The sequence below is a fragment of the Schistocerca cancellata genome, chromosome 10 (assembly GCF_023864275.1).
Source record: "Schistocerca cancellata isolate TAMUIC-IGC-003103 chromosome 10, iqSchCanc2.1, whole genome shotgun sequence".
Taxonomy (NCBI): Eukaryota; Metazoa; Arthropoda; class Insecta; order Orthoptera; family Acrididae; genus Schistocerca; species Schistocerca cancellata.
The window spans coordinates 230,508,481-230,652,659 of NC_064635.1; positions in this window are offsets into that span (position 1 = coordinate 230,508,481).

Consider the following 144,179-nt stretch of genomic DNA (forward strand, 5'->3'; position numbering starts at 1 on the left):
TGTTCCATCGTCATTAGGAGGCCGTGAACGTTGCAATTCACTATCAGTTTTTCGTCAGATTCCAAAATCTTTGACTCACAGCAGAACGGCCATAAAGTGCCCGAGGTAGCAATAGACCCGTGAAGACAAGTCTGCTGCAGGACGATGTATTGTATCGGGACGCAATTTGAGTGATCAGTCGTCATTAGGTGGCCCTGAACGTTACAATCCACTATCAGTTTTTCGTCCCATTCGATAATCTAGACTCACTGCAGAACGGCCATAAGGTGCCCGAGGCAGAAATAGACCCATGGAGTCAAGTCGGCTGGAGGACGATGTATTGAATCGGGACGCAATTTGTGTGGTTCCATCGTCATTAGGTGGCCCTGAATGTTACAATTCACTATCAGTTTTTCGTCCGATTCGAAAATCTTTGAGTCACAGCAGAACGGCCATAAGGTGCCCGAGGTAGCAATAGACCCATGGAGACAAGTCTGCTGGAGGACTATGTATTGAATCGGAACGCAAATTGAGTGATCCATCGTCATTAGGTGGCCCTGAATGTTACAATTCACTATCAGTACTTCGTCAGATTCGAAAATCTTTGAGTCACAGCTGAACGGCCATAAGGTGCCCGAGGCAGCAATAGACCCATGGAGACAAGTCTGCTGGAGCACGAGGTATTGAATCGGGACGCAATTTGAGTGTTCCATCCTCATTAGGAGGCCCTGAACGTTACAATTCACTATCAGTTTTTCGTCCGATTCGAAAATCAAGACTCACGGGAGAACGACCATAAGGTGCCCGAGGCAGCAATAGACCCATGGAGACAAGTCTGCTGGAGGACGATGTATTGCATCGGGACGCAATTTGAGTGATCCATCGTCATTAGGTGGCCCTGAATGTTACAATTCACTATCAGTTTTTCGTCCGATTCGAAAATCTTTGACTCACAGCAGAACGGCCATAAGGTGCCCGAGACAGCAATAGACCCATGGAGACAAATCTGCTGGAGGACGATGTATTGAATCGGGACGCAATTTGAGTGTTCCATCGTCATTAGGAGGCCCTGAATGTTACAATTATCTTTCAGTTTTTCGTCCCATTCGATAATCTAGACTCACGGGAGAACGGCCATAAGGTGCCCGAGGCAGCAATAGACCCATGGAGACAAGTCTGCTGGTGGACGATGTATTGAATCGGGACGCAATTTGAGTGTTCCATCGGCATTAGGAGGCCCTGAACGTTAAAATTCACTATTAGTTTTTCGTCCGATCCGAAAATATTTGACTCACAGCAGAACGGCCATAAGGTGCCCGAGGCAGCAATGGACCCATGGAGACAAGTCAACTGGAGGACGAGGTATTGAATCGGGACGCAATTTGTGTGGTCCATCGTCATTAGGTGGCCCTGAATGTTACAATTCACTATCAGTTTTTCGTCCGATTCGAAAATCGTTGACTCACAGCAGAACGGCCGTAAGGTGCCCGAGGCAGCAATAGACCCATGGAGACAAGTCTGCTGGAGGACGATGTATTGAATCGGGACGCAATTTGAGTGTTCCATCGTCATTGGGAGGCCCTGAACGTTATAATTCACTATCAGTTTTTCGTCCGATTCGAAAATCTTTGAGTCACAGCAGAACGGCCATAAGGTGCCCGAGGCAGCAATAGACCAATGGAGACAAGTCTGCTGGAGGACGATGTATTGAAACGGGACGCAATTTGAGTGATCCATCGACATTAGGTGGCCCTGAATGTTACAATTCACTATCAGTTTTTCGTCCGATTCGAAAATCTTTGACTCACAGCAGAACGGCCATAAGGTGCCCGAGGCAGCAATAGACCCATGGAGACAAGTCTGCTGGAGGACGATGTATTGAATCGGGACGCTATTTGAGTGTTCCATCGTCATTAGGAAGCCCTGAATGTTACAATTAACTTTCAGTTTTTCGTCCCATTCGATAATCTAGACTCACGGGAGAACGACCATAAGGTGCCCGAGGCAGCAATAGACCCTTGGAGACAAGTCTGCTGGTGGACGATATATTGAATCGGGACGCAATTTGAGTGATCCATCGTTATCAGTTTTTCGTCCGATTCGAAAAACTTTGACTCACGCCAGAACGGCCATAAGGTGCCCGAGGCAGCAATAGACCCATGGAGACAAGTCGGCTGGAGGACGATGTATTGTATCGGGACGCAATTTGAGTGATCCATCGTCATTAGGTGGCCCTGAATGTTACAATTCACTATCAGTTTTTCGTCCGATTCGAAAATCTTTGACTCACAGCAGAACGGCCATAAGGTGCCCGAGGCAGCAATAGACACGTGAAGACAAGTCTGCTGGAGGACGATGTATTGAATCGGGACGCAATTTGAATGATCCATCGTCATTAGGTGGCCCTGAATGTTACTATCAGTTTTTCGTCAGATCGAAAACCTTTGACTCACAGCAGAACGGCCATAAGGTGCCCGAGGCAGCAATAGACCCATGGAGACAAGTCTGCTGGAGGACGATGTATTGAATCGGGACGCAATTTGAGTGTTCCATCGTCATTAGGAGGCCGTGAACGTTACAATTCACTATCAGTTTTTCGTCAGATTCGAAAATCTTTGACTCACAGCAGAACGGCCATAAAGTGCCCGAGGTAGCAATAGACCCGTGAAGACAAGTCTGCTGGAGGACGATGTATTGTATCGGGACGCAATTTGAGTGATCAGTCGTCATTAGGTGGCCCTGAACGTTACAATCCACTATCAGTTATTCGTCCCATTCGATAATCTAGACTCACTGCAGAACGGCCATAAGGTGCCCGAGGCAGCAATAGACCCATGGAGTCAAGTCGGCTGGAGGACGATGTATTGAATCGGGACGCAATTTGTGTGGTTCCATCGTCATTAGGTGGCCCTGAATGTTACAATTCACTATCAGTTTTTCGTCCGATTCGAAAATCTTTGAGTCACAGCAGAACGGCCATAAGGTGCCCGAGGCAGCAATAGACCCATGGAGACAAGTCTGCTGGAGGACGATGTATTGAATCGGGACGCAATTTGAGTGTTCCATCGTCATTAGGAGGCCCTGAATGTTACAATTATCATTCAGTTTTTCGTCCCATTCGATAATCTAGACTCACGGGAGAACGGCCATAAGGTGCCCGAGGCAGCAATAGACCCATGGAGACAAGTCTGCTGGTGGACGATGTATTGAATCGGGACGCAATTTGAGTGTTCCATCGTCATTAGGAGGCCCTGAACGTTAAAATTCACTATTAGTTTTTCGTCCGATTCGAAAATATTTGACTCACAGCAGAACGGCCATAAGGTGCCCGAGGCAGCAATGGACCCATGGAGACAAGTCAACTGGAGGACGAGGTATTGAATCGGGACGCAATTTGTGTGGTCCATCGTCATTAGGTGGCCCTGAATGTTACAATTCACTATCAGTTTTTCGTCCGATTCGAAAATCTTTGACTCACAGCAGAACGGCCATAAGGTGCCCGAGGCAGCAATAGACCCATGGAGACAAGTCTGCTGGAGGACGATGTATTGAATCGGGACGCAATTTTAGTGTTCCATCGTCATTGGGAGGCCCTGAACGTTATAATTCACTATCAGTTTTTCGTCCGATTCGAAAATCTTTGAGTCACAGCAGAACGGCCATAAGGTGCCCGAGGCAGCAATAGACCAATGGAGACAAGTCTGCTGGAGGACGATGTATTGAATCGGGACGCAATTTGAGTGTTCCATCGTCATTAGGAGGCCCTGAACGTTATAATTCACTATCAGTCTTTCGTCAGATTCAAAAATCTTTGAGTCACAGCTGAACGGCCATAAGGTGCCCGAGGCAGCAATAGACCCATGGAGACAAGTCTGCTGGAGGACGATGTATTGAATCGGGACGCAATTTGTGTGGTCCATCGTCATTAGGTGGCCCTGAATGTTACAATTCACTATCAGTTTTACGTCCGATTGGAAAATCTTTGACTCACAGCAGAACGGCCATAAGGTGCCCGAGGCAGCAATAGACCCATGGATTCAAGTCGGCTGGAGGACGATGTATTGAATCGGGACGCTCTTTGAGTGTTCCATCGTCATTAGGAGGCCCTGAATGTTACAATTAACTTTCAGTTTTTCGTCCCATTCGATAATCTAGACTCACGGGAGAACGACCATAAGGTGCCCGAGGCAGCAATAGACCCATGGAGACAAGTCTGCTGGTGGACGATGTATTGAATCGGGACGCAATTTGAGTGATCCATCGTTATTACGTGGCACTGAACGTTACAATTCCCTATCAGTGTTTCGTCCGATTCGAAAATCTTTGACTTACAGCAGAACGGCCATAAGGTGCCCGAGGCAGCAATAGACCCATGGAGACAAGTCGGCTGGAGGACGATGTATTGTATCGGGACGCAATTTGAGTGATCCATCGTCATTAGGTGGCCCTGAATGTTACAATTCACTATCAGCTTTTCGTCAGATTCGAAAATCTTTGACTCACGCCAGAACGGCCATAAGGTGCCCGAGGCAGCAATAGACCCGTGAAGACAAGTCTGCTGGAGGAAGATGTATTGAATCGGGACGCAATTTGAATGATCCATCGTCATTACGTGGCCCTGAATGTTACTATCAGTTTTTCGTCAGATTCGAAAATCATTGACTCACAGCAGAACGGCCATAAGGTGCCCGAGGCAGCAATAGACCCATGGAGACAAGTCTGCTGGAGGACGATGTATTGAATCGGGACGCAATTTGAGTGTTCCATCGTCATTAGGAGGCCCTGAACGTTATAATTCACTATCAGTTTTTCGTCCGATTCGAAAATCTTTGAGTCACAGCAGAACTGCCATAAGGTGCCCGAGGCAACAATAGACCGATGGAGACAAGTCTGCTGGAGCACGAGGTATTGAATCGGGACGCAATTTGAGTGATCCATCGTCATTAGGTGGCCCTGAATGTTGCAATTCACTATCAGTCTTTCGTCAGATTCGAAAATCTTTGAGTCACAGCTGAACGGCCATAAGGTGCCCGAGGCAGCAATAGACCCATGGAGACAAGTCTTCTGGAGGACGATGTATTGAATCGGGACGCAATTTGTGTGGTCCATCGTCATTAGGTGGCCCTGAATGTTACAATTCACTATCAGTTTTTCGTCCGATTCGAAAATCTTTGACTCACAGCAGAACGGCCATAAGGTGCCCGAGGCAGCAATAGACCCATGGATTCAAGTCGGCTGGAGGACGATGTATTGAATCGGGACGCAATTTGAGTGATCCATCGACATTAGGTGGCCCTGAATGTTACAATTCACTATCAGTTTTTCGTCCCATTCGATAATCTAGACTCACGGGAGAACGACCATAAGGTGCCCGAGGCAGCAATAGACCCATGGAGACAAGTCTGCTGGAGGACGAAGTATTGAATCGGGACGCAATTTGAGTGTTCCATCGTCATTAGGAGGCCCTGAACGTTATAATTCACTATCAGTCTTTCGTCAGATTCAAAAATCTTTGAGTCACAGCTGAACGGCCATAAGGTGCCCGAGGCAGCAATAGACCCATGGAGACAAGTCTGCTGGAGGACGATGTATTGAATCGGGACGCAATTTGTGTGGTCCATCGTCATTAGGTGGCCCTGAATGTTACAATTCACTATCAGTTTTACGTCCGATTCGAAAATCTTTGACCCACAGCAGAACGGCCATAAGGTGCCCGAGGCAGCAATAGACCCATGGATTCAAGTCGGCTGGATGACGATGTATTGAATCGGGACGCAATTTGAGTCATCCATCGACATTAGGTGGCCCTGAATGTTACAATTCACTATCAGTTTTTCGTCCGATTCGAAAATCTTTGACTCACAGCAGAACGGCCATAGGGTGCCCGAGGCAGCAATAGACCCATGGAGACAAGTCTGCTGGAGGACGATGTATTGAATCGGGACGCTCTTTGAGTGTTCCATCGTCATTAGGAGGCCCTGAATGTTACAATTAACTTTCAGTTTTTCGTCCCATTCGATAATCTAGACTCACGGGAGAACGACCATAAGGTGCCCGAGGCAGCAATAGACCCATGGAGACAAGTCTGCTGGTGGACGATGTATTGAATCGGGACGCAATTTGAGTGATCCATCGTTATTTGGTGGCACTGAACGTTACAATTCCCTATCAGTTTTTCGTCCGATTCGAAAATCTTTGAGTTACAGCGGAACGGCCATAAGGTGCCCGAGGCAGCAATAGACCCATGGAGACAAGTCGGCTGGAGGACGATGTATTGTATCGGGAAGCAATTTGAGTGATCCATCGTCATTAGGTGGCCCTGAATGTTACAATTCACTATCAGCTTTTCGTCAGATTCGAAAATCTTTGACTCACGCCAGAACGGCCATAAGGTGCCCGAGGCAGCAATAGAACCGTGAAGACAAGTCTGCTGGAGGACGATGTATTGAATCGGGACGCAATTTGAATGATCCATCGTCATTACGTGGCTCTGAATGTTACTATCAGTTTTTCGTCAGATTCGAAAATCATTGACTCACAGCAGAACGGCCATAAGGTGCCCGAGGCAGCAATAGACCCATGGAGACAAGTCTGCTGGAGGACGATGTATTGAATCGGGACGCAATTTGAGTGTTCCATCGTCATTAGGAGGCCCTGAACGTTATAATTCACTATCAGTTTTTCGTCCGATTCGAAAATCTTTGAGTCACAGCAGAACTGCCATAAGGTGCCCGAGGCAACAATAGACCGATGGAGACAAGTCTGCTGGAGCAAGAGGTATTGAATCGGGACGCAATTTGAGTGATCCATCGTCATTAGGTGGCCCTGAATGTTGCAATTCACTATCAGTCTTTCGTCAGATTCGAAAATCTTTGAGTCACAGCTGAACGGCCATAAGGTGCCCGAGGCAGCAATAGACCCATGGAGACAAGTCTGCTGGAGGACGATGTATTGAATCGGGACGCAATTTGTGTGGTCCATCGTCATTAGGTGGCCCTGAATGTTACAATTCACTATCAGTTTTTCGTCCGATTCGAAAATCTTTGACTCACAGCAGAACGGCCATTAGGTGCCCGAGGCAGCAATAGACCCATGGATTCAAGTCGGCTGGAGGACGATGTATTGCATCGGGACGCAATTTGAGTGATCCATCGACATTAGGTGGCCCTGAATGTTACAATTCACTATCAGTTTTTCGTCCCATTCGATAATCTAGACTCACGGGAGAACGACCATAAGGTGCCCGAGGCAGCAATAGACCCATGGAGACAAGTCTGCTGGAGGACGAAGTATTGAATCGGGACGCAATTTGAGTGTTCCATCGTCATTAGGAGGCCCTGAACGTTATAATTCACTATCAGTCTTTCGTCAGATTCAAAAATCTTTGAGTCACAGCTGAACGGCCATAAGGTGCCCGAGGCAGCAATAGACCCATGGAGACAAGTCTGCTGGAGGACGATGTATTGAATCGGGACGCAATTTGTGTGGTCCATCGTCATTAGGTGGCCCTGAATGTTACAATTCACTATCAGTTTTACGTCCGATTCGAAAATCTTTGACTCACAGCAGAACGGCCATAAGGTGCCCGAGGCAGCAATAGACCCATGGATTCAAGTCGGCTGGATGACGATGTATTGAATCGGGAGGCAATTTGAGTCATCCATCGACATTAGGTGGCCCTGAATGTTACAATTCACTATCAGTTTTTCGTCCGATTCGAAAATCTTTGACTCACAGCAGAACGGCCATAGGGTGCCCGAGGCAGCAATAGACCCATGGAGACAAGTCTGCTGGAGGACGATGTATTGAATCGGGACGCTCTTTGAGTGTTCCATCGTCATTAGGAGGCCCTGAATGTTACAATTAACTTTCAGTTTTTCGTCCCATTCGATAATCTAGACTCACGGGAGAACGACCATAAGGTGCCCGAGGCAGCAATAGACCCATGGAGACAAGTCTGCTGGTGGACGATGTATTGAATCGGGACGCAATTTGAGTGATCCATCGTTATTTGGTGGCACTGAACGTTACAATTCCCTATCAGTTTTTCGTCCGATTCGAAAATCTTTGACTTACAGCAGAACGGCCATAAGGTGCCCGAGGCAGCAATAGACCCATGGAGACAAGTCGGCTGGAGGACGATGTATTGTATCGGGAAGCAATTTGAGTGATCCATCGTCATTAGGTGGCCCTGAATGTTACAATTCACTATCAGCTTTTCGTCAGATTCGAAAATCTTTGACTCACGCCAGAACGGCCATAAGGTGCCCGAGGCAGCAATAGACCCGTGAAGACAAGTCTGCTGGAGGACGATGTATTGAATCGGGACGCAATTTGAATGATCCATCGTCATTACGTGGCTCTGAATGTTACTATCAGTTTTTCGTCAGATTCGAAAATCATTGACTCACAGCAGAACGGCCATAAGGTGCCCGAGGCAGCAATAGACCCATGGAGACAAGTCTGCTGGAGGACGATGTATTGAATCGGGACGCAATTTGAGTGTTCCATCGTCATTAGGAGGCCCTGAACGTTATAATTCACTATCAGTTTTTCGTCCGATTCGAAAATCTTTGAGTCACAGCAGAACTGCCATAAGGTGCCCGAGGCAACAATAGACCGATGGAGACAAGTCTGCTGGAGCACGAGGTATTGAATCGGGACGCAATTTGAGTGATCCATCGTCATTAGGTGGCCCTGAATGTTACAATTCACTATCAGTCTTTCGTCAGATTCGAAAATCTTTGAGTCACAGCTGAACGGCCATAAGGTGCCCGAGGCAGCAATAGACCCATGGAGACAAGTCTGCTGGAGGACGATGTATTGAATCGGGACGCAATTTGTGTGGTCCATCGTCATTAGGTGGCCCTGAATGTTACAATTCACTATCAGTTTTTCGTCCGATTCGAAAATCTTTGACTCACAGCTGAACGGCTATAAGGTGCCCGAGGCAGCATTAGACCCATGGAGACAAGTCGGCTGGAGGACAATGTATTGTATCGGGACGCAATTTGAGTGATCCATCGTCATTAGGTGGCCCTGAATGTTACAATTCACTATCAGCTTTTCGTCAGATTCGAAAATCTTTGACTCACGCGAGAACGGCCATAAGGTGCCCGAGGCAGCAATAGACCCGTGAAGACAAGTCTGCTGGAGGACGATGTATTGAATCGGGACGCAATTTGAATGATCCATCGTCATTACGTGGCCCTGAATGTTACTATCAGTTTTTCGTCAGATTCGAAAATCATTGACTCACAGCAGGACGGCCATAAGGTGCCCGAGGCAGCAATAGACCCATGGAGACAAGTCTGCTGGAGGACGATGTATTGAATCGGGACGCAATTTGAGTGTTCCATCGTCATTAGGAGGCCGTGAATGTTACAATTCACTACCAGTTTTTCGTCCGATTCGAAAATCTTTGAGTCACAGCAGAACGGCCATAAGGTGCCCGAGGCAGCAATAGACCGATGGAGACAAGTCTGCTGGAGGACGATGTATTGAATCGGGACGCAATTTGAGTGTTCCATCGTCATTAGGAGGCCCTGTACGTTATAATTCACTATCAGTTTTTCGTCCGATTCGAAAATCTTTGACTCACAGCAGAATGGCCATAACGTGCCCGAGGCAGCAATAGACCCATGGAGACAAGTCGGCTGGAGGACGATGTATTGAATCGGGACGTATTTTGAGTGATCCATCGTCATTAGGTGGCCCTGAATGTTACAAATCACTATCAGTTTTTCGTCCGATCCGAAAATCTTTGACTCACAGCAGACCGGCCATAAGGTGCCCGAGGCAGCAATAGACCCATGGAGACAAGTCTGCTGGAGCACGAGGTATTGAATCGGGACGCAATTTGAGTGTTCCATCGTCATTAGGAGGCCTGAACGTTACAATTCACTATCAGTTTTTCGTCCCATTCGATAATCTAGACTCACAGCAGAACGGCCATAAGGTGCCCGAGGGAGCAATAGACCCATGGAGACAAGTCTGCTGGAGGACGATGTATTGAATCGGGACGCAATTTGAGTGTTCCATTGTCATTAGGAGGCCCTGAACGTTATAATTCACTATCAGTTTTTCGTGCGATTCGAAAATCTTTGAGTCACAGCAGAACTGCCATAAGGTGCCCGAGGCAACAATAGACCCATGGAGACAAGTCTGCTGGAGCACGAGGTATTGAATCGGGACGCAATTTGAGTGTTCCATCCTCATTAGGAGGCCCTGAACGTTACAATTCACTATCAGTTTTTCGTCCGATTCGAAAATCTTTGACTCACAGCAGAACGGCCGTAAGGTGCCCGAGGCAGCAATAGACCTATGGAGACAAGTCTGCTGGAGGGCGATGTATTGAATCGGGACGCTATTTGAGTGTTCCATCAGCATTAGGAGGCCCTGATTGTTACAATTAACTTTCAGTTTTTCGTCCCATTCGATAATTCAGACTAACGGGAGAACGACCATAAGGTGCCCGAGGCAGCAATAGACCCATGGAGACAAGTCTGCTGGTGGACGATGTATTGAATCGGGACGCAATTTGAGTGATCCATCGTTATTAGGTGGCACTGAACGTTACAGTTCCCTATCAGTTTTTCGTCCGATTCGAAAATCTTTGACTCACAGCAGAACGGCCATAAGGTGCCCGAGGCAGCAATAGACCAATGGAGACAAGTCGGCTGGAGGACGATGTATTGTATCAGGACGCAATTTGAGTGATCCATCGTCATTAGGTGGCCCTGAATGTTACAATTCACTATCAGTTTTTCGTCCGATTCGAAAATCTTTGAGTCACAGCAGAACGGCCATAAGGTGCCCGAGGCAGCAATAGACCCATGGAGACAAGTCTGCTGGAGGACGATGTATTGAATCGGGACGCAATTTGAGTGTTCCATCGTTATTAGGAGGCCCTGAACGTTATAATTCACTATCAGGTTTTCGTCCGATTCGAAAATCTTTGACTCACAGCTGAACGGCCATAACGTGTCCGAGGCAGCAATAGACCCATGGAGACAAGTCGGCTGGAGGACGATGTATTGAATCGGGACGCAATTTGAGTGATCCATCGTCATTAGGTGGCCCTGAATGTTACAATTCACTATCAGTTTTTCGTCCGATCCGAAAATCTTTGACTCACAGCAGACCGGCCATAAGGTGCCCGAGGCAGCAATAGACCCATGGAGACAAGTCTGCTGGAGGACGATGTATTGAATCGGGACGCAATTTGAGTGTTCCATCGTCGTTAGGAGGAACTCAACGTTATAATTCACTATCAGTTTTTCGTCCGATTCGAAAATCTTTGAGTCACAGCAGAACTGCCATAAGGTGCCCGAGGCAACAATAGACCCATGGAGACAAGTCTGCTGGAGCACGAGGTATTGAATCGGGACGCAAATTGAGTGATCCATCGTCATTAGGTGGCCCTGAATGTTACAATTCACTATCAGTTTTTCGTCAGATTCGAAAATCTTTGAGCTCAGCTGAACGGCCATAAGGTGCCCGAGGCAGCAATAGACCCATGGAGACAAGTCTGCTGGAGCACGAGGTATTGAATCGGGACGCAATTTGAGTGTTCCATCCTCATTAGGAGGCCCTGAACGTTACAATTCACTATCAGTTTTCCGTCCGATTCGAAAATCTAGACTCACGGGAGAACGACCATAAGGTGCCCGAGGCAGCAATAGACCCATGGAGTCAAGTCGGCTGGAGGACGATGTATTGAATCGGGACGCAATTTGTGTGGTTCCATCGTCATTAGTTGGCCCTGAATGTTACAATTCACTATCAGTTTTTCGTCCGATTCGAAAATCTTTGACTCACAGCAGAACGGCCATAAGGTGCCCGAGGCAGCAATAGACCCATGGAGACAAGTCTGCTGGAGGACGATGTATTGAATCGGGACGCAATTTGAGTGTCCCATCGTCGTTAGGAGGAACTCAACGTTATAATTCACTATCAGTTTTTCGTCCGATTCGAAAATCTTTGAGTCACAGCAGAACTGCCATAAGGTGCCCGAGGCAACAATAGACCCATGGAGACAAGTCTGCTGGAGCACGAGGTATTGAATCGGGACGCAATTTGAGTGTTCCATCCTCATTAGGAGGCCCTGAACGTTACAATTCACTATCAGTTTTTCGTCCGATTCGAAAATCTTTGACTCACAGCAGAACGGCCATAAGGTGCCCGAGGCAGCAATAGACCCATGGAAACAAGTCGGCTGGAGGACGATGTATTGAATCGGGACGCAATTTGAGTGTTCCATCGTCATTAGGTGGCCCTGAATGTTACAATTCACTATCAGTTTTTCGTCAGATTCGAAAATCTTTGAGGCACAGCTGAACGGCCATAAGGTGCCCGAGGCAACAATAGACCCAGTCGGCTGGAGAACGACGAGGTATTGAGGTATTGAATCGGGACGCAATTTGTGTGGTCCATCGTCATTAGGTGGCCCTGAATGTTACAATTCACTATCAGTTTTTCGTCCGATTCGAAAATCTTTGACTCACAGCACACAGTTTAAGGTGCCCGAGGCAGCAATAGACCCATGGAGACAAGTCGGCTGGAGGACGATGTATTGTATCGGGACGCAATTTGAGTGATCCATCGTCATTAGGTGGCCCTGAATGTTACAATTCACTATCAGTTTTTCGTCCGATCCGAAAATCTTTGACTCACAGCAGACCGGCCATAAGGTGCCCGAGGCAGCAATAGACCCATGGAGACAAGTCTGCTGGAGGACTATGCATTGAATCGGGACGCAAATTGAGTGATCCATCGTCATTAGGTGGCCCTGAACGTTACAATTCACTATCAGTTTTCGTCCCATTCGATAATCTAGACTCACAGCAGAACGGCCATAAGGTGCCCGAGGCAGCAATAGACCCATGGAGTCAAGTCGGCTGGAGAACGATGTATTGAATAGGGACGCAATTTGTGTGGTTCCATCGTCATTAGGAGGCCCTGAACGTTACAATTCACTATCAGTTTTTCGTCCGATTCGAAAATCTAGACTCACGGGAGAACGACCATAAGGTGCCCGAGGCAGCAATAGACCCATGGAGACAAGTCTGCTGGTGGACGATGTATTGAATCGGGACGCAATTTGAGTGATCCATCGTTATTGGTAGGCACTGAACGTTACAATTCCCTATCAGTTTTTCGTCCGATTCGAAAATGTTTGACTCACAGCAGAACGGCCATAAGGTGCCCGAGGCAGCAATAGACCCATGGAGACAAGTCGGCTGGAGGACGATGTATTGTATCGGGACGCAATTTGAGTGATCCATCGTCATTAGGTGGCCCTGAATGTTACAACTCACTATCAGTTTTTCGTCAGATTCGAAAATCTTTGACTCACGCCAGAACGGCCATAAGGTGCCCGAGGCAGCAATAGACCCGTGAAGACAAGTCTGCTGGAGGACGATGTATTGAATCTGGACGCAATTTGAATGATCCATCGTCATTACGTGGCCCTGAATGTTACTATCAGTTTTTCGTCAGATTCGAAAATCATTGACTCACAGCAGAACGGCCATAAGGTGCCCGAGGCAGCAATAGACCCATGGAGACAAGTCTGCTGGAGGACGATGTATTGAATCGGGACGCAATTTGAGTGTTCCATCGTCATTAGGAGGCCGTGAATGTTACAATTCACTATCAGTTTTTCGTCCGATTCGAAAATCTTTGAGTCACAGCAGAACGGCCATAAGGTGCCCGAGGCAGCATTAGACCCATGGAGACAAGTCTGCTGGAGGACGATGTATTGAATCGGGACGCAATTTGAGTGTTCCATCGTCATTAGGAGGCCCTGAACGTTATAATTCACTATCAGTTTTTCGTCCGATTCGAAAATCTTTGACTCACAGCAGAACGGCCATAACGTGCCCGAGGCAGCAATAGACCCATGGAGACAAGTCGGCTGGAGGACGATGTATTGAATCGGGACGCAATTTGAGTGATCCATCGTCATTAGGTGGCCCTGAATGTTACAATTCACTATCAGTTTTTCGTCCGATCCGAAAATCTTTGACTCACAGCAGACCGGCCATAAGGTGCCCGAGGCAGCAATAGACCCATGGAGACAAGTCTGCTGGAGGACTATGCATTGAATCGGGACGCAAATTGAGTGATCCATCGTCATTAGGTGGCCCTGAACGTTACAATTCACTATCAGTTTTCGTCCCATTCGATAATCTAGACTCACAGCAGAACGGCCATAAGGTGCCCGAGGCAGCAATAGACCCATGGAGTCAAGTCGGCTGGAGAACGATTTATTGAATAGGGACGCAATTTGTGTGGTTCCATCGTCATTAGGAGGCCCTGAACGTTACAATTCACTATCAGTTTTTCGTCCGATTCGAAAATCTAGACTCACGGGAGAACGACCATAAGGTGCCCGAGGCAGCAATAGACCCATGGAGACAAGTCGGCTGGAGGACGATGTATTGAATCGGGACGCAATTTGAGTGATCAGTCGTCATTAGGTTACAATTCACTATCAGATTTTCGTCCGATTCGAAAATCTTTGACTCACAGCAGAACGGCCATAAGGTGCCCGAGGCAGCAATAGACCCATGGAGACAAGTCTGCTGGAGGACGATGTATTCAATCGGGACGCAATTTGAGTGATCCATCGTCATTAGGTGGCCCTGAATGTTACAATTCACTATCAGTTTTTCGTCAGATTCGAAAATCTTTGAGTCACAGCTGAACGGCCATAGGGTATCCGAGGCAGCAATAGACCCATGGAGACAAGTCTGCTGGAGGACGATGTATTGAATCGGGACGCAATTTGAGTGATCCATCGTCATTAGGTGGCCCTGAACGTTACAATTCACTATCAGTTCTTCGTCCGATTCGGAAATCTTTGACCCACAGCAGAACTGCCATAAGGTGCCCGAGGCAACAATAGACCCATGGAGTCAAGTCGGCTGGAGGACGAAGTATTGAATCGGGACGCAATTTGTGTGGTCCATCGTCATTAGGTGGCCCTGAATGTTACAATTCACTATCAGTTTTTCGTCCGATTCAAAAATCTTTGACTCACAGCAGAACGGCCATAAGGTGCCCGAGGCAGCAATAGACCCATGGAGACAAGTGTGCTGGAGGACGATGTATTGAATCGGGACGCTATTTGAGTGTTCCATCGTCATTAGGAGGCACTGAATGTTACAATTAACTCTCAGTTTTTCGTCCCATCCGATAATCTAGACTCACGGGAGAACGACCATAAGGTGCCCGAGGCAGGAATAGGCCCATGGAGACAAGTCTGCTGGTGGACGATGTATTGAATCGGGACGCAATTTGAGAGATCCATCGTTATTAGGTGGCACTGAACGTTACAATTCCCTATCAGTTTTTCGTCCGATTCGAAAATCTTTGACTCACAGCAGAACGGCCATAAGGTGCCCGAGGCAGCAATAGCCCCATGGAGACAAGTCGGCTGGAGGGCGATGTATTGTATCGGGACGCAATTTGAGTGATCCATCGTCATTAGGTGGCCCTGAATGTTACAATTCACTATCAGTTTTTCGTCCGATTCGAAAATCTTTGACTCACAGCAGAACGGCCATAAGGTGCCCGAGGCAGCAATAGACCCATGGAGACAAGTCTGCTGGAGGACGATGTATTCAATCGGGACGCAATTTGAGTGATCCTTCGTCATTAGGTGGCCCAGAATGTTACAATTCACTATCAGTTTTTCGTCAGATTCGAAAATCTTTGAGTCACAGCTGAACGGCCATAAGGTATCCGAGGCAGCAATAGACCCATGGAGACAAGTCTGCTGGAGGACGATGTATTGAATCGGGACGCAATTTGAGTGATCCATCGTCATTAGGTGGCCCTGAACGTTACAATTCACTATCAGTTCTTCGTCCGATTCGAAAATCTTTGACCCACAGCAGAACTGCCATAAGGTGCCCGAGGCAACAATAGACCCATGGAGTCAAGTCGGCTGGAGGACGAGGTATTGAATCGGGACGCAATTTGTGTGGTCCATCGTCATTAGGTGGCCCTGAATGTTACAATTCACTATCAGTTTTTCGTCCGATTCGAGAATCTTTGACTCACAGCAGAACGGCCATAAGGTGCCCGAGGCAGAAATAGACCCATGGAGACAAGTCTGCTGGAGGACGATGTATTGAATCGGGACGCTATTTGAGTGTTCCATCGTCATTAGGAGGCACTGAATGTTACAATTAACTTTCAGTTTTTCGTCCCATTCGATAATCTACACTCACGGGAGAACGACCATAACGTGCCCGAGGCAGCAATAGACCCATGGAGACAAGTCGGCTGGAGGACGATGTATTGTATCGGGACGCAATTTGAGTGATCCATCGTCATTAGGTGGCCCTGAATGTTACAATTCACTATCAGTTTTTCGTCAGATTCGAAAATCTTTGACTCATGCCAGAACGGCCATAAGGTGCCCGAGGCAGCAATAGACCCGTGAAGACAAGTCTGCTGGATGACGATGTTTTGAATCGGGACGCAATTTGAATGATCCATCGTCATTACGTGGCCCTGAATGTTACTATCAGTTTTTCGTCAGATTCGAAAATCATTGACTCACAGCAGAACGGCCATAATGTGCCCGAGGCAGCAATAGACCCATGGAGTCAAGTCTGCTGGAGGACGATGTATTGAATCGGGACGCAATTTGAGTGTTCCATCGTCATTAGGAGGCCCTGAATGTTACAATTCACTATCAGTTTTTCGTCCGATTCGAAAATCTTTGAGTCACAGCAGAACGGCCATAACGTGCCCGAGGCAGCAATAGACCCATGGAGACAAGTCTGCTGGAGGACGATGTATTGAATCGGGACGCAATTTGAGTGTTCAGTCGTCATTAGGAGGCCCTGAACGTTATAATTCACTATCAGTTTTTCGTCCGATTCGAAAATCTTTGACTCACAGCAGAACGGCCATAACGTGCCCGAGGCAGCAATAGACCCATGGAGACAAGTCGGCTGGAGGACGATGTATTATATCGGGACGCAATTAGAGTGATCCATCGTCATTAGGTGGCCCTGAATGTTACAATTCACTATCAGTTTTTCGTCCGATCCGAAAATCTTTGACTCACAGCAGACCGGCCATAAGGTGCCCGAGGCAGCAATAGACCCATGGAGACAAGTCTGCTGGCGGACTATGTATTGAATCGGGACGCAATTTGTGTGGTCCATCGTCATTAGGTGGCCCTGAATGTTACAATTCACTATCAGTTTTTCGTCCGATTCGAAAATCTTTGACTCACAGCAGAACGGCCATAAGGTGCCCGAGGCAGCAATAGACCCGTGAAGACAAGTCTGCTGGATGACGATGTTTTGAATCGGGACGCAAATTGAGTGATCCATCGTCATTAAGTGGCCCTGAATCACTATCAGTATTTCGTCAGATTCGAAAATCTTTGAGTCACAGCTGAACGGCCATAAGGTGCCCGAGGCAGCAATAGACCCATGGAGACAAGTCTGCTGGAGCACGAGGTATTGAATCGGGACGCAATTTGAGTGTTCCATCCTCATTAGGAGGCCCTGAACGTTACAATTCACCATCAGTTTTTCGTCCGATTCGAAAATCTAGAATCACTATCAGTATTTCGTCAGATTCGAAAATCTTTGAGTCACAGCTGAACGGCCATAAGGTGCACGAGGCAGCAATAGACCCATGGAGACAAGTCTGCTGGAGCACGAGGTATTGAATCGGGACGCAATTTGAGTGTTCCATCCTCATTAGGAGGCCCTGAACGTTACAATTCACCATCAGTTTTTCGTCCGATTCGAAAATCTAGACTCACGGGAGAACGACCATAAGGTGCCCGAGGCAGCAATAGACCCATGGAGACACGTCTGCTGGAGGACGATGTATTGCATCGGGACGCAATTTGAGTGATCCATCGTCATTCGGTGGCCCTGAACGTTACAATTCACTATCAGTTTATCGTCCCATTCGATAATCTAGACTCACAGCAGAACGGCCATAAGGTGCCCGAGGCAGCAATAGACCCATGGAGTCAAGTCGGCTGGAGGACGATGTATTCAATCGGGACGCAATTTGTGTGGTCCATCGTCATTAGGTGGCCCTGAACGTTACAATTCACTATCAGTTTTTCGTCAGATTCGAAAATCTTTGAGTCACAGCTGAACGGCCATAAGGTATCCGAGGCAGCAATAGACCCATGGAGACAAGTCTGCTGGAAAACGATGTATTGAATCGGGACGCAATTTGAGTGATCCATCGTCATTAGGTGGCCCTGAACGTTACAATTCACTATCAGTTCTTCGTCCGATTCGAAAATCTTTGACCCACAGCAGAACTGCCATAAGGTGCCCGAGGCAACAATAGACCCACGGAGTCAAGTCGGCTGGAGGACGAGGTATTGAATCGGGACGCAATTTGTGTGGTCCATCGTCATTAGGTGGCCCTGAATGTTACAATTCACTATCAGTTTTTCGTCCGATTCGAAAATCTTTGACTCACAGCAGAACGGCCATAAGGTGCCCGAGGCAGCAATAGACCCATGGAGACAAGTCTGCTGGTGGACGATGTATTGAATCGGGACGCTATTTGAGTGTTCCATCGTCATTAGGAGGCACTGAATGTTACAATTAACTTTCAGTTTTTCGTCCCATTCGATAATCTACACTCACGGGAGAACGACCATAACGTGCCCGAGGCAGCAATAGACCCATGGAGACAAGTCTGCTGGTGGACGATGTATTGAATCGGGACGCAATTTGAGTGATCCATCGTTATTAGGTGGCACTGAACGTTACAATTCCCTATCAGTTATTCGTCCGATTCGAAAATATTTGACTCACAGCAGAACGGCCATAAGGTGCCCGAGGCAGCAATAGACCCATGGAGACAAGTCGGCTGGAGGACGATGTATTGTATCGGGACGCAATTTGAGTGATCCATCGTCATTAGGTGGCCCTGAATGTTACAATTCACTATCAGTTTTTCCTCAGATTCGAAAATCTTTTACTCACGCCAGAACGGCCATAAGGTGCCCGAGGCAGCAATAGACCCGTGAAGACAAGTCTGCTGGAGGACGATGATTTGAATCGGGACGCAATTTGAATGATCCATCGTCATTCCGTGGCCCTGAATGTTACTATCAGTTTTTCGTCAGATTCGAAAATCATTGACTCACAGCAGAACGGCCATAAGGTGCCCGAGGCAGCAATAGACCCATGGAGACAAGTCTGCTGGAGGACGATGTATTGAATCGGGACGCAATTTGAGTGTTCCATCGTCATTAGGAGGCCCTGAACGTTATAATTCACTATCAGTTTTTCGTCCGATTCGAAAATCTTTGACTCACAGCAGAACGGCCATAAGGTGCCCGAGGCAGCAATAGACCCATGGAGACAAGTGTGCTGGAGCACGAGGTATTGAATCGGGACGCAATTTGAGTGTTCCATCGTCATTAGGAGGCCCTGAACGTTACAATTCACTATCAGTTTTTCGTCCGATTCGAAAATCTAGACTCACGGGAGAACGACCATAAGGTGCCCGAGGCAGCAATAGACCCATGGAGACAAGTCGGCTGGAGGACGATGTATTGAATCGGGACGCAATTTGAGTGATCAGTCGTCATTAGGTGGCCCTGAACGTTACAATTCACTATCAGTTTTTCGTCCCATTCGATAATCTAGACTCACTGCAGAACGGCCATAAGGTGCCCGAGGCAGCAATAGACCCATGGAGACAAGTCTGCTGGAAGACGATGTATTGAATCGAGACGCAATTTGAGTGTTCCATCGTCATTAGGAGGCCCTGAACGTTATAATTCACTATCAGTTTTTCGTCCGATTCGAAAATCTTTGAGTCACAGCAGAACTGCCATAAGGTGCCCGAGGCAACAATAGACCCATGGAGACAAGTCTGCTGGAGCACGAGGTATTGAATCGGGACGCAATTTGAGTGTTCCATCCTCATTAGGAGGCCCTGAACGTTACAATTCACTATCAGTTTTTCGTCCGATTCGAAAATCTTTGACTCACAGCAGAACGGCCATAAGGTGCCCGAGGCAGCAATAGACCCATGGAGACAAGTCTGCTGGAGGACGATGTATTCAATCGGGACGCAATTTGAGTGATCCATCGTCATTAGGTGGCCCTGAATGTTACAATTCACTATCAGTTTTTCGTCAGATTCGAAAATCTTTGAGTCACAGCTGAACGGCCATAGGGTATCCGAGGCAGCAATAGACCCATGGAGACAAGTCTGCTGGAGGACGATGTATTGAATCGGGACGCAATTTGAGTGATCCATCGTCATTAGGTGGCCCTGAACGTTACAATTCACTATCAGTTCTTCGTCCGATTCGGAAATCTTTGACCCACAGCAGAACTGCCATAAGGTGCCCGAGGCAACAATAGACCCATGGAGTCAAGTCGGCTGGAGGACGAAGTATTGAATCGGGACGCAATTTGTGTGGTCCATCGTCATTAGGTGGCCCTGAATGTTACAATTCACTATCAGTTTTTCGTCCGATTCGAAAATCTTTGACTCACAGCAGAACGGCCATAAGGTGCCCGAGGCAGCAATAGACCCATGGAGACAAGTGTGCTGGAGGACGATGTATTGAATCGGGACGCTATTTGAGTGTTCCATCGTCATTAGGAGGCACTGAATGTTACAATTAACTCTCAGTTTTTCGTCCCATCCGATAATCTAGACTCACGGGAGAACGACCATAAGGTGCCCGAGGCAGCAATAGGCCCATGGAGACAAGTCTGCTGGTGGACGATGTATTGAATCGGGACGCAATTTGAGAGATCCATCGTTATTAGGTGGCACTGAACGTTACAATTCCCTATCAGTTTTTCGTCCGATTCGAAAATCTTTGACTCACAGCAGAACGGCCATAAGGTGCCCGAGGCAGCAATAGCCCCATGGAGACAAGTCGGCTGGAGGGCGATGTATAGTATCGGGACGCAATTTGAGTGATCCATCGTCATTAGGTGGCCCTGAATGTTACAATTCACTATCAGTTTTTCGTCCGATTCGAAAATCTTTGACTCACAGCAGAACGGCCATAAGGTGCCCGAGGCAGCAATAGACCCATGGAGACAAGTCTGCTGGAGGACGATGTATTCAATCGGGACGCAATTTGAGTGATCCTTCGTCATTAGGTGGCCCAGAATGTTACAATTCACTATCAGTTTTTCGTCAGATTCGAAAATCTTTGAGTCACAGCTGAACGGCCATAAGGTATCCGAGGCAGCAATAGACCCATGGAGACAAGTCTGCTGGAGGACGATGTATTGAATCGGGACGCAATTTGAGTGATCCATCGTCATTAGGTGGCCCTGAACGTTACAATTCACTATCAGCTCTTCGTCCGATTCGAAAATCTTTGACCCACAGCAGAACTGCCATAAGGTGCCCGAGGCAACAATAGACCCATGGAGTCAAGTCGGCTGGAGGACGAGGTATTGAATCGGGACGCAATTTGTGTGGTCCATCGTCATTAGGTGGCCCTGAATGTTACAATTCACTATCAGTTTTTCGTCCGATTCGAAAATCTTTGACTCACAGCAGAACGGCCATAAGGTGCCCGAGGCAGCAATAGACCCATGGAGACAAGTCTGCTGGAGGACGATGTATTGAATCGGGACGCTATTTGAGTGTTTCATCGTCATTAGGAGGCACTGAATGTTACAATTAACTTTCAGTTTTTCGTCCCATTCGATAATCTACACTCACGGGAGAACGACCATAACGTGCCCGAGGCAGCAATAGACCCATGGAGACAAGTCGGCTGGAGGACGATGTATTGTATCGGGACGCAATTTGAGTGATCCATCGTCATTAGGTGGCCCTGAATGTTACAATTCACTATCAGTTTTTCGTCAGATTCGAAAATCTTTGACTCATGCCAGAACGGCCATAAGGTGCCCGAGGCAGCAATAGACCCGTGAAGACAAGTCTGCTGGATGACGATGTTTTGAATCGGGACGCAATTTGAATGATCCATCGTCATTACGTGGCCCTGAATGTTACTATCAGTTTTTCGTCAGATTCGAAAATCATTGACTCACAGCAGAACGGCCATAATGTGCCCGAGGCAGCAATAGACCCATGGAGTCAAGTCTGCTGGAGGACGATGTATTGAATCGGGACGCAATTTGAGTGTTCCATCGTCATTAGGAGGCCCTGAATGTTACAATTCACTATCAGTTTTTCGTCCGATTCGAAAATCTTTGAGTCACAGCAGAACGGCCATAACGTGCCCGAGGCAGCAATAGACCCATGGAGACAAGTCTGCTGGAGGACGATGTATTGAATCGGGACGCAATTTGAGTGTTCAGTCGTCATTAGGAGGCCCTGAACGTTATAATTCACTATCAGTTTTTCGTCCGATTCGAAAATCTTTGACTCACAGCAGAACGGCCATAACGTGCCCGAGGCAGCAATAGACCCATGGAGACAAGTCGGCTGGAGGACGATGTATTGAATCGGGACGCAATTAGAGTGATCCATCGTCATTAGGTGGCCATGAATGTTACAATTCACTATCAGTTTTTCGTCCGATCCGAAAATCTTTGACTCACAGCAGACCGGCCATAAGGTGCCCGAGGCAGCAATAGACCCATGGAGACAAGTCTGCTGGCGGACTATGTATTGAATCGGGACGCAAATTGAGTGATCCATCGTCATTAAGTGGCCCTGAATCACTATCAGTATTTCGTCAGATTCGAAAATCTTTGAGTCACAGCTGAACGGCCATAAGGTGCCCGAGGCAGCAATAGACCCATGGAGACAAGTCTGCTGGAGCACGAGGTATTGAATCGGGACGCAATTTGAGTGTTCCATCCTCATTAGGAGGCCCTGAACGTTACAATTCACCATCAGTTTTTCGTCCGATTCGAAAATCTAGAATCACTATCAGTATTTCGTCAGATTCGAAAATCTTTGAGTCACAGCTGAACGGCCATAAGGTGCCCGAGGCAGCAATAGACCCATGGAGACAAGTCTGCTGGAGCACGAGGTATTGAATCGGGACGCAATTTGAGTGTTCCATCCTCATTAGGAGGCCCTGAACGTTACAATTCACCATCAGTTTTTCGTCCGATTCGAAAATCTAGACTCACGGGAGAACGACCATAAGGTGCCCGAGGCAGCAATAGACCCATGGAGACACGTCTGCTGGAGGACGATGTATTGCATCGGGACGCAATTTGAGTGATCCATCGTCATTAGGTGGCCCTGAACGTTACAATTCACTATCAGTTTATCGTCCCATTCGATAATCTAGACTCACAGCAGAACGGCCATAAGGTGCCCGAGGCAGCAATAGACCCATGGAGTCAAGTCGGCTGGAGGACGATGTATTCAATCGGGACGCAATTTGTGTGGTCCATCGTCATTAGGTGGCCCTGAACGTTACAATTCACTATCAGTTTTTCGTCAGATTCGAAAATCTTTGAGTCACAGCTGAACGGCCATAAGGTATCCGAGGCAGCAATAGACCCATGGAGACAAGTCTGCTGGAAAACGATGTATTGAATCGGGACGCAATTTGAGTGATCCATCGTCATTAGGTGGCCCTGAACGTTACAATTCACTATCAGTTCTTCGTCCGATTCGAAAATCTTTGACCCACAGCAGAACTGCCATAAGGTGCCTGAGGCAACAATAGACCCATGGAGTCAAGTCGGCTGGAGGACGAGGTATTGAATCGGGACGCAATTTGTGTGGTCCATCGTCATTAGGTGGCCCTGAATGTTACAATTCACTATCAGTTTTTCGTCCGATTCGAAAATCTTTGACTCACAGCAGAACGGCCATAAGGTGCCCGAGGCAGCAATAGACCCATGGAGACAAGTCTGCTGGTGGACGATGTATTGAATCGGGACGCTATTTGAGTGTTCCATCGTCATTAGGAGGCACTGAATGTTACAATTAACTTTCAGTTTTTCGTCCCATTCGATAATCTACACTCACGGGAGAACGACCATAACGTGCCCGAGGCAGCAATAGACCCATGGAGACAAGTCTGCTGGTGGACGATGTATTGAATCGGGACGCAATTTGAGTGATCCATCGTTATTAGGTGGCACTGAACGTTACAATTCCCTATCAGTTATTCGTCCGATTCGAAAATATTTGACTCACAGCAGAACGGCCATAAGGTGCCCGAGGCAGCAATAGACCCATGGAGACAAGTCGGCTGGAGGACGATGTATTGTATCGGGACGCAATTTGAGTGATCCATCGTCATTAGGTGGCCCTGAATGTTACAATTCACTATCAGTTTTTCCTCAGATTCGAAAATCTTTTACTCACGCCAGAACGGCCATAAGGTGCCCGAGGCAGCAATAGACCCGTGAAGACAAGTCTGCTGGAGGACGATGATTTGAATCGGGACGCAATTTGAATGATCCATCGTCATTCCGTGGCCCTGAATGTTACTATCAGTTTTTCGTCAGATTCGAAAATCATTGACTCACAGCAGAACGGCCATAAGGTGCCCGAGGCAGCAATAGACCCATGGAGACAAGTCTGCTGGAGGACGATGTATTGAATCGGGACGCAATTTGAGTGTTCCATCGTCATTAGGAGGCCCTGAACGTTATAATTCACTATCAGTTTTTCGTCCGATTCGAAAATCTTTGACTCACAGCAGAACGGCCATAACGTGCCCGAGGCAGCAATAGACCCATGGAGACAAGTCTGCTGGAGGACGATGTATTGAATCGGGACGCAATTTGAGTGTTCCATCGTCGTTAGGAGGAACTCAACGTTATAATTCACTATCAGTTTTTCGTCCGATTCGAAAATCTTTGAGTCACAGCAGAACTGCCATAAGGTGCCCGAGGCAACAATGGACCCATGGAGACAAGTCTGCTGGAGCACGAGGTATTGAATCGGGACGCAAATTGAGTGATCCATCGTCATTAGGTGGCCCTGAATGTTACAATTCACTATCAGTTTTTCGTCCAATTCGAAAATCTAGACTCACGGGAGAACGACCATAAGGTGCCCGAGGCAGCAATAGACCCATGGAGACAAGACTGCTGGAGGACGATGTATTGCAACGGGACGCAATTTGAGTGATCCATCGTCATTAGGTGGCCCTGAACGTTACAATTCACTATCAGTTTTTCGTCCCATTCGATAATCTAGACTCACAGCAGAACGGCCATTAGGTGCCCGAGGCAGCAATAGACCCATGGAGTCAAGTCGGCTGGAGGACGATGTATTGAATCGGGACGCAATTTGTGTGGTTCCATCGTCATTAGGTGGCCCTGAATGTTACAATTCACTATCAGTTTTTCGTCCGATTCGAAAATCTTTGACTCACAGCAGAACGGCCATAAGGTGCCCGAGGCAGCAATAGACCCATGGAGACAAGTCGGCTGGAGGACGATGTATTCAATCGGGACGCAATTTGAGTGATCCATCGTCATTAGGTGGCCCTGAATGTTACAATTCACTATCTGTTTTTCGTAAGATTCGAAAATCTTTGAGTCACAGCTGAACGGCCATAAGGTGCCCGAGACAGCAATAGACCCATGGAGACAGGTCTGCTGGAGGACGATGTATTGAATCGGGACGCAATTTGAGTGATCCATCGTCATTAGGTGGCCCGGAACGTTACAATTGACTATCAGTTCTTCGTCCGATTCGAAAATCTTTGACCCACAGCAGAACTGCCATAAGGTGCCCGAGGCAACAATAGACCCAGTCGGCTGGAGAACGACGAGGTATTGAGGTATTGAATCGGGACGCAATTTGTGTAGTCCATCGTCATTAGGTGGCCCTGAATGTTTTAATTCACTATCAGTTTTTCGTCCCATTCGATAATCTAGACTCACAGCAGAACGGCCACAAGGTGCCCGAGGCAGCAATAGACCCATGGAGTCAAGTCGGCTGGAGGACGATGTATTGAATCGGGACGCAATTTGTGTGGTTCCATCGTCATTAGGTGGCCCTGAATGTTACAATTCACTATCAGTTTTTCGTCCTAATCGAAAATCTTTGACTCACAGCAGAACGGCCATAAGGTGCCCGAGGCAGCAATAGACCCATGGAGACAAGTGTGCTGGAGCACGAGGTATTGAATCGGGACGCAATTTGAGTGTTCCATCGTCATTACAAACGTTACAATTCACTATCAGTTTTTCGTCCGATTCGAAAATCTAGACTCACGGGAGAACGACCATAAGGTGCCCGACGCAGCAATAGACCCATGGAGACAAGTCGGCTGGAGGACGATGTATTGAATCGGGACGCAATTTGAGTGATCAGTCGTCATTAGGAGGCCCTGAACGTTACAATTCACTATCAGTTTTTCGTCCCATTCGATAACCTAGACTCACTGCAGAACGGCCATAAGGTGCCCGAGGCAGCAATAGACCCATGGAGACAAGTCTGCTGGAAGACGATGTATTGAATCGGGACGCAATTTGAGTGTTCCATCCTCATTAGGAGGCCCTGAACGTTATAATTCACTATCAGTTTTTCGTCCGATTCGAAAATCTTTGAGTCACAGCAGAACTGCCATAAGGTGCCCGAGGCAACAATAGACCCATGGAGACAAGTCTGCTGGAGCACGAGGTATTGAATCGGGACGCAATTTGAGTGTTCCATCCTCATTAGGAGGCCCTGAACGTTACAATTCACTATCAGTTTTTCGTCCTATTCGAAAATCTTTGACTCTCAGCAGAACGGCCATAAGGTGCCCGAGGCAGCAATAGACCCATGGAGACAAGTCTGCTGGAGGACGATGTATTCAATCGAGACGCAATTTGAGTGATCCATCGTCATTAGGTGGCCCTGAATGTTACAATTCACTATCAGTTTTTCGTCAGATTCGAAAATCTTTGAGTCACAGCTGAACGGCCATAAGGTATCCGAGGCCGCAATAGACCCATGGAGACAAGTCTGCTGGAGGACGATATATTGACGCGGGACGCAATCTTAGTGATCCATCGTCATTAGGTGGCCCTGAACGTTACAATTCACTATCAGTTCTTCGTCCGATTCGAAAATCTTTGACCCACAGCAGAACTGCCATAAGGTGCCCGAGGCAACAATAGACCCTTGGAGTCAAGTCGGCTGGAGGACGAAGTATTGAATCGGGACGCAATTTGTGTGGTCCATCGTCATTAGGTGGCCCTGAATGTTACAATTCACTATCAGTTTTTCGTCCGATTCGAAAATCTTAGACTCACAGCAGAACCGCCATAAGGTGCCCGAGGCAGCAATAGACCCATGGAGACAAGTCTGCTGGAGGACGATGTATTGAATCGGGACGCTATTTGAGTGTTCCATCGTCATTAGGAGGCACTGAATGTTACAATTAACTTTCAGTTTTTCGTCCCATTCGATAATCTAGACTCACGGGAGAACGACCATAACGTGCCCGAGGCAGCAATAGACCCATGGAGACAAGTCTGCTGGTGGACGATGTATTGAATCGGGACGCAATTTGAGTGATCCATCGTTATTAGGTGGCACTGAACGTTACAATTCCCTATCAGTTTTTCGTCCGATTCGAAAATCTTTGACTCACAGGAGAACGGCCATAAGGTGCCCGAGGCAGCAATAGACCCATGGAGACAAGTCGGCTGGAGGACGATGTATTGTATCGGGACGCAATTTGAGTGATCCATCGTCATTAGGTGGCCCTGAATGTTACAATTCACTATCAGTTTTTCGTCAGATTCGAAAATCTTTGACTCACGCCAGAACGGCCATAAGGTGCCCGAGGCAGCAATAGACCCGTGAAGACAAGTCTGCTGGATGACGATGTTTTGAATCGGGACGCAATTTGAATGATCCATCGTCATTACGTGGCCCTGAATGTTACTATCAGTTTTTCGTCAGATTCGAAAATCATTGACTCACAGCAGAACGGCCATAATGTGCCCGAGGCAGCAATAGACCCATGGAGTCAAGTCTGCTGGAGGACGATGTATTGAATCGGGACGCAATTTGAGTGTTCCATCGTCATTAGGAGGCCCTGAATGTTACAATTCACTATCAGTTTTTCGTCCGATTCGAAAATCTTTGAGTCACAGCAGAACGGCCATAACGTGCCCGAGGCAGCAATAGACCCATGGAGACAAGTCTGCTGGAGGACGATGTATTGAATCGGGACGCAATTTGAGTGTTCCATCGTCATTAGGAGGCCCTGAACGTTATAATTCACTATCAGTTTTTCGTCCGATTCGAAAATCTTTGACTCACAGCAGAACGGCCATAACGTGCCCCAGGCAGCAATAGACCCATGGAGACAAGTCGGCTGGAGGACGATGTATTGAATCGGGACGCAATTAGAGTGTTCCATCCTCATTAGGAGGCCCTGAACGTTACAATTCACTATCAGTTTTTCGTCCGATTCGAAAATCTTTGACTCACAGCAGAACGGCCATAAGGTGCCCGAGTTAGCAATAGACCCATGGAGACAAGTCGGCTGGAGGACGATGTATTCAATCGGGACGCAATTTGAGTGATCCATCGTCATTAGGTGGCCCTGAATGTTACAATTCACTATCAGTTTTTCGTCAGATTCGAAAATCTTTGAGTCACAGCTGAACGGCCATAAGGTGCCCGAGGCAGCAATAGACCCATGGAGACAAGTCTGCTGGAGGACGATGTATTGAATCGGGACGCAATTTGAGTGTTCCATCGTCATTAGGAGGCCGTGAATGTTACAATTCACTATCAGTTTTTCGTCCGATTCGAAAATCTTTGACTCACAGCAGAACGGCCATAACGTGCCCGAGGCAGCAATAGACCCATGGAGACAAGTCGGCTGGAGGACGATGTATTGAATCGGGACGCAATTTGAGTGATCCATCGTCATTAGGTGGCCCTGAATGTTACAATTCACTATCAGTTTTTCGTCCGATTCGAAAATCTAGACTCACGGGAGAACGACCATAAGGTGCCCGAGGCAGCAATAGACCCATGGAGACAAGTCGGCTGTAGGACGCTGTATCGAATCGGGACGCAATTTGAGTGATCAGTCGTCATTAGGTGGCCCTGAACGTTACAATTCACTATCAGTTTTTCGTCCCATTCGATAATCTAGACTCACTGCAGAACGGCCATAAGGTGCCCGAGGCAGCAATAGACCCATGGAGACAAGTCTGCTGGAAGACGATGTATTGAATCGGGACGCAATTTGAGTGTTCCATCGTCATTAGGAGGCCCTGAACGTTATAATTCACTATCAGTTTTTCGTCAGATTCGAAAATCATTGACTCACAGCAGAACGGCCATAATGTGCCCGAGGCAGCAATAGACCCATGGAGTCAAGTCTGCTGGAGGACGATGTATTGAATCGGGACGCAATTTGAGTGTTCCATCGTCATTAGGAGGCCCTGAATGTTACAATTCACTATCAGTTTTTCGTCCGATTCGAAAATCTTTGAGTCACAGCAGAACGGCCATAACGTGCCCGAGGCAGCAATAGACCCATGGAGACAAGTCTGCTGGAGGACGATGTATTGAATCGGGACGCAATTTGAGTGTTCCATCGTCATTAGGAGGCCCTGAACGTTATAATTCACTATCAGTTTTTCGTCCGATTCGAAAATCTTTGACTCACAGCAGAACGGCCATAACGTGCCCCAGGCAGCAATAGACCCATGGAGACAAGTCGGCTGGAGGACGATGTATTGAATCGGGACGCAATTAGAGTGTTCCATCCTCATTAGGAGGCCCTGAACGTTACAATTCACTATCAGTTTTTCGTCCGATTCGAAAATCTTTGACTCACAGCAGAACGGCCATAAGGTGCCCGAGGCAGCAATAGACCCATGGAGACAAGTCGGCTGGAGGACGATGTATTCAATCGGGACGCAATTTGAGTGATCCATCGTCATTAGGTGGCCCTGAATGTTACAATTCACTATCAGTTTTTCGTCAGATTCGAAAATCTTTGAGTCACAGCTGAACGGCCATAAGGTGCCCGAGGCAGCAATAGACCCATGGAGACAAGTCTGCTGGAGGACGATGTATTGAATCGGGACGCAATTTGAGTGTTCCATCGTCATTAGGAGGCCGTGAATGTTACAATTCACTATCAGTTTTTCGTCCGATTCGAAAATCTTTGACTCACAGCAGAACGGCCATAACGTGCCCGAGGCAGCAATAGACCCATGGAGACAAGTCGGCTGGAGGACGATGTATTGAATCGGGACGCAATTTGAGTGATCCATCGTCATTAGGTGGCCCTGAATGTTACAATTCACTATCAGTTTTTCGTCCGATTCGAAAATCTAGACTCACGGGAGAACGACCATAAGGTGCCCGAGGCAGCAATAGACCCATGGAGACAAGTCGGCTGTAGGACGCTGTATCGAATCGGGACGCAATTTGAGTGATCAGTCGTCATTAGGTGGCCCTGAACGTTACAATTCACTATCAGTTTTTCGTCCCATTCGATAATCTAGACTCACTGCAGAACGGCCATAAGGTGCCCGAGGCAGCAATAGACCCATGGAGACAAGTCTGCTGGAAGACGATGTATTGAATCGGGACGCAATTTGAGTGTTCCATCGTCATTAGGAGGCCCTGAACGTTATAATTCACTATCAGTTTTTCGTCCGATTCGAAAATCTTTGAGTCACAGCAGAACTGCCATAAGGTGCCCGAGGCAACATTAGACCCATGGAGACAAGTCTGCTGGAGCACGAGGTATTGAATCGGGACGCTATTTGGGTGTTCCATCCTCATTAGGAGGCCCTGAACGTTACAATTCACTATCAGTTTTTCGTCCGATTCGAAAATCTTTGACTCACAGCAGAACGGCCATAAGGTGCCCGAGACAGCAATAGACCCATGGAGACAAGTCTGCTGGAGGACGATGTATTCAATCGGGACGCAATTTGAGTGATCCATCGTCATTAGGTGGCCCTGAATGTTACAATTCACTATCAGTTTTTCGTCAGATTCGAAAATCTTTGAGTCACAGCTGAACGGCCATAAGGTATCCGAGGCAGCAATAGACCCATGGAGACAAGTCTGCTGGAGGACGATGTATTGAATCGGGACGCAATTTGAGTGATCCATCGTTATTAGGTGGCACTGAACGTTACAATTCCCTATCAGTTTTTCGTCCGATTCGAAAATCTTTGACTCACAGCAGAACGGCCATAAGGTGCCCGAGGCAGCAATAGACCCATGGAGACAAGTCTGCTGGAGGACGATGTATTCAATCGGGACGCAATTTGAGTGATCCTTCGTCATTAGGTGGCCCTGAATGTTACAATTCACTATCAGTTTTTCGTCAGATTCGAAAATCTTTGAGTCACAGCTGAACGGCCATAAGGTATCCGAGGCAGCAATAGACCCATGGAGACAAGTCTGCTGGAGGACGATGTATTGAATCGGGACGCAATTTGAGTGATCCATCGTCATTAGGTGGCCCTGAACGTTACAAATCACTATCAGTTCTTCGTCCGATTCGAAAATCTTTGACCCACAGCAGAACGGCCATAAGGTGCCCGAGGCAGCAATAGACCCATGGAGACAAGTCGGCTGGAGGACGATGTATTGTATCGGGACGCAATTTGAGTGATCCATCGTCATTGGGTGGCCCTGAATGTTACAATTCACTATCAGTTTTTCGTCAGATTCGAAAATCTTTGACTCACGCCAGAACGGCCATAAGGTGCCCGAGGCAGCAATAGACCCATGGAGACAAGTCTGCTGGAGGACGATGTATTGAATCGGGACGCAATTTGAGTGTTCCATCGTCATTAGGAGGCCCTGAACGTTATAATTCACTATCAGTTTTTCGTCCGATTCGAAAATCTTTGACTCACGCCAGAACGGCCATAAGGTGCCCGAGGCAGCAATAGACCCATGGAGACAAGTCTGCTGGAGGAAGATGTATTGAATCGGGACGCAATTTGAATGATCCATCGTCATTACGTGGCCCTAAATGTTACTATCAGTTTTTCGTCAGATTCGAAAATCATTGACTCACAGCAGAACGGCTATAAGGTGCCCGAGGCAGCAATAGACCCATGGAGACAAGTCTGCTGGAGGACGATGTATTGAATCGGGACGCAATTTGAGTGTTCCATCGTCATTAGGAGGCCGTGAATGTTACAATTCACTATCAGTTTTTCGTCCGATGCGAAAATCTTTGAGTCACAGCAGAACGGCCATAAGGTGCCCGAGGCAGCAATAGACCCATGGAGACAAGTCTGCTGGAGGACGATGTATTGAATCGTGACGCAAATTGAGTGATCCATCGTCATTAGGTGGCCCTGAATGTTACAATTCACTATCAGTTTTTCGTCAGATTCGAAAATCTTTGAGCTCAGCTGAACGGCCATAAGGTGCCCGAGGCAGCAATAGACCCATGGAGACAAGTCTGCTGGAGCACGAGGTATTGAATCGGGACGCAATTTGAGTGTTCCATCCTCATTAGGAGGCCCTGAACGTTACATTTCACTATCAGTTCTTCGACCGATTCGAAAATCTAGACTCACGGGAGAACGACCATAAGGTGCCCGAGGCAGCAATAGACCCATGGAGACAAGTCTGCTGGAGGAAGATGTATTGCATCGGGACGCAATTTGAGTGATCCATCGTCATTAGGTGGCCCTGAACGTTACAATTCACTATCAGTTTATCGTCCCATTCGATAATCTAGACTCACAGCAGAACGGCCATAAGGTGCCCGAGGCAGCAATAGACCCATGGAGTCAAGTCCGCTGGAGGACGATGTCCTGAATCGGGACGCAATTTGTGTGGTTCCATCGTCATTAGGTGGCCCTGAATGTTACAATTCACTATCAGTTCTTCGTCCGATTCGAAAATCTTTGACTCACAGCAGAACGGCCATAAGGTGCCCGAGGCAGCAATAGACCCATGGAGACAAGTCGGCTGGAGGACGATGTATTGAATCGGGACGCAAATTGAGTGATCCATCGTCATTAGGTGGCCCTGAATGTTACAATTCACTATCAGTTTTTCGTCAGATTCTAAAACCTTTGAGTCACAGCTGAACGCCCATAAGGTGCCCGAGGCAGCAATAGACCCATGGAGACAAATCTGCTGGAGCACGAGGTATTGAATCGGGACGCAATTTGAGTATTCCATCCTCATTAGGAGGCCCTGAACGTTACAATTCACTATCAGTTTTTCGTCCGAATCGAAAATCTTTGACTCACAGCAGAACGGCCATAAGGTGCCAGAGGCAGCAATAGACCCATGGAGACAAGTCTGCTGGAGGACGATGTATTGAATCGGGACGCAATTTGAGTGTTCCATCGTCATTAGGAGGCCCTGAACGTTATAATTCACTATCAGTTTTTCGTCCGATTCGAAAATCTTTGAGTCACAGCAGAACGGCCATAAGGTGCCCGAGGCAGCAATAGACCCATGGAGACAAGTCTTCTGGAGGACGATGTATTGAATCGGGACGCAATTTGAGTGTTCCATCGTCATTAGGAGGCCCTGAACGTTATAATTCACTATCAGTTTTTCGACCGATTCGAAAATCTTTGACTCACAGCAGAACGGCCATAACGTGCCCGAGGCAGCAATAGACCCATGGAGACAAGTCTGCTGGAGCACGAGGTATTGAATCGGGACGTAATTTGAGTGTTCCATCCTCATTAGGAGGCCCTGAACGTTACAATTCACTATCAGTTTTTCGTCCGATTCGAAAATCTAGACTCACGGGAGAACGACCATAAGGTGCCCGTGGCAGCAATAGACCCATGGAGACAAGTCTGCTGGAGGACGATGTATTGCATCGCGACGCAATTTGAGTGATCCATCGTCATTAGGTGGCCCTGAACGTTACAATTCACTATCAGTTTTTCGTCCCATTCGATAATCTAGACTCACAGCAGAACGGCCATAAGGTGCCCGAGGCAGCAATAGACCCATGGAGTCAAGTCGGCTGGAGGACGATGTATTGAATCGGGACGCAATTTGTGTGGTTCCATCGTCATTAGGTGGCCCTGAATGTTACAATTCACTATCAGTTTTTCGTCCGATTCGAAAATCTTTGACTCACAGCAGAACGGCCATAAGGTGCCCGAGGCAGCAATAGACTCATGGAGACAAGTCGGCTGGAGGACGATGTATTGAATCTGGACGCAATTTGATTGATCCATCGTCATTAGGTGGCCCTGAATGTTACAATTCACTATCAGTATTTCGTCAGATTCGAAAATCTTTGAGTCACAGCTGAACGGCCATAAGGTGCCCGAGGCAGCAATAGACCCATGGAGACAAGTCGGCTGGAGGACGATGTATTGAATCGGGACGCAATTTGATTGATCCATCGTCATTAGGTGGCCCTGAATGTTACAATTCACTATCAGTATTTCGTCAGATTCGAAAATCTTTGAGTCACAGCTGAACGGCCATAAGGTGCCCGAGGCAGCAATAGACGCATGGAGACAAGTCTGCTGGAGGACGATGTATTGAATCGGGACGCAATTTGAGTGCTCCATCGGACTTAGGAGGCCCTGAATGTTACAATTAACTTTCAGTTTTTCGTCCCATTCGATAATCTAGACTCACGGGAGAACGACCATAAGGTGCCCGAGGCAGCAATAGACCCATGGAGACACGTCTGCTGGTGGACGTTGTATTGAATCGGGACGCAATTTGAGTGATCCATCGTTATTAGGTGGCACTGAACGTTACAATTCACTATCAGTTTTTCGTCCGATTCGAAAATCATTGACTCACAGCAGAACGGCCATAAGGCGCCCGAGGCAGCAATAGACCCTTGGAGACAAGTCTGCTGGAGCACGAGGTATTGAATCGGGGCGCAATTTGAGTGTTCCATCGTCATTAGGAGGCCCTGAACGTTACAATTCACTATCAGTTTTTCGTCCGATTCGAAAATCTTTGACTCACAGCAGAACGGCCATAAGGTGCCCGAGGCAGCAATAGACCCATGGAGACAAGTCGGCTGGAGGACGATGTATTGTATCGGGACGCAATTTGTGTGATCCATCGTCATTAGGTGGCCCTGAATGTTACAATTCACTATCAGTTTTTCGTCAGATTCGAAAATCTTTGACTCACGCCAGAACGGCCAAAAAGGTGCCCGAGGCAGCAATAGACCCGTGAAGACAAGTCTGCTGGAGGACGATGTATTGAATCGGGACGCAATTTGAATGATCCATCGTCATTAGGTGGCCCTGAATGTTACTATCAGTTTTTCGTCAGAATCGAAAATCTTTGACTCACAGCAGAACGGCCATAAGGTGCCCGAGGCAGCAATAGACCCATGGAGACAAGTCTGCTGGAGGACGATGTATTGAATCGGGACGCAATTTGAGTGTTCCATCGTCATTAGGAGGCCGTGAACGTTACAATTCACTATCAGTTTTTCGTCAGATTCGAAAATCTTTGACTCACAGCAGAACGGCCATAAGGTGCCCGAGGCAGCAATAGACCCGTGAAGACAAGTCTGCTGGAGGACGATGTATTGTATCGGGACGCAATTTGAGTGATCAGTCGTCATTAGGTGGCCCTGAACGTTACAATCCACTATCAGTTTTTCGTCCCATTCGATAATCTAGACTCACTGCAGAACGGCCATAAGGTGCCCGAGGCAGCAATAGACCCATGGAGTCAAGTCAGCTGGAGGACGATGTATTGAATCGGGACGCAATTTGTGTGGTTCCATCGTCATTAGGTGGCCCTGAATGTTACAATTCACTATCAGTTTTTCGTCCGATTCGAAAATCTTTGAGTCACAGCAGAACGGCCATTAGGTGCCCGAGGCAGCAATAGACCCAAGGAGACAAGTCTGCTGGAGGACGATGTATTGAATCGGGACGCAATTTGAGTGTTCCATTGTCATTAGGAGGCCCTGAACGTTATAATTCACTATCAGTTTTTCGTCCGATTCGAAAATCTTTGACTCACAGCGGAACGGCCATAACGTGCCCGAGGCAGCAATAGACCCATGGAGACGAGACGGCTGGAGGACGATGTATTGAATCGGGACGCAATTTGAGTGTTCCATCGTCATTAGGAGGCCCTGAACGTTACAATTCACTATCAGTTTTTCGTCCGATTCGAAAATCTTTGACTCACAGCAGAACGGCCATAAGGTGCCCGAGGCAGCAATAGACCCATGGAGACAAGTCGGCTGGAGGACGATGTATTGTATCGGGACGCAATTTGTGTGATCCATCGTCATTAGGTGGCCCTGAATGTTACAATTCACTATCAGTTTTTCGTCAGATTCGAAAATCTTTGACTCACGCCAGAACGGCCAAAAAGGTGCCCGAGGCAGCAATAGACCCGTGAAGACAAGTCTGCTGGAGGACGATGTATTGAATCGGGACGCAATTTGAATGATCCATCGTCATTAGGTGGCCCTGAATGTTACTATCAGTTTTTCGTCAGAATCGAAAATCTTTGACTCACAGCAGAACGGCCATAAGGTGCCCGAGGCAGCAATAGACCCATGGAGACAAGTCTGCTGGAGGACGATGTATTGAATCGGGACGCAATTTGAGTGTTCCATCGTCATTAGGAGGCCGTGAACGTTACAATTCACTATCAGTTTTTCGTCAGATTCGAAAATCTTTGACTCACAGCAGAACGGCCATAAGGTGCCCGAGGCAGCAATAGACCCGTGAAGACAAGTCTGCTGGAGGACGATGTATTGTATCGGGACGCAATTTGAGTGATCAGTCGTCATTAGGTGGCCCTGAACGTTACAATCCACTATCAGTTTTTCGTCCCATTCGATAATCTAGACTCACTGCAGAACGGCCATAAGGTGCCCGAGGCAGCAATAGACCCATGGAGTCAAGTCGGCTGGAGGACGATGTATTGAATCGGGACGCAATTTGTGTGGTTCCATCGTCATTAGGTGGCCCTGAATGTTACAATTCACTATCAGTTTTTCGTCCGATTCGAAAATCTTTGAGTCACAGCAGAAGGGCCATTAGGTGCCCGAGGCAGCAATAGACCCAAGGAGACAAGTCTGCTGGAGGACGATGTATTGAATCGGGACGCAATTTGAGTGTTCCATTGTCATTAGGAGGCCCTGAACGTTATAATTCACTATCAGTTTTTCGTCCGATTCGAAAATCTTTGACTCACAGCGGAACGGCCATAACGTGCCCGAGGCAGCAATAGACCCATGGAGACGAGACGGCTGGAGGACGATGTATTGAATCGGGACGCAATTTGAGTGATCCATCGTCATTAGGTGGCCCTGAATGTTACAATTCACTATCAGTTTTTCTTCCGATCCGAAAATCTTTGACTCACAGCAGACCGGCCATAAGGTGCCCGAGGCAGCAATATACCCATGGAGACAAGTCTGCTGGAGGACTATGTATTGAATCGGGACGCAAATTGAGTGATCCATCGTCATTAGGTGGCCCTGAATGTTACAATTCACTATCAGTTTTTCGTCAGATTCGAAAATCTTTGAGTCACAGCTGAACGGCCATAAGGTGCCCGAGGCAGCAATAGACCCAAGGAGAAAATTCTGCTGGAGGACGATGTATTGCATCGGGACGCAATTTGAGTGATCCATCGTCATTAGGTGGCCCTGAATGTTACAATTCACTATCAGCTTTTCGTCAGATTCGAAAATCTTTGACTCACAGCAGAACGGCCATAAGGTGCCCGAGGCAGCAATAGACCCATGGAGACAAGTCTGCTGGAGGACGATGTATTGAATCGGGACGCAATTTGAGTGTTCCATCGTCATTAGGAGGCCCTGAATGTTACAATTAACTTTCAGTTTTTCGTCCCATTCGATAATCTAGACTCACGGGAGAACGGCCATAAGGTGCCCGAGGCAGCAATAGACCCATGGAGACAAGTCTGCTGGTGGACGATGTATTGGATCGGGACGCAATTTGAGTGATCCATCGTTATTAGGTGGCACTTAACGTTACAATTCACTATCAGTTTTTCGTCCGATTCGAAAATCTTTGACTCACAGCAGAACGGCCATAAGGTGCCCGAGGCAGCAATAGACCCTTGGAGACAAGTCTGCTGGAGCACGAGGTATTGAATCGGGGCGCAATTTGAGTGTTTCATCGTCATTAGGAGGCCCTGAACGTTAAAATTCACTATTAGTTTTTCGTCCGATTCGAAAATATTTGACTCACAGCAGAACGGCCATAAGGTGCCCGACGCAGCAATGGACCCATGGAGACAAGTCAACTGGAGGACGAGGTATTGAATCGGGACGCAATTTGTGTGGTCCATCGTCATTAGGTGGCCCTGAATGTTACAATTCACTATCAGTTTTTCGTCCGATTCGAAAATCTTTGACTCACAGCAGAACGGCCATAAGGTGCCCGAGGCAGCAATAGACCCATGGAGACAAGTCTGCTGGAGGACGATGTATTGAATCGGGACGCAATTTGAGTGTTCCATCGTCATTAGGAGGCCCTGAACGTTATAATTCACTATCAGTTTTTCGTCCGATTCGAAAATCTTTGAGTCACAGCAGAACGGCCATAAGGTGCCCGAGGCAGCAATAGACCCATGGAGACAAGTCTGCTGGAGGACGATGTATTGAATCGGGACGCAATTTGAGTGTTCCATCGTCATTAGGAGGCCCTGAACGTTATAATTCACTATCAGTTTTTCGTCCGATTCGAAAATCTTTGACTCACAGCAGAACGGCCATAACGTGCCCGAGGCAGCAATAGACCCATGGAGACAAGTCAACTGGAGGACGAGGTATTGAATCGGGACGCAATTTGTGTGGTCCATCGTCATTAGGTGGCTCTGAATGTTACAATTCACTATCAGTTTTTCGTCCGATTCGAAAATCTTTGACTCACAGCAGAACGGCCATAAGGTGCCCGAGGCAGCAATAGACCCATGGAGACAAGTCTGCTGGAGCACGAGGTATTGAATCGGGACGCAATTTGAGTGATCCATCGTCATTAGGAGGCCCTGAACGATACAATTCACTATCAGTTTTTCGTCCGATTCGAAAATCTAGACTCACGGGAGAACGGCCATAAGGTGCCCGAGGCAGCAATAGACCCATGGAGACAAGTCGACTGGAGGACGATGTATTCAATCTGGCCGCAATTTGAGTGATCCATCGTCATTAGGTGGCCCTGAATGTTACAATTCACTATCAGTCTTTCGTCAGATTCGAAAATCTTTGAGTCACAGCTGAACGGCCATAAGGTGCCCGAGGCAGCAATAGACCCATGGAGACAAGTCTGCTGGAGGACGATGTATTGAATCGGGACGCAATTTGAGTGATCGATCGTCATTAGGTGGCCTTGAATGCTACAATTCACTATCAGTTCTTCGTCCGATTCGAAAATCTTTGACCCACAGCAGAACTGCCATAAGGTGCCCGAGGCAACAATAGACCCATGGAGTCAAGTCGGCTGGAGGACGAGGTATTGAATCGGGACGCAAATTGTGTGGTCCATCGTCATTAGGTGGCCCTGAATGTTACAATTCACTATCAGTTTTTCGTCCGATTCGAAAATCTTTGACTCACAGCAGAACGGCCATAAGGTGCCCGTGGCAGCAATAGACCCATGGATTCAAGTCGGCTGGAGGAAGATGTATTGAATCGGGACGCAATTTGAGTGATCCATCGACATTAGGTGGCCCTGAATGTTACAATTCTCTATCAGTTTTTCGTCCGATTCGAAAATCTTTGACTCACAGCAGAACGGCCATAAGGTGCCCGAGGCAGCAATAGACCCATGGAGTCAAGTCGGCTGGAGGACGATGTATTGAATCGGGACGCAATTTGTGTGGTTCCATCGTCATTAGGTGGCCCTGAATGTTACAATTCACTATCAGTTTTTCGTCCGATTCGAAAATCTTTGAGTCACAGCAGAACGGCCATTAGGTGCCCGAGGCAGCAATAGACCCAAGGAGACAAGTCTGCTGGAGGACGATGTATTGAATCGGGACGCAATTTGAGTGTTCCATTGTCATTAGGAGGCCCTGAACGTTATAATTCACTATCAGTTTTTCGTCCGATTCGAAAATCTTTGACTCACAGCGGAACGGCCATAACGTGCCCGAGGCAGCAATAGACCCATGGAGACGAGACGGCTGGAGGACGATGTATTGAATCGGGACGCAAATTGAGTGATCCATCGTCATTAGGTGGCCCTGAATGTTACAATTCACTATCAGTTTTTCTTCCGATCCGAAAATCTTTGACTCACAGCAGACCGGCCATAAGGTGCCCGAGGCAGCAATATACCCATGGAGACAAGTCTGCTGGAGGACTATGTATTGAATCGGGACGCAAATTGAGTGATCCATCGTCATTAGGTGGCCCTGAATGTTACAATTCACTATCAGTTTTTCGTCAGATTCGAAAATCTTTGAGTCACAGCTGAACGGCCATAAGGTGCCCGAGGCAGCAATAGACCCATGGAGACAAGTCTGCTGGAGCACGAGGTATTGAATCGGGACGCAATTTGAGTGTTCCATCCTCATTAGGAGGCCCTGAACGTTACAATTCACTATCAGTTTTTCGTCCGATTCGAAAATCTAGACTCACGGGAGAACGACCATAAGGTGCCCGAGGCAGCAATAGACCCAAGGAGAAAATTCTGCTGGAGGACGATGTATTGCATCGGGACGCAATTTGAGTGATCCATCGTCATTAGGTGGCCCTGAATGTTACAATTCACTATCAGTTTTTCGTCCGATTCGAAAATCTTTGACTCACAGCAGAACGGCCATAAGGTGCCCGAGGCAGCAATAGACCCATGGAGACAAGTCTGCTGGAGGACGATGTATTGAATCGGGACGCAATTTGAGTGTTCCATCGTCATTAGGAGGCCCTGAATGTTACAATTAACTTTCAGTTTTTCGTCCCATTCGATAATCTAGACTCACGGGAGAACGGCCATAAGGTGCCCGAGGCAGCAATAGACCCATGGAGACAAGTCTGCTGGTGGACGATGTATTGGATCGGGACGCAATTTGAGTGATCCATCGTTATTAGGTGGCACTTAACGTTACAATTCACTATCAGTTTTTCGTCCGATTCGAAAATCTTTGACTCACAGCAGAACGGCCATAAGGTGCCCGAGGCAGCAATAGACCCTTGGAGACAAGTCTGCTGGAGCACGAGGTATTGAATCGGGGCGCAATTTGAGTGTTTCATCGTCATTAGGAGGCCCTGAACGTTAAAATTCACTATTAGTTTTTCGTCCGATTCGAAAATATTTGACTCACAGCAGAACGGCCATAAGGTGCCCGACGCAGCAATGGACCCATGGAGACAAGTCAACTGGAGGACGAGGTATTGAATCGGGACGCAATTTGTGTGGTCCATCGTCATTAGGTGGCCCTGAATGTTACAATTCACTATCAGTTTTTCGTCCGATTCGAAAATCTTTGACTCACAGCAGAACGGCCATAAGGTGCCCGAGGCAGCAATAGACCCATGGAGACAAGTCTGCTGGAGGACGATGTATTGAATCGGGACGCAATTTGAGTGTTCCATCGTCATTAGGAGGCCCTGAACGTTATAATTCACTATCAGTTTTTCGTCCGATTCGAAAATCTTTGAGTCACAGCAGAACGGCCATAAGGTGCCCGAGGCAGCAATAGACCCATGGAGACAAGTCTGCTGGAGGACGATGTATTGAATCGGGACGCAATTTGAGTGTTCCATCGTCATTAGGAGGCCCTGAACGTTATAATTCACTATCAGTTTTTCGTCCGATTCGAAAATCTTTGACTCACAGCAGAACGGCCATAACGTGCCCGAGGCAGCAATAGACCCATGGAGACAAGTCAACTGGAGGACGAGGTATTGAATCGGGACGCAATTTGCGTGGTCCATCGTCATTAGGTGGCTCTGAATGTTACAATTCACTATCAGTTTTTCGTCCGATTCGAAAATCTTTGACTCACAGCAGAACGGCCATAAGGTGCCCGAGGCAGCAATAGACCCATGGAGACAAGTCTGCTGGAGCACGAGGTATTGAATCGGGACGCAATTTGAGTGATCCATCGTCATTAGGAGGCCCTGAACGATACAATTCACTATCAGTTTTTCGTCCGATTCGAAAATCTAGACTCACGGGAGAACGGCCATAAGGTGCCCGAGGCAGCAATAGACCCATGGAGACAAGTCGACTGGAGGACGATGTATTCAATCTGGCCGCAATTTGAGTGATCCATCGTCATTAGGTGGCCCTGAATGTTACAATTCACTATCAGTCTTTCGTCAGATTCGAAAATCTTTGAGTCACAGCTGAACGGCCATAAGGTGCCCGAGGCAGCAATAGACCCATGGAGAAAAGTCTGCTGGAGGACGATGTATTGAATCGGGACGCAATTTGAGTGATCGATCGTCATTAGGTGGCCTTGAATGCTACAATTCACTATCAGTTCTTCGTCCGATTCGAAAATCTTTGACCCACAGCAGAACTGCCATAAGGTGCCCGAGGCAACAATAGACCCATGGAGTCAAGTCGGCTGGAGGACGAGGTATTGAATCGGGACGCAAATTGTGTGGTCCATCGTCATTAGGTGGCCCTGAATGTTACAATTCACTATCAGTTTTTCGTCCGATTCGAAAATCTTTGACTCACAGCAGAACGGCCATAAGGTGCCCGTGGCAGCAATAGACCCATGGATTCAAGTCGGCTGGAGGAAGATGTATTGAATCGGGACGCAATTTGAGTGATCCATCGACATTAGGTGGCCCTGAATGTTACAATTCTCTATCAGTTTTTCGTCCGATTCGAAAATCTTTGACTCACAGCAGAACGGCCATAAGGTGCCCGAGGCAGCAATAGACCCATGGAGACAAGTCTGCTGGAGGACGATGTATTGAATCGGGACGCTATTTGAGTGTTCCATCGTCATTAGGAGGCCCTGAATGTTACAATTAACTTTCAGTTTTTCGTCCCATTCGATAATCTAGACTCACGGGAGAACGACCATAAGGTGCCCGAGGCAGCAATAGACCCATGGAGACAAGTCTGCTGGTGGACGATGTATTGAATCGGGACGCAATTTGAGTGATCCATCGTTATTAGGTGGCACTGAACGTTACAATTCCCTATCAGTTTTTCGTCCGATTCGAAAATCTTTGACTCACAGCAGAACGGCCATAAGGTGCCCGAGGCAGCAATAGACCCATGGAGACAAGTCGGCTGGAGGACGATGTATTGTATCGGGACGCAATTTGAGTGATCCATCGTCATTAGGTGGCCCTGAATGTTACAATTCACTATCAGTTTTTCGTCAGATTCGAAAATCTTTGACTCACAGCAGAACGGCCATCAGGTGCCCGAGGCAGCAATAGACCCGTGAAGACAAGTCTGCTGGAGGACGATGTATTGAATCGGGACGCAATTTGAATGATCCATCGTCATTAGGTGGCCCTGAATGTTACTATCAGTTTTTCGTCAGATCGAAAACCTTTGACTCACAGCAGAACGGCCATAAGGTGCCCGAGGCAGCAATAGACCCATGGAGACAAGTCTTCTGGAGGACTATGTATTGAATCGGGACGCAATTTGTGTGGTCCATCGTCATTAGGTGGCCCTGAATGTTACAATTCACTATCAGTTTTTCGTCCGATTCGAAAATCTTTGACTCACAGCAGAACGGCCATAAGGTGCCCGAGGCAGCAATAGACCCATGGAGACAAGTCTGCTGGAGGACGATGTATTGAATCGGGACGCAATTTGAGTGTTCCATCGTCATTAGGAGGCCCTGAACGTCATAATTCACTATCAGTTTTTCGTTCGATTCGAAAATCTTTGAGTCACAGCAGAACGGCCATAAGGTGCCCGAGGCAGCAATAGACCCATGGAGACAAGTCTGCTAGAGGACGATGTATTGAATCGGGACGCAATTTGAGTGTTCCATCGTCATTAGGAGGCCCTGAACGTTATAATTCACTATCAGTTTTTCGTCCGATTCGAAAATCTTTGACTCACAGCAGAACAGCCATAACGTGCCCGAGGCAGCAATAGACCCATGGAGACAAGTCAACTGGAGGACGAGGTATTGAATCGGGACGCAATTTGTGTGGTCCATCGACATTAGGTGGCTCTGAATGTTACAATTCACTATCAGTTTTTCGTCCGATTCGAAAGTCTTTGCTCACAGCAGAACGGCCATAAGGTGCCCGAGGCAGCAATAGACCCATGGAGACAAGTCTGCTGGAGCACGAGGTATTGAATCGGGACGCAATTTGAGTGATCCATCGTCATTAGGAGGCCCTGAACGTTACAATTCACTATCAGTTTTTCGTCCGATTCGAAAATCTAGACTCACGGGAGAACGGCCATAAGGTGCCCGAGGCAGCAATAGACCCATGGAGACAAGTCGACTGGAGGACGATGTATTCAATCGGGCCGCAATTTGAGTGATCCATCGTCATTAGGTGGCCCTGAATGTTACAATTCACTATCAGTCTTTCGTCAGATTCGAAAATCTTTGAGTCACAGCTGAACGGCCATAAGGTGCCCGAGGCAGCAATAGACCCATGGAGACAAGTCTGCTGGAGGACGATGTATTGAATCGGGACGCAATTTGAGTGATCGATCGTCATTAGGTGGCCTTGAATGCTACAATTCACTATCAGTTCTTCGTCCGATTCGAAAATCTTTGACCCACAGCAGAACTGCCATAAGGTGCCCGAGGCAACAATAGACCCATGGAGTCAAGTCGGCTGGAGGACGAGGTATTGAATCGGGACGCAAATTGTGTGGTCCATCGTCATTAGGTGGCCCTGAATGTTACAATTCACTATCAGTTTTTCGTCCGATTCGAAAATCTTTGACTCACAGCAGAACGGCCATAAGGTGCCCGTGGCAGCAATAGACCCATGGATTCAAGTCGGCTGGAGGAAGATGTATTGAATCGGGACGCAATTTGAGTGATCCATCGACATTAGGTGGCCCTGAATGTTACAATTCTCTATCAGTTTTTCGTCCGATTCGAAAATCTTTGACTCACAGCAGAACGGCCATAAGGTGCCCGAGGCAGCAATAGACCCATGGAGACAAGTCTGCTGGAGGACGATGTATTGAATCGGGACGCTATTTGAGTGTTCCATCGTCATTAGGAGGCCCTGAATGTTACAATTAACTTTCAGTTTTTCGTCCCATTCGATAATCTAGACTCACGGGAGAACGACCATAAGGTGCCCGAGGCAGCAATAGACCCATGGAGACAAGTCTGCTGGTGGACGATGTATTGAATCGGGACGCAATTTGAGTGATCCATCGTTATTAGGTGGCACTGAACGTTACAATTCCCTATCAGTTTTTCGTCCGATTCGAAAATCTTTGACTCACAGCAGAACGGCCATAAGGTGCCCGAGGCAGCAATAGACCCATGGAGACAAGTCTGCTGGAGGACGATGTATTGAATCGGGACGCAATTTGAGTGTTCCATCGTCATTAGGAGGCCCTGAACGTCATAATTCACTACCAGTTTTTCGTCCGATTCGAAAATCTTTGAGTCACAGCAGAACGGCCATAAGGTGCCCGAGGCAGCAATAGACCCATGGAGACAAGTCTGCTAGAGGACGATGTATTGAATCGGGACGCAATTTGAGTGTTCCATCGTCATTAGGAGGCCCTGAACGTTATAATTCACTATCAGTTTTTCGTCCGATTCGAAAATCTTTGACTCACAGCAGAACGCCCATAACGTGCCCGAGGCAGCAATAGACCCATGGAGACAAGTCAACTGGAGCACGAGGTATTGAATCGGGACGCAATTTGAGTGATCCATCGTCATTAGGAGGCCCTGAACGTTACAATTCACTATCAGTTTTATCGTCCGATTCGAAAATCTTTGACTCACAGCAGAACGGCCATAAGGTGCCCGAGGCAGCAATAGACCCATGGAGACAAGTCTGCTGGAGGACGATGTATTGAATCGGGACGCAATTTGAGTGTTCCATCGTCATTAGGAGGCCCTGAACGTCATAATTCACTATCAGTTTTTCGTCCGATTCGAAAATCTTTGAGTCACAGCAGAACGGCCATAAGGTGCCCGAGGCAGCAATAGACCCATGGAGACAAGTCTGCTAGAGGACGATGTATTGAATCGGGACGCAATTTGAGTGTTCCATCGTCATTAGGAGGCCCTGAACGTTATAATTCACTATCAGTTTTTCGTCCGATTCGAAAATCTTTGACTCACAGCAGAACGGCCATAACGTGCCCGAGGCAGCAATAGACCCATGGAGACAAGTCAACTGGAGCACGAGGTATTGAATCGGGACGCAATTTGAGTGATCCATCGTCATTAGGAGGCCCTGAACGTTACAATTCACTATCAGTTTTATCGTCCGATTCGAAAATCTTTGACTCACAGCAGAACGGCCATAAGGTGCCCGAGGCAGCAATAGACCCATGGAGAAAAGTCTGCTGGAGGACGATATATTGAATCGGGACGCAATTTGAGTGTTCCATCGTCATTAGGAGGCCCTGAACGTTATAATTCACTATCAGTTTTTCGTCCGATTCGAATATCTTTGAGTCACAGCAGAACTGCCATAAGGTGCCCGAGGCAACAATAGACCGATGGAGACAAGTCTGCTGGAGCACGAGGTATTGAATCGGGACGCAATTTGAGTGTTCCATCCTCATTAGGAGGCCCTGAACGTTACAATTCACTATCAGTTTTTCGTCCGATTCGAAAATCTTTGACTCACAGCAGAACGGCCATAAGGTGCCCGAGGCAGCAATAGACCCATGGAGACAAGTCGGCTGGAGGACGATGTATTCAATCGGGCCGCAATTTGAGTGATCCATCGTCATTAGGTGGCCCTGAATGTTACAATTCACTATCAGTTTTTCGTCCGATTCGAAAATCTTTGACTCACAGCAGAACGGCCATAAGGTGCCCGAGGCAGCAATAGACCCATGGATTCAAGTCGGCTGGAGGAAGATGTATTGAATCGGGACGCAATTTGAGTGATCCATCGACATTAGGTGGCCCTGAATGTTACAATTCACTATCAGTTTTTCGTCCGATTCGAAAATCTTTGACTCACAGCAGAACGGCAATAAGGTGCCCGAGGCAGCAATAGACCCATGGAGACAAGTCTGCTGGAGGACGATGTATTGAATCGGGACGCTATTTGAGTGTTCCATCGTCATTAGGAGGCCCTGAATGTTACAATTAACTTTCAGTTTTTCGTCCCATTCGATAATCTAGACTCACGGGAGAGCGACCATAAGGTGCCCGAGGCTGCAATAGACCCATGGAGACAAGTCTGCTGGTGGACGATGTATTGAATCGGGACGCAATTTGAGTGATCCATCGTTATTAGGTGGCACTGAACGTTACAATTCCCTTTCAGTTTTTCGTCCGATTCGAAAATCTTTGACTCACAGCAGAACGGCCATAAGGTGCCCGAGGCAGCAATAGACCCATGGAGACAAGTCGGCTGGAGGACGATGTATTGTATCGGGACGCAATTTGAGTGATCCATCGTCATTAGGTGGCCCTGAATGTTACAATTCACTATCAGTTTTTCGTCCGATTCGAAAATCTTTGACTCACAGCAGAACGACCATAAGGTGCCCGAGGCAGCAATAGACCCGTGAAGACAAGTCTGCTGGAGGACGATGTATTGAATCGGGACGCAATTTGAATGATCCATCGTCATTAGGTGGCCCTGAATGTTACTATCAGTTTTTCGTCAGATCGAAAACCTTTGACTCACAGCAGAACGGCCATAAGGTGCCCGTGGCAGCAATAGACCCATGGAGACAAGTCTGCTGGAGGACGATGTATTGAATCGGGACGCAATTTGAGTGTTCCATCGTCATTAGGAGGCCGTGAACGTTACAATTCTCTATCAGCTTTTCGTCAGATTCGAAAATCTCTGACTCACAGCAGAACGGCCATAAAGTGCCCGAGGTAGCAATAGACCCGTGAAGACAAGTCTGCTGGAGGACGATGTATTGAATCGGGACGCAATTTGAGTGATCAGTCGTCATTAGGTGGCCCTGAACGTTACAATCCACTATCAGTTTTTCGTCCCATTCGATAATCTAGACTCACTGCAGAACGGCCATATGGTGCCCGAGGCAGCAATAGACCCATGGAGTCAAGTCGGCTGGAGGACGATGTATTGAATCGGGACGCAATTTGTGTGGTTCCATCGTCATTAGGTGGCCCTGAATGTTACAATTCACTATCAGTTTTTCGACCGATTCGAAAATCTTTGAGTCACAGCAGAACGGCCATAAGGTGCCCGAGGCAACAATAGACCGATGGAGACAAGTCTGCTGGAGCACGAGGTATTGAATCGGGACGCAATTTGAGTGTTCCACCGTCATTAGGAGGCCCTGAACGTTATAATTCACTATCAGTTTTTCGTCCGATTCGAAAATCATTGACTCACAGCAGAACGGCCATAAGGTGCCCGAGGCAGCAATAGACCCATGGAGACGAGCCGGCTGGAGGACGATGTATTGAATCGGGACGCAATTTGAGTGATCCATCGTCATTAGGTGGCCCTGAATGTTACAATTCACTATCAGTATTTCTTCCGATCCGAAAATCTTTGACTCACAGCAGACCGGCCATAAGGTGCCCGAGGCAGCAATAGACCCATGGAGACAAGTCTGCTTTAGGACTATGTATTGAATCGGGAAGCAAATTGAGTGATCCATCGTCATTAGGTGGCCCTGAATGTTACAATTCACTATCAGTATTTCGTCAGATTCGAAAATCTTTGAGTCACAGCTGAACGGCCATAAGGTGCCCGAGGCAGCAATAGACCCATGGAGACAAGTCTGCTGGAGCACGAGGTATTGAATCGGGACGCAATTTGAGTGTTCCATCCTCATTAGGAGGCCCTGAACGTTACAATTCACTATCAGTTTTTCGTCCGATTCGAAATTCTAGACTCACGGGAGAACGACCATAAGGTGCCCGAGGCAGCAATAGACCCATGGAGACAAGTCTGCTGGAGGACGATGTATTGCATCGGGACGCAATTTGAGTGATCCATCGTCATTAGGTGGCCCTGAATGTTACAATTCACTATCAGTTTTTCGTCCGATTCGAAAATCTTTGACTCACAGCAGAACGGCCATAAGGTGCCCGAGGCAGCAATAGACCCATGGAGACAAGTCTGCTGGAGGTCGATGTATTGAATCGGGACGCAATTTGAGTGTTCCATCGTCATTAGGAGGCCCTGAATGTTACAATTATCTTTCAGTTTTTCGTCCCATTCGATAATCTAGACTCACGGGAGAACGGCCGCAAGGTGCCCGAGGCAGCAATAGACCCATGGAGACAAGTCTGCTGGTGGACGATGTATTGAATCGGGACGCAATTTGAGTGTTCCATCGTCATTAGGAGGCCCTGAACGTTAAAATTCACTATTAGTTTTTCGTCCGATTCGAAAATATTTGACTCACAGCAGAACGGCCATAAGGTGCCCGAGGCAGCAATGGACCCATGGAGACAAGTCAACTGGAGGACGAGGTATTGAATCGGGACGCAATTTGTGTGGTCCATCGTCATTAGGTGGCCCTGAATGTTACAATTCACTATCAGTTTTTCGTCCGATTCGAAAATCTTTGACTCACAGCAGAACGGCCATAATGTGCCCGAGGCAGCAATAGACCCATGGAGACAAGTCTGCTGGAGGACGATGTATTGAATCGGGACGCAATTTGAGTGTTCCATCGTCATTGGGAGGCCCTGAACGTTATAATTCACTATCAGTTTTTCGTCCGATTCGAATATCTTTGAGTCACAGCAGAACTGCCATAAGGTGCCCGAGGCAACAATAGACCGATGGAGACAAGTCTGCTGGAGCACGAGGTATTGAATCGGGACGCAATTTGAGTGTTCCATCCTCATTAGGAGGCCCTGAACGTTACAATTCACTATCAGTTTTTCGTCCGATTCGAAAATCTTTACTCACAGCAGAACGGCCATAAGGTGCCCGAGGCAGCAATAGAACCATGGAGACAAGTCAACTGGAGGACGAGGTATTGAATCGGGACGCAATTTGTGTGGTCCATCGACATTAGGTGGCTCTGAATGTTACAATTCACTATCAGTTTTTCGTCCGATTCGAAAGTCTTTGCTCACAGCAGAACGGCCATAAGGTGCCCGAGGCAGCAATAGACCCATGGAGACAAGTCTGCTGGAGCACGAGGTATTGAATCGGGACGCAATTTGAGTGATCCATCGTCATTAGGAGGCCCTGAACGTTACAATTCACTATCAGTTTTTCGTCCGATTCGAAAATCTAGACTCACGGGAGAACGGCCATAAGGTGCCCGAGGCAGCAATAGACCCATGGTAACAAGTCGACTGGAGGACGATGTATTCAATCGGGCCGCAATTTGAGTGATCCATCGTCATTAGGTGGCCCTGAATGTTACAATTCACTATCAGTCTTTCGTCAGATTCGAAAATCTTTGAGTCACAGCTGAACGGCCATAAGGTGCCCGAGGCAGCAATAGACCCATGGAGACAAGTCTGCTGGAGGACGATGTATTGAATCGGGACGCAATTTGAGTGATCGATCGTCATTAGGTGGCCTTGAATGCTACAATTCACTATCAGTTCTTCGTCCGATTCGAAAATCTTTGACCCACAGCAGAACTGCCATAAGGTGCCCGAGGCAACAATAGACCCATGGAGTCAAGTCGGCTGGAGGACGAGGTATTGAATCGGGACGCAAATTGTGTGGTCCATCGTCATTAGGTGGCCCTGAATGTTACAATTCACTATCAGTTTTTCGTCCGATTCGAAAATCTTTGACTCACAGCAGAACGGCCATAAGGTGCCCGTGGCAGCAATAGACCCATGGATTCAAGTCGGCTGGAGGAAGATGTATTGAATCGGGACGCAATTTGAGTGATCCATCGACATTAGGTGGCCCTGAATGCTACAATTCTCTATCAGTTTTTCGTCCGATTCGAAAATCTTTGACTCACAGCAGAACGGCCATAAGGTGCCCGAGGCAGCAATAGACCCATGGAGACAAGTCTGCTGGAGGACGATGTATTGAATCGGGACGCTATTTGAGTGTTCCATCGTCATTAGGAGGCCCTGAATGTTACAATTAACTTTCAGTTTTTCGTCCCATTCCATAATCTAGACTCACGGGAGAACGACCATAAGGTGCCCGAGGCAGCAATAGACCCATGGAGACAAGTCTGCTGGTGGACGATGTATTGAATCGGGACGCAATTTGAGTGATCCATCGTTATTAGGTGGCACTGAACGTTACAATTCCCTATCAGTTTTTCGTCCGATTCGAAAATCTTTGACTCACAGCAGAACGGCCATAAGGTGCCCGAGGCAGCAATAGACCCATGGAGACAAGTCTGCTGGAGGACGATGTATTGAATCGGGACGCAATTTGAGTGTTCCATCGTCATTAGGAGGCCCTGAACGTCATAATTCACTATCAGTTTTTCGTCCGATTCGAAAATCTTTGAGTCACAGCAGAACGGCCATAAGGTGCCCGAGGCCGCAATAGACCCATGGAGACAAGTCTGCTAGAGGACGATGTATTGAATCGGGACGCAATTTGAGTGTTCCATCGTCATTAGGAGGCCCTGAACGTTATAATTCACTATCAGTTTTTCGTCCGATTCGAAAATCTTTGACTCACAGCAGAACGGACATAACGTGCCCGAGGCAGCAATAGACCCATGGAGACAAGTCAACTGGAGCACGAGGTATTGAATCGGGACGCAATTTGAGTGATCCATCGTCATTAGGAGGCCCTGAACGTTACAATTCACTATCAGTTTTATCGTCCGATTCGAAAATCTTTGACTCACAGCAGAACGGCCATAAGGTGCCCGAGGCAGCAATAGACCCATGGAGACAAGTCTGCTGGAGGACGATGTATTGAATCGGGACGCAATTTGAGTGTTCCATCGTCATTAGGAGGCCCTGAACGTCATAATTCACTATCAGTTTTTCGTCCGATTCGAAAATCTTTGAGTCACAGCAGAACGGCCATAAGGTGCCCGAGGCAGCAATAGACCCATGGAGACAAGTCTGCTAGAGGACGATGTATTGAATCGGGACGCAATTTGAGTGTTCCATCGTCATTAGGAGGCCCTGAACGTTATAATTCACTATCAGTTTTTCTCCGATTCGAAAATCTTTGACTCACAGCAGAACGGCCATAAGGTGCCCGAGGCAGCAATAGACCCATGGAGAAAAGTCTGCTGGAGGACGATATATTGAATCGGGACGCAATTTGAGTGTTCCATCGTCATTAGGAGGCCCTGAACGTTATAATTCACTATCAGTTTTTCGTCCGATTCGAATATCTTTGAGTCACAGCAGAACTGCCATAAGGTGCCCGAGGCAACAATAGACCGATGGAGACAAGTCTGCTGGAGCACGAGGTATTGAATCGGGACGCAATTTGAGTGTTCCATCCTCATTAGGAGGCCCTGAACGTTACAATTCACTATCAGTTTTTCGTCCGATTCGAAAATCTTTGACTCACAGCAGAACGGCCATAAGGTGCCCGAGGCAGCAATAGACCCATGGAGACAAGTCGGCTGGAGGACGATGTATTCAATCGGGCCGCAATTTGAGTGATCCATCGTCATTAGGTGGCCCTGAATGTTACAATTCACTATCAGTCTTTCGTCAGATTCGAAAATCTTTGAGTCACAGCTGAACGGCCATAAGGTGCCCGAGGCAGCAATAGACCCATGGAGACAAGTCTGCTGGAGGACGATGTATTGAATCGGGACGCAATTTGAGTGATCCATCGTTATTAGGTGGCCCTGAACGTTACAATTCACTATCAGTTCTTCGTCCGATTCGAAAATCTTTGACCCACAGCAGAACTGCCATAAGGTGCCCGAGGCAACAATAGACCCATGGAGTCAAGTCGGCTGGAGGACGAGGTATTGAATCGGGACGCAATTTGTGTGGTCCATCGTCATTAGGTGGCCCTGAATGTTACAATTCACTATCAGTTTTACGTCCGATTCGAAAATCCTTGACTCACAGCAGAACGGCCATAAGGTGCCCGAGGCAGCAATAGACCCATGGATTCAAGTCGGCTGGAGGAAGATGTATTGAATCGGGACGCAATTTGAGTGATCCATCGACATTAGGTGGCCCTGAATGTTACAATTCACTATCAGTTTTTCGTCCGATTCGAAAATCTTTGACTCACAGCAGAACGGCCATAAGGTGCCCGAGGCAGCAATAGACCCATGGAGACAAGTCTGCTGGAGGACGATGTATTGAATCGGGACGCTATTTGAGTGTTCCATCGTCATTAGGAGGCCCTGAATGTTACAATTAACTTTCAGTTTTTCGTCCCATTCGATAATCTAGACTCACGGGAGAGCGACCATAAGGTGCCCGAGGCTGCAATAGACCCATGGAGACAAGTCTGCTGGTGGACGATGTATTGAATCGGGACGCAATTTGAGTGATCCATCGTTATTAGGTGGCACTGAACGTTACAATTCCCTTTCAGTTTTTCGTCCGATTCGAAAATCTTTGACTCACAGCAGAACGGCCATAAGGTGCCCGAGGCAGCAATAGACCCATGGAGACAAGTCGGCTGGAGGACGATGTATTGTATCGGGACGCAATTTGAGTGATCCATCGTCATTAGGTGGCCCTGAATGTTACAATTCACTATCAGTTTTTCGTCCGATTCGAAAATCTTTGACTCACAGCAGAACGACCATAAGGTGCCCGAGGCAGCAATAGACCCGTGAAGACAAGTCTGCTGGAGGACGATGTATTGAATCGGGACGCAATTTGAATGATCCATCGTCATTAGGTGGCCCTGAATGTTACTATCAGTTTTTCGTCAGATCGAAAACCTTTGACTCACAGCAGAACGGCCATAAGGTGCCCGTGGCAGCAATAGACCCATGGAGACAAGTCTGCTGGAGGACGATGTATTGAATCGGGACGCAATTTGAGTGTTCCATCGTCATTAGGAGGCCGTGAACGTTACAATTCTCTATCAGCTTTTCGTCAGATTCGAAAATCTCTGACTCACAGCAGAACGGCCATAAAGTGCCCGAGGTAGCAATAGACCCGTGAAGACAAGTCTGCTCGAGGACGATGTATTGAATCGGGACGCAATTTGAGTGATCAGTCGTCATTAGGTGGCCCTGAACGTTACAATCCACTATCAGTTTTTCGTCCCATTCGATAATCTAGACTCACTGCAGAACGGCCATATGGTGCCCGAGGCAGCAATAGACCCATGGAGTCAAGTCGGCTGGAGGACGATGTATTGAATCGGGACGCAATTTGTGTGGTTCCATCGTCATTAGGTGGCCCTGAATGTTACAATTCACTATCAGTTTTTCGACCGATTCGAAAATCTTTGAGTCACAGCAGAACGGCCATAAGGTGCCCGAGGCAGCAATAGACCCATGGAGACAAGTCTGCTGGAGGACGATGTATTGAATCGGGACGCAATTTGAGTGTTCCACCGTCATTAGGAGGCCCTGAACGTTATAATTCACTATCAGTTTTTCGTCCGATTCGAAAATCTTTGACTCACAGCAGAACGGCCATAACGTGCCCGAGGCAGCAATAGACCCATGGAGACGAGACGGCTGGAGGACGATGTATTGAATCGGGACGCAATTTGAGTGATCCATCGTCATTAGGTGGCCCTGAATGTTACAATTCACTATCAGTTTTTCTTCCGATCCGAAAATCTTTGACTCACAGCAGACCGGCCATAAGGTGCCCGAGGCAGCAATAGACCCATGGAGACAAGTCTGCTTTAGGACTATGTATTGAATCGGGAAGCAAATTGAGTGATCCATCGTCATTAGGTGGCCCTGAATGTTACAATTCACTATCAGTATTTCGTCAGATTCGAAAATCTTTGAGTCACAGCTGAACGGCCATAAGGTGCCCGAGGCAGCAATAGACCCATGGAGACAAGTCTGCTGGAGCACGAGGTATTGAATCGGGACGCAATTTGAGTGTTCCATCCTCATTAGGAGGCCCTGAACGTTACAATTCACTATCAGTTTTTCGTCCGATTCGAAATTCTAGACTCACGGGAGAACGACCATAAGGTGCCCGAGGCAGCAATAGATCCATGGAGACAAGTCTGCTGGAGGACGATGTATTGCATCGGGACGCAATTTGAGTGATCCATCGTCATTAGGTGGCCCTGAATGTTACAATTCACTATCAGTTTTTCGTCCGATTCGAAAATCTTTGACTCACAGCAGAACGGCCATAAGGTGCCCGAGGCAGCAATAGACCCATGGAGACAAGTCTGCTGGAGGACGATGTATTGAATCGGGACGCAATTTGAGTGTTCCATCGTCATTAGGAGGCCCTGAATGTTACAATTATCTTTCAGTTTTTCGTCCCATTCGATAATCTAGACTCACGGGAGAACGGCCATAAGGTGCCCGAGGCAGCAATAGACCCATGGAGACAAGTCTGCTGGTGGACGATGTATTGAATCGGGACGCAATTTGAGTGTTCCATCGTCATTAGGAGGCCCTGAACGTTAAAATTCACTATTAGTTTTTCGTCCGATTCGAAAATATTTGACTCACAGCAGAACGGCCATAAGGTGCCCGAGGCAGCAATGGACCCATGGAGACAAGTCAACTGGAGGACGAGGTATTGAATCGGGACGCAATTTGTGTGGTCCATCGTCATTAGGTGGCCCTGAATGTTACAATTCACTATCAGTTTTTCGTCCGATTCGAAAATCTTTGACTCACAGCAGAACGGCCATAATGTGCCCGAGGCAGCAATAGACCCATGGAGACAAGTCTGCTGGAGGACGATGTATTGAATCGGGACGCAATTTGAGTGTTCCATCGTCATTGGGAGGCCCTGAACGTTATAATTCACTATCAGTTTTTCGTCCGATTCGAATATCTTTGAGTCACAGCAGAACTGCCATAAGGTGCCCGAGGCAACAATAGACCGATGGAGACAAGTCTGCTGGAGCAAGAGGTATTGAATCGGGACGCAATTTGAGTGTTCCATCCTCATTAGGAGGCCCTGAACGTTACAATTCACTATCAGTTTTTCGTCCGATTCGAAAATCTTTGACTCACAGCAGAACGGCCATAAGGTGCCCGAGGCAGCAATAGACCCATGGAGACAAGTCGGCTGGAGGACGATGTATTCAATCGGGCCGCAATTTGAGTGATCCATCGTCATTAGGTGGCCCTGAATGTTACAATTCACTATCAGTCTTTCGTCAGATTCGAAAATCTTTGAGTCACAGCTGAACGGCCATAAGGTGCCCGAGGCAGCAATAGACCCATGGAGACAAGTCTGCTGGAGGACGATGTATTGAATCGGGACGCAATTTGAGTGATCCATCGTTATTAGGTGGCCCTGAACGTTACAATTCACTATCAGTTCTTCGTCCGATTCGAAAATCTTTGACCCACAGCAGAACGGCCATAAGGTGCCCGAGGCAACAATAGACCCATGGAGTCAAGTCGGCTGGAGGACGAGGTATTGAATCGGGACGCAATTTGTGTGGTCCATCGTCATTAGGTGGCCCTGAATGTTACAATTCACTATCAGTTTTTCGTCCGATTCGAAAATCTTTGACTCACAGCAGAACGGCCATAAGGTGCCCGAGGCAGCAATAGACCCATGGATTCAAGTCGGCTGGAGGAAGATGTATTGAATCGGGACGCAATTTGAGTGATCCATCGACATTAGGTGGCCCTGAATGTTACAATTCACTATCAGTTTTTCGTCCGATTCGAAAATCTTTGACTCACAGCAGAACGGCCATAAGGTGCCCGAGGCAGCAATAGACCCATGGAGACAAGTCTGCTGGAGGACGATGTATTGAATCGGGACGCAATTTGAGTGTTCCATCGTCATTGGGAGGCCCTGAACGTTATAATTCACTATCAGTTTTTCGTCCGATTCGAAAATCTTTGAGTCACAACAGAACGGCCATAAGGTGCCCGAGGCAGCAATAGACCAATGGAGACAAGTCTGCTGGAGGACGATGTATTGAATCGGGACGCAATTTGAGTGTTCCATCGTCATTAGGAGGCCCTGAACGTTATAATTCACTATCAGTCTTTCGTCAGATTCGAAAATCTTTGAGTCACAGCTGAACGGCCATAAGGTGCCCGAGGCAGCAATAGACCCATGGAGACAAGTCTGCTGGAGGACGATGTATTGAATCGGGACGCAATTTGTGTGGTCCATCGTCATTAGGTGGCCCTGAATGTTACAATTCACTATCAGTTTTACGTCCGATTCGAAAATCTCTGACTCACAGCAGAACGGCCATAAGGTGCCCGAGGCAGCAATCGACCCATGGAGACAAGTCTGCTGGAGGACGATGTATTGAATCGGGACGCTCTTTGAGTGTTCCATCGTCATTAGGAGGCCCTGAATGTTACAATTAACTTTCAGTTTTTCGTCCCATTCGATAATCTAGACTCACGGGAGAACGACCATAAGGTGCCCGAGGCAGCAATAGACCCATGGAGACAAGTCTGCTGATGGACGATGTATTGAATCGGGACGCAATTTGAGTGATCCATCGTTATTAGGTGGCACTGAACGTTACAATTCCCTATCAGTTTTTCGTCCGATTCGAAAATCTTTGACTCACAGCAGAACGGCCATAAGGTGCCCGAGGCAGCAATAGACCCATGGAGACAAGTCGGCTGGAGGACGATGTATTGTATCGGGACGCAATTTGAGTGATCCATCGTCATTAGGTGGCCCTGAATGTTACAATTCACTATCAGCTTTTCGTCAGATTCGAAAATCTTTGACTCACGCCAGAACGGCCATAAGGTGCCCGAGGCAGCAATACACCCATGGAGACAAGTCTGCTGGAGGACGATGTATTGAATCGGGACGCAATTTGTGTGGTCCATCGTCATTAGGTGGCCCTGAATGTTACAATTCACTATCAGTTTTTCGTCCGATTCGAAAATCTTTGACTCACAGCAGAACGGCCATAAGGTGCCCGAGGCAGCAATAGACCCATGGATTCAAGTCGGCTGGAGGACGATGTATTGAATCGGGACGCAATTTGAGTGATCCATCGACATTAGGTGGCCCTGAATGTTACAATTCACTATCAGTTTTTCGTCCCATTCGATAATCTAGACTCACGGGAGAACGACCATAAGGTGCCCGAGGCAGCAATAGACCCATGGAGACAAGTCTGCTGGAGGACGATGTATTGAATCGGGACGCAATTTGAGTGTTCCATCGTCATTAGGAGGCCCTGAACGTTATAATTCCCTATCAGTTTTTCGTCCGATTCGAAAATCTTTGAGTCACAGCAGAACTGCCATAAGGTGCCCGAGGCAACAATAGACCGATGGAGACAAGTCGGCTGGAGGACGATGTATTGTATCGGGACGCAATTTGAGTGATCCATCGTTATTAGGTGGCACTGAACGTTACAATTCCCTATCAGTTTTTCGTCCGATTCGAAAATCTTTGACTCACGCCAGAACGGCCATAAGGTGCCCGAGGCAGCAATAGACCCGTGAAGACAAGTCTGCTGGAGGACGATGTATTGAATCGGGACGCAATTTCAATGATCCATCGTTATTACGTGGCCCTGAATGTTACTATCAGTTTTTCGTCAGATTCGAAAATCATTGACTCACAGCAGAACGGCCATAAGGTGCCCGAGGCAGCAATAGACCCATGGAGACAAGTCTGCTGGAGGACGATGTATTGAATCGGGACGCAATTTGAGTGTTCCATCGTCATTAGGAGGCCGTGAATGTTACAATTCACTATCAGTTTTTCGTCCGATTCGAAAATCTTTGAGTCACAGCAGAACGGCCATAAGGTGCCCGATGCAGCAATAGACCCATGGAGACAAGTCTGCTGGAGGACGATGTATTGAATCGGGACGCAATTTGAGTGTTCCATCGTCATTAGGAGGCCCTGAACGTTATAATTCACTATCAGTTTTTCGTCCGATTCGAAAATCTTTGACTCACAGCAGAACGGCCATAACGTGCCCGAGGCAGCAATAGACCCATGGATACAAGTCGGCTGGAGGGCGATGTATTGAATCGGGATGTAATTTGAGTGATCCGTCGTCATTAGGTGGCCCTGAATGTTACAATTCACTATCAGTTTTTCGTCCGATCCGAAAATCTTTGACTCACAGCAGACCGGCCATAAGGTGCCCGAGGCAGCAATAGACCCATGGAGACAAGTCTGCTGGAGCACGAGATATTGAATCGGGACGCAATTTGAGTGTTCCATCGTCATTTGGAGGCCCTGAACGTTACAATTCACTATCAGTTTTTCGTCCGATTCGAAAATCAAGACTCACGGGAGAACGACCATAAGGTGCCCGAGGCAGCAATAGACCCATGGAGACAAGTCTGCTGGAGGACGATGTATTGCATCGGGACGCAATTTGAGTGATCCATCGTCATTAGGTGGCCCTGAACGTTACAATTCACTATCAGTTTTTCGTCCCATTCGATAATCTAGACTCACAGCAGAACGGCCATAAGGTGCCCGAGGCAGCAATAGACCCATGGAGTCAAGTCGGCTGGAGGACGATGTATTGAATCGGGACGCAATTTGTGTGGTTCCATCGTCATTAGGTGGCCCTGAATGTTACAATTCACTATCAGTTTTTCGTCCGATTCGAAAATCTTTGACTCACAGCAGAACGGCCATAAGGTGCCCGAGGCAGCAATAGACCAATGGAGACAAGTCGGCTGGAGGACGATGTATTGTATCGGGACGCAATTTGAGTGATCCATCGTCATTAGGTGGCCCTGAATGTTACAATTCACTATCAGTTTTTCGTCCGATTCGAAAATCTTTGAGTCACAGCAGAACGGCCATAAGGTGCCCGAGGCAGCAATAGACCCATGGAGACAAGTCTGCTGGAGGACGATGTATTGAATCGGGACGCAATTTGAGTGTTCCATCGTTATTAAGAGGCCCTGAACGTTATAATTCACTATCAGGTTTTCGTCCGATTCGAAAATCTTTGACTCACAGCAGAACGGCCATAACGTGCCCGAGGCAGCAATAGACCCATGGAGACAAGTCGGCTGGAGGACGATGTATTGAATCGGGACGCAATTTGAGTGATCCATCGTCATTAGGTGGCCCTGAATGTTACAATTCACTATCAGTTTTTCGTCCGCTCCGAAAATCTTTGACTCACAGCAGACCGGCCATAAGGTGCCCGAGGCAGCAATAGACCCATGGAGACAAGTCTGCTGGAGGACTATGTATTGAATCGGGACGCAAATTGAGTGATGCATCGTCATTAGGTGGCCCTGAATGTTACAATTCACTATCAGTTTTTCGTCAGATTCGAAAATCTTTGAGCTCAGCTGAACGGCCATAAGGTGCCCGAGGCAGCAATAGACCCATGGAGACAAGTCTGCTGGAGCACGAGATATTGAATCGGGACGCAATTTGAGTGTTCCATCCTCATTAGGAGGCCCTGAACGTTACAATTCACTATCAGTTTTTCGTCCGATTCGAAAATCTAGACTCACGGGAGAACGACCATAAGGTGCCCGAGGCACCAATAGACCCATGGAGACAAGTCTGCTGGAGGACGATGTATTGCATCGGGACGCAATTTGAGTGATCCATCGTCATTAGGTAGCCCTGAACGTTACAATTCACTATCAGTTTTTCGTCCCATTCGATAATCTAGACTCACAGCAGAACGGCCATAAGGTGCCCGAGGCAGCAATAGACCCATGGAGTCAAGTCGGCTGGAGGACGATGTATTGAATCGGGACGCAATTTGTGTGGTTCCATCGTCATTAGGTGGCCCTGAATGTTACAATTCACTATCAGTTTTTCGTCCGATTCGAAAATCTTTGACTCACAGCAGAACGGCCATAAGGTGCCCGAGGCAGCAATAGACCCATGGAGACAAGTCTGCTGGAGGACGATGTATTGAATCGGGACGCAATTTGAGTGTTCCATCGTCGTTAGGAGGAACTGAACGTTATAATTCACTATCAGTTTTTCGTCCGATTCGAAAATTTTTGAGTCACAGTAGTACTGCCATAAGGTGCCCGAGGCAACAATAGACCCAGTCGGCTGGAGAACGACGAGGTATTGAGGTATTGAATCGGGACGCAATTTGTGTGGTCCATCGTCATTAGGTGGCCCTGAATGTTACAATTCACTATCAGTTTTTCGTCCGATTCGAAAATCTTTGACTCACAGCAGAACGGCCATAAGGTGCCCGAGGCAGCAATAGACCCATGGATTCAAGTCGGCTGGAGGACGATGTATTGAATCGGGACGCAATTTGAGTTATCCATCGACATTAGGTGGCCCTGAATGTTACAATTCACTATCAGTTTTTCGTCAGATTCGAAAATCTTTGACTCACGCCAGAACGGCCATAAGGTGCCCGAGGCAGCAATAGACCCGTGAAGACAAGTCTGCTGGAGGACGATGTATTGCATCGGGACGCAATTTGAATGATCCATCGTCATTACGTGGCCCTGAATGTTACTATCAGTTTTTCGTCAGATTCGAAAATCATTGACTCACAGCAGAACGGCCATAAGGTGCCCGAGGCAGCAATAGACCCATGGAGACAAGTCTGCTGGAGGACGATGTATTGAATCGGGACGCAATTTGAGTGTTCCATCGTCATTAGGAGGCCCTGAACGTTATAATTCACTATCAGTTTTTCGTCCGATTCGAAAATCTTTGACTCACAGCAGAACGGCCATAACGTGACCGAGGCAGCAATAGACCCATGGAGACAAGTCGGCTGGAGGACGATGTATTGAATCGGGACGCAATTTGAGTGATCCATCGTCATTAGGTGGCCCTGAATGTTACAATTCACTATCAGTTTTTCGTCCGATCCGAAAATCTTTGACTCACAGCAGACCGGCCATAAGGTGCCCGAGGCAGCAATAGACCCATGGAGACAAGTCTGCTGGAGGACTATGTCTTGAATCGGAACGCAAATTGAGTGATCCATCGTCATTAGGTGGCCCTGAACGTTACAATTCACTATCAGTTTTTCGTCCCATTCGATAATCTAGACTCACAGCAGAACGGCCATAAGGTCCCCGAGGCAGGAGGACGATGTATTGAATAGGGACGCAATTTGTGTGGTTCCATCGTCATTAGGTGGCCCTGAATGTTACAATTCACTATCAGTTTTTCGTCCGATTCGAAAATCTTTGACTCACAGCAGAACGGCCATAAGGTGCCCGAGGCAGCAATAGACCCATGGAGACAAGTGTGCTGGAGCACGAGGTATTGAATCGGGACGCAATTTGAGTGTTCCATCGTCATTAGGAGGCCCTGAACGTTACAATTCACTATCAGTTTTTCGTCCGATTCGAAAATCTAGACTCACGGGAGAACGACCATAAGGTGCCCGAGGCAGCAATAGACCCATGGAGACAAGTCGGCTGGAGGACGATGTATTGAATCGGGACGCAATTTGAGTGATCAGTCGTCATTAGGTGGCCCTGAACGTTACAATTCCCTATCAGTTTTTCGTCGCATTCGATAATCTAGACTCACAGCAGAACGGCCATAAGGTGCCCGAGGCAGCAATAGACCCATGGAGTCAAGTCGGCTGGAGGACGATGTAGTGAATCGGGACGCAATTTGTGTGGTCCATCGTCATTAGGTGGCCCTGAATGTTACAATTCACTATCAGTTTTACGTCCGATTCGAAAATCCTTGACTCACAGCAGAACGGCCATAAGGTGCCCGAGGCAACAATCGACCCATGGAGACAAGTCTGCTGGAGGACGATGTATTGAATCGGGACGCTCTTTGAGTGTTCCATCGTCATTAGGAGGCCCTGAATGTTACAATTAACTTTCAGTTTTTCGTCCCATTCGATAATCTAGACTCACGGGAGAACGACCATAAGGTGCCCGAGGCAGCAATAGACCCATGGAGACAAGTCTGCTGATGGACGATGTATTGAATCGGGACGCAATTTGAGTGATCCATCGTTATTAGGTGGCACTGAACGTTACAATTCCCTATCAGTTTTTCGTCCGATTCGAAAATCTTTGACTCACAGCAGAACGGCCATAAGGTGCCCGAGGCAGCAATAGACCCATGGAGACAAGTCGGCTGGAGGACGATGTATTGTATCGGGACGCAATTTGAGTGATCCATCGTCATTAGGTGGCCCTGAATGTTACAATTCACTATCAGCTTTTCGTCAGATTCGAAAATCTTTGACTCACGCCAGAACGGCCATAAGGTGCCCGAGGCAGCAATAGACCCATGGAGACAAGTCTGCTGGAGGACGATGTATTGAATCGGGACGCAATTTGTGTGGTCCATCGTCATTAGGTGGCCCTGAATGTTACAATTCACTATCAGTTTTTCGTCCGATTCGAAAATCTTTGACTCACAGCAGAACGGCCATAAGGTGCCCGAGGCAGCAATAGACCCATGGATTCAAGTCGGCTGGAGGACGATGTATTGAATCGGGACGCAATTTGAGTGATCCTCGACATTAGGTGGCCCTGAATGTTACAATTCACTATCAGCTTTTCGTCAGATTCGAAAATCTTTGACTCACGCCAGAACGGCCATAAGGTGCCCGAGGCAGCAATAGACCCATGGAGACAAGTCTGCTGGAGGACGATGTATTGAATCGGGACGCAATTTGTGTGGTCCATCGTCATTAGGTTGCTCTGAATGTTACAATTCACTATCAGTTTTTCGTCCGATTCGAAAATCTTTGACTCACGCCAGAACGGCCATAAGGTGCCCGAGGCAGCAATAGACCCGTGAAGACAAGTCTGCTGGAGGACGATGTATTGAATCGGGACGCAATTTCAATGATCCATCGTTATTACGTGGCCCTGAATGTTACTATCAGTTTTTCGTCAGATTGGAAAATCATTGACTCACAGCAGAACGGCCATAAGGTGCCCGAGGCAGCAATAGACCCATGGAGACAAGTCTGCTGGAGGACGATGTATTGAATCGGGACGCAATTTGGGTGTTCCATCGTCATTAGGAGGCCGTGAATGTTACAATTCACTATCAGTTTTTCGTCCGATTCGAAAATCTTTGAGTCACAGCAGAACGGCCATAAGGTGCCCGAGGCAGCAATAGACCAATGGAGACAAGTCTGCTGGAGGACGATGTATTGAATCGGGACGCAATTTGAGTGTTCCATCGTCATTAGGAGGCCCTGAACGTTATAATTCACTATCAGTTTTTCGTCCGATTCGAAAATCTTTGACTCACAGCAGAACGGCCATAACGTGCCCGAGGCAGCAATAGACCCATGGATACAAGTCGGCTGGAGGACGATGTATTGAATCGGGACGTAATTTGAGTGATCCGTCGTCATTAGGTGGCCCTTAATGTTACAATTCACTATCAGTTTTTCGTCCGATCCGAAAATCTTTGACTCACAGCAGACCGGCCATAAGGTGCCCGAGGCAGCAATAGACCCATGGAGACAAGTCTGCTGGAGCACGAGATATTGAATCGGGACGCAATTTGAGTGTTCCATCGTCATTAGGAGGCCCTGAACGTTACAATTCACTATCAGTTTTTCGTCCGATTCGAAAATCTAGACTCACGGGAGAACGACCATAAGGTGCCCGAGGCAGCAATAGACCCATGGAGACAAGTCTGCTGGAGGACGATGTATTGCATCGGGACGCAATTTGAGTGATCCATCGTCATTAGGTGGCCCTGAACGTTACAATTCACTATCAGTTTTTCGTCCCATTCGATAATCTAGACTCACAGCAGAACGGCCATAAGGTGCCCGAGGCAGCAATTGACCCATGGAGTCAAGTCGGCTGGAGGACGATGTATTGAATCGGGACGCAATTTGTGTGGTTCCATCGTCATTAGGTGGCCCTGAATGTTACAATTCACTATCAGTTTTTCGTCCGATTCGAAAATCTTTGACTCACAGCAGAACGGCCATAAGGTGCCCGAGGCAGCAATAGACCAATGGAGACAAGTCGGCTGGAGGACGATGTATTGTATCGGGACGCAATTTGAGTGATCCATCGTCATTAGGTGGCCCTGAATGTTACAATTCCCTATCAATTTTTCGTCCGATTCGAAAATCTTTGAGTCACAGCAGAACGGCCATAAGGTGCCCGAGGCAGCAAAAGACCCATGGAGACAAGTCTGCTGGAGGACGATGTATTGAATCGGGACGCAATTTGAGTGTTCCATCGTTATTAAGAGGCCCTGAACGTTATAATTCACTATCAGGTTTTCGTCCGATTCGAAAATCTTTGACTCACAGCAGAACGGCCATAACGTGCCCGAGGCAGCAATAGACCCATGGAGACAAGTCGGCTGGAGGACGATGTATTGAATCGGGACGCAATTTGAGTGATCCATCGTCATTAGGTGGCCCTGAATGTTACAATTCACTATCAGTTTTTCGTCCGATCCGAAAATCTTTGACTCACAGCAGACCGGCCATAAGGTGCCCGAGGCAGCAATAGACCCATGGAGACAAGTCTGCTGGAGGACTATGTATTGAATCGGGACGCAAATTGAGTGATGCATCGTCATTAGGTGGCCCTGAATGTTACAATTCACTATCAGTTTTTCGTCAGATTCGAAATTCTTTGAGCTCAGCTGAACGGCCATAAGGTGCCCGAGGCAGCAATAGACCCATGGAGACAAGTCTGCTGGAGCACGAGATATTGAATCGGGACGCAATTTGAGTGTTCCATCCTCATTAGGAGGCCCTGAACGTTACAATTCACTATCAGTTTTTCGTCCGATTCGAAAATCTAGACTCACGGGAGAACGACCATAAGGTGCCCGAGGCACCAATAGACCCATGGAGACAAGTCTGCTGGAGGACGATGTATTGCATCGGGACGCAATTTGAGTGATCCATCGTCATTAGGTAGCCCTGAACGTTACAATTCACTATCAGTTTTTCGTCCCATTCGATAATCTAGACTCACAGCAGAACGGCCATAAGGTGCCCGAGGCAGCAATAGACCCATGGAGTCAAGTCGGCTGGAGGACGATGTATTGAATCGGGACGCAATTTGAGTGATCCATCGACATTAGGTGGCCCTGAATGTTACAATTCACTATCAGTTTTTCGTCCGATTCGAAAATCTTTGACTCACAGCAGAACGGCCATAAGGTGCCCGAGGCAACAATAGACCCAGTCGGCTGGAGAACGACGAGGTATTGAGGTATTGAATCGGGACGCAATTTGTGTGGTCCATCGTCATTAGGTGGCCCTGAATGTTACAATTCACTATCAGTTTTTCGTCCGATTCGAAAATCTTTGACTCACAGCAGAACGGCCATAAGGTGCCCGAGGCAGCAATAGACCCATGGATTCAAGTCGGCTGGAGGACGATGTATTGAATCGGGACGCAATTTGAGTGATCCATCGACATTAGGTGGCCCTGAATGTTACAATTCACTATCAGTCTTTCGTCCGATTCGAAAATCTTTGACTCACAGCAGAACGGCCATAAGGTGCCCGAGGCAGCAATAGACCCATGGAGACAAGTCTGCTGGAGGACGATGTATTGAATCGGGACGCTATTTGAGTGTTCCATCGTCATTAGGAGGCCCTGAATGTTACAATTAACTTTCAGTTTTTCGTCCCATTCGATAATCTAGACTCACGGGAGAACGACCATAAGGTGCCCGAGGCAGCAATAGACCCATGGAGACAAATCTGCTGGTGGACGATGTATTGAATCGGGACGCAATTTGAGTGATCCATCGTCATTAGGTGGCCCTGAACGTTACAATTCACTATCAGTTTTTCGTCCCATTCGATAATCTAGACTCACAGCAGAACGGCCATAAGGTCCCCGAGGCAGGAGGACGATGTATTGAATAGGGACGCAATTTGTGTGGTTCCATCGTCATTAGGTGGCCCTGAATGTTACAATTCACTATCAGTTTTTCTTCCGATTCGAAAATCTTTGACTCACAGCAGAACGGCCATAAGGTGCCCGAGGCAGCAATAGACCCATGGAGACAAGTGTGCTGGAGCACGAGGTATTGAATCGGGACGCAATTTGAGTGTTCCATCGTCATTAGGAGGCCCTGAACGTTACAATTCACTATCAGTTTTTCGTCCGATTCGAAAATCTAGACTCACGGGAGAACGACCATAAGGTGCCCGAGGCAGCAATAGACCCATGGAGACAAGTCGGCTGGAGGACGATGTATTGAATCGGGACGCAATTTGAGTGATCAGTCGTCATTAGGTGGCCCTGAACGTTACAATTCCCTATCAGTTTTTCGTCCCATTCGATAATCTAGACTCACAGCAGAACGGCCATAAGGTGCCCGAGGCAGCAATAGACCCATGGAGTCAAGTCGGCTGGAGGACGATGTATTGAATCGGGACGCAATTTGTGTGGTTCCATCGTCATTAGGTGGCCCTGAATGTTTCAATTCACTATCAGTTTTTCGTCCGATTCGAAAATCTTTGACTCACAGCAGAACGGCCATAAGGTGCCCGAGGCAGCAATAGACCCATGGAGACAAGTGTGCTGGAGCACGAGGTATTGAATCGGGACGCAATTTGAGTGTTCCATCGTCATTAGGAGGCCCTGAACGTTACAATTCACTATCAGTTTTTCGTCCGATTCGAAAATCTAGACTCACGGGAGAACGATCATAAGGTGCCCGAGGCAGCAATAGACCCATGGAGACAAGTCGGCTGGAGGACGATGTATTGAATCGGGACGCAATTTGAGTGATCAGTCGTCATTAGGTGGCCCTGAACGTTACAATTCACTATCAGTTTTTCGTCCCATTCGATAATCTAGACTCACTGCAGAACGGCCATAAGGTGCCCGAGGCAGCAATAGACCCATGGAGACAAGTCTGCTGGAAGACGATGTATTGAATCGGGACGCAATTTGAGTGTTCCAACGTCATTAGGAGGCCCTGAACGTTATAATTCACTATCAGTTTTTCGTCCGATTCGCAAATCTTTGAGTCACAGCAGAACTGCCATAAGGTGCCCGAGGCAACAATAGACCCATGGAGACAAGTCTGCTGGAGCACGAGGTATTGAATCGGGACGCAATTTGAGTGTTCCATCCTCATTAGGAGGCCCTGAACGTTACAATTCACTATCAGTTTTTCGTCCGATTCGAAAATCTTTGACTCACAGCAGAACGGCCGTAAGGTGCCCGAGGCAGCAATAGACCCATGGAGACAAGTCTGCTGGAGGACGATGTATTCAATCGGGACGCAATTTGAGTGATCCATCGTCATTAGGTGGCCCTGAATGTTACAATTCACTATCAGTTTTTCGTCAGATTCGAAAATCTTTGAGTCACAGCTGAACGGCCATAAGGTATCCGAGGCAGCAATAGACCCATGGAGACAAGTCTGCTGGAGGACGATGAATTGAATCGGGACGCAATTTGAGTGATCCATCGTCATTAGGTGGGCCTGAACGTTACAATTCACTATCAGTTCTTCGTCCGATTCGAAAATCTTTGACCCACAGCAGAACTGCCATAAGGTGCCCGAGGCAACAATAGACCCATGGAGTCAAGTCGGCTGGAGGACGAAGTATTGAATCGGGACGCAATTTGTGTGGTCCATCGTCATTAGGTGGCCCTGAATGTTACAATTCACTATCAGTTTTATGTCCGATTCGAAAATCTTTGACTCACAGGAGAACGGCCATAAGGTGCCCGAGGCAGCAATAGACCCATGAAGACAAGTGTGCTGGAGGACGATGTATTGAATCGGGACGCTATTTGAGTGTTCCATCGTCATTAGGAGGCACTGAATGTTACAATTAACTTTCAGTTTTTCGTCCCATTCGATAATCTAGACTCACGGGAGAACGACCATAAGGTGCCCGAGGCAGCAATAGGCCCATGGAGACAAGTCTGCTGGTGGACGACGTATTGAATCGGGACGCAATTTGAGTGATCCATCGTTATTAGGTGGCACTGAACGTTACAATTCCCTATCAGTTTTTCGTCCGATTCGAAAATCTTTGACTCACAGCAGAACGGCCATAAGGTGCCCGAGGCAGCAATAGCCCCATGGAGACAAGTCGGCTGGAGGACGATGTATTGTATCGGGACGCAATTTGAGTGATCCATCGTCATTAGGTGGCCCTGAATGTTACAATTCACTATCAGTTTTTCGTCCGATTCGAAAATCTTTGACTCACAGCAGAACGGCCATAAGGTGCCCGAGGCAGCAATAGACCCATGGAGACAAGTCTGCTGGAGGACGATGTATTGAATCGGGACGCTATTTGAGTGTTCAATCGTCATTAGGAGGCACTGAATGTTAAAATTAACTTTCAGTTTTTCGTCCCATTCGATAATCTAGACTCACGGGAGAACGACCATAACGTGCCCGAGGCAGCAATAGACCCATGGAGACAAGTCTGCTGGTGGACGATGTATTGAATCGGGACGCAATTTGAGTGATCCATCGTTATTAGGTGGCACTGAACGTTACAATTCCCTATCAGTTTTTCGTCCGATTCGAAAATCTTTGACTCACAGCAGAACGGCCATAAGGTGCCCGAGGCAGCAATAGACCCATGGAGACAAGTCGGCTGGAGGACGATGTATTGTATCGGGACGCAATTTGAGTGATCCATCGTCATTAGGTGGCCCTGAATGTTTCAATTCACTATCAGTTTTTCGTCAGATTCGAAAATCTTTGACTCACGCCAGAACGGCCATAAGGTGCCCGAGGCAGCAATAGACCCGTGAAGACAAGTCTGCTGGAGGACGATGTTTTGAATCGGGACGCAATTTGAATGATCCATCGTCATTCCGTGGCCCTGAATGTTACTATCAGTTTTTCGTCCGATTCGAAAATCTTTGACCCACAGCAGAACTGCCATAAGGTGCCCGAGGCAACAATAGACCCATGGAGTCAAGTCGGCTGGAGGACGAAGTATTGAATCGGGACGCAATTTGTGTGGTCCATCGTCATTAGGTGGCCCTGAATGTTACAATTCACTATCAGTTTTTCGTCCGATTCGAAAATCTTTGACTCACAGGAGAACGGCCATAAGGTGCCCGAGGCAGCAATAGACCCATGAAGACAAGTGTGCTGGAGGACGATGTATTGAATCGGGACGCTATTTGAGTGTTCCATCGTCATTAGGAGGCACTGAATGTTACAATTAACTTTCAGTTTTTCGTCCCATTCGATAATCTAGACTCACGGGAGAATGACCATAAGGTGCCCGAGGCAGCAATAGGCCCATGGAGACAAGTCTGCTGGTGGACGATGTATTGAATCGGGACGCAATTTGAGTGATCCATCGTTATTAGGTGGCACTGAACGTTACAATTCCCTATCAGTTTTTCGTGCGATTCGAAAATCTTTGACTCACAGCAGAACGGCCATAAGGTGCCCGAGGCAGCAATAGCCCCATGGAGACAAGTCGGCTGGAGGACGATGTATTGTATCGGGACGCAATTTGAGTGATCCATCGTCATTAGGTGGCCCTGAATGTTACAATTCACTATCAGTTTTTCGTCCGATTCGAAAATCTTTGACTCACAGCAGAACGGCCATAAGGTGCCCGAGGCAGCAATAGACCCATGGAGACAAGTCTGCTGGAGGACGATGTATTGAATCGGGACGCTATTTGAGTGTTCCATCGTCATTAGGAGGCACTGAATGTTAAAATTAACTTTCAGTTTTTCGTCCCATTCGATAATCTAGACTCACGGGAGAACGACCATAACGTGCCCGAGGCAGCAATAGACCCATGGAGACAAGTCTGCTGGTGGACGATGTATTGAATCGGGACGCAATTTGAGTGATCCATCGTTATTAGGTGGCACTGAACGTTACAATTCCCTATCAGTTTTTCGTCCGATTCGAAAATCTTTGACTCACAGCAGAACGGCCATAAGGTGCCCGAGGCAGCAATAGACCCATGGAGACAAGTCGGCTGGAGGACGATGTATTGTATCGGGACGCAATTTGAGTGATCCATCGTCATTAGGTGGCCCTGAATGTTACAATTCACTATCAGTTTTTCGTCAGATTCGAAAATCTTTGACTCACGCCAGAACGGCCATAAGGTGCCCGAGGCAGCAATAGACCCGTGAAGACAAGTCTGCTGGAGGACGATGTTTTGAATCGGGGCGCAATTTGAATGATCCATCGTCATTCTGTGGCCCTGAATGTTACTATCAGTTTTTCGTCAGATTCGAAAATCATTGACTCCCAGCAGAACGGCCATAAGGTGCCCGAGGCAGCAATAGACCCATGGAGACAAGTCTGCTGGAGGACGATGTATTGAATCGGGACGCAATTTGAGTGTTCCATCGTCATTAGGAGGCCCTGAACGTTATAATTCACTATCACTTTTTCGTCCGATTCGAAAATCTTTGACTCACAGCAGAACGGCCATAACGTGCCCGAGGCAGCAATCGACCCATGGAGACAAGTCGGCTGGAGGACGATGTATTGAATCGGGACGCAATTTGAGTGATCCATCGTCATTAGGTGGCCCTGAATGTTACAATTCACTATCAGTTTTTCGTCCGATCCGAAAATCTTTGACTCACAGCAGACCGGCCATAAGGTGCCCGAGGCAGCAATAGACCCTTGGAGACAAGTCTGCTGGAGGACTATGTATTGAATCGGGACGCAAATTGAGTGATACATCGTCATTAGGTGGCCCTGAATGTTACAATTCACTATCAGTTTTTCGTCAGATTCGAAAATCTTTGAGCTCAGCTGAACGGCCATAAGGTGCCCGAGGCAGCAATAGACCCATGGAGACAAGTCTGCTGGAGCACGAGGTATTGAATTGGGACGCAATTTTAGTGTTCCATCCTCATTAGGAGGCCCTGAACGTTACAATTCACTATCAGTTTTTCGTCCGATTCGAAAATCTAGACTCACGGGAGAACGACCATAAGGTGCCCGAGGCAGCAATAGACCCATGGAGACAAGTCTGCTGGAGGACGATGTATTGCAACGGGACGCAATTTGTGTGGTTCCATCGTCATTAGGTGGCCCTGAATGTTAAAATTCACTATCAGTTTTTCGTCCGATTCGAAAATCTTTGACTCACAGCAGAACGGCCATAAGGTGCCCGAGGCAGCAATAGACCCATGGAGACAAGTCGGCTCGAGGACGATGTATGCAATCGGGACGCAATTTGAGTGATCCATCGTCATTAGGTGGCCCTGAATGTTACAATTCACTATCTGTTTTTCGTCAGATTCGAAAATCTTTGAGTCACAGCTGAACGGCCATAAGGTGCCCGAGACAGCAATAGACCCATGGAGACAAGTCTGCTGGAGGACGATGTATTGAATCGGGACGCAATTTGAGTGATCCATCGTCATTAGGTGGCCCTGAACGTTACAATTCACTATCAGTTCTTCGTCCGATTCGAAAATCTTTGACCCACAGCAGAACTGCCATAAGGTGCCCGAGGCAACAATAGACCCAGTCGGCTGGAGAACGACGAGGTATTGAGGTATTGAATCGGGACGCAATTTGTGTAGTCCATCGTCATTAGGTGGCCCTGAATGTTACAATTCACTATCAGTTTTTCGTCCCATTCGATAATCTAGACTCACAGCAGAACGGCCATAAGGTGCCCGAGGCAGCAATAGACCCATGGAGTCAAGTCGGCTGGAGGACGATGTATTGAATCGGGACGCAATTTGTGTGGTTCCATCGTCATTAGGTGGCCCTGAATGTTACAATTCACTATCAGTTTTTCGTCCGATTCGAAAATCTTTGACTCACAGCAGAACGGCCATAACGTGCCCGAGGCAGCAATAGACCCATGGAGACAAGTGTGCTGGAGCACGAGGTATTGAATCGGGACGCAATTTGTGTGTTCCATCGTCAGTACAAACGTTACAATTCACTATCAGTTTTTCGTCCGATTCGAAAATCTAGACTCACGGGAGAACGACCATAAGGTGCCCGAGGCAGCAATAGACCCATGGAGACAAGTCGGCTGGAGGACGATGTATTGAATCGGGACGCAATTTGAGTGATCAGTCGTCATTAGGTGGCCCTGAACGTTACAATTCACTATCAGTTTTTCGTCCCATTCGATAACCTAGACTCACTGCAGAACGGCCATAAGGTGCCCGAGGCAGCAATAGACCCATGGAGACAAGTCTGCTGGAAGACGATGTATTGAATCGGGACGCAATTTGAGTGTTCCATCGTCATTAGGAGGCCCTGAACGTTATAATTCACTATCAGTTTTTCGTCCGATTCGAAAATCTTTGAGTCACAGGAGAACTGCCATAAGGTGCCCGAGGCAACAATAGACCCATGGAGACAAGTCTGCTGGAGCACGAGGTATTGAATCGGGACGCAATTTGAGTGTTCCATCCGCATTAGGAGGCCCTGAACGTTACAATTCACTATCAGTTTTTCGTCCTATTCGAAAATCTTTGACTCACAGCAGAACGGCCATAAGGTGCCCGAGGCAGCAATAGACCCATGGAGACAAGTCTGCTGGAGGACGATGTATTCAATCGGGACGCAATTTGAGTGATCCATCGTCAATAGGTGGCCCTGAATGTTACAATTCACTATCAGTTTTTCGTCAGATTCGAAAATCTTTGAGTCACAGCTGAACGGCCATAAGGTATCCGAGGCAGCAATAGACCCATGGAGACAAGTCTGCTGGAGGACGATATATTGAATCGGGACGCAATTTGAGTGATCCATCGTCATTAGGTGGCCCTGAACGTTACAATTCACTATCAGTTCTTCGTCCGATTCGAAAATCTTTGACCCACAGCAGAACTGCCATAAGGTGCCCGAGGCAACAATAGACCCATGGAGTCAAGTCGGGTGGAGGACGATGTATTGAATCGGGACGCTATTTGAGTGTTCCATCGTCATTAGGAGGCACTGAATGTTACAATTAACGTTCAGTTTTTCGTCCCATTCGATAATCTAGACTCACGGGAGAACGACCATAACGTGCCCGAGGCAGCAATAGACCCATGGAGACAAGTCTGCTGGTGGACGATGTATTGAATCGGGACGCAATTTGAGTGATCCATCGTTATTAGGTGGCACTGAACGTTACAATTCCCTATCAGTTTTTCGTCCGATTCGAAAATCTTTGACTCACAGCAGAACGGCCATAAGGTGCCCGAGGCAGCAATAGACCCATGGAGACAAGTCGGCTGGAGGACGATATATTGTATCGGGACGCAATTTCAGTGATCCATCGTCATTAGGTGGCCCTGAATGTTACAATTCACTATCAGTTTTTCGTCCGATTCGAAAATCTTTGACTCACAGCAGAACGGCCATAAGGTGCCCGAGGCAGCAATAGACCCGTGAAAACAAGTCTGCTGGTGGACTATGTATTGAATCGGGACGCAAATTGAGTGATCCATCGTCATTAGGTGGCCCTGAATGTTACAATTCACTATCAGTTTTTCGTCAGATTCGAAAATCTTTGAGCTCAGCTGAACGGCCATAAGGTGCCCGAGGCAGCAATAGACTCATGGAGACAAGTCTGCTGGAGCACGAGGTATTGAATCGGGACGCAATTTGAGTGTTCCATCCTCATTAGGAGGCCCTGAACGTTACAATTCACTATCAGTTTTTCGTCCGATTCGAAAATCTAGACTCACGGGAGAACGACCATAAGGTGCCCGAGGCAGCAATAGACCCATGGAGACAAGTCTGCTGGAGGACGATGTATTGCAACGGGACGCAATTTGAGTGATCCATCGTCATTAGGTGGCCCTGAACGTTACAATTCACTATCAGTTTTTCGTCCCATTCGATAATCTACACTCACAGCAGAACGGCCATAAGGTGCCCGAGGCAGCAATAGACCCATGGAGTCAAGTCGGCTGGAGGACGATGTATTGAATCGGGACGCAATTTGTGTGGTTCCATCGTCATTAGGTGGCCCTGAATGTTACAATTCACTATCAGTTTTTCGTCCGATACGAAAATCTTTGACTCACAGCAGAACGGCCATAAGGTGCCCGAGGCAGCAATAGACCCATGGAGACAAGTCGGCTGGAGGACGATGTATTCAATCGGGACGCAATTTGAGTGGTCCATCGTCATTAGGTGGCCCTGAATGTTACAATTCACTATCTGTTTTTCGTCAGATTCGAAAATCTTTGAGTCACAGCTGAACGGCCATAAGGTGCCCGAGACAGCAATAGACCCATGGAGACAAGTCTGCTGGAGGACGATGTATTGAATCGGGACGCAATTTGAGTGATCCATCGTCATTAGGCGGCCCTGAACGTTACAATTCACTATCAGTTCTTCGTCCGATTCGAAAATCTTTGACCCACAGCAGAACTGCCATAAGGTGCCCGAGGCAACAATAGCCCCAGTCGGCTGGAGAACGACGAGGTATTGACGTATTGAATCGGGACGCAATTTGTGTAGTCCATCGTCATTAGGTGGCCCTGAATGTTACAATTCACTATCAGTTTTTCGTCCCATTCGATAATCTAGACTCACAGCAGAACGGCCATAAGGTGCCCGAGGCAGCAATAGACCCATGGAGTCAAGTCGGCTGGAGGACGATGTATTGAATCGGGACGCAATTTGTGTGGTTCCATCGTCATTAGGTGGCCCTGAATGTTACAATTCACTATCAGTTTTTCGTCCGATTCGAAAATCTTTGACTCACAGCAGAACGGCCATAAGGTGCCCGAGGCAGCAATAGACCCATGGAGACAAGTGTGCTGGAGCACGAGGTATTGAATCGGGACGCAATTTGAGTGTTCCATCGTCATTACAAACGTTACAATTCACTATCAGTTTTTCGTCCGATTCGAAAATCTAGACTCACGGGAGAACGACCATAAGGTGCCCGAGGCAGCAATAGACCCATGGAGACAAGTCGGCTGGAGGACGATGTATTGAATCGGGACGCAATTTGAGTGATCAGTCGTCATTAGGTGGCCCTGAACGCTACAATTCACTATCAGTTTTTCGTCCCATTCGATAACCTAGACTCACTGCAGAACGGCCATAAGGTGCCCGAGGCAGCATTAGACCCATGGAGACAAGTCTGCTGGAAGACGATGTATTGAATCGGGACGCAATTTGAGTGTTCCATCGTCATTAGGAGGCCCTGAACGTTATAATTCACTATCAGTTTTTCGTCCGATTCGAAAATCTTTGAGTCACAGCAGAACTGCCATAAGGTGCCCGAGGCAACAATAGACCCATGGAGACAAGTCTGCTGGAGCACGAGGTATTGAATCGGGACGCAATTTGAGTGTTCCATCCTCATTAGGAGGCCCTGAACGTTACAATTCACTATCAGTTTTTCGTCCTATTCGAAAATCTTTGACTCACAGCAGAACGGCCATAAGGTGCCCGAGGCAGCAATAGACCCATGGAGACAAGTCTGCTGGAGGACGATGTATTCAATCGGGACGCAATTTGAGTGATCCATCGTCATTAGGTGGCCCTGAATGTTACAATTCACTATCAGTTTTTCGTCAGATTCGAAAATCTTTGAGTCACAGCTGAACGGCCATAAGGTATCCGAGGCAGCAATAGACCCATGGAGACAAGTCTGCTGGAGGACGATGTATTGCAACGGGACGCAATTTGAGTGATCCATCGTCATTAGGTGGCCCTGAACGTTACAATTCACTATCAGTTTTTCGTCCCATTCGATAATCTAGACTCACAGCAGAACGGCCATAAGGTGCCCGAGGCAGCAATAGACCCATGGAGTCAAGTCGGCTGGAGGACGATGTATTGAATCGGGACGCAATTTGTGTGGTTCCATGGTCATTAGGTGGCCCTGAATGTTACAATTCACTATCAGTTTTTCGTCCGATACGAAAATCTTTGACTCACAGCAGAACGGCCGTAAGGTGCCCGAGGCAGCAATAGACCCATGGAGACAAGTCGGCTGGAGGACGATGTATTCAATCGGGACGCAATTTGAGTGATCCATCGTCATTAGGTGGCCCTGAATGTTACAATTCACTATCTGTTTTTCGTCAGATTCGAAAATCTTTGAGTCACAGCTGAACGGCCATAAGGTATCCGAGGCAGCAATAGACCCATGGAGACAAGTCTGCTGGAGGACGATATATTGAATCGGGACGCAATTTGAGTGATCCATCGTCATTAGGTGGCCCTGAACGTTACAATTCACTATCAGTTCTTCGTCCGATTCGAAAATCTTTGACCCACAGCAGAACTGCCATAAGGTGCCCGAGGCAGCAATAGACCCATGGAGACAAGTCGGCTGGAGGAGGATGTATTGAATCGGGACGCAATTTGAGTGATCAGTCGTCATTAGGTGGCCCTGAGCGCTACAATTCCCTATCAGTTTTTCGTCCCATTCGATAACCTAGACTCACTGCAGAACGGCCATAAGGTGCCCGAGGCAGCAATAGACCCATGGAGACAAGTCTGCTGGAAGACGATGTATTGAATCGGGACGCAATTTGAGTGTTCCATCGTCATTAGGAGGCCCTGAACGTTATAATTCACTATCAGTTTTTCGTCCGATTCGAAAATCTTTGAGTCACAGCAGAACTGCCATAAGGTGCCCGAGGCAACAGTAGACCCATGGAGACAAGTCTGCTGGAGCACGAGGTATTGAATCGGGACGCAATTTGAGTGTTCCATCCTCATTAGGAGGCCCTGAACGTTACAATTCACTATCAGTTTTTCGTCCTATTCGAAAATCTTTGACTCACAGCAGAACGGCCATAAGGTGCCCGAGGCAGCAATAGACCCATGGAGACAAGTCTGCTGGAGGACGATGTATTCAATCGGGACGCAATTTGAGTGATCCATCGTCATTAGGTGGCCCTGAATGTTACAATTCACTATCAGTTTTTCGTCCGATTCGAAAATCTTTGACTCACAGCAGAACGGCCATAAGGTGCCCGAGGCAGCAATAGACCCGTGAAGACAAGTCTGCTGGTGGACTATGTATTGAATCGGGACGCAAATTGAGTGATCCATCGTCATTAGGTGGCCCTGAATGTTACAATTCACTATCAGTTTTTCGTCAGATTCGAAAATCTTTGAGCTCAGCTGAACGGCCATAAGGTGCCCGAGGCAGCAATAGACTCATGGAGACAAGTCTGCTGGAGCACGAGGTATTGAATCGGGACGCAATTTGAGTGTTCCATCCTCATTAGGAGGCCCTGAACGTTACAATTCACTATCAGTTTTTCGTCCGATTCGAAAATCTAGACTCACGGGAGAACGACCATAAGGTGCCCGAGGCAGCAATAGACCCATGGAGACAAGTCTGCTGGAGGACGATGTATTGCAACGGGACGCAATTTGAGTGATCCATCGTCATTAGGTGGCCCTGAACGTTACAATTCACTATCAGTTTTTCGTCCCATTCGATAATCTACACTCACAGCTGAACGGCCATAAGGTGCCCGAGGCAGCAATAGACCCATGGAGTCAAGTCGGCTGGAGGACGATGTATTGAATCGGGACGCAATTTGTGTGGTTCCATCGTCATTAGGTGGCCCTGAATGTTACAATTCACTATCAGTTTTTCGTCCGATACGAAAATCTTTGACTCACAGCAGAACGGCCATAAGGTGCCCGAGGCAGCAATAGACCCATGGAGACAAGTCGGCTGGAGGACGATGTATTCAATCGGGACGCAATTTGAGTGATCCATCGTCATTAGGTGGCCCTGAATGTTACAATTCACTATCTGTTTTTCGTCAGATTCGAAAATCTTTGAGTCACAGCTGAACGGCCATAAGGTGCCCGAGACAGCAATAGACCCATGGAGACAAGTCTGCTGGAGGACGATGTATTGAATCGGGACGCAATTTGAGTGATCCATCGTCATTAGGCGGCCCTGAACGTTACAAATCACTATCAGTTCTTCGTCCGATTCGAAAATCTTTGACCCACAGCAGAACTGCCATAAGGTGCCCGAGGCAACAATAGACCCAGTCGGCTGGAGAACGACGAGGTATTGAGGTATTGAATCGGGACGCAATTTGTGTAGTCCATCGTCATTAGGTGGCCCTGAATGTTACAATTCACTATCAGTTTTTCGTCCCATTCGATAATCTAGACTCACAGCAGAACGGCCATAAGGTGCCCGAGGCAGCAATAGACCCATGGAGACAAGTCGGCTGGAGGACGATGTATTCAATCGGGACGCAATTTGAGTGATCCATCGTCATTAGGTGGCCCTGAATGTTACAATTCACTATCTGTTTTTCGTCAGATTCGAAAATCTTTGAGTCACAGCTGAACGGCCATAAGGTATCCGAGGCAGCAATAGACCCATGGAGACAAGTCTGCTGGAGGACGATATATTGAATCGGGACGCAATTTGAGTGATCCATCGTCATTAGGTGGCCCTGAACGTTACAATTCACTATCAGTTCTTCGTCCGATTCGAAAATCTTTGACCCACAGCAGAACTGCCATAAGGTGCCCGAGGCAGCAATAGACCCATGGAGACAAGTCGGCTGGAGGAGGATGTATTGAATCGGGACGCAATTTGAGTGATCAGTCGTCATTAGGTGGCCCTGAACGCTACAATTCACTATCAGTTTTTCGTCCCATTCGATAACCTAGACTCACTGCAGAACGGCCATAAGGTGCCCGAGGCAGCAATAGACCCATGGAGACAAGTCTGCTGGAAGACGATGTATTGAATCGGGACGCAATTTGAGTGTTCCATCGTCATTAGGAGGCCCTGAACGTTATAATTCACTATCAGTTTTTCGTCCGATTCGAAAATCTTTGAGTCACAGCAGAACCGCCATAAGGTGCCCGAGGCAACAGTAGACCCATGGAGACAAGTCTGCTGGAGCACGAGGTATTGAATCGGGACGCAATTTGAGTGTTCCATCCTCATTAGGAGGCCCTGAACGTTACAATTCACTATCAGTTTTTCGTCCTATTCGAAAATCTTTGACTCACAGCAGAACGGCCATAAGGTGCCCGAGGCAGCAATAGACCCATGGAGACAAGTCTGCTGGAGGACGATGTATTCAATCGGGACGCAATTTGAGTGATCCATCGTCATTAGGTGGCCCTGAATGTTACAATTCACTATCAGTTTTTCGTCCGATTCGAAAATCTTTGACTCACAGCAGAACGGCCATAAGGTGCCCGAGGCAGCAATAGACCCGTGAAGACAAGTCTGCTGGTGGACTATGTATTGAATCGGGACGCAAATTGAGTGATCCATCGTCATTAGGTGGCCCTGAATGTTACAATTCACTATCAGTTTTTCGTCAGATTCGAAAATCTTTGAGCTCAGCTGAACGGCCATAAGGTGCCCGAGGCAGCAATAGACTCATGGAGACAAGTCTGCTGGAGCACGAGGTATTGAATCGGGACGCAATTTGAGTGTTCCATCCTCATTAGGAGGCCCTGAACGTTACAATTCACTATCAGTTTTTCGTCCGATTCGAAAATCTAGACTCACGGGAGAACGACCATAAGGTGCCCGAGGCAGCAATAGACCCATGGAGACAAGTCTGCTGGAGGACGATGTATTGCAACGGGACGCAATTTGAGTGATCCATCGTCATTAGGTGGCCCTGAACGTTACAATTCACTATCAGTTTTTCGTCCCATTCGATAATCTACACTCACAGCAGAACGGCCATAAGGTGCCCGAGGCAGCAATAGACCCATGGAGACAAGTCGGCTGGAGGACGATGTATTCAATCGGGACGCAATTTGTGTGGTTCCATCGTCATTAGGTGGCCCTGAATGTTACAATTCACTATCAGTTTTTCGTCCGATACGAAAATCTTTGACTCACAGCAGAACGGCCATAAGGTGCCCGAGGCAGCAATAGACCCATGGAGACAAGTCGGCTGGAGGACGATGTATTCAATCGGGACGCAATTTGAGTGATCCATCGTCATTAGGTGGCCCTGAATGTTACAATTCACTATCTGTTTTTCGTCAGATTCGAAAATCTTTGAGTCACAGCTGAACGGCCATAAGGTGCCCGAGACAGCAATAGACCCATGGAGACAAGTCTGCTGGAGGACGATGTATTGAATCGGGACGCAATTTGAGTGATCCATCGTCATTAGGCGGCCCTGAACGTTACAATTCACTATCAGTTCTTCGTCCGATTCGAAAATCTTTGACCCACAGCAGAACTGCCATAAGGTGCCCGAGGCAACAATAGACCCAGTCGGCTGGAGAACGACGAGGTATTGAGGTATTGAATCGGGACGCAATTTGTGTAGTCCATCGTCATTAGGTGGCCCTGAATGTTACAATTCACTATCAGTTTTTCGTCCCATTCGATAATCTAGACTCACAGCAGAACGGCCATAAGGTGCCCGAGGCAGCAATAGACCCATGGAGTCAAGTCGGCTGGAGGACGATGTATTGAATCGGGACGCAATTTGTGTGGTTCCATCGTCATTAGGTGGCCCTGAATGTTACAATTCACTATCAGTTTTTCGTCCGATTCGAAAATCTTTGACTCACAGCAGAACGGCCATAAGGTGCCCGAGGCAGCAATAGACCCATGGAGACAAGTGTGCTGGAGCACGAGGTATTGAATCGGGACGCAATTTGAGTGTTCCATCGTCATTACAAACGTTACAATTCACTATCAGTTTTTCGTCCGATTCGAAAATCTAGACTCACGGGAGAACGACCATAAGATGCCCGAGGCAGCAATAGACCCATGGAGACAAGTCGGCTGGAGGACGATGTATTGAATCGGGACGCAATTTGAGTGATCAGTCGTCATTAGGTGGCCCTGAACGCTACAATTCACTATCAGTTTTTCGTCCCATTCGATAACCTAGACTCACTGCAGAACGGCCATAAGGTGCCCGAGGCAGCATTAGACCCATGGAGACAAGTCTGCTGGAAGACGATGTATTGAATCGGGACGCAATTTGAGTGTTCCATCGTCATTAGGAGGCCCTGAACGTTATAATTCACTATCAGTTTTTCGTCCGATTCGAAAATCTTTGAGTCACAGGAGAACTGCCATAAGGTGCCCGAGGCAACAATAGACCCATGGAGACAAGTCTGCTGGAGCACGAGGTATTGAATCGGGACGCAATTTGAGTGTTCCATCCTCATTAGGAGGCCCTGAACGTTACAATTCACTATCAGTTTTTCGTCCTATTCGAAAATCTTTGACTCACAGCAGAACGGCCATAAGGTGCCCGAGGCAGCAATAGACCCATGGAGACAAGTCTGCTGGAGGACGATGTATTCAATCGGGACGCAATTTGAGTGATCCATCGTCATTAGGTGGCCCTGAATGTTACAATTCACTATCAGTTTTTCGTCAGATTCGAAAATCTTTGAGTCACAGCTGAACGGCCATAAGGTATCCGAGGCAGCAATAGACCCATGGAGACAAGTCTGCTGGAGGACGATGTATTGCAACAGGACGCAATTTGAGTGATCCATCGTCATTAGGTGGCCCTGAACGTTACAATTCACTATCAGTTTTTCGTCCCATTCGATAATCTAGACTCACAGCAGAACGGCCATAAGGTGCCCGAGGCAGCAATAGACCCATGGAGTCAAGTCGGCTGGAGGACGATGTATTGAATCGGGACGCAATTTGTGTGGTTCCATGGTCATTAGGTGGCCCTGAATGTTACAATTCACTATCAGTTTTTCGTCCGATACGAAAATCTTTGACTCACAGCAGAACGGCCATAAGGTGCCCGAGGCAGCAATAGACCCATGGAGACAAGTCGGCTGGAGGACGATGTATTCAATCGGGACGCAATTTGAGTGATCCATCGTCATTAGGTGGCCCTGAATGTTACAATTCACTATCTGTTTTTCGTCAGATTCGAAAATCTTTGAGTCATAGCTGAACGGCCATAAGGTGCCCGAGACAGCAATAGACCCATGGAGACAAGTCTGCTGGAGGACGATGTATTGAATCGGGACGCAATTTGAGTGATCCATCGTCATTAGGCGGCCCTGAACGTTACAATTCACTATCAGTTCTTCGTCCGATTCGAAAATCTTTGACCCACAGCAGAACTGCCATAAGGTGCCCGAGGCAACAATAGACCCAGTCGGCTGGAGAACGACGAGGTATTGGGGTATTGAATCGGGACGCAATTTGTGTAGTCCATCGTCATTAGGTGGCCCTGAATGTTACAATTCACTATCAGTTTTTCGTCCCATTCGATAATCTAGACTCACAGCAGAACGGCCATAAGGTGCCCGAGGCAGCAATAGACCCATGGAGTCAAGTCGGCTGGAGGACGATGTATTGAATCGGGACGCAATTTGTGTGGTTCCATCGTCATTAGGTGGCCCTGAATGTTACAATTCACTATCTGTTTTTCGTCCGATTCGAAAATCTTTGACTCACAGCAGAACGGCCATAAGGTGCCCGAGGCAGCAATAGACCCATGGAGACAAGTGTGCTGGAGCACGAGGTATTGAATCGGGACGCAATTTGAGTGTTCCATCGTCATTACAAACGTTACAATTCACTATCAGTTTTTCGTCCGATTCGAAAATCTAGACTCACGGGAGAACGACCATAAGGTGCCCGAGGCAGCAATAGACCCATGGAGACAAGTCGGCTGGAGGACGATGTATTGAATCGGGACGCAATTTGAGTGATCAGTCGTCATTAGGTGGCCCTGAACGCTACAATTCACTATCAGTTTTTCGTCCCATTCGATAACCTAGACTCACTGCAGAACGGCCATAAGGTGCCCGAGGCAGCAATAGACCCATGGAGACAAGTCTGCTGGAAGACGATGTATTGAATCGGGACGCAATTTGAGTGTTCCATCGTCATTAGGAGGCCCTGAACGTTATAATTCACTATCAGTTTTTCGTCCGATTCGAAAATCTTTGAGTCACAGCAGAACTGCCATAAGGTGCCCGAGGCAACAATAGACCCATGGAGACAAGTCTGCTGGAGCACGAGGTATTGAATCGGGACGCAATTTGAGTGTTCCATCCTCATTAGGAGGCCCTGAACGTTACAATTCACTATCAGTTTTTCGTCCTATTCGAAAATCTTTGACTCACAGCAGAACGGCCATAAGGTGCCCGAGGCAGCAATAGACCCATGGAGACAAGTCTGCTGGAGGACGATGTATTCAATCGGGACGCAATTTGAGTGATCCATCGTCATTAGGTGGCCCTGAATGTTACAATTCACTATCAGTTTTTCGTCAGATTCGAAAATCTTTGAGTCACAGCTGAACGGCCATAAGGTATCCGAGGCAGCAATAGACCCATGGAGACAAGTCTGCTGGAGGACGATATATTGAATCGGGACGCAATTTGAGTGATCCATCGTCATTAGGTGGCCCTGAACGTTACAATTCACTATCAGTTCTTCGTCCGATTCGAAAATCTTTGACCCACAGCAGAACTGCCATAAGGTGCCCGAGGCAGCAATAGACCCATGGAGACAAGTCGGCTGGAGGAGGATGTATTGAATCGGGACGCAATTTGAGTGATCAGTCGTCATTAGGTGGCCCTGAACGCTACAATTCACTATCAGTTTTTCGTCCCATTCGATAACCTAGACTCACTGCAGAACGGCCATAAGGTGCCCGAGGCAGCAATAGACCCATGGAGACAAGTCTGCTGGAAGACGATGTATTGAATCGGGACGCAATTTGAGTGTTCCATCGTCATTAGGAGGCCCTGAACGTTATAATTCACTATCAGTTTTTCGTCCGATTCGAAAATCTTTGAGTCACAGCAGAACTGCCATAAGGTGCCCGAGGCAACAGTAGACCCATGGAGACAAGTCTGCTGGAGCACGAGGTATTGAATCGGGACGCAATTTGAGTGTTCCATCCTCATTAGGAGGCCCTGAACGTTACAATTCACTATCAGTTTTTCGTCCTATTCGAAAATCTTTGACTCACAGCAGAACGGCCATAAGGTGCCCGAGGCAGCAATAGACCCATGGAGACAAGTCTGCTGGAGGACGATGTATTCAATCGGGACGCAATTTGAGTGATCCATCGTCATTAGGTGGCCCTGAATGTTACAATTCACTATCAGTTCTTCGTCCGATTCGAAAATCTTTGACCCACAGCAGAACTGCCATAAGGTGCCCGAGGCAACAATAGACCCATGGAGTCAAGTCGGGTGGAGGACGAAGTATTGAATCGGGACGCAATTTGTGTGGTCCATCGTCATTAGGTGGCCCTGAATGTTACAATTCACTATCACTTTTTCGTCCGATTCGAAAATCTTTGACTCACAGCAGAACGGCCATAAGGTGCCCGAGGCAGCAATAGACCCATGGAGACAAGTCTGCTGGAGGACGATGTATTGAATCGGGTCGCTATTTGAGTGTTCCATCGTCATTAGGAGGCACTGAATGTTACAATTAACTTTGAGTTTTTCGTCCCATTCGATAATCTAGACTCACGGGAGAACGACCATAACGTGCCCGAGGCAGCAATAGACCCATGGAGACAAGTCTGCTGGTGGACGATGTATTGAATCGGGACGCAATTTGAGTGATCCATCGTTATTAGGTGGCACTGAACTTTACAATTCCCTATCAGTTTTTCGTCCGATTCGAAAATCTTTGACTCACAGCAGAACGGCCATAAGGTGCCCGAGGCAGCAATAGACCCATGGAGACAAGTCGGCTGGAGGACGATGTATTGTATCGGGACGCAATTTGAGTGATCCATCGTCATTAGGTGGCCCTGAATGTTACAATTCACTATCAGTTTTTCGTCAGATTCGAAAATCTTTGACTCACGCCAGAACGGCCATAAGGTGCCCGAGGCAGCAATAGACCCGTGAAGACAAGTCTGCTGGAGGACTATGTTTTGAATCGGGACGCAATTTGAATGATCCATCGTCATTACGTGGCCCTGAATGTTACTATCAGTTTTTCGTCAGATTCGAAAATCATTGACTCACAGCAGAACGACCATAAGGTGCCCGAGGCAGCAATAGACCCGTGGAGACAAGTCTGCTGGAGGACGATGTATTGCATCGGGACGCAATTTGAGTGATCCATCGTCATTAGGTGGCCCTGAACGTTACAATTCACTATCAGTTTTTCGTCCCATTCGATAATCTAGACTCACAGCAGAACGGCCATAAGGTGCCCGAGGCAGCAATAGACCCATGGAGTCAAGTCGGCTGGAGGACGATGTATTGAATCGGGACGCAATTTGTGTGGTTCCATCGTCATTAGGTGGCCCTGAATGTTACAATTCACTATCAGTTTTTCGTCCGATTCGAAAATCTTTGACTCACAGCAGAACGGCCATAAGGTGCCCGAGGCAGCAATAGACCCATGGAGACAAGTCTGCTGGAGGACGATGTATTGAATCGGGACGCAATTTGAGTGTTCCATCGTCATTAGGAGGCCGTGAATGTTACAATTCACTATCAGTTTTTCGTCCGATTCGAAAATCTTTGACTCACAGCAGAACGGCCATAACGTGCCCGAGGCAGCAATAGACCCATGGAGACAAGTCGGCTGGAGGACGATGTATTGAATCGGGACGCAATTTGAGTGATCCATCGTCATTAGGTGGCCCTGAATGTTACAATTCACTATCAGTTTTTCGTCTGATCCGAAAATCTTTGACTCACAGCAGACCGGCCATAAGGTGCCCGAGGCAGCAATAGACCCATGGAGACAAGTCTGCTGGAGGACTATGTATTGAATCGGGACGCAAATTGAGTGATCCATCGTCATTAGGTGGCCCTGAATGTTACAATTCACTATCAGTTTTTCGTCAGATTCGAAAATCTTTGAGCTCAGCTGAACGGCCATAAGGTGCCCGAGGCAGCAATAGACCCATGGAGACAAGTCTGCTGGAGCACGAGGTATTGAATCGGGTCGCAATTTGAGTGTTCCATCCTCATTAGGAGGCCCTGAACGTTACAATTCACTACCAGTTTTTCGTCCGATTCGAAAATCTAGACTCACGGGAGAACGATCATAAGGTGCCCGAGGCACCAATAGACCCATGGAGACAAGTCTGCTGGAGGACGATGTATTGCATCGGGACGCAATTTGAGTGATCCATCGTCATTAGGTGGCCCTGAACGTTACAATTCACTATCAGTTTTTCGTCCCATTCGATAATCTAGACTCACTGCAGAACGGCCATAAGGTGCCCGAGGCAGCAATAGACCCATGGAGACAAGTCTGCTGGAGCACGAGGTAATGAATCGGGACGCAATGTGAGTGTTCCATCGTCATTAGGAGGCCCTGAACGTTACAATTCACTATCAGTTTTTCGTCCGATTCGAAAATCTAGACTCACGGGTGAACGACCATAAGGTGCCCGAGGCAGCAATAGACCCATGGAGACAAGTCGGCTGTAGGACGCTGTATTGAATCGGGACGCAATTTGAGTGATCAGTCGTCATTAGGTGGCCCTGAACGTTACAATTCACTATCAGTTTTTCGTCCCATTCGATAATCTAGACTCACTGCAGAACGGCCATAAGGTGCCCGAGGCAGCAATAGACCCATGGAGACAAGTCGGCTGGAAGACGATGTATTGAATCGGGACGCAATTTGAGTGTTCCATCGTCATTAGGAGGCCCTGAACGTTATAATTCACTATCAGTTTTTCGTCCGATTCGAAAATCTTTGAGTCACAGCAGAACTGCCATAAGGTGCCCGAGGCAACAATAGACCCATGGAGACAAGTCTGCTGGAGCACGAGGTATTGAATCGGGACGCTATTTGAGTGTTCCATCCTCATTAGGAGGCCCTGAACGTTACAATTCACTATCAGTTTTTCGTCCGATTCGAAAATCTTTGACTCACAGCAGAACGGCCATAAGGTGCCCGAGGCAGCAATAGACCCATGGAGACAAGTCTGCTGGAGGACGATGTATTCAATCGGGACGCAATTTGAGTGATCCATCGTCATTAGGTGGCCCTGAATGTTACAATTCACTATCAGTTTTTCGTCAGATTCGAAAATCTTTGAGTCACAGCTGAACGGCCATAAGGTATCCGAGGCAGCAATAGACCCATGGAGACAAGTCTGCTGGAGGACGATGTATTGAATCGGGACGCAATTTGAGTGATCCATCGTCATTAGGTGGCCCTGAACGTTACAATTCACTATCAGTTCTTCGTCCGATTCGAAAATCTTTGACCCACAGCAGAACTGCCATAAGCTGCCCGAGGCAACAATAGACCCATGGAGTCAAGTCGGCTGGAGGACGAGTTATTGAATCGGGACGCAATTTGTGTGGTCCATCGTCATTAGGTGGCCCTGAACGTTACAATTCACTATCAGTTTTTCGTCCGATTCGAAAATCTTTGACTCACAGCAGAACGGCCATAAGGTGCCCGAGGCAGTAATAGACCCATGGAGACAAGTCTGCTGGAGGACGATGTATTGAATCGGGACGCTATTTGAGTGTTCCATCGTCATTAGGAGGCACTGAATGTTACAATTAACTTTCAGTTTTTCGTCCCATTCGATAATCTAGACTCACGGGAGAACGACCATAAGGTGCCCGAGGCAGCAATAGGCCCATGGAGACAAGTCTCCTGGTGGACGATGTATTGAATCGGGACGCAATTTGAGTGATCCATCGTTATTAGGTGGCACTGAACGTTACAATTCACTATCAGTTTTTCGTCCGATTCGAAAATCTAGACTCACGGGAGAACGATCATAAGGTGCCCGAGGCAGTAATAGACCCATGGAGACAAGTCTGCTGGAGGACGATGTATTGCATCGGGACGCAATTTGAGTGATCCATCGTCATTAGGTGGCCCTGAACGTTACAATTCACTATCAGTTTTTCGTCCGATTCGAAAATCTAGACTCACGGGAGAACGATCATAAGGTGCCCGAGGCAGCAATAGACCCATGGAGACAAGTCGGCTGTAGGACGCTGTATTGAATCGGGACGCAATTTGAGTGATCAGTCGTCATTAGGTGGCCCTGAACGTTACAATTCACTATCAGTTTTTCGTCCCATTCGATAATCTAGACTCACTGCAGAACGGCCATAAGGTGCCCGAGGCAGCAATAGACCCATGGAGACAAGTCTGCTGGAAGACGATGTATTGAATCGGGACGCAATTTCAGTGTTCCATCGTCATTAGGAGGCCCTGAACGTTATAATTCACTATCAGTTTTTCGTCCGATTCGAAAATCTTTGAGTCACAGCAGAACTGCCATAAGGTGCCCGAGGCAACAATAGACCCATGGAGACAAGTCTGCTTGAGCACGAGGTATTGAATCGGGACGCTATTTGAGTGTTCCATCCTCATTAGGAGGCCCTGAACGTTACAATTCACTATCAGTTTTTCGTCCGATTCGAAAATCTTTGACTCACAGCAGAACGGCCATAAGGTGCCCGAGGCAGCAATAGACCCATGGAGACAAGTCTGCTGGAGGACGATGTATTCAATCGGGACGCAATTTGAGTGATCCATCGTCATTAGGTGGCCCTTAATGTTACAATTCAGTATCAGTTTTTCGTCAGATTCGAAAATCTTTGAGTCACAGCTGAAGGGCCATAAGGTATCCGAGGCAGCAATAGACCCATGGAGACAAGTCTGCTGGAGGACGATGTATTGAATCGGGACGCAATTTGAGTGATCCATCGTCATTAGGTGGCCCTGAACGTTACAATTCACTATCAGTTCTTCGTCCGATTCGAAAATCTTTGACCCACAGCAGAACTGCCATAAGCTGCCCGAGGCAACAATAGACCCATGGAGACAAGTCTGCTGGAGGACGATGTATTGAATCGGGACGCTATTTGAGTGTTCCATCGTCATTAGGAGGCACTGAATGTTACAATTAACTTTGAGTTTTTCGTCCCATTCGATAATCTAGACTCACGGGAGAACGACCATAAGGTGCCCGAGGCAGCAATAGGCCCATGGAGACAAGTCTCCTGGTGGACGATGTATTGAATCGGGACGCAATTTGAGTGATCCATCGTTATTAGGTGGCACTGAACGTTACAATTCACTATCAGTTTTTCGTCCGATTCGAAAATCTTTGACTCACAGCAGAACGGCCATAAGGTGCCCGAGGCAGCAATAGACCCATGGAGACAAGTCTGCTGGAGGTCGATGTATTGAATCGGGACGCTATTTGAGTGTTCCATCGTCATTAGGAGGCACTGAATGTTACAATTCACTTTCAGTTTTTCGTCCCATTCGATAATCTAGACTCACGGGAGAACGACCATAACATGCCCGAGGCAGCAACAGACCCATGGAGACAAGTCTGCTGGTGGACGATGTATTGAATCGGGACCCAATTTGAGTGATCCATCGTTATTAGGTGGCACTGAACGTTACAATTCCCTATCAGTTTTTCGTCCGATTAGAAAATCTTTGACTCACAGCAGAACGGCCATAAGGTGCCCGAGGCAGCAATAGACCCATGGAGACAAGTCGGCTGGAGGACGATGTATTGTATCGGGACGCAATTTGAGTGATCCATCGTCATTAGGTGGCCCTGAATGTTACAATTCACTATCAGTTTTTCGTCAGATTCGAAAATCTTTGACTCACGCCAGAACGGCCATAAGGTGCCCGAGGCAGCAATAGACCCGTGAAAACAAGTCTGCTGGAGGACGATGTATTGAATCGGGACGCAATTTGAATGATCCATCGTCATTACGTGGCCCTGAATGTTACTATCAGTTTTTCGTCAGATTCGAAAATCATTGACTCACAGCAGAACGGCCATAAGGTGCCCGAGGCAGCAATAGACCCATGGAGACAAGTCTGCTGGAGGACGATGTATTGAATCGGGACGCAATTTGAGTGTTCCATCGTCATTAGGAGGCCGTGAATGTTACAATTCACTATCAGTTTTTCGTCCGATTCGAAAGTCTTTGAGTCACAGCAGAACGGCCATAAGGTGCCCGAGGCAGCAATAGACCCATGGAGACAAGTCTGCTGGAGGACGATGTATTGAATCGGGACGCAATTTGAGTGCTCCATCGTCATTAAGAGGCCCTGAACGTTATAATTCACTATCAGTTTTTCGTCCGATTCGAAAATCTTTGACTCACAGCAGAACGGTCATAACGTGCCCGAGGCAGCAATAGACCCATGGAGACAAGTCGGCTGGAGGACGATGTATTGAATCGGGACGCAAATTGAGTGATCCATCGTCATTAGGTGGCCCTGAATGTTACAATTCACTATCAGTTTTTCGTCAGATTCGAAAATCTTTGAGCTCAGCTGAACGGCCATAAGGTGCCCGAGGCAGCAATAGACCCATGGAGACAAGTCTGCTGGAGCACGAGGTATTGAATCGGGACGCAATTTGAGTGTTCCATCCTCATTAGGAGGCCCTGAACGTTACATTTCACTATCAGTTTTTCGTCCGATTCGAAAGTCTTTGAGTCACAGCAGAACGGCCATAAGGTGCCCGAGGCAGCAATAGACCCATGGAGACAAGTCTGCTGGAGGACGATGTATTGAATCGGGACGCAATTTGAGTGCTCCATCGTCATTAGGAGGCCCTGAACGTTATAATTCACTATCAGTTTTTCGTCCGATTCGAAAATCTTTGACTCACAGCAGAACGGTCATAACGTGCCCGAGGCAGCAATAGACCCATGGAGACAAGTCGGCTGGAGGACGATGTATTGAATCGGGACGCAAATTGAGTGATCCATCGTCATTAGGTGGCCCTGAATGTTACAATTCACTATCAGTTTTTCGTCAGATTCGAAAATCTTTGAGCTCAGCTGAACGGCCATAAGGTGCCCGAGGCAGCAATAGACCCATGGAGACAAGTCTGCTGGAGCACGAGGTATTGAATCGGGACGCAATTTGAGTGTTCCATCCTCATTAGGAGGCCCTGAACGTTACATTTCACTATCAGTTTTTCGACCGATTCGAAAATCTAGACTCACGGGAGAACGACCATAAGGTGCCCGAGGCAGCAATAGACCCATGGAGACAAGTCTGCTGGAGGACGATGTATTCAATCGGGACGCAATTTGAGTGATCCATCGTCATTAGGTGGCCCTGAATGTTACAATTCACTATCAGTTTTTCGTCAGATTCGAAAATCTTTGAGTCACAGCTGAAGGGCCATAAGGTATCCGAGGCAGCAATAGACCCATGGAGACAAGTCTGCTGGAGGACGATGTATTGAATCGGGACGCAATTTGAGTGATCCATCGTCATTAGGTGGCCCTGAACGTTACAATTCACTATCAGTTCTTCGTCCGATTCGAAAATCTTTGACCCACAGCAGAACTGCCATAAGCTGCCCGAGGCAACAATAGACCCATGGAGACAAGTCTGCTGGAGGACGATGTATTGAATCGGGACGCTATTTGAGTGTTCCATCGTCATTAGGAGGCACTGAATGTTACAATTAACTTTGAGTTTTTCGTCCCATTCGATAATCTAGACTCACGGGAGAACGACCATAAGGTGCCCGAGGCAGCAATAGGCCCATGGAGACAAGTCTCCTGGTGGACGATGTATTGAATCGGGACGCAATTTGAGTGATCCATCGTTATTAGGTGGCACTGAACGTTACAATTCACTATCAGTTTTTCGTCCGATTCGAAAATCTTTGACTCACAGCAGAACGGCCATAAGGTGCCCGAGGCAGCAATAGACCCATGGAGACAAGTCTGCTGGAGGACGATGTATTGAATCGGGACGCTATTTGAGTGTTCCATCGTCATTAGGAGGCACTGAATGTTACAATTCACTTTCAGTTTTTCGTCCCATTCGATAATCTAGACTCACGGGAGAACGACCATAACATGCCCGAGGCAGCAATAGACCCATGGAGACAAGTCTGCTGGAGGAAGATGTATTGCATCGGGACGCAATTTGAGTGATCCATCGTCATTAGGTGGCCCTGAACGTTACAATTCACTATCAGTTTTTCGTCCCATTCGATAATCTAGACTCACAGCAGAACGGCCATAAGGTGCCCAAGGCAGCAATAGACCCATGGAGTCAAGTCGGCTGGAGGACGATGTACTGAATCGGGACGCAATTTGTGTGGTTCCATCGTCATTAGGTGGCCCTGAATGTTACAATTCACTATCAGTTTTTCGTCAGATTCGAAAATCTTTGAGCTCAGCTGAACGGCCATAAGGTGCCCGAGGCAGCAATAGACCCATGGAGACAAGTCTGCTGGAGCACGAGGTATTGAATCGGGACGCAATTTGAGTGTTCCATCCTCATTAGGAGGCCCTGAACGTTACATTTCACTATCAGTTTTTCGACCGATTCGAAAATCTAGACTCATGGGAGAACGACCATAAGGTGCCCGAGGCAGCAATAGACCCATGGAGACAAGTCTGCTGGAGGAAGATGTATTGCATCGGGACGCAATTTGAGTGATCCATCGTCATTAGGTGGCCTGAACGTTACAATTCACTATCAGTTTTTCGTCCCATTCGATAATCTAGACTCACAGCAGAACGGCCATAAGGTGCCCAAGGCAGCAATAGACCCATGGAGTCAAGTCGGCTGGAGGACGATGTACTGAATCGGGACGCAATTTGTGTGGTTCCATCGTCATTAGGTGGCCCTGAATGTTACAATTCACTATCAGTTTTTCGTCCGATTCGAAAATCTTTGACTCACAGCAGAACGGCCATAAGGTGCCCGAGGCAGCAATAGACCCATGGAGACAAGTCCGCTGGAGGACGATGTATTGAATCGGGACGCAATTTGAGTGATCCATCGTCATTAGGTGGCCCTGAACGTTACAATTCACTATCAGTTTTTCGTCCGATTCGAAAATCTTTGACTCACAGCAGAACGGCCATAAGGTGCCCGAGGCAGCAATAGACCCATGGAGACAAGTCTGCTGGAGGACGATGTATTGAATCGGGACGCTATTTGAGTGTTCCATCGTCATTAGGAGGCACTGAATGTTACAATTAACTTTCAGTTTTTCGTCCCATTCGATAATCTAGACTCACGAGAGAACGACCGTAAGGTGCCCGAGGCAGCAATAGACCCATGGAGACAAGTCTGCTGGAGGACGATGTATTGAATCGGGACGCAATTTGAGTGATCCATCGTCATTAGGTGGCCCTGAACGTTACAATTCACTATCAGTTCTTCGTCAGATTCGAAAATCTTTGACCCACAGCAGAACTGCCATAAGGTGCCCGAGGCAACAATAGACCCATGGAGTCAAGTCGGCTGGAAGACGAAGTATTGAATCGGGACGCAATTTGTGTGGTCCATCGTCATTAGGTGGCCCTGAATGTTACAATTCACAATCAGTTTTTCGTCCGATTCGAAAATCTTTGACTCACAGCAGAACGGCCATAAGGTGCCCGAGGCAGCAATAGACCCATGGATTCAAGTCGGCTGGAGGACGATGTATAGAATCTGGACGCAATTTGAGTGATCCATCGACATTAGGTGGCCCTGAATGTTACAATTCACTATCAGTTTTTCGTCCGAATCGAAAATCTTTGTCTCACAGCAGAACGGCCATAAGGTGCCCGAGGCAGCAATAGACCCATGGAGACAAGTCTGCTGGAGGACGATGTATTGAATCGGGACGCTATTTGAGTGTTCCATCGTCATTAGGAGGCACTGAATGTTACAATTAACTTTGAGTTTTTCGTCCCATTCGATAATCTAGACTCACGGGAGAACGACCATAAGGTGCCCGAGGCAGCAATAGGCCCATGGAGACAAGTCTCCTGGTGGACGATGTATTGAATCGGGACGCAATTTGAGTGATCCATCGTTATTAGGTGGCACTGAACGTTACAATTCACTATCAGTTTTTCGTCCGATTCGAAAATCTTTGACTCACAGCAGAACGGCCATAAGGTGCCCGAGGCAGCAATAGACCCATGGAGACAAGTCTGCTGGAGGACGATGTATTGAATCGGGACGCTATTTGAGTGTTCCATCGTCATTAGGAGGCACTGAATGTTACAATTCACTTTCAGTTTTTCGTCCCATTCGATAATCTAGACTCACGGGAGAACGACCATAACATGCCCGAGGCAGCAACAGACCCATGGAGACAAGTCTGCTGGTGGACGATGTATTGAATCGGGACCCAATTTGAGTGATCCATCGTTATTAGGTGGCACTGAACGTTACAATTCCCTATCAGTTTTTCGTCCTATTCGAAAATCTTTGACTCACAGCAGAACGGCCATAAGGTGCCCGAGGCAGCAATAGACCCATGGAGACAAGTCGGCTGGAGGACGATGTATTGTATCGGGACGCAATTTGAGTGATCCATCGTCATTAGGTGGCCCTGAATGTTACAATTCACTATCAGTTTTTCGTCAGATTCGAAAATCTTTGACTCACGCCAGAACGGCCATAAGGTGCCCGAGGCAGCAATAGACCCGTGAAAACAAGTCTGCTGGAGGACGATGTATTGAATCGGGACGCAATTTGAATGATCCATCGTCATTACGTGGCCCTGAATGTTACTATCAGTTTTTCGTCAGATTCGAAAATCATTGACTCACAGCAGAACGGCCATAAGGTGCCCGAGGCAGCAATAGACCCATGGAGACAAGTCTGCTGGAGGACGATGTATTGAATCGGGACGCAATTTGAGTGTTCCATCGTCATTAGGAGGCCGTGAATGTTACAATTCACTATCAGTTTTTCGTCCGATTCGAAAGTCTTTGAGTCACAGCAGAACGGCCATAAGGTGCCCGAGGCAGCAATAGACCCATGGAGACAAGTCTGCTGGAGGACGATGTATTGAATCGGGACGCAATTTGAGTGCTCCATCGTCATTAGGAGGCCCTGAACGTTATAATTCACTATCAGTTTTTCGTCCGATTCGAAAATCTTTGACTCACAGCAGAACGGTCATAACGTGCCCGAGGCAGCAATAGACCCATGGAGACAAGTCGGCTGGAGGACGATGTATTGAATCGGGACGCAAATTGAGTGATCCATCGTCATTAGGTGGCCCTGAATGTTACAATTCACTATCAGTTTTTCGTCAGATTCGAAAATCTTTGAGCTCAGCTGAACGGCCATAAGGTGCCCGAGGCAGCAATAGACCCATGGAGACAAGTCTGCTGGAGCACGAGGTATTGAATCGGGACGCAATTTGTGTGGTTCCATCGTCATTAGGTGGCCCTGAATGTTACAATTCACTATCAGTTTTTCGTCCGATTCGAAAATCTTTGACTCACAGCAGAACGGCCATAAGGTGCCCGAGGCAGCAATAGACCCATGGAGACAAGTCCGCTGGAGGACGATGTATTGAATCGGGACGCAATTTGAGTGATCCATCGTCATTAGGTGGCCCTGAACGTTACAATTCACTATCAGTTTTTCGTCCGATTCGAAAATCTTTGACTCACAGCAGAACGGCCATAAGGTGCCCGAGGCAGCAATAGACCCATGGAGACAAGTCTGCTGGAGGACGATGTATTGAATCGGGACGCTATTTGAGTGTTCCATCGTCATTAGGAGGCACTGAATGTTACAATTAACTTTCAGTTTTTCGTCCCATTCGATAATCTAGACTCACGAGAGAACGACCGTAAGGTGCCCGAGGCAGCAATAGACCCATGGAGACAAGTCTGCTGGAGGACGATGTATTGAATCGGGACGCAATTTGAGTGATCCATCGTCATTAGGTGGCCCTGAACGTTACAATTCACTATCAGTTCTTCGTCAGATTCGAAAATCTTTGACCCACAGCAGAACTGCCATAAGGTGCCGGAGGCAACAATAGACCCATGGAGTCAAGTCGGCTGGAAGACGAAGTATTGAATCGGGACGCAATTTGTGTGGTCCATCGTCATTAGGTGGCCCTGAATGTTACAATTCACAATCAGTTTTTCGTCCGATTCGAAAATCTTTGACTCACAGCAGAACGGCCATAAGGTGCCCGAGGCAGCAATAGACCCATGGATTCAAGTCGGCTGGAGGACGATGTATAGAATCTGGACGCAATTTGAGTGATCCATCGACATTAGGTGGCCCTGAATGTTACAATTCACTATCAGTTTTTCGTCCGAATCGAAAATCTTTGTCTCACAGCAGAACGGCCATAAGGTGCCCGAGGCAGCAATAGACCCATGGAGACAAGTCTGCTGGAGGACGATGTATTGAATCGGGACGCAATTTGAGTGTTCCATCGTCATTAGGAGGGCCTGAATGTTGCAATTAACTTTCAGTTTTTCGTCCCATTCGATAATCTAGACTCACGGGAGAACGACCATAAGGTGCCCGAGGCAGCATTAGACCCATGGAGACAAGTCTGCTGGTGGACGATGTATTGAATCGGGACGCAATTTGAGTGATCCATCGTTATTAGGTGGCACTGAACGTTACAATTCACTATCAGGTTTTCGTCCGATTCGAAAATCTTTGACTCACAGCAGAACGGCCATAAGGTGCCCGAGGCAGCAATAGACCCTTGGAGACAAGTCTGCTGGAGCACGAGGTATTGAATCGGGGCGCAATTTGAGTGTTCCATCGTCATTAGGTGGCCCTGAAAGATACAATTCACTATCAGTTTTTCGTCCGATTCGAAAATCTTTGACTCACAGCAGAACGGCCATAAGGTGCCCGAGGCAGCAATAGACCCATGGAGACAAGTCTGCTGGAGCACGAGGTATTGAATCGGGACGCAATTTGAGTGTTCCATCGTCATTAGGAGGCCCTGAACGTTACAATTCACTATCAGTTTTTCGTCCGATTCGAAAATCTAGACTCACGGAAGAACGACCATAAGGTGCCCGAGGCAGCAATAGACCCATGGAGACAAGTCTGCTGGAGGACGATGTATTGCATCGGGACGCAATTTGAGTGATCAGTCGTCATTAGGTGGCCCTGAACGTTACAATTCACTATCAGTTTTTCGTCCTATTCGATAATCTAGACTCACTGCAGAACGGCCATAAGGTGCCCGAGGCAGCAATAGACCCATGGAGTCAAGTCAGCTGGAGGACGAAGTATTGAATCGGGACGCAATTTGTGTGGTCCATCGTCATTAGGTGGCCCTGAATGTTACAATTCACTATCAGATTTTCGTCCGATTCGAAAATCTTTCACTCACAGCAGAACGGCCATAAGGTGCCCGAGGCAGCAATAGACCCTTGGAGACAAGTCTGCTGGAGCACGAGGTATTGAATCGGGGCGCAATTTGAGTGTTCCATCGTCATTAGGAGGCCCTGAACGTTATAATTCACTATCAGTTTTTCGTCCGATTCGAAAATCTTTGAGACACAGCAGAACGGCCATAACGTGGCCGAGGCAGCAATAGACCCATGGAGACAAGTCAACTGGAGGACGAGGTATTGAATCTGGACGCAATTTGTGTGGTCCATCATCATTAGGTGGCCCTGAATGTTACAATTCACTATCAGTTTTTCGTCCGATTCGAAAATCTTTGAGTCACAGCAGAACGGCCATAAGGTGCCCGAGGTAGCAATAGACCCATGGAGACAAGTCTGCTGGAGCACGAGGTATTGAATCGGGACGCAATTTGAGTGTTCCATCGTCATTAGGAGGCCCTGAACGTTACAATTCACTATCTGTTTTTCGTCCGATTCGAGAATCTAGACTCACAGGAGAACGACCATAAGGTGCCCGAGGCAGCAATAGACCCATGGAGTCAAGTCGGCTGGAGGACGATGTATTGAATCGGGACGCAATTTGAGTGTTCCATCGTCATTAGGAGGCCCTGAACGTTATAATTCACTATCAGTTTTTCGTCCGATTCGAAAATCTTTGACTCACAGCAGAACGGCCATAACGTGCCCGAGGCAGCAATAGACCCATGGACACAAGTCGGCTGGAGGACAATGTATTGAATCGGGACGCAATTTGAGTGATCCATCGTCATTAGGTGGCCCTGAATGTTACAATTCACTATCAGTTTTTCGTCCGATCCGAAAATCTTTGACTCACAGCAGACCGGCCATAATGTGCCCGAGGCAGCAATAGACCCATGGAGACAAGTCTGCTGGAGGACTATGTATTGAATCGGGACGCAAATTGAGTGATCCATCGTCATTAGGTGGCCCTGAATGTTACAATTCACTATCAGTTTTTCGTCAGATTCGAAAATATTTGAGTCACAGCTGAACGGCCATAAGGTGCCCGAGGCAGCAATAGACCCATGGAGACAAGTCGGCTGGAGGACGCTGTATTGAATCGGGACGCAATTTGAGTGATCCATCGTCATTAGGTGGCCCTGAACGTTACAGTTCACTATCAGTTTTTCGTCCCATTCGATAATCTAGACTCACAGCAGAACGGCCATAAGGTGCCCGAGGCAGCAATAGACCCATGGAGTCAAGTAGGCCGGAGGACGATGTATTGAATCGGGACGCAATTTGTGTGGTTCCATCGTCATTAGGTGGCTCTGAATGTTACAATTCACTATCAGTTTTTCGTCCGATTCGAAAATCCTTGACTCACAGCAGAACGGCCATAAGGTGCCCGAGGCAGCAATAGACCCATGGAGACAAGTCTGCTGGAGGACGATGTATTGAATCGGGACGCAATTTGAGTGATCCATCATCATTAGGTGGCCCTGAACGTTACAATTCACTATCAGTTTTTCATCCGATTCGAAAATCTTTGACTCACAGCAGAACGGCCATAAGGTGCCCGAGGCAGCAATAGACCCATGGAGAAAAGTCGGCTGGAGGACGATGTATTGAATCGGGACGCAATTTGAGTGATCCATCGTCATTAGGTGGCCCTGAATGTTACAATTCACTATCAGTTTTTCGTCAGATTCGAAAATCTTTGAGTCACAGCTAAACGGCCATAAGGTGCCCGAGGCAGCAATAGACCCATGGAGACAAGTCTGCTGGAGGACGATGTATTGAATCGGGACGCAATTTGAGTGATCCATCGTTATTAGGTGGCCCTGAACGTTACAATTCACTATCAGTTTTTCGTCAGATTCGAAAATCTTTGACCCTCAGCAGAACTGCCGTAAGGTGCCCGAGGCAACAATAGACCCATGGAGTCAAGTCGGCTGGAGGACGAGGTATTGAATCGGGACGCAATTTGTGTGGTCCATCGTCATTAGGTGGCCCTGAATGTTACAATCCACTAACAGTTTTTCGTCCGATTCGAAAATCTTTGACTCACAGCAGAACGGCCATAAGGTGCCCGAGGCAGCAATAGACCCATGGATTCAAGTCGGCTGGAGGACGATGTATTGAATCGGGACGCAATTTGAGTGGTCCATCGACATTATGTGGCACTGAATGTTACAATTCACTATCAGTTTTTCGACGGTTCGAAAATCTTTGACTCACAGCAGAACGGCCATAAGGTGCCCGAGGCAGCAATAGACCCATGGAGACAAGTCTGCTGGAGGACGATGTATTGAATCGGGACGCAATTTGAGTGTTCCATCGTCATTAGGAGGCCCTGAACGTTATAATTCTCTATCAGTTTTTCGTCCGATTCGAAAATCTTTGACTCACAGCAGAACGGCCATAACGTGCACGAGGCAGCAATAGACCCATGGAGACAAGTCGGCTGGAGGACGATGTATTGAATCGGGACGCAATTTGAGTGATCCATCGTCATTAGATGGCCCTGAATGTTACAATTCACTATCAGTTTTTCGTCCGATCCGAAAACCTTTGACTCACAGCAGACCGGCCATAAGGTGCCCGAGGCAGCAATAGACCCATGGAGACAAGTCGGCTGGAGGACGATGTATTGAATCGGGACGCAATTTGAGTGATCCATCGTCATTAGGTGGCCCTGAACGTTACAATTCAATATCAGTTTTTCGTCCGATTCGAAAATCTTTGACTCACAGCAGAACGGCCATAATGTGCCCGAGGCAGCAATAGACCCATGGAGACAAGTCTGCTGGAGAACGATGTATTGAATCGGGACGCAATTTGCGTGATCCATCGTAATTAGGTGGCCCTGAACGTTACAATTCACTATCAGTTTTTCGTCCCATTCGATAATCTAGACTCACAGCAAAACGGCCATAAGGTGCCCGAGGCAGCAATAGACCCATGGTGTCAAGTCGGCTGGAGGACGATGTATTGAATCGGGACGCAATTTGAGTGATCCATCGTCATTAGGTGGCCCTGAACGTTACAATTCACTATCAGTTTTTCGTCCGATTCGAAAATCTTTGACTCACAGCAGAACGGCCATAAGGTGCCCGAGGCAGCAATAGACCCATGGAGACAAGTCGGCTGGAGGACGATGTATTGAATCGGGACGCAATTTGAGTGATCCATCGCCATTAGGTGGCCATGAATGTTACAATTCACTATCAGTTTTTCGTCAGATTTGAAAATCTTTGAGTCACAGCAGAACGGCCATAAGGTGCCCGAGGCAGCAATAGACCCATGGAGACAAGTCTGCTGGAGGACGATGTATTGAATCGGGACGCAATTTGAGTGATCCATCGTCATTAGGTGGCCCTGAACGTTACAATTCACTATCAGTTCTTCGTCCGATTCGAAAATCTTTGACCCACAGCAGAACGGCCATAAGGTGCCCGAGGCAGCAATAGACCCATGGAGACAAGTCGGCTGGAGGACGATGTATTGAATCGGGACGCAATTTGAGTGATCCATCGTCATTAGGTGGCCCTGAAAGTTACAATTCAATATCAGTTTTTCGTCCGATTCGAAAATCTTTGACTCACAGGAGAACGGCCATAAGGTGCCCGATGCAGCAATAGACCCATGGAGACAAGTCTGCAGGATGACGATGTATTGAATCGCGACGCAATTTGAGTGTTCCATCGTCATTAGGAGGCCCTGAACGTTAGAATTAACTATCAGTTTTTCGTCCCATTCGATAATCTAGACTCACGGGAGAACGACCATAAGGTGCCCGAGGCAGCAATAGACCCATGGAGACAAGTCTGCTGGATGACGATGTATTGAATCGGGACGCAATTTGTGTGGTCCATCCTCATTAGGTCGCCCTGAATGTTACAATTCACTATCAGTTTTTCGTCCGATTTGAAACTCTGACTCACAGCAGAACGGCCATAAGGTGCCCGAGGCAGCAATAGACCCATGGAGACAAGCCTGTTGGAGGACGATGTATTGAATCGGGACGCAATTTGAGTGATCCAACGTCATTAGGTGGCCCTGAACGTTACAATTCACTATCAGTTTTTCGTCCGATTCGAAAATCTTTGACTCACAGCAGAACGGCCATAAGGTGCCCGAGGCAGCAATAGACCCATGGAGACAAGTCGGCTGGAGGACGATGTATTGAATCGGGACGCAATTTGAGTGATCCATCGTCATTAGGTGGCCCTGAATGTTACAATCCACTATCAGTTTTTCGTCAGATTTGAAAATCTTTGAGTCACAGCAGAACGGCCATAAGGTGCCCGAGGCAGCAATAGACCCATGGAGACAAGTCTGCTGGAGGACGATGTATTGAATCAGGACGCAATTTGAGTTATCCATCGTCATTAGGTGGCCCTGAACGTTACAATTCACTATCAGTTTTTCGTCCGATTCGAAAATCTTTGAGTCACAGCAGAACGGCCATAAGGTGCCCGAGGCAGCAATAGCCCCATGGAGACAAGTCTGCTGGAGGACGATGTATTGAATCGGGACGCAATTTGTGTGGTCCATCCTCATTAGGTGGCCCTGAATGTTACAATTCACTATCAGTTTTTCGTCCGATTCAAAAATCTTTGATTCGCAGCAGAACGGCCATAAGGTGCCCGAGGCAGCAATAGACCCATGGAGACAAGCCTGCTGGAGGACGATGTATTGAATCGGGACGCAATTTGAGTGATCCATCGTCATTAGGTGGCACTGAACGTTACAATTCACTGTCAGTTATTCGTCCGATTCGAAAATCTTTGACCCACAGCAGAACGGCCATAAGGTGCCCGAGGCAGCAATAGGCCCATGGAGACAAGTCGGCTGGAGGTCGATGTATTGAATCGGGACGCAATTTGAGAGATCCATCGTCATTAGGTGGCCCTGAAAGTTACAGTTCACTATCAGTTTTTCGTCCGATTCGAAAATCTTTGACTCACAGGAGAACGGCCATAAGGTGCCCGATGCAGCAATAGACCCATGGAGACAAGTCGGCTGGAGGACGATGTATTGAATCGGCATGCAATTTGAGTGATCCATCGTCATTAGGTGGCCATGAATGTTACAATTCACTATCTGTTTTTCGTCCGATTCGAAAATCTTTGACTCACAGCAGAACGGCCATAAGGTGCCCGAGGCAGCAATAGGCCCATGGAGACAAGTCTGCTGGAGGACGATGTATTGAATCGGGATGCAATTTGAGTGATCCATCGTCATTAGGTGGCCCTGAATGTTACAATTCACTAACAGTTTTTCGTCCGATTCGAAAATCTTTGACTCACAGCAGAACGGCCATAAGGTGCCCGAGGCAGCAATAGACCCATGGATCAAGTCGGCTGGAGGACGATGTATTGAATCGGGACGCAATTTGAGTGATCCATCGACATTAGGTGGCCCTGAATGTTACAATTCACTATCAGTTTTTCGTCCGATTCGAAAATCTTTGACTCACAGCAGAACGGCCATAAGGTGCCCGAGGCAGCAATAGACCCATGGAGACAAGTCTGCTGGAGGACGATGTATTGAATCGGGACGCAATTTGAGTGTTCCATCGTCATTAGGAGGCCCTGAACGTTATAATTCTCTATCAGTTTTTCGTCCGATTCGAAAATCTTTGACTCACAGCAGAACGGCCATAACGTGCCCGAGGCAGCAATAGACCAATGGAGACAAGTCGGCTGGAGGACGATGTATTGAATCGGGACGCAATTTGAGTGATCCATCGTCATTGTGTGGCCCTGAATGTTACAATTCACTATCAGTTCTTCGTCCGATCCGAAAACCTTTGACTCACAGCAGAACGGCCATAAGGTGCCCGAGGCAGCAATAGACCCATGGAGACAAGTCGGCTGGAGGACGATGTATTGAATCGGGACGCAATTTGAGTGATCCATCGTCATTAGGTGGCCATGAATGTTACAATTCACTATCAGTTTTTCGTCAGATTTGAAAATCTTTGAGTCACAGCAGAACGGCCATAAGGTGCCCGAGGCAGCAATAGACCCATGGAGACAAGTCTGCTGGAGGACGATGTATTGAATCGGGACGCAATTTGAGTGATCCATCGTCATTAGGTGGCCCTGAACGTTACAATTCACTATCAGTTCTTCGTCCGATTCGAAAATCTTTGACCCACAGCAGAACGGCCATAAGGTGCCCGAGGCAGCAATAGACCCATGGAGACAAGTCGGCTGGAGGACGATGTATTGAATCGGGACGCAATTTGAGTGATCCATCGTCATTAGGTGGCCCTGAAAGTTACAATTCAATATCAGTTTTTCGTCCGATTCGAAAATCTTTGACTCACAGGAGAACGGCCATAAGGTGCCCGATGCAGCAATAGACCCATGGAGACAAGTCTGCAGGATGACGATGTATTGAATCGCGACGCAATTTGAGTGTTCCATCGTCATTAGGAGGCCCTGAATGTTAGAATTAACTATCAGTTTTTCGTCCCATTCGATAATCTAGACTCACGGGAGAACGACCATAAGGTGCCCGAGGCAGCAATAGACCCATGGAGACAAGTCTGCTGGATGACGATGTATTGAATCGGGACGCAATTTGTGTGGTCCATCCTCATTAGGTCGCCCTGAATGTTACAATTCACTATCAGTTTTTCGTCCGATTTGAAACTCTGACTCACAGCAGAACGGCCATAAGGTGCCCGAGGCAGCAATAGACCCATGGAGACAAGCCTGTTGGAGGACGATGTATTGAATCGGGACGCAATTTGAGTGATCCAACGTCATTAGGTGGCCCTGAACGTTACAATTCACTATCAGTTTTTCGTCCGATTCGAAAATCTTTGACTCACAGCAGAACGGCCATAAGGTGCCCGAGGCAGCAATAGACCCATGGAGACAAGTCGGCTGGAGGACGATGTATTGAATCGGGACGCAATTTGAGTGATCCATCGTCATTAGGTGGCCCTGAATGTTACAATCCACTATCAGTTTTTCGTCAGATTTGAAAATCTTTGAGTCACAGCAGAACGGCCATAAGGTGCCCGAGGCAGCAATAGACCCATGGAGACAAGTCTGCTGGAGGACGATGTATTGAATCAGGACGCAATTTGAGTTATCCATCGTCATTAGGTGGCCCTGAACGTTACAATTCACTATCAGTTTTTCGTCCGATTCGAAAATCTTTGAGTCACAGCAGAACGGCCATAAGGTGCCCGAGGCAGCAATAGCCCCATGGAGACAAGTCTGCTGGAGGACGATGTATTGAATCGGGACGCAATTTGTGTGGTCCATCCTCATTAGGTGGCCCTGAATGTTACAATTCACTATCAGTTTTTCGTCCGATTCAAAAATCTTTGATTCGCAGCAGAACGGCCATAAGGTGCCCGAGGCAGCAATAGACCCATGGAGACAAGCCTGCTGGAGGACGATGTATTGAATCGGGACGCAATTTGAGTGATCCATCGTCATTAGGTGGCACTGAACGTTACAATTCACTGTCAGTTATTCGTCCGATTCGAAAATCTTTGACCCACAGCAGAACGGCCATAAGGTGCCCGAGGCAGCAATAGGCCCATGGAGACAAGTCGGCTGGAGGTCGATGTATTGAATCGGGACGCAATTTGAGAGATCCATCGTCATTAGGTGGCCCTGAAAGTTACAGTTCACTATCAGTTTTTCGTCCGATTCGAAAATCTTTGACTCACAGGAGAACGGCCATAAGGTGCCCGATGCAGCAATAGACCCATGGAGACAAGTCGGCTGGAGGACGATGTATTGAATCGGCATGCAATTTGAGTGATCCATCGTCATTAGGTGGCCATGAATGTTACAATTCACTATCTGTTTTTCGTCCGATTCGAAAATCTTTGACTCACAGCAGAACGGCCATAAGGTGCCCGAGGCAGCAATAGGCCCATGGAGACAAGTCTGCTGGAGGACGATGTATTGAATCGGGATGCAATTTGAGTGATCCATCGTCATTAGGTGGCCCTGAATGTTACAATTCACTAACAGTTTTTCGTCCGATTCGAAAATCTTTGACTCACAGCAGAACGGCCATAAGGTGCCCGAGGCAGCAATAGACCCATGGATCAAGTCGGCTGGAGGACGATGTATTGAATCGGGACGCAATTTGAGTGATCCATCGACATTAGGTGGCCCTGAATGTTACAATTCACTATCAGTTTTTCGTCCGATTCGAAAATCTTTGACTCACAGCAGAACGGCCATAAGGTGCCCGAGGCAGCAATAGACCCATGGAGACAAGTCTGCTGGAGGACGATGTATTGAATCGGGACGCAATTTGAGTGTTCCATCGTCATTAGGAGGCCCTGAACGTTATAATTCTCTATCAGTTTTTCGTCCGATTCGAAAATCTTTGACTCACAGCAGAACGGCCATAACGTGCCCAAGGCAGCAATAGACCAATGGAGACAAGTCGGCTGGAGGACGATGTATTGAATCGGGACGCAATTTGAGTGATCCATCGTCATTGTGTGGCCCTGAATGTTACAATTCACTATCAGTTCTTCGTCCGATCCGAAAACCTTTGACTCACAGCAGACCGGCCATAAGGTGCCCGAGGCAGCAATAGACCCATGGAGACAAGTCTGCTGGAGCACGAGGTATTGAATCGGGACGCAATTTGAGTGTTCCATCCTCATTAGGAGGCCCTGAACGTTACAATTCACTATCAGTTTTTCGTCCGATTCGAAAATCTAGACTCACGGGAGAACGACCATAAGGTGCCCGAGGCAGCAATAGACCCATGGAGACAAGTCTGCTGGAAGACGATGTATTGCATCGGGACGCAATTTGAGTGATCCATCGTCATTAGGTGGCCCTGAACGTTACAATTCACTATCAGTTTTTCGTCCCATTCGATAATCTAGACTCACAGCAGAACGGCCATAAGGTGCCCGAGGCAGCAATAGACCCATGGAGACAAGTCGGCTGGAGGACGATGTATTGAATCGGGACGCAATTTGTGTGGTTCCATCGTCATTAGGTGGCCCTGAATGTTCACTATCAGTTTTTCGTCCGATTCGAAAATCTTTGAGTCACAGCAGAACGGCCATAAGGTGCCCGAGGCAGCAATAGACCCATGGAGACAAGTCTGCTGGAGGACGATGTATTGAATCGGGACGCAATTTGAGTCATCCATCGTCATTAGGTGGCCCTGAACGTTACAATTCACTATCAGTTCTTCGTCCGATTCGAAAATCTTTGACCCACAGCAGAACTGATGACCCATGGAGACAAGTCTGCAGGATGACGATGTATTGAATCGCGACGCAATTTGAGTGTTCCATCGTCATTAGGAGGCCATGAATGTTAGAATTAACTATCAGTTTTTCGTCCCATTCGATAATCTAGACTCACGGGAGAACGACCATAAGGTGCCCGGGGCTGCAATAGACCCATGGAGACAAGTCGGCTGGAGGACGATGTATTGAATCGGGACGCAATTTGAGTGATCCATCGTCATTAGGTGGCCCTGAACGTTACAATTCACTATCAGTTTTTCGTCCGATTCGAAAATCTTTGACTCACAGCAGAACGGCCATAAGGTGCCCGAGGCAGCAATAGACCCATGGAGACAAGTCGGCTGGAGGACGATGTATTGAATCGGGACGCAATTTGAGTGATCCATCGTCATTAGGTGGCCATGAATGTTACAATTCACTATCAGTTTTTCTTCAGATTTGAAAATCTTTGAGTCACAGCGGAACGGCCATAAGGTGCCCGAGGCAGCAATAGACCCATGGAGACAAGTCTGCTGGAGGACGATGTATTGAATCGGGACGCAATTTGAGTGATCCATCGTCATTAGGTGGCCCTGAACGTTACAATTCACTATCTGTTCTTCGTCCGATTCGAAATTCTTTGACCCACAGCAGAACGGCCATAAGGTGCTCGAGGCAGCAATAGACCCATGGAGACAAGTCGGCTGGAGGACGATGTATTGAATCGGGACGCAATTTGAGTGATCCATCGTCATTAGGTGGCCCTGAAAGTTACAATTCACTATCAGTTTTTCGTCCGATTCGAAAATCTTTGACTCACAAGACAACGGCCATAAGGTGCCCGATGCAGCAATAGACCCATGGAGACAAGTCTGCAGGATGACGATGTATTGAATCGCGACGCAATTTGAGTGTTCCATCGTCATTAGGAGGCCCTGAATGTTAGAATTAACTATCAGTTTTTCGTCCCATTCGATAATCTAGACTCACGGGAGAACGACCATAAGGTGCCCGAGGCAGCAATAGACCCATGGAGACAAGTCTGCTGGATGACGATGTATTGAATCGGGACGCAATTTGTGTGGTCCATCCTCATTAGGTCGCCCTGAATGTTACAATTCACTATCAGTTTTTCGTCCGATTTGAAACTCTGACTCACAGCAGAACGGCCATAAGGTGCCCGAGGCAGCAATAGACCCATGGAGACAAGCCTGTTGGAGGACGATGTATTGAATCGGGACGCAATTTGAGTGATCCAACGTCATTAGGTGGCCCTGAACGTTACAATTCACTATCAGTTTTTCGTCCGATTCGAAAATCTTTGACTCACAGCAGAACGGCCATAAGGTGCCCGAGGCAGCAATAGACCCATGGAGACAAGTCGGCTGGAGGACGATGTATTGAATCGGGACGCAATTTGAGTGATCCATCGTCATTAGGTGGCCCTGAATGTTACAATCCACTATCAGTTTTTCGTCAGATTTGAAAATCTTTGAGTCACAGCAGAACGGCCATAAGGTGCCCGAGGCAGCAATAGACCCATGGAGACAAGTCTGCTGGAGGACGATGTATTGAATCAGGACGCAATTTGAGTTATCCATCGTCATTAGGTGGCTCTGAACGTTACAATTCACTATCAGTTTTTCGTCCGATTCGAAAATCTTTGAGTCACAGCAGAACGGCCATAAGGTGCCCGAGGCAGCAATAGCCCCATGGAGACAAGTCTGCTGGAGGACGATGTATTGAATCGGGACGCAATTTGTGTGGTCCATCCTCATTAGGTGGCCCTGAATGTTACAATTCACTATCAGTTTTTCGTCCGATTCAAAAATCTTTGATTCGCAGCAGAACGGCCATAAGGTGCCCGAGGCAGCAATAGACCCATGGAGACAAGCCTGCTGGAGGACGATGTATTGAATCGGGACGCAATTTGAGTGATCCATCGTCATTAGGTGGCACTGAACGTTACAATTCACTGTCAGTTATTCGTCCGATTCGAAAATCTTTGACCCACAGCAGAACGGCCATAAGGTGCCCGAGGCAGCAATAGGCCCATGGAGACAAGTCGGCTGGAGGTCGATGTATTGAATCGGGACGCAATTTGAGAGATCCATCGTCATTAGGTGGCCCTGAAAGTTACAGTTCACTATCAGTTTTTCGTCCGATTCGAAAATCTTTGACTCACAGGAGAACGGCCATAAGGTGCCCGATGCAGCAATAGACCCATGGAGACAAGTCGGCTGGAGGACGATGTATTGAATCGGCATGCAATTTGAGTGATCCATCGTCATTAGGTGGCCATGAATGTTACAATTCACTATCTGTTTTTCGTCCGATTCGAAAATCTTTGACTCACAGCAGAACGGCCATAAGGTGCCCGAGGCAGCAATAGGCCCATGGAGACAAGTCTGCTGGAGGACGATGTATTGAATCGGGATGCAATTTGAGTGATCCATCGTCATTAGGTGGCCCTGAATGTTACAATTCACTAACAGTTTTTCGTCCGATTCGAAAATCTTTGACTCACAGCAGAACGGCCATAAGGTGCCCGAGGCAGCAATAGACCCATGGATCAAGTCGGCTGGAGGACGATGTATTGAATCGGGACGCAATTTGAGTGATCCATCGACATTAGGTGGCCCTGAATGTTACAATTCACTATCAGTTTTTCGTCCGATTCGAAAATCTTTGACTCACAGCAGAACGGCCATAAGGTGCCCGAGGCAGCAATAGACCCATGGAGACAAGTCTGCTGGAGGACGATGTATTGAATCGGGACGCAATTTGAGTGTTCCATCGTCATTAGGAGGCCCTGAACGTTATAATTCTCTATCAGTTTTTCGTCCGATTCGAAAATCTTTGACTCACAGCAGAACGGCCATAACGTGCCCGAGGCAGCAATAGACCAATGGAGACAAGTCGGCTGGAGGACGATGTATTGAATCGGGACGCAATTTGAGTGATCCATCGTCATTGTGTGGCCCTGAATGTTACAATTCACTATCAGTTCTTCGTCCGATCCGAAAACCTTTGACTCACAGCAGAACGGCCATAAGGTGCCCGAGGCAGCAATAGACCCATGGAGACAAGTCGGCTGGAGGACGATGTATTGAATCGGGACGCAATTTGAGTGATCCATCGTCATTAGGTGGCCATGAATGTTACAATTCACTATCAGTTTTTCGTCAGATTTGAAAATCTTTGAGTCACAGCAGAACGGCCATAAGGTGCCCGAGGCAGCAATAGACCCATGGAGACAAGTCTGCTGGAGGACGATGTATTGAATCGGGACGCAATTTGAGTGATCCATCGTCATTAGGTGGCCCTGAACGTTACAATTCACTATCAGTTCTTCGTCCGATTCGAAAATCTTTGACCCACAGCAGAACGGCCATAAGGTGCCCGAGGCAGCAATAGACCCATGGAGACAAGTCGGCTGGAGGACGATGTATTGAATCGGGACGCAATTTGAGTGATCCATCGTCATTAGGTGGCCCTGAAAGTTACAATTCAATATCAGTTTTTCGTCCGATTCGAAAATCTTTGACTCACAGGAGAACGGCCATAAGGTGCCCGATGCAGCAATAGACCCATGGAGACAAGTCTGCAGGATGACGATGTATTGAATCGCGACGCAATTTGAGTGTTCCATCGTCATTAGGAGGCCCTGAATGTTAGAATTAACTATCAGTTTTTCGTCCCATTCGATAATCTAGACTCACGGGAGAACGACCATAAGGTGCCCGAGGCAGCAATAGACCCATGGAGACAAGTCTGCTGGATGACGATGTATTGAATCGGGACGCAATTTGTGTGGTCCATCCTCATTAGGTCGCCCTGAATGTTACAATTCACTATCAGTTTTTCGTCCGATTTGAAACTCTGACTCACAGCAGAACGGCCATAAGGTGCCCGAGGCAGCAATAGACCCATGGAGACAAGCCTGTTGGAGGACGATGTATTGAATCGGGACGCAATTTGAGTGATCCAACGTCATTAGGTGGCCCTGAACGTTACAATTCACTATCAGTTTTTCGTCCGATTCGAAAATCTTTGACTCACAGCAGAACGGCCATAAGGTGCCCGAGGCAGCAATAGACCCATGGAGACAAGTCGGCTGGAGGACGATGTATTGAATCGGGACGCAATTTGAGTGATCCATCGTCATTAGGTGGCCCTGAATGTTACAATCCACTATCAGTTTTTCGTCAGATTTGAAAATCTTTGAGTCACAGCAGAACGGCCATAAGGTGCCCGAGGCAGCAATAGACCCATGGAGACAAGTCTGCTGGAGGACGATGTATTGAATCAGGACGCAATTTGAGTTATCCATCGTCATTAGGTGGCCCTGAACGTTACAATTCACTATCAGTTTTTCGTCCGATTCGAAAATCTTTGAGTCACAGCAGAACGGCCATAAGGTGCCCGAGGCAGCAATAGCCCCATGGAGACAAGTCTGCTGGAGGACGATGTATTGAATCGGGACGCAATTTGTGTGGTCCATCCTCATTAGGTGGCCCTGAATGTTACAATTCACTATCAGTTTTTCGTCCGATTCAAAAATCTTTGATTCGCAGCAGAACGGCCATAAGGTGCCCGAGGCAGCAATAGACCCATGGAGACAAGCCTGCTGGAGGACGATGTATTGAATCGGGACGCAATTTGAGTGATCCATCGTCATTAGGTGGCACTGAACGTTACAATTCACTGTCAGTTATTCGTCCGATTCGAAAATCTTTGACCCACAGCAGAACGGCCATAAGGTGCCCGAGGCAGCAATAGGCCCATGGAGACAAGTCGGCTGGAGGTCGATGTATTGAATCGGGACGCAATTTGAGAGATCCATCGTCATTAGGTGGCCCTGAAAGTTACAGTTCACTATCAGTTTTTCGTCCGATTCGAAAATCTTTGACTCACAGGAGAACGGCCATAAGGTGCCCGATGCAGCAATAGACCCATGGAGACAAGTCGGCTGGAGGACGATGTATTGAATCGGCATGCAATTTGAGTGATCCATCGTCATTAGGTGGCCATGAATGTTACAATTCACTATCTGTTTTTCGTCCGATTCGAAAATCTTTGACTCACAGCAGAACGGCCATAAGGTGCCCGAGGCAGCAATAGGCCCATGGAGACAAGTCTGCTGGAGGACGATGTATTGAATCGGGATGCAATTTGAGTGATCCATCGTCATTAGGTGGCCCTGAATGTTACAATTCACTAACAGTTTTTCGTCCGATTCGAAAATCTTTGACTCACAGCAGAACGGCCATAAGGTGCCCGAGGCAGCAATAGACCCATGGATCAAGTCGGCTGGAGGACGATGTATTGAATCGGGACGCAATTTGAGTGATCCATCGACATTAGGTGGCCCTGAATGTTACAATTCACTATCAGTTTTTCGTCCGATTCGAAAATCTTTGACTCACAGCAGAACGGCCATAAGGTGCCCGAGGCAGCAATAGACCCATGGAGACAAGTCTGCTGGAGGACGATGTATTGAATCGGGACGCAATTTGAGTGTTCCATCGTCATTAGGAGGCCCTGAACGTTATAATTCTCTATCAGTTTTTCGTCCGATTCGAAAATCTTTGACTCACAGCAGAACGGCCATAACGTGCCCAAGGCAGCAATAGACCAATGGAGACAAGTCTGCTGGAGGACGATGTATTGAATCGGGACGCAATTTGAGTGATCCATCGTCATTGTGTGGCCCTGAATGTTACAATTCACTATCAGTTCTTCGTCCGATCCGAAAACCTTTGACTCACAGCAGACCGGCCATAAGGTGCCCGAGGCAGCAATAGACCCATGGAGACAAGTCTGCTGGAGCACGAGGTATTGAATCGGGACGCAATTTGAGTGTTCCATCCTCATTAGGAGGCCCTGAACGTTACAATTCACTATCAGTTTTTCGTCCGATTCGAAAATCTAGACTCACGGGAGAACGACCATAAGGTGCCCGAGGCAGCAATAGACCCATGGAGACAAGTCTGCTGGAAGACGATGTATTGCATCGGGACGCAATTTGAGTGATCCATCGTCATTAGGTGGCCCTGAACGTTACAATTCACTATCAGTTTTTCGTCCCATTCGATAATCTAGACTCACAGCAGAACGGCCATAAGGTGCCCGAGGCAGCAATAGACCCATGGAGACAAGTCGGCTGGAGGACGATGTATTGAATCGGGACGCAATTTGTGTGGTTCCATCGTCATTAGGTGGCCCTGAATGTTCACTATCAGTTTTTCGTCCGATTCGAAAATCTTTGAGTCACAGCAGAACGGCCATAAGGTGCCCGAGGCAGCAATAGACCCATGGAGACAAGTCTGCTGGAGGACGATGTATTGAATCGGGACGCAATTTGAGTCATCCATCGTCATTAGGTGGCCCTGAACGTTACAATTCACTATCAGTTCTTCGTCCGATTCGAAAATCTTTGACCCACAGCAGAACTGATGACCCATGGAGACAAGTCTGCAGGATGACGATGTATTGAATCGCGACGCAATTTGAGTGTTCCATCGTCATTAGGAGGCCATGAATGTTAGAATTAACTATCAGTTTTTCGTCCCATTCGATAATCTAGACTCACGGGAGAACGACCATAAGGTGCCCGGGGCTGCAATAGACCCATGGAGACAAGTCGGCTGGAGGACGATGTATTGAATCGGGACGCAATTTGAGTGATCCATCGTCATTAGGTGGCCCTGAACGTTACAATTCACTATCAGTTTTTCGTCCGATTCGAAAATCTTTGACTCACAGCAGAACGGCCATAAGGTGCCCGAGGCAGCAATAGACCCATGGAGACAAGTCGGCTGGAGGACGATGTATTGAATCGGGACGCAATTTGAGTGATCCATCGTCATTAGGTGGCCATGAATGTTACAATTCACTATCAGTTTTTCTTCAGATTTGAAAATCTTTGAGTCACAGCGGAACGGCCATAAGGTGCCCGAGGCAGCAATAGACCCATGGAGACAAGTCTGCTGGAGGACGATGTATTGAATCGGGACGCAATTTGAGTGATCCATCGTCATTAGGTGGCCCTGAACGTTACAATTCACTATCTGTTCTTCGTCCGATTCGAAATTCTTTGACCCACAGCAGAACGGCCATAAGGTGCTCGAGGCAGCAATAGACCCATGGAGACAAGTCGGCTGGAGGACGATGTATTGAATCGGGACGCAATTTGAGTGATCCATCGTCATTAGGTGGCCCTGAAAGTTACAATTCACTATCAGTTTTTCGTCCGATTCGAAAATCTTTGACTCACAAGACAACGGCCATAAGGTGCCCGATGCAGCAAAAGACCCATGGAGACAAGTCTGCAGGATGACGATGTATTGAATCGCGACGCAATTTGAGTGTTCCATCGTCATTAGGAGGCCCAGAATGTTAGAATTAACTATCAGTTTTTCGTCCCATTCGATAATCTAGACTCAAGGGAGAACGACCATAAGGTGCCCGAGGCAGCAATACACCCATGGAGACAAGTCTCCTGGATGACGATGTATTGAATCGGGACGCAATTTGTGTGGTCCATCCTCATTAGGTGGCCCTGAATGTTACAATTCACTATCAGTTTTTCGTCCGATTCGAAACTCTTTGCCTCACAGCAGAACGGCCATAAGGTGCCCGAGGCAGCAATAGACCCATGGAGACAAGCCTGCTGGAGGACGATGTATTGAATCGGGACGCAATTTGAGTGATCCATCGTCATTAGGAGGCCCTGAACGTTACAATTCACTATCAGTTTTTCGTCCCATTAGATAATCTAGACTCACAGCAGAACAGCCATAAGGTGCCCGAGGCAGCAATAGACCCATGGAGTCAAGTCGCCTGGAGGACGATGTATTGAATCGGGACGCAATTTGAGTGATCCATCGTCATTAGGTGGCCCTGAACGTTACAATTCACTATCAGTTTTTCGTCCGATTCGAAAATCTTTGACTCACAGCAGAACGGCCATAAGGTGCCCGAGGCAGCAATAGACCCATGGATCAAGTCGGCTGGAGGACGATGTATTGAATCGGGACGCAATTTGAGTGATCCATCGACATTAGGTGGCCCTGAATGTTACAATTCACTATCAGTTTTTCGTCCGATTCGAAAATCTTTGACTCACAGCAGAACGGCCATAAGGTGCCCGAGGCAGCAATAGACCCATGGAGACAAGTCTGCTGGAGGACGATGTATTGAATCGGGACGCAATTTGAGTGTTCCATCGTCATTAGGAGGCCCTGAACGTTATAATTCTCTATCAGTTTTTCGTCCGATTCGAAAATCTTTGACTCACAGCAGAACGGCCATAACGTGCCCGAGGCAGCAATAGACCAATGGAGACAAGTCGGCTGGAGGACGATGTATTGAATCGGGACGCAATTTGAGTGATCCATCGTCATTGTGTGGCCCTGAATGTTACAATTCACTATCAGTTCTTCGTCCGATCCGAAAACCTTTGACTCACAGCAGAACGGCCATAAGGTGCCCGAGGCAGCAATAGACCCATGGAGACAAGTCGGCTGGAGGACGATGTATTGAATCGGGACGCAATTTGAGTGATCCATCGTCATTAGGTGGCCATGAATGTTACAATTCACTATCAGTTTTTCGTCAGATTTGAAAATCTTTGAGTCACAGCAGAACGGCCATAAGGTGCCCGAGGCAGCAATAGACCCATGGAGACAAGTCTGCTGGAGGACGATGTATTGAATCGGGACGCAATTTGAGTGATCCATCGTCATTAGGTGGCCCTGAACGTTACAATTCACTATCAGTTCTTCGTCCGATTCGAAAATCTTTGACCCACAGCAGAACGGCCATAAGGTGCCCGAGGCAGCAATAGACCCATGGAGACAAGTCGGCTGGAGGACGATGTATTGAATCGGGACGCAATTTGAGTGATCCATCGTCATTAGGTGGCCCTGAAAGTTACAATTCAATATCAGTTTTTCGTCCGATTCGAAAATCTTTGACTCACAGGAGAACGGCCATAAGGTGCCCGATGCAGCAATAGACCCATGGAGACAAGTCTGCAGGATGACGATGTATTGAATCGCGACGCAATTTGAGTGTTCCATCGTCATTAGGAGGCCCTGAATGTTAGAATTAACTATCAGTTTTTCGTCCCATTCGATAATCTAGACTCACGGGAGAACGACCATAAGGTGCCCGAGGCAGCAATAGACCCATGGAGACAAGTCTGCTGGATGACGATGTATTGAATCGGGACGCAATTTGTGTGGTCCATCCTCATTAGGTCGCCCTGAATGTTACAATTCACTATCAGTTTTTCGTCCGATTTGAAACTCTGACTCACAGCAGAACGGCCATAAGGTGCCCGAGGCAGCAATAGACCCATGGAGACAAGCCTGTTGGAGGACGATGTATTGAATCGGGACGCAATTTGAGTGATCCAACGTCATTAGGTGGCCCTGAACGTTACAATTCACTATCAGTTTTTCGTCCGATTCGAAAATCTTTGACTCACAGCAGAACGGCCATAAGGTGCCCGAGGCAGCAATAGACCCATGGAGACAAGTCGGCTGGAGGACGATGTATTGAATCGGGACGCAATTTGAGTGATCCATCGTCATTAGGTGGCCCTGAATGTTACAATCCACTATCAGTTTTTCGTCAGATTTGAAAATCTTTGAGTCACAGCAGAACGGCCATAAGGTGCCCGAGGCAGCAATAGACCCATGGAGACAAGTCTGCTGGAGGACGATGTATTGAATCAGGACGCAATTTGAGTTATCCATCGTCATTAGGTGGCCCTGAACGTTACAATTCACTATCAGTTTTTCGTCCGATTCGAAAATCTTTGAGTCACAGCAGAACGGCCATAAGGTGCCCGAGGCAGCAATAGCCCCATGGAGACAAGTCTGCTGGAGGACGATGTATTGAATCGGGACGCAATTTGTGTGGTCCATCCTCATTAGGTGGCCCTGAATGTTACAATTCACTATCAGTTTTTCGTCCGATTCAAAAATCTTTGATTCGCAGCAGAACGGCCATAAGGTGCCCGAGGCAGCAATAGACCCATGGAGACAAGCCTGCTGGAGGACGATGTATTGAATCGGGACGCAATTTGAGTGATCCATCGTCATTAGGTGGCACTGAACGTTACAATTCACTGTCAGTTATTCGTCCGATTCGAAAATCTTTGACCCACAGCAGAACGGCCATAAGGTGCCCGAGGCAGCAATAGGCCCATGGAGACAAGTCGGCTGGAGGTCGATGTATTGAATCGGGACGCAATTTGAGAGATCCATCGTCATTAGGTGGCCCTGAAAGTTACAGTTCACTATCAGTTTTTCGTCCGATTCGAAAATCTTTGACTCACAGGAGAACGGCCATAAGGTGCCCGATGCAGCAATAGACCCATGGAGACAAGTCGGCTGGAGGACGATGTATTGAATCGGCATGCAATTTGAGTGATCCATCGTCATTAGGTGGCCATGAATGTTACAATTCACTATCTGTTTTTCGTCCGATTCGAAAATCTTTGACTCACAGCAGAACGGCCATAAGGTGCCCGAGGCAGCAATAGGCCCATGGAGACAAGTCTGCTGGAGGACGATGTATTGAATCGGGATGCAATTTGAGTGATCCATCGTCATTAGGTGGCCCTGAATGTTACAATTCACTAACAGTTTTTCGTCCGATTCGAAAATCTTTGACTCACAGCAGAACGGCCATAAGGTGCCCGAGGCAGCAATAGACCCATGGATCAAGTCGGCTGGAGGACGATGTATTGAATCGGGACGCAATTTGAGTGATCCATCGACATTAGGTGGCCCTGAATGTTACAATTCACTATCAGTTTTTCGTCCGATTCGAAAATCTTTGACTCACAGCAGAACGGCCATAAGGTGCCCGAGGCAGCAATAGACCCATGGAGACAAGTCTGCTGGAGGACGATGTATTGAATCGGGACGCAATTTGAGTGTTCCATCGTCATTAGGAGGCCCTGAACGTTATAATTCTCTATCAGTTTTTCGTCCGATTCGAAAATCTTTGACTCACAGCAGAACGGCCATAACGTGCCCAAGGCAGCAATAGACCAATGGAGACAAGTCTGCTGGAGGACGATGTATTGAATCGGGACGCAATTTGAGTGATCCATCGTCATTGTGTGGCCCTGAATGTTACAATTCACTATCAGTTCTTCGTCCGATCCGAAAACCTTTGACTCACAGCAGACCGGCCATAAGGTGCCCGAGGCAGCAATAGACCCATGGAGACAAGTCTGCTGGAGCACGAGGTATTGAATCGGGACGCAATTTGAGTGTTCCATCCTCATTAGGAGGCCCTGAACGTTACAATTCACTATCAGTTTTTCGTCCGATTCGAAAATCTAGACTCACGGGAGAACGACCATAAGGTGCCCGAGGCAGCAATAGACCCATGGAGACAAGTCTGCTGGAAGACGATGTATTGCATCGGGACGCAATTTGAGTGATCCATCGTCATTAGGTGGCCCTGAACGTTACAATTCACTATCAGTTTTTCGTCCCATTCGATAATCTAGACTCACAGCAGAACGGCCATAAGGTGCCCGAGGCAGCAATAGACCCATGGAGACAAGTCGGCTGGAGGACGATGTATTGAATCGGGACGCAATTTGTGTGGTTCCATCGTCATTAGGTGGCCCTGAATGTTCACTATCAGTTTTTCGTCCGATTCGAAAATCTTTGAGTCACAGCAGAACGGCCATAAGGTGCCCGAGGCAGCAATAGACCCATGGAGACAAGTCTGCTGGAGGACGATGTATTGAATCGGGACGCAATTTGAGTCATCCATCGTCATTAGGTGGCCCTGAACGTTACAATTCACTATCAGTTCTTCGTCCGATTCGAAAATCTTTGACCCACAGCAGAACTGATGACCCATGGAGACAAGTCTGCAGGATGACGATGTATTGAATCGCGACGCAATTTGAGTGTTCCATCGTCATTAGGAGGCCATGAATGTTAGAATTAACTATCAGTTTTTCGTCCCATTCGATAATCTAGACTCACGGGAGAACGACCATAAGGTGCCCGGGGCTGCAATAGACCCATGGAGACAAGTCGGCTGGAGGACGATGTATTGAATCGGGACGCAATTTGAGTGATCCATCGTCATTAGGTGGCCCTGAACGTTACAATTCACTATCAGTTTTTCGTCCGATTCGAAAATCTTTGACTCACAGCAGAACGGCCATAAGGTGCCCGAGGCAGCAATAGACCCATGGAGACAAGTCGGCTGGAGGACGATGTATTGAATCGGGACGCAATTTGAGTGATCCATCGTCATTAGGTGGCCATGAATGTTACAATTCACTATCAGTTTTTCTTCAGATTTGAAAATCTTTGAGTCACAGCGGAACGGCCATAAGGTGCCCGAGGCAGCAATAGACCCATGGAGACAAGTCTGCTGGAGGACGATGTATTGAATCGGGACGCAATTTGAGTGATCCATCGTCATTAGGTGGCCCTGAACGTTACAATTCACTATCTGTTCTTCGTCCGATTCGAAATTCTTTGACCCACAGCAGAACGGCCATAAGGTGCTCGAGGCAGCAATAGACCCATGGAGACAAGTCGGCTGGAGGACGATGTATTGAATCGGGACGCAATTTGAGTGATCCATCGTCATTAGGTGGCCCTGAAAGTTACAATTCACTATCAGTTTTTCGTCCGATTCGAAAATCTTTGACTCACAAGACAACGGCCATAAGGTGCCCGATGCAGCAAAAGACCCATGGAGACAAGTCTGCAGGATGACGATGTATTGAATCGCGACGCAATTTGAGTGTTCCATCGTCATTAGGAGGCCCAGAATGTTAGAATTAACTATCAGTTTTTCGTCCCATTCGATAATCTAGACTCAAGGGAGAACGACCATAAGGTGCCCGAGGCAGCAATACACCCATGGAGACAAGTCTCCTGGATGACGATGTATTGAATCGGGACGCAATTTGTGTGGTCCATCCTCATTAGGTGGCCCTGAATGTTACAATTCACTATCAGTTTTTCGTCCGATTCGAAACTCTTTGCCTCACAGCAGAACGGCCATAAGGTGCCCGAGGCAGCAATAGACCCATGGAGACAAGCCTGCTGGAGGACGATGTATTGAATCGGGACGCAATTTGAGTGATCCAACGTCATTAGGTGGCCCTGAACGTTACAATTCACTATCAGTTTTTCGTCCGATTCGAAAATCTTTGACTCACAGCAGAACGGCCGTAAGGTGCCCGAGGCAGCAATAGACCCATGGAGACAAGCCTGCTGGAGGACGATGTATTGAATCGGGACGCAATTTGAGTGATCCATCGTCATTAGGTGGCACTGAACGTTACAATTCACTATCAGTTCTTCGTCCGATTCGAAAATCTTTGACCCACAGCAGAACGGCCATAAGGTGCCCGAGGCAGCAATAGACCCATGGAGACAAGTCGGCTGGAGGACGATGTATTGAATCGGGACACAATTTGAGTGATCCATCGTCATTAGGTGGCCCTGAAAGTTACAATTCACTATCAGTTTTTCGTCCGATTCGAAAATCTTTGACTCACAGGAGAACGGCCATAAGGTGCCCGATGCAGCAATAGACCCATGGAGACAAGTCGGCTGGAGGACGATGTATTGAATCGGCACGCAATTTGAGTGATCCATCGTCATTAGGTGGCCATGAATGTTACAATTCACTATCTGTTTTTCGTCCGATTCGAAAATCTTTGACTCACAGCAGAACGGCCATAAGGTGCCCGAGGCAGCAATAGGCCCATGGAGACAAGTCTGCTGGAGGACGATGTATTGAATCGGGATGCAATTTGAGTGATCCATCGTCATTAGGTGGCCCTGAACGTTACAATTCACTATCAGTTTTTCGTCCGATTCGAAAATCTTTGACTCACAGCAGAACGGCCATAAGGTGCCCGAGGCAGCAATAGACCCATGGAGACAAGTCTGCTGGAGGACGATGTATTGAATCGGGACGCAATTTGAGTGATCCATCGTCATTAGGTGGCCCTGAACGTTACAATTCACTATCAGTTTTTCGTCGCATTCGATAATCTAGATTCACAGCAGAACGGCCATAAGGTGCCCGAGGCAGCAATAGACCCATGGAGTCAAGTCGGCTGGAGGACGATGAAATGAATCGGGACGCAATTTGAGTGTTCCATCGTCATTAGGAGGCCCTGAACGTTACAATTCCCTATCAGTTTTTCGTCCGATTCGGAAATCTATGACTCACAACACAACGCCCATAAGGTGCCCGAGGCAGCAATAGACCCATGGAGACAAGTCGGCTGGAGGACGATGTATTGAATCGGGACGCAATTTGAGTGATCCATCGTCATTAGGTGGCCCTGAAAGTTACAATTCACTATCAGTTTTTCGACCGATTCGAAAATCTTTGACTCACAGCAGAACGGCCATAAGGTGCCCGAGGCAGCAATAGACCCATGGAGACAAGTCTGCAGGATGACGATGTATTGAATCGCGACGCAATTTGAGTGTTCCATCGTCTTTAGGAGGCCCTGAATGTTAGAATTAACTATCAGTTTTTCGTCCCATTCGATAATCTAGACTCACGGGAGAACGACCATAAGGTGCCCGAGGCAGCAATAGACCCATGGAGACAAGTCTGCTGGATGACGATGTATTGAATCGGGACGCAATTTGTGTGGTCCATCCTCATTAGGTGGCCCTGAATGTTACAATTCACTATCAGTTTTTCGTCCGATTCGAAAATCTTTGACTCACAGCAGAACGGCCATAAGGTGCCTGAGGTAGCAATAGACCCATGGAGACAAGCCTGCTGGAGGACGATGTATTGAATCGGGACGCAATTTGAGTGATCCATCGTCATTAGGTGGCCCTGAACGTTAAAATTCACTATCAGTTTTTCGTCCGATTCGAAAATCTTTGACTCACAGCAGAACGGCCATAAGGTGCCCGAGGCAGCAATAGACCCATGGAGACAAGTCGGCTGGAGGACGATGTATTGAATCGGGGCGCAATTTGAGTGATCCATCGTCATTAGGTGGCCCTGAACGTTACAATTCACTATCAGTTCTTCGTCCGATTCGAAAATCTTTGACCCACAGCAGAACGGCCATAAGGTGCCCGAGGCAGCAATAGACCCATGGAGACAAGTCGGCTGGAGGACGATGTATTGAATCGGGACGCAATTTGAGTGATCCATCGTCATTAGGTGGCCCTGAAAGTAACAATTCACTATCAGTTATTCGTCCGATTCGAAAATCTTTGACTCACAGGAGAACGGCCATAAGGTGCCCGATGCAGCAATAGACCCATGGATTCAAGTCGGCTGGAGGACGATGTATTGAATCGGGACGCAATTTGAGTGATCCATCGACATTAGGTGGCCCTGAATGTTATAATTCTCTATCAGTTTTTCGTCCGATTCGAAAATCTTTGACTCACAGCAGAACGGCCATAACGTGCCCGAGGCAGCAATAGACCAATGGAGACAAGTCGGCTGGAGGACGATGTATTGAATCGGGACGCAATTTGAGTGATCCATCGTCATTGTGTGGCCCTGAATGTTACAATTCACTATCAGTTTTTCGTCCGATCCGAAAACCTTTGACTCACAGCAGACCGGCCATAAGGTGCCCGAGGCAGCAATAGACCCATGGAGACAAGTCTGCTGGAGCACGAGGTATTGAATCGGGACGCAATTTGAGTGTTCCATCCTCATTAGGAGGCCCTGAACGTTACAATTCACTATCAGTTTTTCGTCCGATTCGAAAATCTAGACTCACGGGAGAACGACCATAAGGTGCCCGAGGCAGCAATAGACCCATGGAGACAAGTCTGCTGGAAGACGATGTATTGCATCGGGACGCAATTTGAGTGATCCATCGTCATTAGGTGGCCCTGAACGTTACAATTCACTATCAGTTTTTCGTCCCATTCGATAATCTAGACTCACAGCAGAACGGCCATAAGGTGCCCGAGGCAGCAATAGACCCATGGAGACAAGTCGGCTGGAGGACGATGTATTGAATCGGGACGCAATTTGTGTGGTTCCATCGTCATTAGGTGGCCCTGAATGTTACAATTCACTATCAGTTTTTCGTCCGATTCGAAAATCTTTGAGTCACAGCAGAACGGCCATAAGGTGCCCGAGGCAGCAATAGACCCATGGAGACAAGTCTGCTGGAGGACGATGTATTGAATCGGGACGCAATTTGAGTCATCCATCGTCATTAGGTGGCCCTGAACGTTACAATTCACTATCAGTTCTTCGTCCGATTCGAAAATCTTCGACCCACAGCAGAACTGATGACCCATGGAGACAAGTCTGCAGGATGACGATGTATTGAATCGCGACGCAATTTGAGAGTTCCATCGTCATTAGGAGGCCATGAATGTTAGAATTAACTATCAGTTTTTCGTCCCATTCGATAATCTAGACTCACGGGAGAACGACCATAAGGTGCCCGAGGCTGCAATAGACCCATGGAGACAAGTCGGCTGGAGGACGATGTATTGAATCGGGACGCAATTTGAGTGATCCATCGTCATTAGGTGGCCCTGAACGTTACAATTCACTATCAGTTTTTCGTCCGATTCGAAAATCTTTGACTCACAGCAGAACGGCCATAAGGTGATCGAGGCAGCAATAGACCCATGGTGTCAAGTCGGCTGGAGGACGATGTATTGAATCGGGACGCAATTTGTGTGGTCCATCCTCATTAGGTGGCCCTGAATGTTACAATTCACTACCAGTTTTTCGTCCGATTCGAAAATTTTTGACCCACAGCAGAACGGCCATAAGGTGCCCGAGGCAGCAATAGACCCATGGAGACAAGCCTGCTGGAGGACGATGTATTGAATCGGGACGCAATTTGACTGATCCATCGTCATTAGGTGGCCCTGAACGTTACAATTCACTATCAGTTTTTCGTCCGATTCGAAAATCTTTGACTCACAGCAGAACGGCCATAAGGTGCGCGAGGCAGCAATAGACCCATGGAGACAAGTCGGCTGGAGGACGATGTATTGAATCGGGACGCAATTTGAGTGATCCATCGTCATTAGGTGGCCATGAATGTTACAATTCACTATCAGTTTTTCGTCAGATTTGAAAATCTTTGAGTCACAGCAGAACGGCCATAAGGTGCCCGAGGCAGCAATAGACCCATGGAGACAAGTCTGCTGGAGGATGATGTATTGAATCGGGACGCAATTTGAGTGATCCATCGTCATTAGGTCGCCCTGAACGTTACAATTCACTATCTGTTCTTCGTCCGATTCGAAAATCTTTGACCCACACCAGAACGGCCATAAGGTGCCCGAGGCAGCAATAAACCCATGGAGACAAGTCGGCTGGAGGACGATGTATTGAATCGGGACGCAATTTGAGTGATCCATCGTCATTAGGTGGCCCTGAAAGTTACAATTCACTATCAGTTTTTCGTCCGATTCGAAAATCTTTGACTCACAAGACAACGGCCATAAGGTGCCCGATGCAGCAATAGACCCATGGAGACAAGTCTGCAGGATGACGATGTATTGAATCGCGACGCAATTTGAGTGTTCCATCGTCATTAGGAGGCCCTGAATGTTAGAATTAACTATCAGTTTTTCGTCCCATTCGATAATCTAGACTCAAGGGAGAACGACCATAAGGTGCCCGAGGCAGCAATAGACCCATGGAGACAAGTCTCCTGGATGACGATGTATTGAATCGGGACGCAATTTGTGTGGTCCATCCTCATTAGGTGGCCCTGAATGTTACAATTCACTATCAGTTTTTCGTCCGATTCGAAACTCTTTGCCTCACAGCAGAACGGCCATAAGGTGCCCGAGGCGGCAATAGACCCATGGAGACAAGCCTGCTGGAGGACGATGTATTGAATCGGGACGCAATTTGAGTGATCCAACGTCATTAGGTGGCCCTGAACGTTACAATTCACTATCAGTTTTTCGTCCGATTCGAAAATCTTTGACTCACAGCAGAACGGCCATAAGGTGCCCGAGGCAGCAATAGACCAATGGAGACAAGTCGGCTGGAGGACGATGTATTGAATCGGGACGCAATTTGAGTGATCCATCGTCATTGTGTGGCCCTGAATGTTACAATTCACTATCAGTTTTTCGTCCGATCCGAAAACCTTTGACTCACAGCAGACCGGCCATAAGGTGCCCGAGGCAGCAATAGACCCATGGAGACAAGTCTGCTGGAGCACGAGGTATTGAATCGGGACGCAATTTGAGTGTTCCATCCTCATTAGGAGGCCCTGAACGTTACAATTCACTATCAGTTTTTCGTCCGATTCGAAAATCTAGACTCACGGGAGAACGACCATAAGGTGCCCGAGGCAGCAATAGACCCATGGAGACAAGTCTGCTGGAAGACGATGTATTGCATCGGGACGCAATTTGAGTGATCCATCGTCATTAGGTGGCCCTGAACGTTACAATTCACTATCAGTTTTTCGTCCCATTCGATAATCTAGACTCACAGCAGAACGGCCATAAGGTGCCCGAGGCAGCAATAGACCCATGGAGACAAGTCGGCTGGAGGACGATGTATTGAATCGGGACGCAATTTGTGTGGTTCCATCGTCATTAGGTGGTCCTGAATGTTACAATTCACTATCAGTTTTTCGTCCGATTCGAAAATCTTTGAGTCACAGCAGAACGGCCATAAGGTGCCCGAGGCAGCAATAGACCCATGGAGACAAGTCTGCTGGAGGACGATGTATTGAATCGGGACGCAATTTGAGTCATCCATCGTCATTAGGTGGCCCTGAACGTTACAATTCACTATCAGTTCTTCGTCCGATTCGAAAATCTTTGACCCACAGCAGAACTGATGACCCATGGAGACAAGTCTGCAGGATGACGATGTATTGAATCGCGACGCAATTTGAGTGTTCCATCGTCATTAGGAGGCCATGAATGTTAGAATTAACTATCAGTTTTTCGTCCCATCCGATAATCTAGACTCACGAAGGACCGACCATAAGGTGCCCGAGGCTGCAATAGACCCATGGAGACAAGTCTGCTGGAGGACGATGTATTGAATCGGGACGCAATTTGTGTGATCCATCGTCATTAGGTGGCCCTGAACGTTACAATTCACTATCAGTTTTTCGTCCCATTCGATAATCTAGACTCACAGCAAAACGGCCATAAGGTGCCCGAGGCAGCAATAGACCCATGGTGTCAAGTCGGCTGGAGGACGATGTATTGAATCGGGACGCAATTTGTGTGGTCCATCCTCATTAGGTGGCCCTGAATGTTACAATTCACTACCAGTTTTTCGTCCGATTCGAAAATTTTTGACCCACAGCAGAACGGCCATAAGGTGCCCGAGGCAGCAATAGACCCATGGAGACAAGCCTGCTGGAGGACGATGTATTGAATCGGGACGCAATTTGAGTGATCCATCGTCATTAGGTGGCCCTGAACGTTACAATTCACTATCAGTTTTTCGTCCGATTCGAAAATCTTTGACTCACAAGACAACGGCCATAAGGTGCCCGATGCAGCAATAGACCCATGGAGACAAGTCTGCAGGATGACGATGTATTGAATCGCGACGCAATTTGAGTGTTCCATCGTCATTAGGAGGCCCTGAATGTTAGAATTAACTATCAGTTTTTCGTCCCATTCGATAATCTAGACTCAAGGGAGAACGACCATAAGGTGCCCGAGGCAGCAATAGACCCATGGAGACAAGTCTGCTGGAGGTCGATGTATTGAATCGGGACGCAATTTGAGTGATCCATCGTCATTAGGTGGCCCTGAACGTTACAATTCACTATCAGTTTTTCGTCGCATTCGATAATCTAGACTCACAGCAGAACGGCCATAAGGTGCCCGAGGCAGCAATAGACCCATGGAGACAAGTCTCCTGGATGACGATGTATTGAATCTGGACGCAATTTGTGTGGTCCATCCTCATTAGGTGGCCCTGAATGTTACAATTCACTATCAGTTTTTCGTCCGATTCGAAAATCTTTGACTCACAAGACAACGGCCATAAGGTGCCCGATGCAGCAATAGACCCATGGAGACAAGTCTGCAGGATGACGATGTATTGAATCGCGACGGAATTTGAGTGTTCCATCGTCATTAGGAGGCCCTGAATGTTAGAATTAACTATCAGTTTTTCGTCCCATTCGATAATCTAGACTCAAGGGAGAACGACCATAAGGTGCCCGAGGCAACAATAGACCCATGGAGACAAGTCTGCTGGAGGTCGATGTATTGAATCGGGACGCAATTTGAGTGATCCATCGTCATTAGGTGGCCCTGAACGTTACAATTCACTATCAGTTTTTCGTCGCATTCGATAATCTAGACTCACAGCAGAACGGCCATAAGGTGCCCGAGGCAGCAATAGACCCATGGAGACAAGTCGGCTGGAGGACGATGTATTGAATCGGGACGCAATTTGAGTGATCCATCGTCATTAGGTGGCCATGAATGTTACAATTCACTATCAGTTTTTCGTCAGATTTGAAAATCTTTGAGTCACAGCAGAACGGCCATAAGGTGCCCGAGGCAGCAATAGACCCATGGAGACAAGTCTGCTGGAGGACGATGTATTGAATCGGGACGCAATTTGAGTGATCCATCGTCATTAGGTGGCCCTGAACGTTACAATTCACTATCTGTTCTTCGTCCGATTCGAAAATCTTTGACCCACACCAGAACGGCCATAAGGTGCCCGAGGCAGCAATAGACCCATGGAGACAAGTCGGCTGGAGGACGATGTATTGAATCGGGACGCAATTAGAGTGATCCATCGTCATTAGGTGGCCCTGAAAGTTACAATTCACTATCAGTTTTTCGTCCGATTCGAAAATCTTTGACTCACAAGACAACGGCCATAAGGTGCCCGATGCAGCAATAGACCCATGGAGACAAGTCTGCAGGATGACGATGTATTGAATCGCGACGCAATTTGAGTGTTCCATCGTCATTAGGAGGCCCTGAATGTTAGAATTAACTATCAGTTTTTCGTCCCATTCGATAATCTAGACTCAAGGGAGAACGACCATAAGGTGCCCGAGGCAGCAATAGACCCATGGAGACAAGTCTGCTGGAGGTCGATGTATTGAATCGGGACGCAATTTGAGTGATCCATCGTCATTAGGTGGCCCTGAACGTTACAATTCACTATCAGTTTTTCGTCGCATTCGATAATCTAGACTCACAGCAGAACGGCCATAAGGTGCCCGAGGCAGCAATAGACCCATGGAGACAAGTCTCCTGGATGACGATGTATTGAATCTGGACGCAATTTGTGTGGTCCATCCTCATTAGGTGGCCCTGAATGTTACAATTCACTATCAGTTTTTCGTCCGATTCGAAAATCTTTGACTCACAAGACAACGGCCATAAGGTGCCCGATGCAGCAATAGACCCATGGAGACAAGTCTGCAGGATGACGATGTATTGAATCGCGACGGAATTTGAGTGTTCCATCGTCATTAGGAGGCCCTGAATGTTAGAATTAACTATCAGTTTTTCGTCCCATTCGATAATCTAGACTCAAGGGAGAACGACCATAAGGTGCCCGAGGCAACAATAGACCCATGGAGACAAGTCTGCTGGAGGTCGATGTATTGAATCGGGACGCAATTTGAGTGATCCATCGTCATTAGGTGGCCCTGAACGTTACAATTCACTATCAGTTTTTCGTCGCATTCGATAATCTAGACTCACAGCAGAACGGCCATAAGGTGCCCGAGGCAGCAATAGACCCATGGAGACAAGTCTGCTGGTTGACGATGTATTGAATCGGGACGCAATTTGAGTGATCCATCGTCATTAGGTGGCCCTGAACGTTACAATTCACTATCAGTTTTTCGTCCGATTCGAAAATCTTTGACTCACAGCAGAACGGTCATAAGGTGCCCGAGGCAGCAATAGACCCATGGAGACTAGTCTGCTGGAGCACGAGGTATTGAATCGGGACGCAATTTGAGTGTTCCATCGTCATTAGGAGGCCCTGAACGTTACAATTCACTATCAGTTTTTCGTCCGATTCGAAAATCTTTGACTCACAGCAGAACGGCCATAAGGTGCCCGAGGCAGCAATAGACCCATGGAGACAAGTCTGCTGGAGGATGATGTAATGAATCGGGACGCAATTTGAGTGATCCATCGTCATTAGGTGGCCCTGAACGTTACAATTCACTATCAGTTTTTCGTCCCATTCGATAATCTAGACTCACAGCAGAACGGCCATAAGGTGCCCGAGGCAGCAATAGACCCATGGAGACAAGCCTGCTGGAGGACGATGTATTGAATCGGGACGCAATTTGAGTGATCCAACGTCATTAGGTGGCCCTGAACGTTACAATTCACTATCAGTTTTTCGTCCGATTCGAAAATCTTTGACTCACAGCAGAACGGCCATAAGGTGCCCGAGGCAGCAATAGACCCATGGAGACAAGTCGGCTGGAGGACGATGTATTGAATCGGGACGCAATTTGAGTGATCCATCGTCATTAGGTGGCCCTGAATGTTACAAATCACTATCAGTTTTTCGTCCGATTCGAAAATCTTTGACTCACAAGACAACGGCCATAAGGTGCCCGATGCAGCAATAGACCCATGGAGACAAGTCTGCAGGATGACGATGTATTGAATCGCGACGCAATTTGAGTGTTCCATCGTCATTAGGAGGCCCTGAACGTTAGAATTAACTATCAGTTTTTCGTCCCATTCGATAATCTAGACTCAAGGGAGAACGACCATAAGGTGCCCGAGGCAGCAATAGACCCATGGAGACAAGTCTCCTGGATGACGATGTATTGAATCTGGACGCAATTTGTGTGGTCCATCCTCATTAGGTGGCCCTGAATGTTACAATTCACTATCAGTTTTTCGTCCGATTCGAAACTCTTTGCCTCACAGCAGAACGGCCATAAGGTGCCCGAGGCAGCAATAGACCCATGGAGACAAGCCTGCTGGAGGACGATGTATTGAATCGGGACGCAATTTGAGTGATCCAAAGTCATTAGGTGGCCCTGAACGTTACAATTCACTATCAGTTTTTCGTCCGATTCGAAAATCTTTGACTCACAGCAGAACGGCCATAAGGTGCCCGAGGCAGCAATAGACCCATGGAGACAAGTCGGCTGGAGGACGATGTATTGAATCGGGACGCAATTTGAGTGATCCATCGTCATTAGGTGGCCCTGAATGTTACAATCCACTATCAGTTTTTCGTCAGATTTGAAAATCTTTGAGTCACAGCAGAACGGCCATAAGGTGTCCGAGGCAGCAATAGACCCATGGAGACAAGTCGGCTGGAGGACGTTGTATTGAATCGGGACGCAATTTGAGTTATCCATCGTCATTAGGTGGCCCTGAACGTTACAATTCACTATCAGTTTTTCGTCCGATTCGAAAATCTTTGAGTCACAGCAGAACGGCAATAAGGTGCCCGAGGCAGCCATAGAACCATGGAGACAAGTCTGCTGGAGGACGATGTATTGAATCGGGACGCAATTTGTGTAGTCCATCCTCATTAGGTGGCCCTGAATGTTACAATTCACTATCAGTTTTTCGTCCGATTCGAAAATCTTTGATTCACAGCAGAACGGCCATAAGGTGCCCGAGGCAGCAATAGACCCATGGAGACAAGCCTGCTGGAGGACGATGTATTGAATCGGGACGCAATTTGAGTGATCCATCGTCATTAGGTGGCACTGAACGTTACAATTCACTATCAGTTCTTCATCCGATTCGAAAATCTTTGACCCACAGCTGAACCGCCATAAGGTGCCCGAGGCAGCAATAGACCCATGGAGACAAGTCGGCTGGAGGACGATGTATTGAATCGGGACGCAATTTGAGTGATCCATCGTCATTAGGTGGCCCTGAAAGTTACAATTCACTATCAGTTTTTCGTCCGATTCGAAAATCTTTGACTCACAGGAGAACGGCCATAAGGTGCCCGATGCAGCAATAGACCCATGGAGACAAGTCGGCTGGAGGACGATGTATTGAATCGGCACGCAATTTGAGTGATCCATCGTCATTAGGTGGCCATGAATGTTACAATTCACTATCTGTTTTTCGTCCGATTCGAAAATCTTTGACTCACAGCAGAACGGCCATAAGGTACCCGAGGCATCAATAGGCCCATGGAGATAAGTCTGCTGGAGGACGATGTATTGAATCGGGATGCAATTTGAGTGATCCATCGTCATTAGGTGGCCCTGAACGTTACAATTCACTATCAGTTTTTCGTCCGATTCGAAATCTTTGACTCACAGCAGAACGGCCATAAGGTGCCCGAGGCAGCAATAGACCCATGGAGACAAGTCTGCTGGAGGACGATGTATTGAATCGGGACGCTATTTGAGTGATCCATCGTCATTAGGTGGCCCTGAACGTTACAATTCACTATCAGTTTTTCGTCGCATTCGATAATCTAGATTCACAGCAGAACGGCCATAAGGTGCCCGAGGCAGCAATAGACCCATGGAGTCAAGTCGGCTGGAGGACGATGAATTGAATCGGGACGCAATTTGAGTGATCCATCGTCATTAGGTGGCCCTGAATGTTACAATTCACTATCAGTTTTTCGTCCGATTCCAAAATCTTTGACTCACAGCAGAACGGCCATAAGGTGCCCGAGGCAGCAATAGACCCATGGAGACAAGTCTGCAGGATGACGATGTATTGAATCGTGACGCAATTTGAGTGTTCCATCGTCATTAGGAGGCCCTGAATGTTAGAATTAACTATCAGTTTTTCGTCCCATTCGATAATCTAGACTCACGGGAGAACGACCATAAGGTGGGCGAGGCAGCAATAGACCCATGGAGACAAGTCGGCTGGAGGACGATGTATTGAATCGGGACGCAATTTGAGTGATCCATCGTCATTAGGTGGCCCTGAACGTTACAATTCACTATCAGTTTTTCGTCCGATTCGAAAATCTTTGACTCACAGCAGAACGGCCATAATGTTTTTCGTCCGATTCGGAAATCTATGACTCACAACACAACGCCCATAAGGTGCCCGAGGCAGCAATAGACCCATGGAGACAAGTCGGCTGGAGGACGATGTATTGAATCGGGACGCAATTTGAGTGATCCATCGTCATTAGGTGGCCCTGAAAGTTACAATTCACTATCAGTTTTTCGACCGATTCGAAAATCTTTGACTCACAGCAGAACGGCCATAAGGTGCCCGAGGCAGCAATAGACCCATGGAGACAAGTCTGCTGGAGGACGATGTATTGAATCGGGACGCCATTTGAGTGATCCATCGTCATTAGGTGGCCCTAACAGCAGAACGGCCATAAGGTACCCGAGGCATCAATAGGCCCATGGAGATAAGTCTGCTGGAGGACGATGTATTGAATCGGGATGCAATTTGAGTGATCCATCGTCATTAGGTGGCCCTGAACGTTACAATTCACTATCAGTTTTTCGTCCGATTCGAAATCTTAGACTCACAGCAGAACGGCCATAAGGTGCCCGAGGCAGCAATAGACCCATGGAGACAAGTCTGCTGGAGGACGATGTATTGAATCGGGACGCAATTTGAGTGATCCATCGTCATTAGGTGGCCCTGAAAGTTACAATTCACTATCAGTTTTTCGACCGATTCGAAAATCTAGATTCACAGCAGAACGGCCATAAGGTGCCCGAGGCAGCAATAGACCCATGGAGTCAAGTCGGCTGGAGGACGATGAATTGAATCGGGACGCAATTTGAGTGATCCATCGTCATTAGGTGGCCCTGAATGTTACAATTCACTATCAGTTTTTCGTCCGATTCCAAAATCTTTGACTCACAGCAGAACGGCCATAAGGTGCCCGAGGCAGCAATAGACCCATGGAGACAAGTCTGCAGGATGACGATGTATTGAATCGTGACGCAATTTGAGTGTTCCATCGTCATTAAGAGGCCCTGAATGTTAGAATTAACTATCAGTTTTTCGTCCCATTCGATAATCTAGACTCACGGGAGAACGACCATAAGGTGCCCGAGGCAGCAATAGACCCATGGAGACAAGTCGGCTGGAGGACGATGTATTGAATCGGGACGCAATTTGAGTGATCCATCGTCATTAGGTGGCCCTGAACGTTACAATTCACTATCAGTTTTTCGTCCGATTCGAAAATCTTTGACTCACAGCAGAACGGCCATAATGTTTTTCGTCCGATTCCGAAATCTATGACTCACAACACAACGCCCATAAGGTGCCCGAGGCAGCAATAGACCCATGGAGACAAGTCGGCTGGAGGACGATGTATTGAATCGGGACGCAATTTGAGTGATCCATCGTCATTAGGTGGCCCTGAAAGTTACAATTCACTATCAGTTTTTCGACCGATTCGAAAATCTTTGACTCACAGCAGAACGGCCATAAGGTGCCCGAGGCAGCAATAGACCCATGGAGACAAGTCTGCTGGAGGACGATGTATTGAATCGGGACGCCATTTGAGTGATCCATCGTCATTAGGTGGCCCTAAACGTTACAATTCACTATCAGTTTTTCGTCCCATTCGATAATCTAGACTCACAGCAAAACGGCCATAAGGTGCACGAGGCAGCAATAGACCCATGGTCTCAAGTCGGCTGGAGGACGATGTATTGAATCGGGACGCAATTTGTGTGATCCATCCTCATTAGGTGGCCCTGAATGTTACAATTCACTTTCAGTTTTTCGTCCGATTCGAAAATCTTTGACTCACAGCAGAACGGCCATAAGGTGCCCGAGGTAGCAATAGACCCATGGAGACAAGCCTGCTGGAGGACGATGTATTGAATCGGGACGCAATTAGAGTGATCCATCGTCATTAGGTGGCCCTGAACGTTACAATTCACTATCAGTTTTTCGTCCGATTCGAAAATCTTTGACTCACAGCAGAACGGCCATAAGGTGCCCGAGGCAGCAATAGACCCATGGAGACAAGCCTGCTGGAGGACGATGTATTGAATCGGGACGCAATTTGAGTGATCCAACGTCATTAGGTGGCCCTGAACGTTACAATTCACTATCAGTTTTTCGTCCGATTCCAAAATCTTTGACTCACAGCAGAACGGCCATAAGGTGCCCGAGGCAGCAATAGACCCATGGAGACAAGTCGGCTGGAGGACGATGTATTGAATCGGGACGCAATTTGAGTGATCCATCGTCATTAGGTGGCCCTGAATGATACAATCCACTATCAGTTTTTCGTCAGATTTGAAAATCTTTGAGTCACAGCAGAACGGCCATAAGGTGCCCGAGGCAGCAATAGACCCATGGAGACAAGTCTGCTGGAGGACGATGTATTGAATCGGGACGCAATTTGAGTTATCCATCGTCATTAGGTGGCCCTGAACGTTACAATTCACTATCAGTTTTTCGTCCGATTCGAAAATCTTTGAGTCACAGCAGAACGGCCATAAGGTGCCCGAGGCAGCAATAGCCCCATGGAGACAAGTCTGCTGGATGACGATGTATTGAATCGGGACGCAATTTGTGTGGTCCATCCTCATTAGGTGGCCCTGATTGTTACAATTCACTATCAGTTTTTCGTCCGATTCGAAAATCTTTGATTCACAGCAGAACGGCCATAAGGTGCCCGAGGCAGCAATAGACCCATGGAGACAAGCCTGCTGGAGGACGATGTATTGAATCGGGACGCAATTTGAGTGATCCATCGTCATTAGGTGGCCCTGAGCGTTACAATTCACTATCAGTTCTTCGTCCGATTCGAAAATCTTTGACCCACAGCAGAACGGCCATAAGGTGCCCGAGGCAGCAATAGACCCATGGAGACAAGTCGGCTGGAGGACGATGTATTGAATCGGGACGCAATTTGAGTGATCCATCGTCATTAGGTGGCCCTGAAAGTTACAATTCACTATCAGTTTTTCGTCCGATTCGAAAATCTTTGACTCACAGGAGAACGGAGATAAGGTGCCCGATGCAGCAATAGACCCATGGAGACAAGTCGGCTGGAGGACGATGTATTGAATCGGCACGCAATTTGAGTGATCCATCGTCATTAGGTGGCCCTGAAAGTTACAATTCACTATCAGTTTTTCGTCCGATTTGAAAATCTTTGACTCACAGGAGAACGGCCATAAGGTGCCCGATGCAGCAATAGACCCATGGAGACAAGTCTGCTGGAGGACGATGTATTGAATCGCGACGCAATTTGAGTGATCCATCGTCATTAGGTGGCCCTGAACGTTACAATTCACTATCAGTTTTTCGTCGCATTCGATAATCTAGATTCACAGCAGAACGGCCATAAAGTGCCCGAGACAGCAATAGACCCATGGAGTCAAGTCGGCTGGAGGACGATGTATTGAATCGGGACGCAATTTGAGTGATCCATCGTCATTACGTGGCCCTGAACGTTACAATTCACTATCAGTTTTTCGTCCGATTCGAAATCTTTGACTCACAGCAGAACGGCCATAAGGTGCCCGAGGCAGCAATAGACCCATGGAGACAAGTCTGCTGGAGGACGATGTATTGAATCGGGACGCAATTTGAGTGATCCATCGTCATTAGGTGGCCCTGAAAGTTACAATTCACTATCAGTTTTTCGACCGATTCGAAAATCTAGATTCACAGCAGAACGGCCATAAGGTGCCCGAGGCAGCAATAGACCCATGGAGTCAAGTCGGCTGGAGGACGATGAATTGAATCGGGACGCAATTTGAGTGATCCATCGTCATTAGGTGGCCCTGAATGTTACAATTCACTATCAGTTTTTCGTCCGATTCCAAAATCTTTGACTCACAGAAGAACGGCCATAAGGTGCCCGAGGCAGCAATAGACCCATGGAGACAAGTCTGCAGGATGACGATGTATTGAATCGTGACGCAATTTGAGTGTTCCATCGTCATTAAGAGGCCCTGAATGTTAGAATTAACTATCAGTTTTTCGTCCCATTCGATAATCTAGACTCACGGGAGAACGACCATAAGGTGGGCGAGGCAGCAATAGACCCATGGAGACAAGTCGGCTGGAGGACGATGTATTGAATCGGGACGCAATTTGAGTGATCCATCGTCATTAGGTGGCCCTGAACGTTACAATTCACTATCAGTTTTTCGTCCGATTCGAAAATCTTTGACTCACAGCAGAACGGCCATAATGTTTTTCGTCCGATTCGGAAATCTATGACTCACAACACAACGCCCATAAGGTGCCCGAGGCACCAATAGACCCATGGAGACAAGTCGGCTGGAGGACGATGTATTGAATCGGGACGCAATTTGAGTGATCCATCGTCATTAGGTGGCCCTGAAAGTTACAATTCACTATCAGTTTTTCGACCGATTCGAAAATCTTTGACTCACAGCAGAACGGCCATAAGGTGCCCGAGGCAGCAATAGACCCATGGAGACAAGTCTGCTGGAGGACGATGTATTGAATCGGGACGCCATTTGAGTGATCCATCGTCATTAGGTGGCCCTAACAGCAGAACGGCCATAAGGTACCCGAGGCATCAATAGGCCCATGGAGATAAGTCTGCTGGAGGACGATGTATTGAATCGGGATGCAATTTGAGTGATCCATCGTCATTAGGTGGCCCTGAACGTTACAATTCACTATCAGTTTTTCGTCCGATTCGAAATCTTTGACTCACAGCAGAACGGCCACAAGGTGCCCGAGGCAGCAATAGACCCATGGAGACAAGTCTGCTGGAGGACGATGTATTGAATCGGGACGCAATTTGAGTGATCCATCGTCATTAGGTGGCCCTGAAAGTTACAATTCACTATCATTTTTTCGACCGATTCGAAAATCTAGATTCACAGCAGAACGGCCATAAGGTGCCCGAGGCAGCAATAGACCCATGGAGTCAAGTCGGCTGGAGGACGATGAATTGAATCGGGACGCAATTTGAGTGATCCATCGTCATTAGGTGGCCCTGAATGTTACAATTCACTATCAGTTTTTCGTCCGATTCCAAAATCTTTGACTCACAGCAGAACGGCCATAAGGTGCCCGAGGCAGCAATAGACCCATGGAGACAAGTCTGCAGGATGACGATGTATTGAATCGTGACGCAATTTGAGTGTTCCATCGTCATTAAGAGGCCCTGAATGTTAGAATTAACTATCAGTTTTTCGTCCCATTCGATAATCTAGACTCACGGGAGAACGACCATAAGGTGCCCGAGGCAGCAATAGACCCATGGAGACAAGTCGGCTGGAGGACGATGTATTGAATCGGGACGCAATTTGAGTGATCCATCGTCATTAGGTGGCCCTGAACGTTACAATTCACTATCAGTTTTTCGTCCGATTCGAAAATCTTTGACTCACAGCAGAACGGCCATAATGTTTTTCGTCCGATTCGGAAATCTATGACTCACAACACAACGCCCATAAGGTGCCCGAGGCAGCAATAGACCCATGGAGACAAGTCGGCTGGAGGACGATGTATTGAATCGGGACGCAATTTGAGTGATCCATCGTCATTAGGTGGCCCTGAAAGTTACAATTCACTATCAGTTTTTCGACCGATTCGAAAATCTTCGACTCACAGCAGAACGGCTATAAGGTGCCCGAGGCAGCAATAGACCCATGGAGACAAGTCTGCTGGAGGACGATGTATTGAATCGGGACGCCATTTGAGTGATCCATCGTCATTAGGTGGCCCTAAACGTTACAATTCACTATCAGTTTTTCGTCCCATTCGATAATCTAGACTCACAGCAAAACGGCCATAAGGTGCACGAGGCAGCAATAGACCCATGGTCTCAAGTCGGCTGGAGGACGATGTATTGAATCGGGACGCAATTTGTGTGATCCATCCTCATTAGGTGGCCCTGAATGTTACAATTCACTTTCAGTTTTTCGTCCGATTCGAAAATCTTTGACTCACAGCAAAACGGCCATAAGGTGCCCGAGGTAGCAATAGACCCATGGAGACAAGCCTGCTGGAGGACGATGTATTGAATCGGGACGCAATTAGAGTGATCCATCGTCATTAGGTGGCCCTGAACGTTACAATTCACTATCAGTTTTTCGTCCGATTCGAAAATCTTTGACTCACAGCAGAACGGCCATAAGGTGCCCGAGGCAGCAATAGACCCATGGAGACAAGCCTGCTGGAGGACGATGTATTGAATCGGGACGCAATTTGAGTGATCCAACGTCATTAGGTGGCCCTGAACGTTACAATTCACTATCAGTTTTTCGTCCGATTCCAAAATCTTTGACTCACAGCAGAACGGCCATAAGGTGCCCGAGGCAGCAATAGACCCATGGAGACAAGTCGGCTGGAGGACGATGTATTGAATCGGGACGCAATTTGAGTGATCCATCGTCATTAGGTGGCCCTGAATGATACAATCCACTATCAGTTTTTCGTCAGATTTGAAAATCTTTGAGTCACAGCAGAACGGCCATAAGGTGCCCGAGGCAGCAATAGACCCATGGAGACAAGTCTGCTGGAGGACGATGTATTGAATCGGGACGCAATTTGAGTTATCCATCGTCATTAGGTGGCCCTGAACGTTACAATTCACTATCAGTTTTTCGTCCGATTCGAAAATCTTTGAGTCACAGCAGAACGGCCATAAGGTGCCCGAGGCAGCAATAGCCCCATGGAGACAAGTCTGCTGGATGACGATGTATTGAATCGGGACGCAATTTGTGTGGTCCATCCTCATTAGGTGGCCCTGATTGTTACAATTCACTATCAGTTTTTCGTCCGATTCGAAAATCTTTGATTCACAGCAGAACGGCCATAAGGTGCCCGAGGCAGCAATAGACCCATGGAGACAAGCCTGCTGGAGGACGATGTATTGAATCGGGACGCAATTTGAGTGATCCATCGTCATTAGGTGGCCCTGAGCGTTACAATTCACTATCAGTTCTTCGTCCGATTCGAAAATCTTTGACCCACAGCAGAACGGCCATAAGGTGCCCGAGGCAGCAATAGACCCATGGAGACAAGTCGGCTGGAGGACGATGTATTGAATCGGGACGCAATTTGAGTGATCCATCGTCATTAGGTGGCCCTGAAAGTTACAATTCACTATCAGTTTTTCGTCCGATTCGAAAATCTTTGACTCACAGGAGAACGGAGATAAGGTGCCCGATGCAGCAATAGACCCATGGAGACAAGTCGGCTGGAGGACGATGTATTGAATCGGCACGCAATTTGAGTGATCCATCGTCATTAGGTGGCCCTGAAAGTTACAATTCACTATCAGTTTTTCGTCCGATTTGAAAATCTTTGACTCACAGGAGAACGGCCATAAGGTGCCCGATGCAGCAATAGACCCATGGAGACAAGTCTGCTGGAGGACGATGTATTGAATCGGGACGCAATTTGAGTGATCCATCATCATTAGGTGGCCCTGAACGTTACAATTCACTATCAGTTTTTCGTCGCATTCGATAATCTAGATTCACAGCAGAACGGCCATAAAGTGCCCGAGACAGCAATAGACCCATGGAGTCAAGTCGGCTGGAGGACGATGTATTGAATCGGGACGCAATTTGAGTGATCCATCGTCATTACGTGGCCCTGAACGTTACAATTCACTATCAGTTTTTCGTCCGATTCGAAATCTTTGACTCACAGCAGAACGGCCATAAGGTGCCCGAGGCAGCAATAGACCCATGGAGACAAGTCTGCTGGAGGACGATGTATTGAATCGGGACGCAATTTGAGTGATCCATCGTCATTAGGTGGCCCTGAAAGTTACAATTCACTATCAGTTTTTCGACCGATTCGAAAATCTAGATTCACAGCAGAACGGCCATAAGGTGCCCGAGGCAGCAATAGACCCATGGAGTCAAGTCGGCTGGAGGACGATGAATTGAATCGGGACGCAATTTGAGTGATCCATCGTCATTAGGTGGCCCTGAATGTTACAATTCACTATCAGTTTTTCGTCCGATTCCAAAATCTTTGACTCACAGAAGAACGGCCATAAGGTGCCCGAGGCAGCAATAGACCCATGGAGACAAGTCTGCAGGATGACGATGTATTGAATCGTGACGCAATTTGAGTGTTCCATCGTCATTAAGAGGCCCTGAATGTTAGAATTAACTATCAGTTTTTCGTCCCATTCGATAATCTAGACTCACGGGAGAACGACCATAAGGTGCCCGAGGCAGCAATAGACCCATGGAGACAAGTCGGCTGGAGGACGATGTATTGAATCGGGACGCAATTTGAGTGATCCATCGTCATTAGGTGGCCCTGAACGTTACAATTCACTATCAGTTTTTCGTCCGATTCGAAAATCTTTGACTCACAGCAGAACGGCCATAATGTTTTTCGTCCGATTCGGAAATCTATGACTCACAACACAACGCCCATAAGGTGCCCGAGGCAGCAATAGACCCATGGAGACAAGTCGGCTGGAGGACGATGTATTGAATCGGGACGCAATTTGAGTGATCCATCGTCATTAGGTGGCCCTGAAAGTTAGAATTCACTATCAGTTTTTCGACCGATTCGAAAATCTTTGACTCACAGCAGAACGGCCATAAGGTGCCCGAGGCAGCAATAGACCCATGGAGACAAGTCTGCTGGAGGACGATGTATTGAATCGGGACGCCATTTGAGTGATCCATCGTCATTAGGTGGCCCTAAACGTTACAATTCACTATCAGTTTTTCGTCCCATTCGATAATCTAGACTCACAGCAAAACGGCCATAAGGTGCCCGAGGCAGCAATAGACCCATGGTCTCAAGTCGGCTGGAGGACGATGTATTGAATCGGGACGCAATTTGTGTGATCCATCCTCATTAGGTGGCCCTGAATGTTACAATTCACTTTCAGTTTTTCGTCCGATTCGAAAATCTTTGACTCACAGCAGAACGGCCATAAGGTGCCCGAGGTAGCAATAGACCCATGGAGACAAGCCTGCTGGAGGACGATGTATTGAATCGGGACGCAATTAGAGTGATCCATCGTCATTAGGTGGCCCTGAACGTTACAATTCACTATCAGTTTTTCGTCCGATTCGAAAATCTTTGACTCACAGCAGAACGGCCATAAGGTGCCCGAGGCAGCAATAGACCCATGGAGACAAGCCTGCTGGAGGACGATGTATTGAATCGGGACGCAATTTGAGTGATCCAACGTCATTAGGTGGCCCTGAACGTTACAATTCACTATCAGTTTTTCGTCCGATTCCAAAATCTTTGACTCACAGCAGAACGGCCATAAGGTGCCCGAGGCAGCAATAGACCCATGGAGACAAGTCGGCTGGAGGACGATGTATTGAATCGGGACGCAATTTGAGTGATCCATCGTCATTAGGTGGCCCTGAATGATACAATCCACTATCAGTTTTTCGTCAGATTTGAAAATCTTTGAGTCACAGCAGAACGGCCATAAGGTGCCCGAGGCAGCAATAGACCCATGGAGACAAGTCTGCTGGAGGACGATGTATTGAATCGGGACGCAATTTGAGTTATCCATCGTCATTAGGTGGCCCTGAACGTTACAATTCACTATCAGTTTTTCGTCCGATTCGAAAATCTTTGAGTCACAGCAGAACGGCCATAAGGTGCCCGAGGCAGCAATAGCCCCATGGAGACAAGTCTGCTGGATGACGATGTATTGAATCGGGACGCAATTTGTGTGGTCCATCCTCATTAGGTGGCCCTGATTGTTACAATTCACTATCAGTTTTTCGTCCGATTCGAAAATCTTTGATTCACAGCAGAACGGCCATAAGGTGCCCGAGGCAGCAATAGACCCATGGAGACAAGCCTGCTGGAGGACGATGTATTGAATCGGGACGCAATTTGAGTGATCCATCGTCATTAGGTGGCCCTGAGCGTTACAATTCACTATCAGTTCTTCGTCCGATTCGAAAATCTTTGACCCACAGCAGAACGGCCATAAGGTGCCCGAGGCAGCAATAGACCCATGGAGACAAGTCGGCTGGAGGACGATGTATTGAATCGGGACGCAATTTGAGTGATCCATCGTCATTAGGTGGCCCTGAAAGTTACAATTCACTATCAGTTTTTCGTCCGATTCGAAAATCTTTGACTCACAGGAGAACGGAGATAAGGTGCCCGATGCAGCAATAGACCCATGGAGACAAGTCGGCTGGAGGACGATGTATTGAATCGGCACGCAATTTGAGTGATCCATCGTCATTAGGTGGCCCTGAAAGTTACAATTCACTATCAGTTTTTCGTCCGATTTGAAAATCTTTGACTCACAGGAGAACGGCCATAAGGTGCCCGATGCAGCAATAGACCCATGGAGACAAGTCTGCTGGAGGACGATGTATTGAATCGGGACGCAATTTGAGTGATCCATCGTCATTAGGTGGCCCTGAACGTTACAATTCACTATCAGTTTTTCGTCGCATTCGATAATCTAGATTCACAGCAGAACGGCCATAAGGTGCCCGAGACAGCAATAGACCCATGGAGTCAAGTCGGCTGGAGGACGATGTATTGAATCGGGACGCAATTTGAGTGATCCATCGTCATTACGTGGCCCTGAATGTTACAATTCACTATCAGTTTTTCGTCCGTTTCCAAAATCTTTGACTCACAGCAGAACGGCCATAAGGTGCCCGAGGCAGCAATAGACCCATGGAGACAAGTCTGCAGGATGACGATGTATTGAATCGCGACGCAATTTGAGTGTTCCATCGTCATTAGGAGGCCCTGAATGTTAGAATTAACTATCAGTTTTTCGTCCCATTCGATAATCTAGACTCACGGGAGAACGACCATAAGGTGCCCGAGGCAGCAATAGACCCATGGAGACAAGTCTGCTGGATGACGATGTATTGAATCGGGACGCAATTTGTGAGGTCCATCCTCATAAGGTGGCCCTGAATGTTACAATTCACTATCAGTTTTTCGTCCGATTCGAAAATCTTTGACTCACAGCAGAACGGCCATAAGGTGCCCGAGGTAGCAATAGACCCATGGAGACAAGCCTGCTGGAGGACGATGTATTGAATCGGGACGCAATTTGAGTGATCCATCGTCATTAGGTGGCCCTGAACGTTATAATTCACTATCAGTTTTTCGTCCGATTCGAAAATCTTTGACTCACAGCAGAACGGCCATAAGGTGCCCGAGGCAGCAATAGACCCATGGAGACAAGTCGGCTGGAGGACGATGTATTGAATCGGGGCGCAATTTGAGTGATCCATCGTCATTAGGTGGCCCTGAACGTTACAATTCACTATCAGTTTTTCGTCCGATTCGAAAATCTTTGACTCACAGGAGAACGGCCATAAAGTGCCCGATGCAGCAATAGACCCATGGAGACAAGTCTGCAGGATGACGATGTATTGAATCGCGACGCAATTTGTGTGGTCTATCCTCATTAGGTGGCCCTGAATGTTACAATTCACTATCAGTTTTTCGTCCGATTCGAAAATCTTTGATTCACAGCAGAACGGCCATAAGGTGCCCGAGGCAGCAATAGACCCATGGAGACAAGCCTGCTGGAGGACGATGTATTGAATCGGGACGCAATTTGAGTGATCCATCGTCATTAGGTGGCCCTGAACGTTACAATTCACTATCAGTTTTGCGTCCGATTCCAAAATCTAGACTCACAGGAGACGGACCATAAGGTGCCCGAGACAGCAATATCCCCTTGGAGACAAGTCGGCTGGAGGACGATGTATTGAATCGCGACTCAATTTGAGTGTTCCATCGTAATTAGGAGGCCCTGAACGTTACAATTAACCATCAGTTTTGCGTCGGATTCAAAAATCTAGACTCACAGGAGAACGACCATAAGGTGCCATAGGCAGCAATAGACCCTTGAAGAAAAGTCGGCTGGAGGACGATGTATTGAATCGCGATGCAATTTGAGTTTTCCATCGTGATTACAAGGCCCTGAACGTTACAATTAACTATCAGTTTTGCGTCCGATTCGAAAATCTAGACTCATAGGAGAACGACCATAAGGTGCCCGAGGCAGCAATACACCCTTGGAGACAAGTATGCTGGAGGCCGATGTATTGAATCGCGATGCCGTTGAGTGTTCGATCATCATTAGGAGGCCCGGAACGTTACAATTAACCATCAGTTTTTCGTCGGATTCGAAAATCTAGACTCATAGGTGACGGACCATAAGGTGCCCGATGCAGCAATAT